Below are 144,179 nucleotides of genomic sequence, written 5' to 3' on the forward strand. Positions count from 1 at the left end.
GAACAGCATGGGGAAAAACACCCCCATGATCCAATCACCTCCTACCTGGTCCCTCCCTTGACATGTGGGCATTATGGGGATTACAATTCCAGATGAGATTTGGGTGGGGACACAGAGCCAAACCATATTGATAATTATAGGTGGACTTGTGGCCTATCTTCCCCAGTAGGACGTAAATGTCTGTAACAAAGCCAGGAACGCCACGTTACTCATTGTTCCAGAAGAATGTGAACAGGTGAACTGAGTTACCTAGTAGTCAAAGCACAAAGAGAAAAGGTCAGCTACGGGATTTGTAGCGTCCGTTCAAACCAAATCTTTAGGAAAAGCACGGACTTTTCTGGACCTTTCTCCACCAAGCCCTCTCGTCCCAGTTTACTGTGTCAGACTAACCAGGAGATGCCCCCACCCCCTGCCACACTGCCCTGCACGAGGGACCGCCACACACCAACATTCAGAAGGGCCCCAGATCCCACGCCCCTTGCTGCAAACATTATTAAAAGAAACCAAAAAACAAAAAACAGAAAATGTCCCCATCCTCTCTACTCCCCTGGTTGCCCCCTGCCCTCCACCACGTCAGCGCATGATAACGCACAAGCCAGCGCTCTGAGATCCACACTGACTGAGGTTCTTCTGCAGTGGAGCAGCGTCTGGGTGCAGTGGTGACTGGCACGACCCTTGTATTCCAGTGGCTCCCAGACATGTGAAGAGATGGTGTCAACAGGGCGAGATGTGTTGTGAGAAGGGCCAGGGACTGTAGCAGGGACCAGAGGACAGGCTCAGGCTGAGGGTGAGGCAGGGTGTGGGAGGATGGGCAGGACTGGGCAGGACTGGATAAGGAAAGGTGGTGGGAGGGGGAGGGAAGGGAGTGTCTCAGGCGGAGTCCACAGCACATAGAGAGGTGCAGATGTGGGGTCATTAGGGAGACAATGCCCATTGCCCTGAGAGGGTGGGGTGCAACTCCTCTGGGGAGAAGAACTTCGTGAATTACATTCTCTGCAACTGTCAGGGGTTGACACCTGGACACACAAAACTAGTACAGAACTTGAAGCCTCGGCATCACTTACTGAGTGGAAGAGACCACTAGCTTCCTAAAGTCACTTTGTCTCCTGGCAGCACGACTGGATAAACCTCCCCCTTTTTTCCATCCTGCTACCGTGATGCTCTACGGCATAACGGGAGTGGTTTTACTGAGGTAAAGGAGCGCTTCTTTTTCTTCAAAAAAAGGGACTGCAAAAACAGGACGGAAAAAAGCAAAGAGGTTAAAGCCAACACTTGCTTTGGCAAGTGGGGTTTGGCAGAGCATTATTTAAAGTGACATGCCCATGGTTTATCTTACCAGGACTGGTGCACACAGCCTTGAAATGACCATTGGGTGAGTCACTAACAGTTCAGGCTAAGGGGACATAGGGAACAGAGTAAGCGTAGGTCCCACCTTCAGTTCTCCTCCAGTGAGGAAGAGTGTGATGAGTCTTTTCCTCCTTTGAAAAACAGAAATGATACTAGGGTCACATACAAAACAAAGAAGGCCTGCAACTGGTGCCTATGTTGGCTAGAGAAGTCACCATCTGGTTTTCTTCTTAACATGAAAGATCTACGTGCAGACATATTTTAATTCCACCACCTTTCTTTCAAAAGACCCACATAAACCGGGAAATTCTTGGATGATGGTTCAAATGCTTCTGTTTTGGGTGGACATGGGTTCAAGGCACAGCCCTCTTACTGGGATCTCAGGCAAACTACTTCACTTTTCCATACCTCATTTTGCCCATCTCTAAAGTGAGGACTGTAGTGACCACTAGCGCTTGTCATGGACAACTGTCAGGACACTGCGCCCAGTGTTTTACATGAACTCTCACTTAATCCAAATGACTCTTGGCTCCTCATAGCAAAGGCAAGGTTATGAGACTAAAGTAGGTTAAGTAACTTGCCCAAATCCCACAGTGCTGGAAACCAGGTGACCCGACTCTAGTACTCAATCAGAATCTCTACGAGCCACATTCCTCCAAAAATAACCATTTTCATAATTGCTTTGAGGAGTAAATGGCATAAAACTGATAAAACATTGAGCACAGACATGGCACTTATTACGTGTTTGACAGATCTTAGGTGGGCTGCAAGTCCCTATATGAAATCCTTGCCTCGAGACCAATGTGTTTGGCAATTCAGAATTTTCTGAATTTTAGAAAAGTAATTCAGTGTGTCAGCTCTCTATTATGTGACAGCCCCAGCAGCGTCTGCAGCAGGACCAGTAAGGAGACATGCTAATATTGCTGTTGCCAAACCTACGATTAGCCACGCTAAATGGGATAGAGACTATACATAGGCTCAACTCAGTCTAAGTCAGGTGTCGCTGCCAAGTAAGCTCTGGAAACTTGATTTTCAGTGTGTTTTGGACTTCAGGATTAGGAACCTGAATTAGTGCCCAAGATACATGGTGTTCCTCCATATGCACAAGGAAGTATGTGTGAGGGTACTAGCTACACCTTTGCTCCTAACAAATTACTGTGAGAACATTACAAATACCTAGCAGAGAATAAGCTAAACCAATGAGGGAACCTCCATACAACAAAATAGTATGTGAATGTTACAAAGAAACAGTTGGCTTTACAAGTGTGTGTCCACAGATACATATACACACGTAAAAAGTCACTGAGCTACATGTATTAAGATTAGTGCACTTTATGCATATTACTATATGTTTTAGCCTCAATTATAAAGAAAAAAATCCTAGACAGATTTGATATGGAATATTCTCAAATATGTTAGCTAAAAAAGCAATAGAAGCGTACTGAGTGTGCTACCATGTAAATGCAGTAGGGACATAGCCAGTCACTTATTTGTGTAAAATGTCTGAAAAAAATACTCAAAGAAACTAAGTAATGTTGGTTGCCTTTGGGGAAAAGTACTACATAAAGAGAAATACTTTCATGGTAGAGCTTTTTGTACATTTTTAGGTGTTTTTATTTTAACCCCGTGGTTGTAGTTCCTATAGGGAAAATATTCTTTAAAAAAAAGCTTACTCCTGTAATCCCAGCACTTTGGGAGGCCAAGGTGGGCAGATGGCTTGACTCCAGGAGTTCGAGACCAGCCTGGACGACTTAGTAAAACCCTGTCTCTACAAATACTACAAAAATTAGCTGTGTGTCGTGGTGCACACCTGTAGTCCCAGCTACTTGGAGGGCTGAGGTAGTTCACTTGAGCCAGGACGTTCAGGTTGCAGTGAGCCGTGTTCGCGCCACTGCACTCCAGTCTGGGTGACAAAGTGAGACCCTGCCTCAAAAAAAATTAAATTAAAAAAAAATTAAAAGCTTACTACCTATACTATTGAGATTGAACTATAAAGTTCTCCAGACCCTCTCTCCCTGATCCAGGGAAGGGCGAGGTGACTGACTACAGTGGCACTAGGTTGTGATCAATTTCCAAAGTTGGGGAGAACGTGCAGATAAACTGGAGCTTTGAGAGCTCAGGCCCAAAGGTCGGGATGAGTAAGTGTGAACGCCTAATCCAAACTGTGGGGGCCTACAAGCAAGGTCAGGGAGGTATGAATCAGGCAGGGGAACGGAGCTCAGCATAGGTTTTGAGTAAATGTGTAAAGGGATAATGTCCACACACGTGTCTATGTTGCTCCTGGCTCCTCTCCACCCAGCACCCTGAAGGTGATTGCAGACCTCCAAAGCTAACTTCTGAAAATGGTTGGCTTTAGGGTGAGAGACGCAAAATAAAAAATCATTTTTGGTCCTGTGGTGATACAATGTTCTTTAAGTTTGGTTCAGCCACGGGTTAGAGAACTGACCATATATTCATTTTGTCAAATTTGGGCTGTGTGCTCAGTACTACCTATGGCAGGAAGCAGGACGAGGTCCTACCCTCATGGAGCATCCTTGCTAGTATCGTGTGGGGGATAGCTAGAGACAAAGTGATAGAGTGCAATGTTAAATCCATGATAGTTATGGGGGGCTACCTTATGTTAATAAGGGCTGTCCTCTGAGCCGTAGTTGAATGGGACCCTGAATGATAGGAGCCAACCATGCTAACACATTTGAATTAAAGATGCATGTTGGCCGGGCGCGGTGGCTCAAGCCTGTAATCCCAGCACTTTGGGAGGCCGAGACGGGCGGATCACGAGGTCAGGAGATCAAGACCATCCTGGCTAACATAGTGAAACCCCGTCTCTACTAAAAGAAAAAATACAAAAAAACTAGCCAGGCGAGGTGGCGGGCGCCTGTAGTCCCAGCTACTCGGGAGGCTGAGGCAGGAGAATGGCATAAACCCGGGAGGCAGAGCTTGCAGTGAGCCGAGATCCGGCCACTGCACTCCAGCCTGGGCGACAGAGAGAGACTCCGTCTCAAAAAAAAAAAAAAAAAAAAAAAAGATGCGTGTTTTCTGGATGCCAGCTCTACACCAAACGCCTTCCCTCTATCCTTTCACTGAATCCTCATGACCACCCTCTGGGTTCCAGTTATTACTATCATCACTATTGTAGAGGAGTGCACAGAGACAAAGCGTTTTGTCCAAGGTCACACAGTCAAGTGACAGAGAAGGCTTCACACACAGAAAGTCTGACCCCAGAGCCTCCCATGAACTCTGTACTAGGATGGGCTTAGTGCTCAGTGAAACCAGCAAGACACTCATGACTAAAGCACACTGAGAGGACTCAGTCATGGAGGGGCCAGATCACATAGGCTTTGTAGGCCATGGGAGGAGTTTAGATCTATTTTGATTTCTATTTTAACTAGATTATTCTGGCTACAATGTGGAAAATAGATCAGAGGGGAAAAGGGTGGAAGCAGGAAGACCCGTTAGGAGACTGTGACATAGTCCAGGTAAAAGCAATGGTTGTTCGATCAGGGTGCTGGCAGTGGAAAGGGGGTTATGCTTTATCTAGGAGGCCAAATCAGCAGAATTTGCTGACAGACGACTGATAGGATGCAAGACACGAGGGAAGGACAGGAACCAAGGATGACCCTTGGTAAGCTTTTCATTTGGGCAGCTGAGATGGGTGGAGGGACTGTTTGCAGAGCACCATTTCAATAGGAGAGCACTAGAGAAGTGTGAGCGTTCAACAAATGGTGCTGGAGAAACTGGACATTCACATGCAAAAGAATGAGGCTGGACCATTACCTTATACCACAGAGAGTGAGTCCCCGATGCACAATGGTTCAGCTTAATGACTTGACTTTCTGATGGTGCAGAAGTGATATGCATCCAGCAGAAACCACACTTTGAGGACCCGGCCGGTCCCCCCACCACCACCCGCGGTGGCTCACACCTGTAATCCCAGCACTTTGGGAGGCTGAGGCAGGCGGATCTTGAGGTCAAGAGATCAAGGCCCATCCTGGCCAACATAGTAAACCCCGTCTCTACCAATAATACAAAAAATAGCCGGGCGTGGTGGCAGGCGCCTGTAGTCCCAGCTACTCGGGAGGCTGAGGCAGGAGTATCGCTTGAACCCAGGAGGTGGAGGTTGCAGTGAGCCAAGATCGCACCACTGCACTCCAGCCTGATGACAGAGCAAGACTCCATCTCAAAAAAATAAAAATAAAACAGGCTTTGTGTTTGCCCAGGTGTAGGCTAATGTGTGTTCTGAGCATATTTACATAGGCTAGGCAAAACTATGATGTTCAGTAGGTCGGGTGGATTGAATAACTTTGTGTGTGTGTTTTTTTTTTAATACTTTAAGTTCTAGGGTACATGTGCACAACGTGAAGGTTTGTTACAACTTTTTTTGAAACAGGGTCTCACTCTGTTGCCCAGGTTAGAGTACAGTAGCATGATCATGGCTCACCCCAGCCTTGACCTCCCCAGGCTCAGGTGATCTCCCACCTCAGCCTCCTGATTAGCTGGGACTAAAGGCGTATGCCACCACACCCAGCTAATTGTATTTTTAGTAGAGATGAGCTTTTGCCATGCTGCCCAGGTTGGTCCAAACTCCTGAGCTCAAGCAATCCACCCACCTTGGCCTCCAAAGTGCTGAGATTATAGGTGTGAGCCACTGCGCCCGGCCAAATCCATTTTTCACTTAAGATATTTTCAATTTACGATAGGTTTACTGGGACATAACTCCATCATGAATAGAGAAGCATCTGTACGAAAAGCTAACTCAAAATGGATCAAAGACCCAATGTAAGAGCTACAACTATAAAACTCTTATCCAGAATATATACAGAACTTCTAAAACTCAACAACAAAAAAACCCAATTCAAGAATGGGTAAAAAGGACTTGAATAGGTAATTTTCCAAAGAGACAAATGGCCAATAAGCCATTAAAAGATGCTCAACATCCCTAATCATTAGGGAAATGTAAATCAAAACCACAATAAGATACCACTTTACATCCATTAGGATGGCTCTTATCAAAAACACATAAAACAAGTATTGGTGAGGATGTGAAGAAACTGAAACTTGGTGCACTACTGGTGGGGAAGTAAAATAGTGCAGTCACTATAGAAAACAGTATGTTAAAAATTAAGCAGAATTACCATATGATCCAGCAATTCTACTTCTGGGGTATATACTCTAAAGAACTGAAAGCAGTGACCCAAACAGCTATGTCTACACTAATGTTTACAGCAGCACTGTTCACAACAGCCGAAAGGTAGAAGCAACCCCAAATGTCCACTGGCAGACGAATCAACAAAATGTGGTCTATGCAAATAATGGGATATTATTCACCTTAAAAAGCAAATTCTGACACGTGCCATGGTATGGCTGAACCATGAAGACCTTATGCTAAGTGAAGTCAGACACAAAAGGGCAAACATTGCCAGATTCCACTTACATGAGCTACTTAGAAAAATTAAATTCAGAGAGAGTAGAATGAGGTTGCCAGGGATTTGGAGGGAAAGGGGTATTAGTGTTTAATGGGTAGAGTTTTAATTTGGGATAAAGAAAATGTTCTGGAGGTAGGCCAGGTGCGGTGGCTCACACCTATAATCCCAGCACTTTGGGAGGCTGAGGCAGGCAGATCACGAGGTCAGGAGATCAAGACTATACTGGCTAACATGGTGAAACCCCTTCTCTAATAAAAATACAAAAAATGAGCCGGGCGTGGTGGCGGGCGCCTGTAGTTCCAGCTACTCGGGAGGCTGAGGCAGGTGAATCCCTTGAACCCGGGAGGCGGAGCTTGCAGTGAGCTGAGACTGTGCCACTGCACTCCAGCCTGGGTGACAGAGCGAGACTCCGTCTCAAAAAAAAAAAAAAAAAAGAAAATGTTCTAGAGATGAAGGGTGGTGAGGACTGCAAAACACCGTGAATGTACTTTATGCCATTAAACTGTACACTTAAAAATGGTTAAGATGGTAAACTTTATGTGTATTTTACCACATACACACCAAAAAACCCTCTAAGGGTTGTTCATAAACTGCCTTGCAGACCGGTTAGAAAGCACTCTCTCCCGACCTGCACATCTCTCTGCTCCTTGCATCTTTGCAAGGGGCACAGACGTGAGCTGGCTGGGACCCAGCATTTACCATTCCATCTAAAACATACATGTGCTCACGGATCTGCACACACACAAAAATTCAATCCCATCTGGATTCTTTTCACCCACATCGCAATCTGCAAAATGATACATTCAGCCTGGCTGTGTTCTTTCTTGCTAGCCATGACAGCTGCAGACATGAGCAGTTGCTTGTCTTGGAGGGTAGGGTCAATGGTGGCAGGAAGGACCTGTGGCCCTGAGGCTTGGCCTGAACTCTCTAGAGAATTCAGGGCAGTAACACCAACACACACAAGCATGTAGCACTTACCCAAATTCCTCAGGATTAAAATACAGATACTTTTTCCTCCTCTAGTTTAGGGCAGTCAGAGAGAGAGGAAAGGAAGGGACTAATTCAAACTTACAAAGGTTTTCTCATTCTAAAAAACTTCTTACCATCTTGTTCCTACAACCACATGATTAGTATTAGTGCTTGGTTTACTGAGTTACAAAAAAAAATTGGGTCAAAAGGCTAAAATTATTTCTTAACAATATTGGAAATGTGTCCTAAAAATCTGGAAGCTGAACATTCTGTCCACCTGATTTTAGAAAAGCCAAGTTCACCTAAAGAATGTGTCAAACATATCATCTAAATAATCCAAGACCTAGAATGCATCAATCAATGTGACAGAATTTCCAAAAAGCAGATTGGAATTAAGTCTTCAAAAAAGACAGTTGTTACTATATAATTCTATTACTATATAATTCTGCAGGGGGACATGCAGCAGAACTTGGTAAACAAAATTTTATATTAAATATGCATTTTCATATGATTCACCATGGAATGAAAACATTATAAAGATCGTTTCGGCTCCCACTATTTAAATGTCATTACCCACTTGAATTGAAAAAAGATGCAAGGACACAAAGTGAACAGACGATAACTTTATTGGAGATTTACTCGGCTACAATTATTACAAAAAAAAAACAACTCAAGGTAATTGTGATCCATAAGGTGCAGACTGCACATTTCTGCAGCATGATTACTGTATGAATGAATGACATCATGTTCCTTAAAAACAGCTGCAGCATGTGATGGTAAATATTTTATTGTCAATCAAATTATATGCATTAGTTTTACTTGAATTTAGTAATTTTCCTTCACTATTTACAGCAGAAAAGCCAGAAATTTACTTCCTGTTCACTTTTGCATTTTTGCTATGTAACCTGCTGCTGCAGTGAATTCTTAGTGCATCTATAAAATTTAAATTGTCTGTGGTTGATGTCCAAATAAAAATGGACTAGAAAAAAAAAAACAAGTAATGATTAAAATATATTTACAAGTTAGTTGTGAAAAATCATTTTCACTGCTAGTGGAAAATACAATGGTCTCAATGCAAATTTCCTAGATATTGCTATTGGCGTCTCCAACAACTTTAAAAATCATTTTAATAGTCTTGGTCTTAAACATATCTTTAAAACTTTCCATGTACAATATAAAATAAAGAAATTCATCTGGAAATAATTAAATTCCTGAAAAGTAATCAGTGGTTGGAAAAATATAATTATTCAAATGTAATTAAAACAACCATATAGGTAAGTATTATACATGACAGGAGTTTCTCTTCCGCAGATAATGCAAATGGGTTAAGGACTCTTAACAGAATTTCAGATGCAGTTAAAAAACGGTATCAAGGTCTCAGTTTGGTGGCTTAAATCTTGTGTAAAGGGATTAGACACCCTAACAGAACAAGATCCAATACTTTAAAAATCAACAGGGCCTTGTGCATCAACTGCGCTCAGTCTGGATTCCAGTGACCCTCTGCAGTCCCCACCTGCCTCCAGGGAGCGACTGAAGGCACCGACTGCCAGGGGAACACCTGGACTCATGAACCAAAGAGCCTCAAGTCTCGTGTTGTCAGGGCAGGGTATTAGAATCTTTCTGAGGGCAAAGTATTATTAACAAATAAAAATATCAGTATTTTAAAAGACAATTACAGGAGTGTTAGAGGTCATTCTACATTTCATCACCTCACATAATATAAAAGAAAAAAGAAAACAAATATAACAAACATTTTAAAAACATAAGAGTTCAGTTAACAAATCTTTTTCATACTTTGACAAACAGTAAAAATGCCACAGACAAAAATGACCTATTTAAGTTGTGCGAGTATATGACACATTGCAGGCATTATAATTATCATTTTCAAATTCCATAAATCAAAACAGCAGCAAGGCCAAACCACATTTTTTTCCTCTCTGTTAAGCATATTTTCTTGAAATGAGGTAAAGCATGGTACCAAGTGCAATGCTTATCTGTGCTACATGAACAGAACAGAAGGGAAAAAGCTATTATAAAACGCAGCATAGTTAGGACTGCGGAAAGTATATTATAAAAGAAATTTTTAAAAATTTACAAATGAAGGTTCATGTCAACTAACTTGCACACAATCATCATACGGAATTTCTGCAGTTGCTTTTTCAAGATACGCCTCCCCAGTCCTTTACACATGTGCTCAGAGCACAACCACACCCCACTGGTAGGTTTTCCATATTACATTCGGTCTCACATTGCAATCACGGGAACAGAAGGGTGGCACATAGGGTTCTAAAGTGGGGCAACATAGAGTGATTTTTTTTTTCTTAATTGACAGATGCAAAACATTTCAACAAGCTAAACAGAGGAAAACTTTACAGCATTAAAAATCAGCAGCACAAAAGCGTTCATAACCATTTCATATGTCTAACTCGTACTTTTTTATTTTTTAACTTAGTAACCAGGGGATCATAGAATGCTTCAAACTGTGAGTCAAATTAAAATCCACTATTTTTCTCCAACAAAAAGTGAAATAGCTGAAGTTTGCTGTTGATAAAACATTTTGAATGGTAGAAGGAAATTTCAACCCCTGAGAATGTATGACCTAATCATGTCTAAGTCTGAACATCTTAGTATTAACAAAAAAATACTCTTCTTAAGGTTACAAATATATTGAGGCATTTTTCTCCCACTGGGAATCGTAGCTGTGAAAACAATCTGATTTTGGTGCCAGGAATCAAGAGAATCCCGTAACATTGGAATCAATGTATTAGACACAATGCAAAGCCCTAAGCTCCTGGCATCAGGTAGTTTATAAATATTAAGAGATTTGTGATTAAACTTGATCACAAATCACCCTCACAATAAAATTCACATCCAGCCTTACTTGTTAACTGCACTTTTACAGTTATATAATTCAAGAATTGCTTTGTTTTAACTGGCCATATCTTACATTAAGGTTTTTATAAAAATCAAATAGACATCTTAAGGTTCCAAATCAGAATGAAATAGTTTTAAAACAAGTCACCTAAACTAATTTGCTCAAAAACTCATTTAATAATTTAGATCTCAATTTAAGTTTAAGATTGGAGATAACAAAAAACACCGGAGAAGCTTAACATCCCCCTCACTCAGGGTTCCTTAGAAAGCAGAGCTGACAGTTTTCTGTGGGTGCACTCGCACAGAGGCATTTCTCTGTGGGTGGATGATGCAGATAAAGCAGGAAGGACAGTATTCAAATGTCACTTACACATAAATGCAGCATTCCATGAAGCATCAACTTCAGAATCATGTGCTGGGAAATACGAGACACCTCTGCTCAGCTTTCTTAAACTTCAAGCATAATTAACAGGGCAAATTGCAGCAAACCTCTACTGGTATGTTGATGGGAGTGCAAGACTGACCCACAGCTTTTAAAAAGGTAAATTAAGAGGTATTATAGTTACAGTGCAAAAAAAAAAAAAAAATTAAAATTTCAAGCATAATACATAAACATAGCACCAAACAGGGGAAAAATGCATGCAAAAGAAAAGAAGAACTGAGGTATTTAAGTGAAGAGTGCCTACAAGTCTAATTAAAGAAACTTAGGCAAATGCCTAAAAGTTTTTTTTTCGTTTTCCAAAGATGGAAATAATGAGCTAGTTTATCTAAATTAATGACCTAAATCACAGATGTATCAAAATTACGGCAGTTTATCGCAAACGTTAAACTTTCATGGCATTAACAGCACAGCTTTGGTAGGTGAAATATGCATGCAACATTATGAAAAGTACAGTAAGAAATTTATGTGAGGAGACTAAGGGTAAAGGTGCTCTGTGTTTTGCTTCTTTAAATAAGTAACCAATCAATTATAAAATCTGCAGCATATTTTAGGTGTGATATGTCTAAGGTTTATTTTGTTAGAGCAATAGCCTAGAAGGCAAAATTATTTGCCATAAACATTTCCATCAGTGGAACTACCTAGCAGGAGGTCTTTAGTAAAATGGGGTGTTTAGCCAAAGATCATTTTTATGATAAAAAATATCCGTAGACTACATATTCTGGTTTTTAAAATGTCTTCAGTATACGTATGACAGAAATTTTAGGATGATCCTATAATAAGTTACAACTATACTAGTGAGTTGTAAGTATCACGCTGTCTCAACGTCTAATGCACAATAAAATGAAGGGAATGTAAAACAGTTTGTTCCAAAAAGATCAGAGATTAAAGAATATCCATGAAGGTTTTACTTTTAAGGCAAGAACCTTTTTTATCCAAGACTATGTGGCATTGGAAAACTAAAATGTGATTCACCAACATGCCAGCCAATGTTCATTAAAAATCTGTCCCTTACTATCAGGTGCAATGACCAGGAACAGGCAGCGACCAGGAACATCACCTTATACAGTATAACATGGAAAGAAAAGACAACACTGGTGCACTTCTCCTCTCGAAAACCTTATCATTCTATTCAGCTTATCAACTACTGCAGGACTGGCACCACTGCACACACGGAGAGATGGAGAAGAATCTACATCATCCTAGGACTGCTGGAGTTCAGTTGAAGCTCCATGGCCTTCTAACACTAAGCAAAGCTGACATAAATAAAACTCAAAAAAAAAAAAACAAAAAAAAACAAACCTGTCCATTATTTTGAACACTTGCTAAAAGTCATCATTAAAGCACTCTTGTGATTTAAACAAAGCAGAAGTGAGGAAAGAAGACAAGATTGTGTTTGCGCAAAAAACTAAAACTACAATTAGTTCCAAAATTTTATACATATGTTAAATGTTTTATTCTGTTATCTATCTTGTTACCAAACAAACTTTAAATTCTGCCTTCAATTCATTCCACTCAATATCAACTTTAAGTCATCCTTTCCGATTTAAATAATTTTCCCCTTAATTTTTTTGTTTTTTGTTTTGAATTTTAAAAAGGGGTTTCAGCTATTGGGAACCTGAGGTTGATTAGCTTTGAGGCTTCGGAGGGCTCTTCTTGCTGCTGCAGATTTGGCAATCCTGTAACTTCGACCAACACCTTTAAATTTCCCCTTTCCTACTACTTCCACGGTGACTCTGACCTTCCCGTCATAAGTTCTCTCAGCCGGGCTGTAAAAAATCCAAACAGCTTGAATTAGAAGTCAGAGTATTTATTATCACTGTCAATCAGCATTTAGTGTGCACTCTCAGGCCAGGAGTCCCATGTAGAAGCTGACACCACACAAAGGAAACACGCGTTACGACTTACTGCAATTGCATACCCCCGACAGACAGGGCTGCCATCTAGTCTTTATTACAGCATTATTTCAGAAAAACAGAAAGAAAAAAGAGAAGTCAATCAGATTACAAATAGAAATCTGACAACAGCATGCCGCAGTGTAAATATTTTTCAGAATCATTAGTTTACAATATCTTTGTGAACTTTTCCCCTTGATGTTTTAATTTTTTTCCATGTACATTTTTTGCTTACCTAAATTTGGCAGTTTCTGGTTCCATTTCAAGCAATTCTCGCACAGGGGAACGGGGTACATTTGCAGAAAACTTTTCTGCAATCAAAATGAAAGAATAATATGAATAATATCTTTGAAGTTGTTTTTAATGTTGTGGGTTTTTTTCTTTCTAAAGGGAGCCAACAATACCTATGAGTGGCCGCATCATGGGGTAGTACACCTGCCAGACCGTCTCCAGCGACATCCCACTATCCATGTAAATGGCACCAGCAAGCGACTCAAAAATATCCCCCATGGCCTTTGGAACTTCAATATCCTCTTCTTTCTCTTCATCCTCCTCGGATCTCCTAAGCTATTACAGAGAGAAAAGTGACTTATAAGCAAAAAGGCCATTTTACAGGCAGTCCACAGATGTAGTTTCTTTTCTTGGATATATGACTTTTGTGACTTTAATAAGGGGGGAAATACCACTTATGGTATGCCTACTATATTGTAATAGTAAAACAAATGTTATCTTTTAAAAAAAATTTTCAAACTTCTCAAGAAAAAAAGAAAAAAATCCCCAACCCATTTCTTATTCTATACCCAGCAAAGAAAAAAGATTACTTCTAAATTTGAACAACTTTAACAGAGAATTAGAAATAGTCAATAAAAGTATGAAAAAAATTCAAATTCACTCATAATCAAAGAATTGTACTTTAAAACAGTTCTACCCCCTAGCTGCTTGGCAAGCATTCAGTAGTACTAATTGGTCTGGTGCTGGCACAGGGTGTATGCTGCTTTGGGGAGCAGAAATCGCTATTGTAGGGAAACAGGGAAATTCTACTTGAAAGATTTTTTTCCTCCAAGTTCCCTCTTCATTAAGCCACTAGATATGTGTTCACTATAACGGAGTATCTGACATAGCAGGTATGCAAATTAATAAAATAAAATCATACGTCTATATCAAAAGCCTTTGAAAAGTTCACAATTCTTTGATGCGGCAATTGTATCTCTAAGAACTTATTTTAAGGAGGTAACTAAGTACATAAGCGTACTTATCACATCCACGGTTATTAAACATCCTAACCAAAAACTACTTAACTACTCAGCCATAAAGAACCATTTAAATAAATCAGCCACGTGTTGACTAGCATGTGGCTCCTGAGCATCATGATACCAATCAATACAGGGAAAGTCAGCCACAACATATTATACGTGAAAAGAACAGGTTACAGTATCCTATAGATAACAGAACTCCATTTTCCATTTTAGATATGTTTTTATCTATATACATCTACAATTCATCCCAAAATGTTAATACTGGTTATTTCTGAGGTAGCATAATCAGGCAAATTTAACTAATTTTCTTTTTATTTACTTGTACTAACTTTTCTAAAATCAACACAAATCATTTGTGAAAGAAATAAAGAAAAAGTGGGAAAATACTAATTTCTAATAGGTTGTTTAGCCATACAAAGTTCTATATAATACATTTATACTGCTGATTACTTAAAAAGCAGACTTATTGTTCACATATTATGGTTTTGATAGAAAGGAATTTTAAAACTTACCAAGTTTAATTCTCTCTTTTTACAGCTGAGGAAACGGAGGCCCAGAGAGGTAAAGAGACTTTCTTAAGATCAAATAGTAAGTTAGAAATGCCAGACCATGACATTTCCAATCAGTTCATGTAACTTCTATACATATGTTTATATAAACAAAGGGAAGGAAAAGAATGAACAAAAACTAACAAAACCAATATGCCCCACTGGCATCCAAAGACAGCTTACATCTAATTTTAGCTAATTCCTCAAATTTCAAGCTTAGCTATTTCTAAAGAATGAGACTAGGTAACACTTAGAAGTCTACGAGCTAGTCCCACCTTCTCGCCTCACGGCCTGCCGCGCTCCAGCTCAGACTATTCATCTTGGACAAGAGCACAGAGGCGCGGTGAAGTAAGAGCAGGGCCTTCTGACTCCTCTGGTGCACATCTGGGCAGCTGGCAGGACATGAACTTGGCTCTGTGGCTAGACTTCAAACCTACTCTTAATTTTTCTCATAGAAAGAGAAATTCACTACTCCCCAACAAAGGCTTGGTGCAATTAAAAAGGGGAAGGTACAAATTAAAGCAAGGACAACTAAAACAGCTACTAGTGTAAGGCTGTGTTTCTTGACTCCTTATAGGAAAATCTACAAAAATAAGAAAATCAAAGGAAATGAAATTGGAAGAAGAGGAAATGAGAGTCTCTCTGGGGGATACAGGTATGCAGATGAATGTAAGAGACTGGAAAGATCTAAGCAATATCCTTTCCTACAAAAATTCAAAATAGCTCACACACACATTAGAATTAGCTCCGTCACCAGAGAGCCTTTGGCTGAACTTACAACAGAAGCCTCCCAAATTCCAATGGTCAAAAATTTAGAAGTTTGTTTTTTAAACTAGATTTTCCCACTTCAAGTAGAAGCAGAATGTATATTTACGATGCTTCCCTGAGATATCAGCAAATATTTCTGATCCATTTTAAAAAGGAAGAATCAACTACACTGGGCTTTTACTAAAGCTAAACCTGCCCTGGGGTCCGGCAGTGGTGGCCACTTCTTCGTCATGCCTCAATGCTGGAAGCCTTCATGAAGGTGTGGGAAGGGCACATAACTGAAAGGCCTGGCTCCTTCTCTTCACATGAATGACCACACAGTCCACAGTGGGGGCAGACAAGTTTAAGAGGCCTACCTGCAAACTGCAGTTCACTCAGTGCTCCCAGACAACACAGCACACTGGGTCCCACACCCCTGACCTCTCGCTGTCCCTTTTGACCACTATGCAGTCAGAACTCTGAAATTACTGAGTGAGACCCCTAGTCAGATCGCTTTTTTCAACATCGTTTTGAACAGCACTAACCTCAGAATCCATTCCTTGCATTTCATTCTTCTCAAGCTGAAACTGCACAAAGTCATCGATGACGTGGAAGAGCTCAGGAGAGACAGCTTTGAAGTATTTGTGGTAGTCGTACTTTACAGCCAGCGATGCAAAGATGGTGTTGTTGACCAGGGCAGACCGCAGGTCCGTCAGGACCCCCGGGGAGTGCTGCCGCGGGTCTTCATAAAGGTGCTTGGTTATGAGGTAGTCCAAAATCGCATCTCCTAGGAATTCTAAGCGCTGGTAACAATCTGAGGGGATCCAAAGTGGAACCGTAAGCTTGTGCAGAAGCATTTACACTATCCCCACATAGGCAACTGATCCCCAAATCCCAAGAAGATTTGTATTTAAATCATTTTCACACATATATTCTTCAATAAGGAAATTTGACATATCATACTAAAAGGCCTCTGGAAACTAAATTTTAATGGCAAATTAAGTACATTTCTTATATAAATTGGGGTCATAAAATCTTCAAGTGGGTCAAAAGACTAAATGCTTGTTAAGAAGGAAAAACCAAAACCTCACAGGCGCTATCGTGATCACTGAATGCTTTTCTCTGGCACTGTGCTGTCTGGGCAGGTAGGTGCTGGGGCCTTCCTCTCGAGTCTCCCTCACACATCGTCACTTAAGTGAAACCAGGGCTGCACACACCTCTCCATGTGGCTACACTGCACTGCCATCGCTAAAGTCTCATTCACACTCTGGAATGTGTGCATAAGTGACACCATTCCTCGCTATTCCTGCATTATTTTTGTTACACAGGATGACAGGAAAAGAAGACTCTCTTCTTAACGTGAGCTATTATAGAAATGAATTTACCACAAACCAAGAGATTGAGAAAGAAGAGCTGTGAAAGGAAGCAAAGGCAGGTAAACTGGTTGTCATTTTGTGAAACTGATTCATGTTAAATCAACATCTCTATTTTCTCACAGTGATTAAAATAATACATCCACCTGAGGAAACTGAGGCAGGGACCGATGGTGACTTGTCCCAGAATAAGCAAGAAGTTAAGAAGCAGGGACTGTGCTAGGAGAGAACCCAGGTCTCGGAACTTCCAGCAGAATGTAGTTGAAAGCCATGTATCATTTTTCCTCCATAATGAAAATTAGGCTTTAGTTTCATCAGTCTTTCTAGTCCAGAGTCAGGTAGTTTTTCACTTTTTGGTTTTTACATTTTGCTGATCACCTTAACCTACACTGTTTTTATTATACAAACTACAAATTTTATATTTTGCTTTGGTATTCTGAATTCAGGCACTTATACCTCCAATACAGAAATCGAAATGTAAACTTCAGCTGTGTTTCACAACCTGAAGCTGATTTGGGTGTGAGGGGCTTGTTCTCCCTTCTAATCTAATGGGTTGACAGCCTATTAAAGGGGAGGGAAATACAGAGCACAGTGAGAAGTAGAAGATGACAGCAGAGTCACAGCAAGGGCCACGCAACCTTCTTGTGAAATCATTGCTGTTAATCTTTTATTCTATCCATCTTTAAAAAGACCCTAAAGGAGGACTTTTTTTGTCCAAGAAGAACAATAAAAGGCTGTGGAAATACATCCAGAATATACAACTAAATCAAAAACCAAAAGCAGCACTGAATGGGCAAGAGAAAGATACCTGGGGAGGATAAAATGGGGAAACCACATCAAAATACTAAGGTTCAAATTTCTCTAATTAGGCAGCATATAAAATGACACTGATGAGGGTATAATATGATAGCCATACTCCCAACAAACCAAAGTTATAAAGCAATACGTGCTCCCTAAATAATAAAGAAAAGAACTCTTTCTTTTCCTTTTGTTCCCCGCCCCATCCCTTGAATATTAAGCACAAACACTGTACATGCATAGATCACCTTTTACAAGGCCAACACAATGTGATAAACACAAAGTCTCATTTTCCCAGAAATGCAGTTTGGTTGTGGGCTCCTTACCAGTGATAGTATTGTAGTGGTAGGAGGCATGTGTAAAAGCCTGGAGAAGGTAAGCCTTATTCTTGAATCTGTAGTTGATTTTCTTTTCAAAATTTTCAAACCCCGATATAAGGTGATTCAGTGTTTTATCTGCATCTGGATGATCAAACATACATCTTGGTGGAATCTTCAAACAACCATATTCCAAGTCTTTCAATACAGAAGAGCGTGAACTGGCCATAGAAGCAGCAGCACAGCTCACTGAAAGGTTCTTTTGTTGGCTGTTGAAATTCTCCCGAGTAGGGCACAGGGCCTTTTCCCGATCAGTCCTTTTAATTACCGGGAGCACCTTCAGCCCCAGTGAACAGAGGAAAAGCTGAGCAGCCCTCTCCCCACAGCTGGTTAAATAGCAGCCCAGCAGGGCTTCCACACAGTCCGCTATGCTTTTGTCAGCAATACACTGCTCAGTGTGCAAGTCGTAAGAAATGGACTGCTTTCCCGTGTCAACACCACAGTTTTCTTCTGATGGATTCCAGAACCCCACCACAAAGTCATCTTCTTCAACAGCTTTGCTAGGATCCAGATAGCACATTGCATCCCAAGAGCTGTAGTCAAAATCCTCAAAATCTGATGAAAATGGCATACTACCTAAGGAGGATTTTTTGGGCATTTTCCATTCATATGCAGAATCAGTGGTTGAAAAAGGAGAAAGAGAGATTTTCTTTACAAAAGCTCCTGACCCCATTAACATATTATCTATAAATCTGATATGTTCCTGATCATACTCCAGGAAATCATCTTCATAGTCAGCCTCTTCCTTCGGAGCCCTCCACATCAGGCTCTCTTCCTCCTCATCCTCCTCCTCGTAGTCCTCATCCAGTTTACCATTCGCCAGCATGCAGTCTTTTGTCTGAAACGAGGGGGAATGGTGAAGGAGGGGAGACATAGCTGCTGTTTTTAAAAGGGTTTGAAACTCAATAAAAGCAAGGGTTATGGATAATTTCAAATGACAACCACAAATACTAAAAGGCAACTTTAAAATCATGGCCATTTGTTTTCAATTAACATAAAATAAGTTATTTAATCATATAAACAAAGTAAAACATGTTCTTTGAATGTTCGTTTTCTAAGTTATAAAATGACCTTTAATCCAGTATGAAGCTTTAAGTTAAGGATTTTGAACATGGATATTAAGTTAAAATTAATGTCCACAATGCAAAACTTCAACTAAGAAGTCTAACTCCGGTAGGACACACAATGAAAGCACTCATATGCTGATCACACAGATCTTCAATTTTGCTGACAAAATTTGAAAATGTGGTAATTTGATTTTCAAATTAATAAAATGAAATTCCAGATGTAGAAAAGCATTACCTTTGCAATTAAGCATATAATATAAAAACAGATAAAATCAATTTTTAAAATGTACAATAGGATTTTATAATAAAGTTTTTGTCCCTATTTCCACTTCGAAGTATACTTGCCACAAAAAACTACACAGCTTTGCTTAAAAAATAAAAGTGATCACTGCACTAAGCTATGAATTTGAGAAATTATGCTTTTCCCCTCCACTCTGAGCTACAGTAATCAGGGGAACAGATTATAGCATAACTGACAAAAATGGAAGAAAATTTAGACTAACATGAAACACAACAATCCAATTTCTGTCAAAAGATCTTTGCTAATTCCAATTTCTTTGGCAAAAGCTTATTTGTGAGTGACAACCTTAATAATGGGCTAGATTTCAGTAATGATGTAACTTTTTTGCAATCCTAGAAAGATGCCAAATTTCTGTTATGCAAGTTTTTAAAGAACCAAAAAACTTTACTTGTGAGGAGGGAAGGCGAAGAGTGTGCATCAATGTTGACTGTAACAACTTTCCAGAGTGTTCTGACCAAAAAATGTTGTAACCTTCAGGCATTTTTTAAAATACTACAAATATTTCATTTTAAACTAGACTCAAGATATAAACACTATATTTGTCTGAAAATAAATAGCAGTAAGCCGGGCTTTATCTATAACTATCTTTTCACTGTTTTCATTAAGAAAAAAACATCTTTTCAAGAATAAGGAAGAACACCAAAAGCAACTATAGTGGCAGACCTCAAGGAACATTTCCTGCTAAAAACCTTATACTTTCCAAGGCATTATGAAGATGTTTTAGATTACTGTTTGGTCCTTAAGAAAAAAAGGGCCAAACTGCAATTTTTAAAAAATCATACATTTTTTTTTAATTGAAAAAAACTTTCTGTATCTTTAGAAAGGTGCTACCATAAGCCAAAAGTGGCAGAGCACAAAAATCACAAAGGGCTGACTTTTATCACAAACTGTGTGATCCTGGGCAAAGCCTTTTAGTGCCTCTGGGTTTCAGATTCTTCATCTACAAAAGAGTGGGGTTCTACCTCATAAAATGTTTTTCAAGAGCACTTCAAGCCTTTTAAGAAAAAACAGCCACATGAAATCCTTTCCTGTATCATTCAAGTCAACTTTGACACTTTCTTCTATCAAGAGGCGTTTTAGCATGCAAAGGTTTTCACTTAAGCCCATTTGCTGAAGGGCCAGAGCAAGGTAGGGAGAACGGCAATGCAACCAGCCAAAACCACAGAGTATCTTTTCAACATAATGCAAGGGCCTATATTTCAATAAAAATAAGTTACTAAATAAAAATCTGAACAGTATTTCTAATGAATTCCAATAACCAAAGTGTCATCATAAACATTAAGAAAAATAAATTGAACTTTGTGTTGTATCTTAAAAAAAAAAATCAGTATGACATGGCAATGTCACCTTTATGCTACAAGTTTTTAAAAAGAGCCAAATACATTATGAAACGGTATTAATAAAAGAAGATGACTGTTATTGGAATGTTATTCGTAGAAATACAATGCCATTTCTAAAGTTCAAAATCTATGTATTTTCCTCTAAGGTTCTACATATTTCTAAATTAGTAACAAATAATTGTTTGGACCTAACTTGCATTAAAATATTCCCTTAACGCTTTCCAAATAAGTTCTAATTCTGTAATAAGACAAATACTACATGAGTTAAAAACATCCTCAATAAATAGATAAAAAATCTGAATAGTGTCACAGAACATGCTACCTGGAAATACTTAAAGGCAGATATATAAGATACACGTATCAGAAAGAAGACATGAAGAAAATGTATATTTAAAAATATAACCTGTGAAAGAAAAAAATGGCATTATCATTGTTGGCCTGAAGTAAAAATGAAGTAACAATGAGCCAATTTATCTTTAATGCAAAGTAAATCTCCAGGAAATGAAACTGTCTGAAGCATTGCCTTTCACTTTGGAAGAGGCACTAGAACTCCCCCAGTCAACCACCACCGCACTGATTCCTGCAGCTCGGAGGCCCTCCCAAGTGCCCTCTGGTGGCCTTCAAGACAAGACAAAATGAAGTAGCTGTTGCTGATATGTGGAGTCTTCTTAAGTCACTGGCAAGATTTAAATTATTTCCAGAAAATAACAATCTTTATGGATGATATATTTTTTTTTTAAGTTCACAGGAGTCCTGACTGAGAAAACCCTGAGCTACAAAAGCAAGATTTTATTGAAATTAATTATTTCACAGACAGACTGGAGATCACAGGTCACTGAAAAGTCATATCACTGAACAGAGCTAAGGATCTAGGATAAATTGTAATAACAGCAAAGTGAAATTTTTTTTTTTAAAGAGCAAAACTCAAAGTCAAAACATCACATACTCTATGCCTTTGGAAAAGAAGTAATAAAAATAGAAATTTGCCTCCATCAAAATTATAACACTATTTCTGAATTCAGTGAAAAGACAGTGTATTTAAAGGAATTAAATATATCAAACATCTACTCTATTATAAACACACCAAGAAAATGAAACAAAAAATTAATAAAACAAAATTCTTTGGCTCACCAAAAAGTAAATCCCTCCAGTTACACACACACACACACACACACACAAACTTACCATTTCATCTTTTTCCCATTTATCTGTGTTGCTTTTGTCTTGATTTACTACATAACCAGGAGGAAGCCAGTTTACAGGGGGATCAAATATTGACACCACCATGCGGCTGGGCAGTCCCTTCTTTTTTCCAAGGCGATACAGATTACAGTTGCTGACCTTTAGCAGAAAATATTAGGATACTTATCCATAAATGACCACTGCTGGAATTCATTCAAGGCATATTAACATATCCTCAGTTAAATATTCCTCAAATTAATAAATTAATTATATGGTCATCAATTAAGTATAAGGGCTCTACAGTTTTTCTACCCATTCATGTTATAAAAAGAATATTAAATTCCCACATATTCTATACTTTTTTGGTGCAAATATTTCTGAATATAAGATGCAGAGCAGAAAAAATAATGTATACAGCTATGCAAATTCTTTATGAATGACTGAGAAGAAACAATTCAGACAACATCAAAGCCTTGAAAATACAACCTGATGATATAAAATGCAAACTGCTAACTGGAATTACCAAAGTAGAAAAGAACCCATATAAAAAGTCAAGATGTCACAATATTTTCAATGAAATGGGGGGAGGATGCCATCAGCTCTAGTTGCAAAGTGAAAACTGGCACCAAACAAAACTGAAACTATGTTACATTCCTAGAATGGAAGCCACAAATGGGATTTCAACTGTAATGCTCTCTCAAATATTATTCCTTTGTTTTACAGGCATTTCAAGACACTTGTATTCAGCTTTTAAAAAAATGAACCAAAAGGTTTCTGTTTATTTATATTAATGGAACAGCTTTACTGTCTATCCTCTACTCTGGTCTGTTTTTCCTAATGCCTCTATCTCCTTCCTAATTTGCTCACATTATTGCATTTCTGTCAAGTTATTACTTGGAAACTAGGGTCTAGAATTGTCAATCCCATTTTCATTTTCATAAAGCTGGGTTCATTAAGTACTTCATTAGCCCTCTTCCCATGTAACTCAACTACTGTTTAATAGACACCCCCCAAGTGAGAGGCCCTCGACTGGGCAACCCTGAGGGAATCACGGCAGCAGGACAGAGGGGCAGTCCTCGTGACACACAGGCTGGCAGGGAAAAGGAGTGCACGTGTGACCACTATGGCCAAAAGTACTCTCCCTCTCTGCCTGAAACGTAGCAGGCTGAAGTAACTGCCAGCTTCCCTTTCCAAGCTAAGAGAACAAAGCATCACAAGTGCCAAGAAGAGGATAAAGTGCAACGTGGACCCACGGGAGGGAAATCACATTCCAAGTTGACAGAAACGGTGGGCGGGATGAAGAAGAAAGAGTTACGTAAGGTCTCAGATATGGGGCAAAATTCTGGACACATAGAGACAGGGGCGAGCACTCTGCAGAAGGAAGGACAGAGCAAGGGCCCCAAGGCTGGGGGTCTGAGCATGGAGTCTGTCCAATGAGCTGCAAGGGGCTTCCACCTGCTTAGGATCCAAAACGCATCAGGGCTGAAAGGGCCTGAACAGCAGGCTGAGGGAGTGATCATTCTTTCTGCAGAAATAAGTTGAAGGTTTCTGAGCAGACAAATGGACAAGTTTTGTAATAGAAAGCCACCTCTGTCTTATCTTAGCTAACAGAGTATCCTATCCTACTGCCTATGCCACACCTGTCGAAGCCTCTGATACTTTCTTCCTGCAACCACCTCTTGACCTCTTGGAAATCTCATCCGTTCTCAGAGCTTCCATATGGCGACTACTCTATAAAACCATATCTGAATCCTACAGCCTCAATTATCTGAACATTTCCACTTCATATTCCATGAGGTCTAAAACCTCAACTCTAACCTTGACTTCCCACATTTCTCCCTACCTCCCTGCTACTGCCACTGCCCCTGCCCCCAAGTTGCCAGTTTACATGGTTGTTACGACTGTGCCTCCAGTCCACCTCAAGATCATCCTGGGAGACCTCGGACACACTCCCGACTCTCTTGGATGAACAGTTAGGTGACCTGACAGAAGCCCATTCGACTAAGTGTGAGTCCCCTCATCTGCAAAACAGGGATGTGTCGGCTCTTTCCCAGAGGCTTAGAGAAGAGTAAACGAGTGAACACCGGGGAAATGCTTGGTGTGCTGCCTGTTGTGATAGTTCTATCCCAAGCGGCTAGTGTGATGGGGAAGAGCAAGGTCTCCAAAGCCAGGCTGTCTGGATTCAACCCAAGCTCTGCCACTTGCTTGCCAAGTGACCTTGGGCAAGCTAACTTCTCTAGCCTATCTTCACCTATAAAATGGGGAAAATTAAAGTTTCCACCTCTCAGAATTGTAAAAATTAAATTAGGCTTATATATATGTATATATGTGTGTGTGTGTACATGTGTGTGTACGTGTGTGTGTATACGATTACCTTTTAGAGTAGTGCAGAGTAAGCACTTTTAAACTGTTAGCTAAAATTATTTCTTCTCACTCACCTCAGCCCCTTCCTCTCTACCAGAACTCTAGTTCTATGACATTTTCTGCTTCTGCTGTTGGTTTGGATTTGCTTTTCAACTCACACTACATTCTGCTACCAGATTAATCATTTTAAACTACCACTTTATTAATAGTTCCTTGCTCCAAATTCCTTCAACAGTGCCTACAACACTCAAAACACGTGCAAACTCCTCAGCCCAGCATTCAAGGCCTTCCACGACACAGCTTCACCATACCTGCCTTTTCAAGCCTTTTCTCAGGTATTTCCACACTTCCGACTGCTGCCACGGCTGCTTCCCTGACACTGACATGCTCTGCCATCTGTTCACTTTGCTTATGCACTGTCAACTTGCCTCCTCCATTGATGCCATCCTTGATTCCACAGTGATGCTCCTTCCTTCCTTCTAAGTGCTGCACGTGATCGGCAGCTCTCTAAGGTATTTGTCCAGGAGGCTCATGTTGCCTGGTGACACTTCTTTTTCCATTTTTTCCCACCATAACTTGACTATCTTACCTTCATTCCTTTTCTTAAGTCTCAGTCCATGCTGAGCTTAAGAGCCCGCTCTTCCTCGGAGCTATGGAGCGTTTATTACTCACAACTCCGGTGTCACCCTCTTCACACTGAACGGCAGTCAAGCTCTGTGAAGCCTGTTGCTACTCTCTCCCCTCCACTCTCCAAAACTTTGGAGATGAGCCCCTCCACAAGACTTGCGTCTTACTCCTGTCTATACGCCTTGTAAGCCAAGATGTACCCTCTCAAATAAACGTTTAATTCAACAAAGCAGAAGCTCCTTGACTGACTACAATGCACATTTCTTCAAATCAGGATCAAGAGGTGTACACTCCTGCATAGTTTCCTTTGAACTGAATTTCAATAAAAAAGTAAGACGCATGGAGATCAGCCAAGCCCCAAAACTTGAGTGTGGGGTCGATGTAAAGCAATAGTCATCTACTGCCAGGTAGTTCTGCCACAGGCTTTCGCTGGCCCTGCTAGAACAAGGGAGCAGCTGTGCTCAGCCAGTGCAGCAATTTCTGAGCATGATACGTTCTCATCCTCTGAGATTATCCAATGCTGCAAACCACTTTCAGGCACACTGAATAATTAACTGCTCAAAATAAAAAAATCATCTCTTACCTTTTTGCTTCTCATATATGAAAGGCGGCCCTCATGAGCATCAGGGTAAGTGCAAAACAGATACGTGGTGATGGCATGCTTTAAAAAGGAGTCGCCAAGCATTTCAAGCCGCTCCAGGTTAAATCCATCACTAGCGTTTGACAGAGTCAAAGCCTGAAGAATAAGTCCAGGATTGGGGCCAAGAGTCTTTGAGGAGTACCCAATAGAAGGGCTCTGCTCAGAATCCATCCTGCCCTTGAGCACTTGAATAGCGTCTGTCGTACCAGGCATTACGGCCATCATGGGACTTCCATCTGAGGTAGATTTGTTAGCATTTCCATCAAGGTATTTATTACTCAGGAGAGTACATTCATCGCTGGGCTGGTTCTCATAATTGTATAAATTCTGAATGGAATATGAGGTAGTTGGTTGCACGGGTATTTCCTGCTTATAGTAATTCAGCTGATTTCCTTGGCAAAAGTCTCTGTTAGCTAAGTCATAACTGCCATTGGCGAGATTTTGATTGTAAGAAAGACCATTAATTGCTGTAAGATCTGCTGAAACTTCAACATGGAGCTTACCAGGGGACTCGCTGAGCAACGTTCTGCAGTTCACAGACATTTGGTCATGATTTTCTAGAGAGGAGGTTCTATTAGCACCTTGATGTGCAGCATTTTCAGGGACAATTGTGCTGTGCTTACAGTAATTATCATTTTCCGCTGAAGAGGAGTTAGAAATTGAGATGAAAGATTTGCTGTCGATAGATTTTTTCCACCCGAAGTCTAAGTTAGGGTATCTGCAAAGACATTTTTATAACTTTATATCAGATTCTTCGAGACAGCTAGGCTGAGAGCAACAGCAATTTGAATTTAAAAACAAAAACAAAGATCCCAAAAATGTACTCCTAAACTTTAGAAGAGAAGTAAGTTTCCAAGCCAGAATTTAACATTATTTGGAATTCTGCACAATGTAAATTATAAAGTGGGACATGGTTTTCTCTACTGCTAATCCCCGGCCCTAGACTCTAGGTGTGGTAGTTAAGAATGTCATGAAGCTTGCAGGCATCCTGCAGGACCTGGGGCCTAGCTTCATGGGTTGGAATCCCAGGCACTCTGGTTAACCCACTGAGTAACTTTGGGCAACTTACATAAACTCTCTGTGCCTCAGCTTCTGCACCTGAGTAAAGGGCTAACAATTCCTATCTCACAGCACTGTCTTAATGATTAAATGAGCTAATTGACACAGGGTACAGCATTTAAGCTAGTGTTTGGCCCTGTAGTAACTACTCAATAAATACTGTGGTTATTCCTATTACATTTTAAAATTCCTTCAGTCCCTAGAACAGTCGTGATATTGCCAATTGGATAACCAAAATTAATGTGAGTGCTTAAGCCAATAGTTTTTTTAGAATGCAGAGATTTTACCAATGGGAAGAAAATAATGAAGACAAAGAACATTCTAAGGTTATTGTTTTTAACATATGTTTGGATTTTTAAAACAAAAACAGATTGAAAATGCTGATGCAGTAACAAAAAACAAATTCATTCTCACTCCAACTGTTACGGCTTAAATAGTAATGGTTATTTCTGACCTCAGATTCTCATCTCCCTCTGAGACTTGACAAGAACAAACGATATCTATATTTTCTTTCTACTAAGAATTATGTTATATACAATTTTAACTGAATTCTGTTCTTCTGCAACCAGGATCTCATGATCTGTGTTCTTTCTGGCCGACTGCACAGGCATACCTAAAATCCGCAGGAAGTGATCTGACTCCCACGCCAGCATCGCTGGCAGTCTGGGCTCTCAGCTCCTCTGCAGTCAAAAGGCAGTGAAGGCGATAAAGGATGCTGGGGAGACAAACTGCTTTTCTCCACAGTGATGCTGGAATCGGATGTATAGCACAGAGTTCTGGAACCAGTATCTTCAAGTAAGGGGAAAAACGGACAGATAAATACAAAGCGCACACACAAAAGAATTTAAAAAAAAAGACCAATTTCACTAATGGATAAAGAAAATCATAAATGCTAGTAAAACTTAAATTTTAAAAAATATTTGTAAAAATAATCCCTAAGCCCAACCGGGATTTATCACAGGATTTATGAGAATGATTTTGTGATATATTAATGGGCTAAGTATAAAAACAAAACTCTCAATACTTACCAAAAAGAACATTCAAATAACATTCAACAATAATACTGATTAAAACAAAACAAAATCTGAGGATTAGGTAACTTCTAAAAAAATCAACGAATCATGCATTAAACTTGATAAGATAAAATTCAAACTTATCTTTAATAATCTTTAATACCCAAACAAATACTAAGTTATGCTAGTACAATGAACTATCATTACCTGTTTATTCTGCAGACTTTCCCATTTGGCTTTCCTCTTCTCAGCACTGCTTAAAGGAAGAGCTTTCCCCTTCTGATTCAAATGTCGAGGTGTCAAAAGATTAAGTCTGTAAGAATTCCAAAACAATTTTATCAAACACACAAAAATGCATACATATTCATAGTGGTTCTCCAACTTCACTGTGCTCGAAAATCATCTGAAGAGCTCATTTAAATTGCAGCCTCCTGGGCTACCCCTTAGGCAAGTTTGTGTGCAAAGCATCTCCTGATTTCAGAGAGTCCACGAGTGGGCAGGCAGACAGTGAACCTCCGCGTGTCTAGTGATGTCTGGTAAGAATGCCTCAAGTGCAATTCCAACTGTCATCTCTGAAGCTTCTTACCTTGAAGATGTATGGTCCACATCCAGCAGTGGCTGGTTGAGATTGGTTAGGTCAAGGTTATACTTTGTTTTATAATATTCTGCAAAAGTTTCATACTCAGGGGAAGGAAATTTACTGAGTGGGGTAAGATCAGTGTACACATCAGCTACATAAAATCGATGAGGCTGATCAAAATTGCGATATCTAAAAAAGAAAAACAAAAAATAATCAGTTGCTTTTTGGTTTAAATCAACTGTTCTCAAAACACAACTGTTTTTAGTATGGAAATTATGATTAAGAATTCAAAAGATTAAAAATAAGTAAAAATTTTTATTCCAAATATATTTCAAGTATATAACAACAGTATTTTTATTAAGTAAAAACAGACACATTATTGTCCCACTTTATTATTATTCTTGTTCTAAATATCTACATTTTGATAACACATGAAGCTAAATGGCACCTTTACATATCTATTTTATCAATATAAACAGTGTAAAAAATGTACACTATGCAAATAAATACTTTGCATATTACTAATGCTAAACATTAAAGATACTTGTCATATAAAACGTATTACTGCATCATCTATGACTACGATAGTCCTGATAACTAAAATATGGTTTTGAGGTGCAAAAAGGAAAAAAAAAATCAAAGATGAATTATAACTAGTACTATAATTATTTGAAAACTGTCTGTATTTTATTGCCCCAAAACTCCATCCCCTAAACTTTTATAGAAAAGAAAATCATTCTGGATTTACTATTTTCATAGAGCTTAATATTCCTTATAAAAATTTTAAGAAATGAAATCATTATAATCAAATTCTATAAGACTTTGGAGACTAAAAGGATGGAGATTTTAAGAAGAAAGCCTACCAACATTAAATTATCTGACCCTTTACAAAGGAAAATTCCTTATCTATAATGTTTTAGGTTTTATTTTGTAAGCAAGTAAACCGGAGAGAACAGGTCAACCTTAAGAAATTACCTATATTTTCTTTTCTTTCTTTTTCTTCCCCCGATCTGTTGACCAGGCCGGAGTGCAGTGGTGTGATCACAGCTTACTGCACAGCCTACAAATCCTGGACTGAAGCAATCCTCCCACCTCAGCCCCGAGTAGCTATGATTACAGCATGCATCACCATGCCTGACGAACTAATATATTTCCTATTAGTAATTACAATGCTAAAGTCACAGCCCACTTATATTCCCACGTGAATAAGTGTTTTTTCTTTGAGAGAGAGTCTTGCTGTGTCTTGGAGTGCAGTGGCACGATCTCCCCTTGCTGCAATCTCCACCTCCCAGCTTGAAGTGATTGCCCTGCCTCAAGCCTCCCGAGTAACTGGGACTACAGGCGTGCACCGCCACGTCTGGCTAATTTTTTGTATTTTTAGTTGAGGCTTCACCATGCTGGCCAGGATGGTCTCGATCTCCTGACCTCATAATCCACCCACCCTGGCCTCCCAAAGTGCTGTGATTGCAGGCATGAGCCACTGAGCCCGACCTAGTGCATCTTTTAAAACAAAGTATCACCATCATTTTTCTTTCCATTTAAATACCTACCTTGGAATGATAACTGCATCTTGGTAATCTTCTAATTTAAAAACAAAGGGTGTTTCTTTTGTATATTTTGTACTGGGAATGCCTATGCGAGCTTCAGACTTCTCAATATCTTCCATGAATTTAAAGTCAATATCCAAAGTGCTGGAGTCATTAACTTAGAAGAGAAAAACGATTCTTTAGCTTGTTAAAACAAGATACAGATAAGTTTCATACCTAAGCTGTATATCTGTATATGTATCTAATTTAGAGTCATCAAAGTAAGAGATTTTTTTCTTACCAACATTAAGAGGTAGAACACAGTATGCTGAATCAGCGTCTGTAGGTTTAAATTCTAGTGCAGGTTTTTCAAGCCGAAGAATATGTGAGAATATATACTGGTGAAGTCTTGTAATCAACTCAAGCATTTGTAGAGACAACATGAAACCAGACTTCTTCAACTCAATGGATATGGTAACCTCTCCAGAGCGTGTGTACACAGGAAAATGTGGAATCTTAGCAAAAGGAAACATAAAGCACCCCTCAAAATTAACAGGTATTTTATTCCATTACAGTTAACTTCAGAAGAGAAATGATGCTTTCCAGTGCAGAAATAGAAGAGGCACCTTCATCTTTAAATATTAAACATACTGAGGTAAAAAAAGGTACTTTCTACTAGTTTTTTCTTTTTTCTTTTCCTAAGCAAGATGTTTTTGACATAAGTAGTCATTATGAAATATCTACCTGAGGTATGGGTTTGGCTGTCAGTATTCCAAAGCATCTTGTGGTATCTTCAGGAGGGTAGAGCTTCCGCCTTCTAAAGTTGAGTTCATCAGGTAAAGGTGTAGTTAAAACCATTCCTATCACATACAGGTAACAGGGCTGATCAGGTTTGGGATAACTATCCCTCAAACACTCTGGAATCTAGAGGTGGAAAGGAAAATTAAGTGTCATGCTCAAGTATATTAGCCTCTTTTCCAGATGTCAGCAAGAAAACTAATTTTGGCTTTACTAAAAGCTGGTGAGAAAAAGCTAAGAAAATACCCAAGGCATGACACCTCTTAATTACTTAACCCTGCGGGGTAAGTCAGTGGATCTCAGGCCAGGGCTGCTGATAGTGGCCCAAGTTCACATACACTATAATGTACTGTTGACTATATACCTAATACCAAAATTATATATAAAACAATTCAACACTGCAGGGCCTTTTTAAAAATACTATTCATTTGATCTATTTCTTTTGACAAGAAAACTCATCTCTTCCTTGGGCTTTTTAAGTACTAACTGTAGAGTATCAGAAAATAAAGTTAGGCAAATTTTTAAAAAATTACATATAATCCTATCACTCAAAGACAGCCTTTATTAACATTTTGATATACTGTATAATTTCCTAGACTCTTTTTAATGTATAAATGTAAAAAAACATATATACATTTATATTTTTCAATACAAATAAAATCACACAACACTAGTATATATTAGGGCATGTGTGTGTCTGTGAGATAGCCTGATTTTTATCCCATTACTATAAAGAGAATATCTGTCAGAGTCAATATGAACCAATATCATCATTTGCAATGGCTACCTCATTATGTGAGTGAACCATAATTAAATGGAGATTGCTGCTAGGCTTTCAATATTAACACAATCCTTCAGATTATGGTCTTGCAGTTCCTGAGGTTCAATGAAAAAGAACTGCATCTGTAGTTAAAAGGTACAAAAATGCTGGTAAAAGAGACCGTTATATTTAACAGAGAATCAGAAAATAAAGAATGTATCTATTACTTAAACAGGATGCCAAGCAGTGCTATGCTTTTCTTTTTTTGTAGAGACAAGGTCTCACCATGTTGACCAGGCTGGTCTCGGATTCCTGACCTCAAGTGATCCTCCTGCCTCAGACTCCCAAAATGCTGGGATCACAAGTGTGAGCCACCACACACCCAGCCAATACTATGCTTTTCGAAACACTTATCATTAACGACTTTATCACATGAAACTAGTCTCATGTGAAAATTTGGTATGAGGGAAACATGCATTTTGGGAAGATGGGTAATATTCATGATTTTTTAAAAACTAACATGATTCTGAATCCTGAAAATGCTAAGCTGGATGCAAAATTGTATAAAGTAAAAACTCGGTAAAACTACATAAGTAAAACCAAAGAACCACATATTTAAGCTGAGATACAAGCACAGCAGTCCCTGCTTATCTGCAGCCCCCATGGCTTCAGAACCTGAGGTCAGTCACGGTCCAGTAATAGGTGTGTACAGTACAGTATTTTGAGAGAGACCACATTCACGTAACTTTTATTATAGTATATGGTTACAATTGTTCTATTTTGTTATTACTGTGCCTAATTTATATCTTAAACTATCATAAATATGTATAAACATATTTTTAAAAGCATAATATATGCTATAAGTCCTCGCTTAATGTCTGTGGCAGGTTCTTAGAAACTGGCTAAGGGAAACAACCAATTGGTAGAAAGAAACCAATTTTCCCACAGGCTAATTGACATAAACCAGTTAAATTCTTCCAGCATATTTCTGATCACAGAAACATCACCAAATTTCTAAATTAAAAAAACACTTTTAATGTTAAGCATTAAAAGAAATGTGAGCTATAGATACAATTAAGAAAGATGAATAAAAACAAGGAAGATGATTATTCACCCACTTATTCCAGTTCAGGGCCAAGGGTTCCAGAGTCTATCCTGGCAGCTCAGGGCCCCCTGCGGGAACAAATCCCAGAGAGGACACCACTCTGTGGCAGGGCACATGCACACGCATCCCCATGCTCACTCACAGTGGGGCAGCGCAGACATGTCAGTTCACCTGATGTGCACAGCTTTGGGATGTAGCAGGAAACCGGAGTAAGCAGACACGAGGAGAATGTGCCAACTCCACACAGAGACAGTGGCCCTGGCTGGGAATGAATTTTTTTTCCTCGTCGACGTTCTAATGAAACAACGTTGAGCTGTTGGAGGATCGGTACTATCTGCAGTTTCCACTGCATTTAGTAGTGCGGGTCTTGGAACATACCCTCCAAGGGTAAGCGGGACTACTACACATAGCAAAATTCTGCTTTTGCTTGGGGTTCTTATGAGGTAAAAATATTAACAAATATTTTTAAAATAAATACTTCAGCCAAGTATGTCTATTACTAGAAGTCAGATTTAGAGATGCTTTCATGGGTGAGCTCTCTAGGATGCCCACAGATTGAGCTGGAAACAGCCCATGGAAATAACTTATTTTGATTCCCAATGGCCCACATCCTAACTCTTGACAGATATTTGTGCTTCTACCTTCCAGTGTACCTGTCATCTTGAGAGGGCATCTTTTCACTTGCTTATTTTATCATACAAATCCTCTTCTGTCTTAGCCCCAAATCATAAGTAAAACAAGAATCACACCACTAAAATGAATGAAACAAAGAATGTCTATTTAAATCAAATAACCTCATTCTGGATAGAATATGAGAGATGGGTCCAAGAATCCTTTTGAGAAGAAAAATAAAAGCAACCTCTGAAGTGGAAGAGCACACAGTCTACATAAGGAAGGAAAGACGCTGATCTGAGAGAAGCTGTGAATTGGAGAAAGGAGCTGAGATCCAGAGTGGGCCAAACTGCAAGGGTGTGGGAAGTCAGCCAAGCAGAGGAGCTGAGATGTGATGTAGCAGAAAACAAAGTCAGAAATGCTAGATTTTTACTCTGTTCTAACCAATACTAACTGCTTTTGGGTAGCACTGCCTTCGTTTCGTGGAACCTGGCCTTCCTGGAACACTGGTCTCTTCTTCATCATGCAAATCAAGCTCTTCTTCATATTTAACAGTCTCTTTCCCAACTGGCATCAAATGGTCATCCAGTTCCCCTAAGAAATTTAAAGAGAGAATTAACACAATCCAGATTTTAACTATTTAATCAGTAAAGAATCTAGAATAGAACTATGTTAGAAGGACCTGGAAAAGTCATGGAAACTAAAGCACCTTTGCCTTTCACAATGTAAATGTAATCAGATTCACACTTCAGGCAAAGTCTATTTTGGCATCCATATGTACCAATATGAGCAGGACTGCAAATTCTGTTCTAAGGCTCAGAAACAAAAACATCTAAACATGACATCAGCACATATCAATGCTAAATAAAATGGCCATGGAAAATGGGTTCACTTACACAGAAGGAGCAGGATTGAGGGAAAAAAAAAAAGAAACTGAGTCCATTTTTAAAAAAGGATTGATTTCTGTACTAGTATAGACTAACTTGAGAGACTCATATATTAAAACACAAGTGTTCATGGTGCATGATTCAACAATTACAAAAATACCTTTATGTATTTAAAAGGAGTCATTAAAGAGAGCAAATAAATGACAGTTGTTTACAGTTAAGCTATGGAAAATAAAGAGCTCCCACAACACTGTAGGATCTTCAAGTTACTAACACTTATATTTATATTCACCAAAGCACACTAAGAGCAGCAAGTGAATAGCTCTACAAAATCCTTAGAGATCTATAAAGTCCTCTATATGCTTTTTTTTTTTTACAATAGTTGCAATTTATTTTTATTTGTATATGCTTTTCAAACATCCTTACCAATTTTGTGCAGTTTCTCACAGCAAATGAGAGCTACAACTCTTTCAGCCAATCGTACACAGCTCATTGGTGGACCCTGAAAATAACAAAAACCTTTCCATTGTATATGCACATTGCTATGTTACCTCTAGCACATGAAACACCTATGAAACCACTGCCCCAACATCTTTAAAGTTCAATTTGCCAAAACAAAATTCTTTATTTTTAAAAATTCCAGCAAGTTTTTAAAAATTCTAATCTCCATATTTGAAATGTTCATCTTTAGAAGTCCTGCCCAGTAAAAACTAAGTCATAATTAAGATTTTACAATTTTGATGAATTTAAATTTCAGTAAGATTTTAAAGTATCTTATTTTTACTAATCAATAAATATGTAACAAAAAGATTTATCAAAACACAGCTGTAACATTAATAGTACTGAGCAGCTTTTTATGTGCAATAGAAATTAGTCATCTTGGAATATTTGGAAATCAGTACTGGGACCAAGAACAGTATTACAAAAAGCAGATTTTTGAGTCACCAACAAAATAACTAGGACAACGCATAATACATTTTATATCACTCTAAGTGTCTAAGCCACAGTTGAATGACTGTCATAAATGTGCATGTTAGTAACACCTTAGAAGAAACTTCAGAGATCACCTAGTCCGGTTCTAAGTATCTGTAAATTAGACAGTCTATTACAAATATGAACATGTAGATGACTACAAAAGTGATCTATAAATCTACTTTTGAAGTAAATTTGTTTTTATTTTTATTTTTGGTCTGTCAACACAAGGCTCCTGCTCATGAAAGCAGATTTTAAAATCAAATTTCCCTATAAATTGCAAGTCTTAGAAAAGCTGAAAAAAAATCCACTAATGACATATTTTAAAATATAACAATCATTTCTTTTTCTAAACTTACAACAATGGAGGCTCGAAGAGGTGAGTTAATTGGCAGGTAAAGAGTTGAATAAAATGTACCATCAGGCAACTCTCGGGTTCTGCATTTAGGAGCTAGATGAGTAAACGGATCACTTGGTAATCTAGCACAGTATCTGTGAAGAAAAAGAAAGTCTGAGGCTGAATATACAACTGAGAAAATATTGATATTTACAACCTCAAGTTTGATTTGTCATGTGCCTCTTCCACTCTACTGATTTTGTATTTATATGTGGCATTTAAACTTTACTGCTTCAAACTTTGAACAAGACAGAACAGTGTTGTCTAACAGAACTCTGCAAACATGTTCCATATCTTCGATGCCCAGCAGGGCAGTGGCTGGTGAGCACTTGAAATGTGACAAGTACAACTATGAAACTCCATTTTTTATTTTATTTTAAATTGAATTTTGATAGCCACATGTGTTGAGTGTTACCATAATAGAGCACAAAGTATTGTTCAGAATCCAGTAAGAAAACACACTGCCAACGTTTTCTCCTTAATCATCTTATATCTGCCACCAACTACCAGCACACGTGCAAGGAAGGCATCAGAAGAGGGCGGGACAGCCCAGTGCTGACACAAAAAGGACAGCAGAACTAGCAGCTCACTGAGCAAGAGCACTAGGGAAGGTTGGAGCAGGGCAGAAAGCTAGCCCAGAAAGGGATGCTGGGACAGGACTCACATCAGGAGGGTGCTGGAATGGGCAGCAGCCCTGTGAGGTTGTGACCTGTGCAGCAAGGGCACCTGACCACAGGGGCAGTCCTACAGAGCAGGAAGACTAGCTACATACAGGAAGACTGAACACTAATTATTTTGAGGACAATGGGAGCCAAACTTCTGACTATCAGAGAAAGGAGGTACAAAGACAGAAAAGAGGAAATCTAGAATGAAACCTCTAGCGTCACACTGAAAATGCAGGTATCAACAGACAGACACTGAAACAAATACAGATGTAAACATGAACAAACAAACATTCTAGCTCTGTCCACTCAAAAGCCTGGCAGCAGCAACACCTCGGTAGCAATGAATAAATTTAGTATCCAGTTCTTGGTTTCTAACCACAACTCATTCTCCACTAAATTTAAGGAAATTGCCAACGTCAAGGCTAGGGCAGTCTAGAATGTCTTGTGCCATAAAACAAGGAAGTGTTCAACGAATAATAGTGAGATGTTAAAAAGACACAGAAACTAGCTTTAAGGGGTTCCCACTGGCCAAATATGAAACAATTTTAACATCAAAACAAACAGTAAATGATAATGACAGATTATAACCCATTAAATAAAACAGGAGTCCATAAGTTCACGTTGACATTAAAAAATGATAATATAAGAATGAATAAATGGAGAGAAGAAATGGATGGTAGAATGCCAACTAATAAATACAGAAATAATGGAGTTAGTAGCCATCATAGTAATAATCAATTTGGGCCAGAAATATCAAAGAATGCTTACACTAATGAATCAAACTTGGAAGAGGAATACATTTTTATACAACGTATCTCCCCATGAAATATTTACTAATAATAAAAGAGGTGAAAGGGAACTTTACAGTAGAGAAAACTGGCAGACGTCACTCAAGTGATCTAAGTTACCACCGGAAAGGACACAAATCAACATGGTGTGCAACTTGGTAAGCTGGGATGAGGAGAAGACACCATCATTTCAGTGACGTGCTGCCCAAAAACGTGTAACCTGGGTCTCATCATGAGAAAATATCAGACAAACCCAGACTGAGAGTCAGACTACAAAATGACGGCCTATCATCTTCCAAAGTTTCAAGGTCATTAAAGTCAAGGAGAAACTAAAGAACGGTTCCAGATTGAAGGAGATTTAGGAAGATGTGACAACAGGGCATGAGGACAACTCCTGACACTAAGGTGGATTCTTTGGCTACAAAGAACATTCTCATGAAACTGAATGAGTCTCTCTTGGTGTCTAGGTGAAGGGCATATGCGAATTCTAGTATTCTTGCACACTTTAAAGTTTGAAATTGTTTCAAAATAAAAGGTTACAAAGAAAATCTTATACTTGCTCTTTTATTTCGTCTCTGAATAGAAATTATCCTGATATATAATCCAGCAAAGAATCTGCTCTTCTTGGCTCCTAGAAATTTTATCAGTTCTGGACAAAGTAAATTACAATGTACCCAAAAATACAATGTTACTTTATTGCTAGGGGAAAATTCAACATTACCCAATGGTTATGGCACAAAACAAAAAATTTCAGGATTTAGAAAAAAATTGGTGAGAATTATAAAATTAAATTAAACCTAATTTAAAATGCCTTCATCATGTTAGCCTTGCCAAGGAATACTGAACTTTTATTGCTGCACAATACTGTTTTTGCCTTTTGATAAAAAAAATGAAAAAAGTAACTTTTCTTTATCGAAAATATGGCCCGTCTAAGAGAAGACTGGTAACCGCAAAATGTAAACAATACAAAATGTACAGGTTTAGACTTAAACTGTGCAATATGCCCAGGTTTTCCACACAAATGATATGATGCCATACCTATTGATGTGTCCAATGGCCGTGTTGATTGTGACTCGTGGACCACCATCGTCAGGCCTCAACACATATGGTGGGAAAACGTCATCATCATCCACGACAGGATCAATGTCAGTCTCACCAGTATCAACCGACTTGGAACACTTGTTTCTCAAGATCTGAACATTTGAAAAACAGAACTTATGATGAAAACACATCTTCTTTGCCGCATGCTGTCTGCCTCTGTACCTACAGAAAAAACTCTCTTGAAAATCTCTCTCTCTCCTAAACATACTTCAATACTCCAAAGTCACCTGCTGCAGACACCTTCTTCCAATAAATGCCTCCCAGTTCCAATAATATGGAGACCCTCCCCATATGGTACAAAGTCTATACTGTACCGTGCCTACATACACACACACACACACACACACACACGTACACATGACTGTCAGTCTTTCTGAATGTAACTACCATGTCATCATTTTCCAATCACTCAATAACGTAAGCAGTCAACAGTTACTGTCCATATTTACAATGCAATTTCCCAGACATTCATCCCCAATAACGTATGTGATGACCATTTTCACTGTTGTCTTATTGTGCCCTTTCAAACACTTTGTATAACACTGCTGGGTCTTTGTAATCTTTCTCAACTTCCTTACAATGTACACAGGGTACATCTCTCTTGAGATTATTGCCTGTAGATAAAACTCATTATCTGTTTCTATGGATACAAAGAATAACAAATAAACCATATTAATTTTTTTTCCCAATCTGCCAGCATATATTAATCTGTTGATCTTACCTTTTCAATAGCTTTGTAGGTTTTAAGGTCTTCTTCAAAACTTTTCATTTTGTCTGTATCTGCTAACATTATATAATTAGAGATGGGTGCCCTTGCTCTTCCTTTAGATTGAACATAGGATCGATATTCTGTGGGCAAATCAAAACGAACCACCAAGTTGCATTTTGGTATATCAACACCCTCTTCTACAATACTTGTTGCAATAAGCAGGTTGGTCTCATGTGCTCGAAATTTCCTAAGTACCTGAAAAAAAAAATCCACCAAGAAAAGCACTTCTAAGAAAATTTCCAAAACAAAAAAAAAAACATACTAAAAGTAAATGACAACTGTTATTTCTGACACACATGCTCTTGGGCCTTCTAAATCCTTAAGGCCAGGCTAAAGAAGATGACAGTATCACTGAAAACTCAGGATGCATGGAAACCTGGACAAAGAAGCTGATTTAACGAATTCAGGATAAATTAAATGGTAATATAAGCTAGTTTTCAGACAGTTAGATCTATTAGACTGGCTCCTGGACTCTCCAAACTTGGAGATTATCAAACAGCTACAATGTAGAAAAGGCCTTCAACAGGAATTATTCTGCTAATTTTAAGTTAAATAATAAACTTTAAATAGGTTTTTGTGTACAAGCCAGAACATGGTATTAGGTTTTAGCATCTTTACAATGCTGTTTCCTGTATTAAGACCTTAAAAAGCACAACAACATTTAAGCTAAAATCTACAAAATATAGTGCTTTTTTTTTTAAGAATTCAAACAAAATAGGCCTTTAAATGAAAAAAAGAAAACACTTTCTAGGAAAAGATTTCAGTTTGTTAATTCATAGTCATATGGAATGTACAAGAGTTAAAGTCATACATGCTTTGTCTTTCCATGAAATGCAGTTGTGTGACATCAATCCAATCACAGAAAATAAGTTGGGTGATGGCAATTAAGACACAAATTTGGTTTGCCAGATAGCTATTCTAATTCTGAGCACATAAATCACTATACAGCTACCTCATGTGGACAGCTGCTCTAATATATGAAGAAGTATTCCCTAATACAAAAAATAATAATAATTCTGGGGAACTCTGAAAAAAGGGAGACCCTATGGGCACTGTGTCTGTATATGTCCTGAAAACTGTTATTGTACACTTATTTTAAGTTACCTCTTCCTGTTTTCTGAATTCTGCTTCCATCTGCTTGTTGCGAGGCTGATTCTTCCCAATGCCATGTCCAGTTATAAAATTGCTACTGATATAAGCCAGCTCAGGATCTTGTTTGCCAGCTTCCTTTATCAATCTAAAAAAAGTACACACATTTGGAAGTTAAACGTTGCTGAGAGAAAATAAACTTTTGTTTTTAAAGTCTCCTTTAAAATGGAAGTACATGTATTTTTTGTCAACATACCTAACAAAACGGTCTTGGTCCTTTTTTCCCCAACTTGCTTAAACAGAAATCACTGTCACTCTTCACCACATAGATCTGTTGACCAAGTACTTATAATGCCAAATACAAGATTGGTTTGTACTGACAAATGAAATGGTCACATTACCTCCAACAGCTGATTTGGCAATGGTGACTTAATAGAAATGTGGCCCAGGATGAGACTGAGCTAGTCAGAGAGAAACATGCATCCTCATAGATCTTGGCCTCGGAACAGGACGTCCAATGAAAAAAGCTCGACTCATCCCTCTACCAGTTCCACTCGCTCCTCTCCCAACTCAACACCCTTCTCTAGACCATGCACAGCTTCAGCAACAGGCCCTGCTGTGCTTATACAGAAAGGACCAGTGAGCCCAACACCAAAGGAAACCTTCACCCCCCACAAATGTAACAAAAGAGTTCCAGCTGCAATTTCTTTTCCTCTTATCCTACCACCTGATATCATTAGAAGAGCCCATGGGAAAGAAATGTTGTATCCTCTCAATTCCTGATGCTTTGTGGTCCCCAGGCCACTGAGCAAAATTCTGCACAGCACAGGATGGGGCACAGAAATGGCAAGGCATCCCCCACCCTTCCCTGTCATGAAAGAGGAGATTCCTGAGCTCTCTCTTCCTGCCTGCTCCTCTGTATTAACCCAGAGTGCCTGTGACTGAAAGCTGGCCTTCTAGCTAAGACATGGCAAAGAGCTACAGGACGGGATCACATTACACGGGTGCAGAAGGTTAACAGTTAGTGCTGCCATTACAGCTATTTTGGAAATATCCACATTCAAAAACTCAGCACACGGGATAAATGGTTCCACACCTGATATAAGCGATTCCACATGGTTTCTCTGAAGTCATACTACATAGTATAAATTCCAAATAGAAAATTGCATTTTTAAGTTGAATCATTCTTTAAAAAAAATACATGAAACAGACTAATATTAAAGAGCTGGAAGTGGCCATCCAGAATCTCTCTTGATCCCAATCAGCACAACACTTGCGTGTCTAGGTTAGTTTGGGAGTCTACAAACTACAGCTTGTAGTTCAAGTTCTACAGTTCAAGTACTTAAATACTCAGAATCAGAGGCTCCCTTATTATGTTCCAAGGTGTGTTCAATTATTTTAATAAACTTAAGATGTAACAGAAAGCAGTGTTACATGCAAACAAATAGCATGCCCAAAAGTCTACAATACAAAATAAATCACCTTAGAAATAATACATACTTTCAAGTTTTATATAAATAAGCATCAATTTGAATATAATGGAGATTTAGAATGTATTTTAAGTTACTGTTAATTAGGCAAAGAATGTATTTTACTTTGCCAAAATTATAAATTATCCATTTGGCAGACTTCAATTAGCTAAGAAATAGAGGCAACAACAGTCAATTCATTTTTCCTTAATGAAACCCACATCAAAACCACAGAGAACAGAAGAGACAACAAGCACAGTAAATAAAATCTCTTGTAAGCAATAATTACATGGGATATACCTATGCTAATAATGCTTAGAGAGAAAAATATATTTCTCTACTTGGTGAATCTCAGCCATGCGTAACCAGTACCCATGACAAAGTTACAGGCTTCAGGGAAAACAAAGCCAGGCAGTCACATGTGAACTCCCAGAGGACAGTGGACACTGCAAACTGCTTAAAGAGCTCGCAACACCACAGAAAACATAAGACAAAGTATTATTTGTTTCTTTTGGTTTTTACACTGAGTTTATACAAGCTGTTCACCAGCAAGCTGTTTGATCAAGTATACTCTTCCCTAATGCACAGTGTTTCTGAAACGATCTGCAGCAGAGAACCAGGTTGTCTTCTTAAATTTCCAATCCATCAGAAACAAACAGTTTTGTAGAATTTCATAAAAGTGAACGACTAAGAAAATGAAACTTAAAAAGCATTAAAACTCAAGCATCAATTTTATTGTATTCAGCAGGTATAAAATTACTGTCAAACTGCTCTAAGAGTTTATAAATGCTTCTTCTCAATCTGTACTTAACTCATGACAGAGGTAAAGTCTGGCACCAGTCCATAGCCTACACTTTGTGTGTATATGTACATTGCCTCCCCAATTAGACTGAAAATAACATAACCAAAAATAGGAAATATGTATGGTAGTTTCAGAAAACTAGCAGATGTATTACAGAAAATTGTGATCTGAATAAACATGCTAACTAATGCTGACAACCATAGGAGGAAAAGAAATTCAAAGATATAAACCCATCATTTGAAATTTCTGCCAGGTTCTTGAAACACATTATCAACAATTCCTTTAACAGTGTCCCTTACACCTTATACTTTCTTGTCAATGTGAGAAAACCAAATATAATTCCTCTATGATCTCACTAAAAAAAGATCACTGACAGTTACATAATAGCATACTGATACTGCACCCCCTATATGCATGCATAAGCAGCTGAAGAATTAGCACCTACTGTGTGCCAGGTGATAAAACTGCCATTTTTAATACAAAGTCTCTTACAAACAAGCCAGTAAAAGAGGGAGGTATTATTTCCATTTTACGAATGAACATACTGAGACTTAAAAGTTAAATAACTTTCACAAAATATACATCCAAAAAGTGGGTAGAAAAGAAACCGAGTCTCCTTGGCAAAATGGCTGATTCTAGGGCCAGGCAGGGAGAAATACAAGAGCCCAGAGCACCCCGTGGTATCACAAAGAAAGTGCTCAAAAACCAAAGGATGAAGGTATGTCAAAGGAACATGGGAGCTATCCTCAAAGAGCTCCCAGTGGCCACCGTTGGAACAATTTGAGTAACAAATAAATAACATAGTATTGGATTATGGCCCAAATTATAAAATAAACATGAAACCACCAATTGAAATATATGATTCAATTAATAAGTAGACAGTTACATAAATAGGATAAACTAGACAAGTTTTCCTTACAGAAGAATTCCATTAAATACATATAGATACACCCCTCTCCAGCAAGTGGAGATTAATCCCTCCATATCAGGATGGGCTAGACTTGGAGACTTCCTTCCAAATAGAGTAAGAAAAGGGAAAAAGTGTAACTTTACAGTAGAGAAAGCAGACAAACACTGTCACAATCCATTGATGAGTGATGTTTCATGGTTGATACCATGACAGCCCCTGATATAAAGTGACTAGAAGGGCAGGTCACCTCCATGGTATTCTTCCATATCCGATCACCCCAGTCCAACTTCAAGAACATAAGAAAAACCCAAATGGAGGGGCATTCACCGAACACCTGACCAGTACTCCTGAAGACTGTCGAGGTCATCAAAAACAAGACAGAAACTGTGAAAACTGTGACAGACCAGAGGAAACTGGGCAGATACTGACAACTAAATATGATATGACACCTTGGATTAAAGAAGACATTATTCCATACTGTCTAGTGGTTAGAAAAAAATAAAAATAATTTTTTTAAAAAAGAGGACATTAGTAGAAAAACTGTCAAAATCCAAATAAAGTCTGGAGTTAATAGTAATGGGTCAACGTTAAGTTTTCTTAGTTGTGACAGTGACAGGAGATAACATCAATGGGGGAAACTAAGTGAGGGGCATATGAGAACTCTCTGTATCATTTTCCCAACTTTTCTGTAAATCTAAAATTCTTCCAAAATAAAGTTATTAGGAAAAAAGGGGGGGGGGTAGAGACAGGATGTGAACCCACGTTTGTCCAATGCCAATATCACACAATACTAGTATATTCCACAGTGAAAAGAATACTAGACTTGAGACTGGAAGCCATTTTCTGCCACTTGATATGTGTGTAATTTGGGGAAGGTCACACACTGATGCTTGTTTTCTTCATCTGTAATATGGAAAGAACATCTACTTTCCTCCCCCATGGAGTGTTGTGAATACGTCTTAAATATATATAAAAGTAACTTACAAACCCCTATATAAATATAAGGTACAAAGAAACCCATAAACATAAGACTGTGCACATACCTACACTACACATAGAAGTGGCTGTGATTTATTTTTTTAATTAGGAGAGCAGAAAACTGCATGTACATTATAATAGCTTATATGCCCATGAAACTATTCACTAAAGAAGGGTTTTTCCTCCCATTAAACTGATGGAAGGAAAGAATCTGGATTTCAGGAAGTTTTTCTAAGCTTATTAAAAAGCTTACTGGAACAAGACGTCTATTGTATATTTAATTAGCTGCTCATAAAGTCAACCCTCAGACCACTCTTGATTCATCATACAGCACTAAATTCCAGTCACATTTTATGAAAGTTGATCACAATTAATCTGATCCTTAAAGTCAATAGGAAGTAACTTGACTGATTCTGGATAAACCTTTTCAGGCTAATATTCCTGCAATAAAAACTGGCACATCTTTACATAAAAATACATGTAGAAAACAGGGGGAAGGTGGAAAATACACCCCCATTTCTTCTCTCCAAGCCCCAGAAAATTTATTTAATCCTTATACAATCCTAAATGGAGACGGGGAGTATGTCCATAACTAGGCTTAGAACTGCGCCAGCATTAAACTTTTTTGACTCCCAAAATGCTTTACCCTGCTCTAAGAAATAATCCCTCCTTAGTCACGCTCTCCCAGGTCCGTCTCCTGGCAATCTTCCTGTTGTAAAGCACCGGTTTCTAGTGTTCTGTGACGCCCGGGGCATTACTATGATAGAAAGAACTGGACACTAGGAGTCAGGATATTAGGATTCTAGAATTGTCTCTGCCATTGACTAGCAATTTAACTTATAGCAAATCTCTCTCTCTCTCCTGAGGCTCTTTCTCATTTTTACAAAAATAAGTGGGTTGGATTATATAGTCAGCGAGGTCCCCTTCCAACTACAACTTCTGATTTAAATGTAATTTGGTCCCTAAAGTTATTTTCCTTTGTATTCATCAGAAGGATCAGGCTCAATGACTATGAAAATTACCAGACTAAAAACTGCCAGATGACTACCCTTGAGTCCAATTTCTCGTTATTCAAAAAAGTTTTTAAAACCCCTAAACATTCAGAAGCAGTTAAGCGCAAGCACAAGCGCGTGCGCGCGCACATACACACACACACACACACACACACCACACACACGCGAAGAAAAAGAAAAAGAAAAAAAATCCCAAATTACTTTAGGAAACAAAGCTTAGTTTTTCCTACGAGATCACTACTTGCAGAAAAGTTAGGGATCAACTGTGGCCAATTAATGGACCTCATAGAAAAGTAAATTGATTTAAGTACAAAATAAGGACGTTTTTTGGCGGGAAAAAAAAAAAGAGTATCCACAAACCAAAAGGACCATACATTTAGTGACCATCTGACAGAAATCTGAAGTACAGCTCCCTGGCTGGTTCCAAATTAGAAAAAAATCTTTCATTGAAGAAGGGAGAAAGAGCAGGAATCCACAGCCTAAAATTTGGATTCATTATCACCTTTGCTAATAATCTTAGAACTTTCCCTAACATTCTTATTCTCTTTTGATTCACAAAATTTTAATATGCAGTCTATGAACCAACCCAAAATAAATTCAATTGTTCTAAACTTTCTTCACTGTGGCCTTGAAAACTTTATTTTTTGAGACAAGGTCTGGCTCTGTTGCCCAGGCTGGAGTGCTGTGGTGCCATCTCAGCTCACTGCAACCTCTGCTTCCCAGACTCAACCCATCCTCCCACCACAGCCTCCCGAGTAGCTGGGACTACAGGCATACACCACCACCGGCTAATTTTTGTAATTTTTCTAGAGACAGGGTTTCGCCGTGTTGCCCCTTGTGAACTCAAACAATCTACCTGCCTCAGGCTCACAAAGTGCTGGAATTACAGGCACAACCCATCATGCCCAACCTGGCCTTGAAAAGTTGAATCAATATTTTTAAGAGAAAAAAAATCAACATTAAAAAATTAGTCACAATACCCAGATAAAATTTATCCTAAGACTACCTGAGGGGAACACTTGGTGTGAAATGCTTAACACAATGTCTAACACACAGTTAAGGATTAATAAATACCTAAATTGAATCTAAAACTGAATATAAAACAATGCTTTACTTAAATGCACACTGATTTTTTTAAAGACCATAATTGTCCTCTATTTTAGGTAGATTAGAATGGATTAGCATCCTTTAAGAAAAAAAAGTATCAGCCATGTGAAAAGCAGCCTTCTGGGAAAACATCCTCTCCGTCAATCCCAGCATGACATATCAGCAATGATGGCGCCAAGTCAAGGACACTTACATAACCCTCATGCTAGCTCTCACAGCTGCTGCAGCGCATCACATCACAACACAGGACGCCTCCCTGTTCTCATGTGAAAGGAGTCAACTTAGAGATTTACCTGTTTAAGACAACTGCTGTGTATCTTCTTTCCACAAAAATAATTCCACATAAAATGTTGGTAAAAGGAGAAGGAAAATTTGTCTCTGGCTTCTCTTTTTCTTCAATTTCTTCATCCTCATCATCATCCTCAGAATCACTCCATGACACATAATTATCCTGATTCCTATTATTATACCACTCAACACTTTCAAACTGCTGTCGCTCATATGGTTTATATTTGCGTAAGATTTCGAGCAGTTTGATTACTTTAGGAGTTACAAATTTCAGGTCAAGTGAGGCAGGTGAGAAGTGCTCTTCACATAGTGCATGTATTTTCCTTAGGAAAGTGTCTGTAAACAATAAAAATTTCCTGTGCAGCTCCTCTTGCTCATGTTTGATGTATTTCTGTAGTTCTCTTACCATCATTCCAGCCACTTTATCTGCACACCAGGGTCCCAGAACTACCAATACGGCACGACAGTCTGATAGTATCTACAAAAAAAAAGAAAAGAAAAAACCTAATGCCAAACAATAATAATGTAGCATTTTCATATGGGGTTTAACTGGGATTTCAGTTGTTCTCAAATGACTCCTTAAATGTAACTCAGCCTTAGCTTAAGTCCTTGAAGGTGGGGGGAGAGGCCAATAGTCTTTTTGAGCTCATTTCATATGTATATGCCTAGAACCATCTCCTTTTTTCAATAAAATAACCAAACACAAATTAAAAGATGCAATTGTATGAGGTTAATGAAGCCTATTTTTAGATCTGTAATTAGTTAGAACTATACCTGAGTCATTTACTTCCTGCCAAATTGCATATAGGTAGCACAGTAATTTAACTTTAGGCATCAAGGAAGAGCAATACAGTTTTCCTTGAACTTTATCTATGTACAATATCCCCCAGTATTATATGTTTTTCACTATACTACCTAGAAACTGCGGATGAATTTTGGTCGATCTACAGTCAGCACCTCTGGATGCCACGGTGAAATTGTAAAAACACTGCACAGCTGTCTCTATTATAATTTCTTTCTTTCTCTCTCTCTTTCTTTCTTAACAGTAGTAAAGGCCTTTATTAGTTGGAAGTGGAGGAGGAGATAGGACAGCTGCACTGGGGCGGCCTCCACACACTCTGTCACAGTTCTCCAAAAGCCCCTGTTACCCAATTTCAATGAAAATACCATCACAAGGTCAGGGCTCCTCAACGTTAACATCTCAGCTAAATTCAGACTCTGATCCTGGACCCTCCCAGAGTGCTGTGTCTTACAACTCTAACTGAGAGCTGAAAGTTAATCCACGGCCAGGGTGTAACTGAGGAATCGAGGGAGAGGGAGAGGGAGAGGGAGAGAGAGAGAGGGAGAGAGGGAGAGGGACAGCAGGGAGGGAGAAGTGGAAGGGGGAGGAGGAGGGGAGAGGAAGAGGAGGGAGGAGGAGGAAGAGGAGGGAGAAGGGGGAGGAGGAGGGAGGAGAAGGGCAAGGGAGAGTAGGGGGATGGAGAGTAGGGGGAGGGAGAGTACAGGGAGTGGGGGGACAGGGAGGGGAGGGGGGACAGGGAGGGGAGGGCGGGGAGGAGGGGAAGGAGTGGGGGAGGAGGGGAAGGAGTGGGGGAGGAGGGGGAGGGATGGGAGGTACAGAAAGAAGAGAGGAGAGGAGAGGAAGAGAGCGAGAGGAAAAAAAGACAGGAAAGGAAGAAAGAAAAGAGGAAAGAAAAGGGAAGGGAAAAGGAAAGGAAGAGAGAATTCAAAGGTTGAGAAAAATGTGGGCACTGCTGCTCCAGAAAAAAAAATCATTAGGAGAGAAACTAAGACCCATATTTAATACAGTGTTAACATTCACAAATGGTTGCAAAGTTCTAGGGCAGTGGTTCTCAAGCTTTAACGAATCAGATTACTGCAGGGCTTGTCGAAATTCCAAACTGAAGACTCTGCAAACCGTAAAATTCAGTCCTGAGGACCCCACCCAGATGCTGCTGATGAGGATGTGGGGCCCACAATGGAAGGATCACTGTCCTAAGGGATCTCTTTTCAAAGCATTACCACTCAGAGACAATAGGCTCATATCCAGTTACACACACTAGGAAACTGTGGAAGAATTTGTTTAGTTCAAGGGTTTGAGCAGGAACTAACTCATCTGACCAAAAAGAAACAAAAATTGGACTTACTCCTTATACTTAAATAACCATGACATGAATGCTAGTTCAGATAGGGGAAGTCTACACTTAATACAAATGTGCATTGGGTAACAATGAACTCAACCTAATATGGTATGTTCAATGAAAAATGTCTAAGGAGATAAAAAGATTAAGACCTTAAACTAAAATGTAAAAAAAGAGCCTCATTAGAGGCATATTTTCATTTCAATATTAAAAATAAAGCTTTCAAAATACAATCACTATACCTACTTAGTATATGCTTACCTGTTTTGAAATTAAAGTAGAATCTCTTTCTTTTGAATGTACAGATATATTACAATCATTGATAAAATTAAGTGCTTCTTCTAATTCCATCAGCAGTCTTTCATAAAGCCCACTTCTGTCAGTAAATGGTCCACAATCCACCACAATCTCACATGGCTGAGAAGTATACCTTTAACGTAAGAAACAAAAGGTATCAATACTGCAGTAGTGAGAATGCAACTTAAATTTTTCAAAAAGCAAAGAAAAGGGGAATAGATACAAAAAAAAAAAAAAAAAGCCAGAATGTTGGCACTGGGGTGAGATTTTAGGTGTGTTTAATTATTATTTTTCTATATTACTGTATTTCTCAACAGTAAATAATATATTTTATAAACCAGTCAAGTATTGTTTAAAAGATGTTTTCAAAGGCAAGGGGAGAAGAGGGGAAAGAAAATAATACAAATGAGCATCCACTGCATTCCAAAGCATTATGCTGGGAATTTACATACCTTCTGACTTAATCCACACACAGTGAGGATGATGAAGGAAATGAAGGTTCAAAGACATTACATGATTCTGTCTAAACAAAACTCAGGACTGCCTTCCTCTGAGGGCCCTTTCAGCCAAACGCTACTGCCTCCCTGAACACCTTCTGTTTCATTTCTAAAAAACTCGCTACAGCATTATGCTCCATTTACATGCCTAACTCCAAAAAGAAGCTTCCTAGTTTCAGTCTGTATATCTAATCAATATAAAAGGCAGCCTCACAACACGCCTTCCTAAAGTGGTACTCACATTTATCTGCACAGGTTGAGTGCCCTTATCTGAAAGGCTTGGGACCTGAACTGTTTTGGATTTCCAATATTTTTCAGATTTTGGAATATCTGCATATAAATAATGAAGTATCTTGAGGATGGGACCCAAGTCTAAACACGAAATTCATTTATGTTTCATATACACCTTATAGCTTCAAGGTAATTTTATACCTTATTTTAAAATAATATTGTGAATGAAACAGGTTTTGGCCGCATTTTGGCTTCAATTCATCACAAGGTCAGATATGAAATGTTCCACTTGTGGCATCACGCCAGCGCTCAAAAGGTTTCAGATTTTGGAGCATTCTGAATTTCACGTTTTCAGATTAGGGATGCTCAATCTGTACTATGTTTGCCTGTTAGGTCTCAAGGAATGACTACATGGGGCTGATATTCAAATAAATTTGCCAACAGATTTCATTATTATTACAGTTTGCTTTCTTTTGTTTTTTAGGTTTAAACTTCCATCTTTTGCCCCCTTAGGCATCTGCCAGAATGAGGAACACAGGTGTTCAAAATACTCATGAAACTCAATCACTTCTCAGAGGCGGAAAGAAGAATGACAAGACAGATCACGGGGAGTTTTATCATTCAATTTATCCATTTCCATATCTGTGTGAAATTTTTAGTATTTGCAAATATCGCTTTTAACGTATTTTTAAATCCTCATAAGGAAAACTCCCCCAACTTTCATTCATTTCTAATATCATTCCTTGGGTCTTTCATAAAAAATGACAACCAGATTGGCACATAATGCCCTAAAAGCACGTATGATAACTGTAATAAGAAAAATAAATCTAGCACAGACATGTATACTATAGTTCTTATTTACCCAAAACAGAATTTATACTCAACCAAAGAGTCATTATTTGGAGAATTAGGTAATGCTTATCAATAGATTGCTTATCAGTCTTACTTAAATGCTCTACTACTTCTACTTCTCAGAAAACCTTTAGGCAATACAAGTGAAGCACTCTAACTCAGGCAGACAAAAGCACAAGCACAGCCTTCTACTTCTCCATCAGTGTTGGCTCAAGGAAGTCAGACACAGCCCGTTCTAGAGGTCACAAGATTTGCATTTCATATGGCATTTGGATACCTAAGTTTGATGGGATTCCAAATGTTACTTTTCCTTCTCACTCTCCAAAGAAAACTTTCCTTAAATACTTACTAAATGCCAGGCACACTGCAAGATTTTTCTATGTGTTAATGGAATCGATCATCAAAGAATCCCATGAAACCACTGTCAATGCCATTTTACAAGTTCAAGGAAATAAGTGACTCACTCAAGGTCACACAGCTTACAGTTAGCGGAGTTAGTATTCAAACCCACGTCTGACTCAACTCCACAACTTGAGAAATCAGTCTTCTCTATTTATTGTAACTGTCCTGAGAACTACCACTAGGTAATCTTTAGCCTTATTTAAGACTACATCTAGTAAGAACGGAAGGCCATTTTGACATACATCAAATTCGTTACATTTGAAAAGCCATTTTCCTAATTTGTAAAGGCTCCGTTCCACCAACTTCAGTTATGAAGGTTGTGTGTGTGTGTGTGTGTGTGTGTGTGTGTGTGTGCGCGCGCGCGCGCTTTTCAATGAAACTCAAAATAGTAAAACACCCTCAAAAAGAGTCAAACCTAGAAAAACAAACAGCAACTTTCTCTGTAATCCACAACCCATTTTGAAAACAATGGGGTATTTCCAAATGTTTTAAAGTATACTGCTGAATTATCTAAATAAATTAATGTTCTTTGAAAGCATCATGTAAGACATTTAGGACAGAACAACAAAGCACACATATTGACAGAAAAAAATATAAATTTACTGTCGAAGTTCCCAGTCCTTGGCAACATCATCAAATAAGAAGAGCTGACGCATAATCTCTTAAGGCAGAAATGCCTGTCTGCTACTCTGTGGAAACAAGGTTAGATTCTTGAACTCACAGGTAACAATACTTATAGAGAATTCTTACTCTTGCCCATTCCTTTTTACTGCCATTTGTTCACTTAAATAGGTACTATCTGCAAGGTACTACAAAAAACACCAAAGACTTAATATTTTTTCAACTAATCTCATTAAAGCCGTGTCAATTGGAAGTGCATACCTGTCTAAGACCACCAGGTCCGTTGCAGTTTCAGCATTACTCTTAAGAATTTTCTCTAGTTTCTGAATCTTTTCTTCCAATTCCTCTGGATCACATTTCCCATTTAAAATGGAAGCAGTTAGTCCCAATATGCGAGGACATGCTGGACAATTTTCACAGAGCTAATGTAATGAAAGATACTGACAGTAAAGACTTCATTTTGCAAGGCCACAACAAGAGAGACATCACATATTAAAACATATCAAAATCACTCACAAATACTAAAAAAGAATTTGTTTGGTGGAAATGCCACTATACCAAGAACAACATAAAATTACTCATAGTATTACTGTAGTTTGTTTAAAAGATCTGTTTTTCAAAAAGGCTCAATTAGATACACTATGAAAATCATATAGAATTTACTATTATGATGTTAAAGTTTATTTTAGATTTAAATGAACATTAATTTAATATTCATTCATTCATACGCTGGAGCCAAACTCCCAATATTGATAATATTATTGCTTTTCAAATCTAAAAAGAAAAAAAATCTGCCTATACTAAATAGTTTAAAAAGAATTACTAAGACTTAGGTCTAAAACTTACCTTCATAATTTCTCGATAGGGGTGGTCTAGGATTGCAAGATGACACTCATCAAACACCAAAAGGTTAATGTCTGACAGTGATAAGTAACCATTTTTCAAAACATTCAAGGCGACATAGCAAGTCATAATAAGAACCTAAAATAAAATCAACATCAATAAACAAACATGGCATTCACTGCCTGGATATACTTACATAAAATCAGATCATAGAGCCATTGTATCATAGGTGAGAATTAAGGAATTCATTAGTCAAAATTAAAACTAATATACTAAATATATATAATTGTTTATATCAGTACTAAGAAGGAAATCAGGAAAACATGGGAAAAGAGTAGAGAAAAAATATCTTGATAATGGAAAGTATGTCTTGATGACAAATCCAAATTTACTTCAGGTTCTTAGATCCCCAGAGCCATATTATGACTGATGAGATATGTCAATTTAGGCAAATCACAAAACAATTCACACTTTTTATTTTTTTTTCTGCTGAACTGACTTGGTTTTCTGAAAGAAAACCCAGACTAAATGTTATTTTTGTAGCCTATCATTATGTGGATATTTAAGTGCTTTATTAATGAGGACTTATCCCAATATGTGAAGCACACTAGTAGGCTGGGCTGTTTCAGTTCAGTGAGGAAGTGCCTCTTAACCACTGTGTATCCCCCAGTGACTAATACACCAAAAGCCCCAGTACATGCTGGCTACATGGAAACATGTAAGTTAGAGGAGTCTCCAGCACACACTGGCCACACGCAAACATTCAGTTAGAGGGAGTTTCTGTCAAAGCCCTAAACACCTCAAGCAACAAACTTCTCCAGTTTCAAGACATTTAACTCAAGAGTAAATTTTTTGAAAGCGCATTATCAGCAAGTTGGAAATAGGTCATAGGAATTTGTGTTTTTCAAGCAAGCAGATCATACTGAAAGCTATTTCTTTTCTACAAAGTTAAGAGCAATAAAAATTAGTAATTTATTAGTTTTGTTTGTTTGTTTGTTTGTTTTGAGACAGAGTCTCGCTGTCACCTGGGCTGGAGTGCATGGCGTGATCTCAGCTCACTGCAAACTCCACCTTCCAGGTTCAAGCAATTCTCCTGTCTCAGCCTCCTGAGTAGCTGGGACTACAGGTGCACACCACCACGCCCAGCTAATTTTTGTATTTTTAGTAGAGACGGGGTTTCACCATATTGCTTAGGCTCGTCTTGAACTCCTCATCTCTGGTGATCCGCCCACCTCAGCCTCCCAAAGTACTGGGATTACAGGTGGCAGCCACCGTGCCCAGCCTTTATTCGGTTTTAAGGTAAGACTTAAAGTAAGATAGAGTACATCAGGACTAGTTTCTAGGTTGATTAAGTACAGGAAATTAGTTTTCAAATCTAAATTAGACAACCAAGGCTACAGATAATCTTACAAACCAAGTCAAGAACTTGTAGGGATTTATAAAGTGAAATTTCTCTACAAGTCTTACCTGGTGCTTAGTAAACTCTTGGTTCCATCTCTCTTTTGTCCAAGATGCATTTACTTCTAGGTTTGAGTATTCCCCAACCTTGAGATCTGAATGAGTTCTGACAGCTGACACTTGTTGAGCAACCTGGTTTGCTAATTACAAATATAACACTCCATGTAAATACGAGAAATCTTGTCTACTTGGCTCTCTGGACTACTAATGATTAACAGTCTACAGAAATCCTTATTATTATATTAGACCCAACCAACAATGTTTTTAATAGCCTCTTTAAAACCACAGTTCCAAGGTTATCCTCCAAAAAAATGGCACCTACTAGACTTGCCACCTCACTTTTTGTCACTTGCTTCAGAGAACCCTATACCACCTTTCTTCTTCACAGTTGATTTCCTCTAAGCCACCCTCCTGTTTTCTTCAATAAAACCAGATGGAAACAAGACAGTCTAACATGTATTTAAAGCACATCGTTATACTGAGACAATCTAAAAAAAAGAGCAGTCACATGAATATATTAGGACCCTACCAGCTTAGGTTCACATTTTATATTTTTTATTTTTATATATAATCCAAGCATATAAAAATTAGTATTTTAAACTCTTAACTGAATATCTAATTTCTAAGCAGCATGTAACTTTCTTTCTATTAATACAACTGACATAGCAAAATCGTAAGTACAAAAGTTAACTATCCATAATTAAGCACCTTTTGACATACTTGGTGAAGCTAAAACATCAAGAGCAAAAATAAATGTAACAACTTAGATTATGTTCTAATGTACCTATGTTCCAACGTTTATGTTCCAAAAGCAATCCATTCAAACGAAATACAGAACCAGAACATTTAAGAGAAACACCAAAAAGACATAGGACAAAACAATTTCTGCCAGAAGAGATTAAATGAGTACATTATCTGTCAAACTTTCTTCAATAATTTAACTTAAGAAACACAAAGAAAATCTGTTTAAACATAAAATCCCATCCAATTTCCCCTGCACAACTTGATGAAATAATTTTTTATTACCAGAGTTGACCAAGAACACCGTCCTTTTTCCATTTCTGTTGAAGTCTCCCCTGATCTGATAGGACAGCTCTTTAGTGAGTAGTACTGCAATAAATGTCTTCCCTGAGCCAGTGTTTAAACAGACGATGGTATTATGATCCAGAGCTGCTTCGAGCAGTTCAACCTAGAAACATGGTGAAAAAAAAGTTATGCACTTCTTACCTAAGTACAAAATTTATAAAATTGGATTTTATTTTAAATCAGGAAATTTCACTATTCTCTAAAATCTTCCTCCAATAAATTTACGAAAAAAACCCCACAGTCTACGTCTTTATACAAGAATAACTCAAGAGGAATAAAATGCCTGCTGCTATATATGCTGTATTGTGTAAATATGTGTTGAAATGGCATTTACCCTTTCTTTAAGCATTATTTTTGTATACACAGAATAATTCTCTAGAATAACATGAATAACTAAACTTAGAGTAATCGTGGTTCTGCCAGTTCATGGCTGGACATTTGCAAACTAATCTAGGTTTCTACCCAGCTCACTAGGACAGACACATCCAAGTGAATATTAAAGAACAGTGAGGTTTTCAGAGGGGGGAAAAAGAAACTTCACAAATACAACTATCAAATCCAATTACCCAGCAGATGTTAGAAAAGAAAAGGACTATTAAGAATAAAAGTATTTTGAATGAGAAAATTAATCAGAAGTGGGAGGCTTGAAAGGGTAAATGAGTTTTATATAAGTTGTGTCAACTATATGCTAATTTATTCCATTTTAGTGAAGAATGCTCCAGTATTAGTGTTCGCATTAGTACCTGATATTTTCTTGGCGTATAAATGTTATCATGAATTGCTTCTTGTTGCCATGGCAGTCCAAAGAAAGGACCCATTGGTGAGGAAGCAGGGGTCATGAGCTGCAGGCCTGCCATGCTGAGGGGTTGCAAAGCAGGGCTTTTCATTCATCCAGTGTTTCTTTCATTGCATTTTTGTTCTAGCACAGCTTACTACAAAAGGGAAAAAGAATACCATTACACAACCATGCAGGGTTAAAAACAAAAGAAAGCACAGAAACAAGGGAAACATCAGAATATCATTCCTACGAGTCATTCAAATTCTTCCTATAATTGTTTTAACTTTTTCTTGATCTAAGAGGATCATTTTAGGAGTCAAGCATTCTGTACCTTACCCAGTGATTCTACATCTAGAAACTTGTCTTAAAGAATGAATCAGGCAACTGCACAAAGAGATGGACATGAATATTTGTTGTTGCATTATTACTTAAAAATAAGAAATAACTTTAAAATCTACTAGTAAAAAATAAGCTACATAAATTATGGTATGACTCTATAATTGAATACTTTGAATCCATTAAAATTATAACACATATCTATATTTCCTGACATAGAACAATGTCCATTATAAACCTTTAAAATATGTAAAGTATGATGCCTTGTTAAATACATGTACATATATAAAATATGTAAATATATGAATATATTTTGAACATTTTTGTATATTCTATGACGTTATTGATAAAATGATAATGTATGGAAGGCACTTAGCACGTGCCTGCACGAGGAAAGATTTAGACACCTGCTAAATTGTCACTTTATCAATAGCCCATGAACACAGAAGGCCTTTTTCTCAATTGACAACCTATTATAAATGAACAACTGACCAACTATTTAAATATATATCTTTAAAATTATACATATCCTAGATAAATTAAAACAAATGACACCACTCTGTGAAATAAAAATTTTTTCATGGTATCTAAGCATTTTCTACATTTCATATAGTTTTTCCCACAGATAAATTTGACTATGTAAAATGATAAAAACTGAATCTTTAAAATTCCTAACCTTCAAACAGAGGGTCAGGGATTCAAATATCTGTGTGAAAGCCTACCACTGGCTTTACTGTCAGCAGGACTTCCTCGCCCCACAGAAGGAAATTTCCTCTCTTGCACTGCTTTGGAGTGTTCATTGCTATTACTCTATGAAACTGGAAGAGAGAATTCAGTTCTTTGTTACTTAACAACCAAAACTTTTGAATCTCCGGACGTGTTAAGTAGAACACACAACTTAAGTTGTTGCAACTATTTCAACAAGAAGTCTCAAGTGTGGGGTCTCTTATACAGAAGCACAATACTGAATTCTAATTTGAGAAATTAGTTCTGTTGACAAGAATTCAACATTCAGCGACCATAAAGTATTATCTCAAGTAAGCAGTGCAGGGGCACCCCACTGCAGGAGCTGAGAGCCCAGTAAGACAGCACATCTGTGGGCCTAACAGCACAATCATGCTCATCATCTTTCCAGAAGGGAACAAGCAAAGCACCACAGAGTACTTTATGAGATAATATTAACCCATAATTTCCCTGGATCAAAGAGAACTATGTTCTTCATGAAAAATAATCTGCTAAATCTCTGCTGAATCAAAGCCCCAAGAGCCATTTCTTTCACCCTAGTACCCAAGCCTAGTACCCACTTTCCCAAATTCAGCAAGAACTCAGGACTTGCAGGCTCATCAGTTAAACTTTTTTCTTAATACAACTGCCAAGAACCCTATATGGAAGTCTATTTTACAAAAATGTCTGAGATCAAGAGGCCACTCTGAAGGCCCAAGGCTAAGACCTGCGGGTCCCATCACTGACCTTCCCACCTGGAATCCACTCTCGTGATACCTCTACAATTCTCCTTCATGACTACAGACTGCATACTGTCTAGGACTTTAAACCTGACCCTTCACTTTCACCCAACCCAAATGCTAATCCTAGACTTATTAAAGACACAGTAAAAGGTACCAAGAAACAAGTCTAAGTCCTGATGGTGGATGAAAATATAAAACAAAGGAGAAAAGAGGGCCGTGATGTAAATACCCAACACATCTTCTCCTACTTCCACAAACCAAGTATGTCCAGGAACCGGCAGCACTCCCTCCTCCCTACAACTGTCACCATTTCTTCTCATATAGATAACATTAGTAATAACAATAAATAACTGTAGAAAAATAGTCTAAAAATAAATTAGGAATGTTTTATGTTTTAAAGCTGGGGAGGGTATTCTTCAAAAACATCAATGCCATAAAATACAAAGAAAAACTACGAAAATGTTCCAGATTAACAAGACTATATGGATACACATGGACATAAAGATGGAAATAACAGACAGCGGGAACTCCAAAGGGAGGAAGGTGATAAAGGGGCACACGGCTGAAAAACTATCCATTGGGTACAATGTTCACTATTTGGGTAACGTGTACACTAGAAGTCCAATTCCTACCAGTATGCAATATACCCGTGTAATAAAAAAACACACACATACCCTCTGAATCTAAAAGACAGAGAGACTATAAAGAAACATGACAACTACATGTAATACCTGAACTTAGACTGGATCCTATCTGAAGGAGAAAAACGCCAGAAATGGAAAACGGAAAATATTGGAGGTATACTGTTGTGATGTTTTGACACACATATATGCAGTAAACTATAGTCAAGCTAACTAACATATCCATCTCTTCACATAGCTACAATTTTTTGGTGTAGTGAGAATTATTCAGATCTATTCTCTCAGCAAATTCAAGTATTCCATACACTGTTATCCACTATGGATCCCATGCTGTATGCTGGATCTCTAGAACTTACTCATTCCATGTAACTGAAACTCTGTACCCTTTCACCAACATCTACCCATTTTCCCCATATTCTACCTCTTCTCTTTTACTCTGTTTGTAAGAATTCTACTTTTGTCAATTCCCATGTGACATCATGCAGTATCTGGTTTTCTGTGCCTGGCTTATTATCCTTAGTATTATGTCCTCCAGGTTCATCTGCATTATTGCAGATGGCAGGATTTCCTTCTTTTTAGCGCTGAATAATATTCCTCCATGTGTGTTTGTATATTCCAATTTCTTTACCCATTCATCTGTGGATGGACACTTATATTGTTTCAATATTTTGGCTATTATGAATAATGTTGCAAAGAACATAAATAGTGATCTCATTCATAAAGGACATTATTGAATCCATTTTTAAAATGAGGTAACAGCAATGTTAAAATTCCCTGAAGTTGATATAACTCACTGTGGCTATGTAAGACAATACCCTTATTGTTAGGAAACATACACTGAAGTACTTAGGGGTAAAGACCTATGATACATGTAACTTATTCTCAAATGGTACAGAAAAGAATCTACATGTAGATACACACACACGTGCGCACACACACACACAGAGCTGATAAAGCAAGGGGGTAAAATCGGTACAGTACATATTTTTGTCCTATTCTTCCAATATAAATCTTTTTCATTTTCTGCTCAAATATAAATAAATACTTCATTCCTTTATGTATTCAAAAGCACAAGGACAGGTGATTAGAGGAAATACTCCATTTCCTCTACAGGTAATAGCCATGCTCAACTCTGCTTGGTCTCAATCAAACAGTGGCTCACTGAAGTCTTCAAGGATCCAGTTTCTTTTTTTCTTTTTTTTTTTTCACCAAGACTGAGACTCACTCATCACTCAGGCTGAGTACAGAGGTGCAACGATGGTTCACTGCAGCTTCAACCTCACAAGTAGCGGGGACCACAGGTGTGCATCACCACAACTGGCTAATTTTTTAATTTTTTGTAGAGACAGGGTCTCGCTATGCTGCCTAGTCTCTAGTTTCTTATTTTCTGCCATCTGCCAGTCACCCAAACCTAAGCTGATGGGCACACAACTTACTCTTGGCCAGAGGAATTGGTTCATGCTCATCCAACAGCAAAAAATTTAGAACTTTCATTTGATAGTTGAAGAGAAGCAGTTGTCTTTCTTTCCCTCTAAAGATGACTCATGAAATTATTAGCCCCATTTGCTGCTGCAATTACACTACGCAGACCCATGAAAACACCCAGCCTTAGGATGAAACCAGTACTGCAGACGGCAAAAATAAAGAACCTGGGTCACTGATGACATCAATAAACTGCTGGATCAACCAATCTCAAAGCCCAGCCTAACAAGGGACTTTCCAATTAACTGAGCCAACAAATTCCTTAACTGTCCAAGCTAGCTTGAGTTGAATATTCTGGGATAAAAGCAAACCAAATGACACTCTCTAAATCACTATTATCACTTCCTATAAAAGGTATAGGTAGAAAAGAGAAGAGGAAAGCAAAGAACAGATATGAACAGAAAGAAAAAAAGGAAAGAAGGGAAAGAAGAAGGAAGGAAGGAAAAAGGGAAAGGAAGGGAAAGGAGAAAAGGAAAGAAAAGGGAAAGAGGAAGGGGAAGGGGAAAGGAAAGTGGAAGAAGGTGAAGGGAAAGGGGAAAGAAAAAGGAAAATGGGAAGGGGAAGGGAAAGGGAAAAGAAAAAGAAAAAGGGGAAGGAAATGGGGAAGGGGAAGGAAAAAGCGGAAGCAGAAAGGTAAAGAAAAAGGGGAAGAGAATGGGGATGGGGAAGGAAAGGGGGAAGGAAAGGGGAAAGGGAAAGAAGAAGCAGAAGGGAATGTGGATGGGGAAGGAAAAGGGGAAGGAAAGGGGAAAGGGAAAGAAAAAGGGGAAGGGAATGGAGAAGGGGAAGGAAAAGGGGAAAGGAAAGGGAAGGAAAAGGGAAAGGGAAAAAGTCAGGGACCAAAGCAGAAAGCCATCAGGCCACAAATATTGAGATAATGAACAAGTACTGCAGCCAGATCCCAAGCAAGGTCAAAAGCTTTGTTTGTAAGGTAAAAGTCAAGGGTCTTTAGACACCAAGAAACCAGGGATGAGCTCTACCAAAAAGCTTCTAAGACTTTGAAAATTTTCACCTTACTTGTCCTTAGGAGTATTTTTTTCACTTTCTGCTATCAGTAAATTATTTTTGAAACTGCAAAGCTGCTTGTTTCAGAAACAAATTGAGGAAAAATCTGAACAGTTCTCCCTCTGCACAAGACAGCGAGGGAGGTAGAGAGCGCTTCCCTGGCCTGCCTGTTTCCTCCTTCGCTTTCATAAAACCACAAAGGAGAAAACAGGCAGGGCAGGGAAGCTGGCCCAAGACCAACAAATTCTATCTGGAAAATAAGCCCTGGACCTCCAAGGTTCCTCATGCCTGGTTTCACCTCAAGACACCAACTTCACTCAAGTATGTCAATCCTATTTCTACAAACCAGCAGGTAAACAGCTTGGCAAAGGAGAAGCTGCAAATTCACTCAGTGTCCAGGCTCTGTTCCTGGCATTTCAAAAGACAGAGATTTTTTTTTTTCTTAGCAAACACAACATTTCTCATAAATGCCCCACCCCACCCCACAACTTTCACAGGGTTTAGAAAAAATGATAGGTAGCTGGTTTCTAAGAATCAATCTGAGAATAAAAGTGAAAAAAAATCAGAGAAATGAAAGGTATACATTTATCATTATTTAGACTCTAAGTAAAGAGAAAATAGATACCTTACATGGTAAAAATAAATATCAAACAATAAAGAAATACAGAAATAACATCTGCAACCAAAAATATCTGAAAAGAGTAAGGTTTCTATCAGTTTTCACAAAAAACCATGTGTAAGAAAATAATACAAACTATTGGAAGGGAATTCATTAAAAAGTTGATATTTAAAAACGAAATTAAGCAAAGCACTACTCTCTGTGATATCTAGTCTCAAATGCACTCTGAAAAGTGCCGTCCCCTACTCATGACTGCCTGACCTCTGCCACCTGTAACCTTACGTTCAGATTGTTGACCGGGCTTAGAATGCTATCCTACTGCTGCCTCACCACCATTCACCAGCAACTTCCACAACAGAAGAGTAATCCCTGTTGGCTGAAAGCCTACAGCATATTATGCATCCTCCCTGACTGACCAACTGTAAGTGTTTAATCCTGTATTTCAATCCTATGTGCTCAATCCAAGTGATCCTAGCAGTTATATTACAGAGGCTTGGGGTATAGTCTTAATCCATAAAATGTACTTCTGTAATTTTATATGAATTCTTATTTAGATAATTTCTCTTAACTCTTTTCTCACTAAAATATAACCAATTAGACTAGAATTTCCTTGGATACAGGAGTTGCATATCTTACCCTTACCTGTATTACCCACTGTACAGAACCACATCCAGGACATGGTAAACAAAACTGCAGGTTGTTAGAATGAAAACAATGTCCACCTGAGTGACACTAAAACCTCAAACAGCTTCTATTTGCCTTTCATAATTTCTATCACAGATTTTTACATCTATTCACAGACACACATACACAACATACACATTATTCTTTTACTGGAGCACAGCTCCATAAGAACAAGACGTGAGTCTTATTCTTTGCACCTCTTAAATTTCCTGCTACAATATTTTGTATATACATTTAAGTAAATATTTGACAAACTGAATTAGAGACTCATGAATGTCCACAAAACAATATACAGAACAGAATCAAGATATATTTCTATTCGGTTTGGAAACACGCATCTATCCCACTCCGACCAGCCCTGAGAGATGAGTGCAGGAGAGAGGATGTACAAGGACATAAAGAACAACAATTTAACCCTTCCAATTACATTTTCCATAAGGTTACAATGTTTAAATTAATTTTCATTCATTTAGTGGACAATAACTGGCCCCAGTAACGCCCTTTCTATTTAGGGAAAACAAATCCAAGACTAAAAAATCCAATAGGTAATCTGTAATATAAAAACAGGAAAACCTATCATGTTGCCAATTTTTACTTTCTTGGCAAGTTTAAACAGATTTTTTAAACTTGGCCTTAATGAAAAGATCTGAATCCCTGCTGGCAGGTAAAGGTTCTAGTTTCACAGATAAACTGGCTACCATTAACTGCTTTCGCAGAGCCAAAATAACTCCACATGACTGTTTTTCAACTACAAATTTTAAATTTCTGGTCAAATAACTTACCCTCATGAAACTAATGAGGTTGTTTCACAGTTTCCACATATTATGCACTTAGAAATACAGTCATGCACCCAATAACAATGTTTTAGAGACTGACCCCGTATAAGACTGTGGTCCCACAAGATTATGATACTGTATTTTTACTGTACCTTTTCTATGCTTAGGTATGTTTAGATATACAAATACCACTGTGTTACAAGTGCCTACAGTACTCAATATAGTAACACGTTGTATAGGTTAGCAGCCTAGGAAAAACAGGTCATACCATATAGCCTAGGTGTATAATGGCTATACTGTAGGTTTATGTTAATTAAGTACACTCTATGATGTTCACACAATGACAAAATCACCTAACAATGCATTTCTCAGAAGATATCCAGTCATTAAGCAATACATGACTGTAACTTAGCAAAAGACAAGAAAGACAAGAATAAACTCTCTCCCTCTTTCCACATGATGAATCACAGATTTACCGTTTTAATGTTTGAGATCTCTGTGTTGCTGTTGTCTGAACTGCATTTTGACATTGTGATAGCAGTTTATTGGAAAATCACAGCATGCCCAAGCTTCTGCTCTAAAAATAAATGCAAAAATAGCCAAGTTTAAGATTTCTGTAAACTGAACAGAAACACATCTACAAGATAGCCCTATTGATATGAAGAGTTGAATAAAAGGCCATTATTTTGAATTAAATTTTAAACAAAAGGCATTTAGATTATTTTAGGATACCAAGGCTTACCCTAAAACAAAGAACAAGAGAATAAGCTACAATAGCATGCCTAATTCCCAGAGATCTGGGAGAAATACAAAGCTAGAGCAAAGTTCAAAAAAAAGATTTCATAAATAAAGTCTAAAGATAGTACTTTATAGAAAAATGAAAAAAACTAGCTGCTATTTCCTAAATTCACATATACAAAAGAAATAAAGAAGGTCACCAGAAGAGGACTTGGCTGAGAAATTCAAATAACCCAGTAGTAACTCTTTAACACAGGTATGAAATTCATCAGCAATTCCAATTTCCCAAAACAAGATTAAAAATATAAACTCGAAGAGCAGTTACATCTACACTATACATTTTTACAGAATTCATTTATGAATGAAAAAATTCAAGAACACTGTTAAGAATGCTAATGTTGGGGAGAAATTTAAATTTGGGGTGGCTCTCTAAAAGACATAAATCGAAAACTAGAAAGCATAAAATGTAGATATAAAAAGTTTAATTTGATCAACAAATACTGATTTTGTTAGATTTGACACCAGACTTGGTTTGCTCTCAGGTCTGAGCCTTCTGCAATGCCTCCACTACCATAAGCTCAGGAAAAACAAATCGGCAGTGGCCTCTTTTTACTACTTCCAGTCCTCTAAAAGACATTCTCATGGAGGTTAAATTTCTCATTTCATACACAAATTTGTTTTGCTAAGAAGTCAACAAAGCCCACTGGGGCAACCTTATCACTACTTTAGCATATACATATTTACCTCAAAATGCTGATTCTAAGTTCTTTCAGAGTTTCCAAGTCTGTATTAATTCATACCCTAGGTAACCTAAAAACAATCAGAGAGAAATTTTAGAAGAGACAACTCATTTTTTAAAACCAACTTTAAGAAATGTTCTACTTTTTAAGATCCCTCATAAAATTCTTTATCTATTGGGCAATAAGACAATGCATGTCTAAAAGAACTGCCCTTTAAAATTGGGATATTATGTTCTAATACAGACAGGAAAAAAAACTTGTTAGTACAATTCAATTAGACAGAAGAGAGAACTCTTGGCATTAAATTACCTTTTCCCTCAGTAATACTTGGCTTTAAAAATACTTAAACACTATGATAAATCAGTATCATGCTGTATATGAGTGTATCTTCCTACCTCCCAATATGTCAGTGCTTGTGTTTTCATTTTTCTTCTTCTATTTTGTAGAGCTAGGTATCCCATGTTTCCCAGGTTGGTCTCAAACTCCTGGGCTCAAGTGATCCTCCCACCTCGGCCTCCCAAAGTGCTGTAGTACCGTAAGATTACCCAAATACCACTGTGTTACAACTGCCTACAGTACTCAATACAGTAACATGCTGTACTGAACACTGCAGATTACAGGTGTGAGCCACTGCAACCAGCCAAGGTTCTATTTTCTAAGGCTACCTCAGACTTCATTTAATTTTTAATTTCATTCTATACCGCCACCTAGCAGGATGCAAACACCATGCACACCAACATGTCCTCCTGTGTCACCCTCTGGAGATGATTTCCAATTCAGACTCACCTCATTCCTAGAAATGCCATAATCAAATTACTAAGTTGATAATCCTTTAAAATTCAATGTAACTCAACTATTACAAAATTATTGCTAAGTTATTCAAGTTATTTCCATTGACAATTCCATACATACATTAGAAAGGTAGAATGTCAAGTACAATAACAACTTATTTTATACTGCTAATTCAAAGGAAAGGGAGGAGGTCCCTTTCCCCTTTTCTCTTCCAGAATTTATTTCTCCCTCCCTTTCAATGTATATACATTTAAGTCTCCAGTCTTTTAACTTGGCTGTTTCCTAAGGACCTGAAAGCCATCTCTGAAATGTAATCACCAAGGGAAATAACACTCAATCTCCTGGTTTCCTAGGAGGAGATGGGCCTAATTTGTCACCTGACTCCAAAGTGTAAAACCTACCTCTAGTCATAAAAATGTGAAAAAAATTAGCAATTTTATCTTGAAAATATGGATGTAATGGATTGCAACCATTTAGTTATATAAAACAGCAAGATTTCTTTCTGTCTTTGCCATCCCTTTAGTGACTGCCTGTGATGTGCACAGTAGTCTGATTTAATGTTCATTCGATAATAACATTATTTTCTTTCTTTTCTACCTTTGTGGAGCAATTTTCTGGGTTGGGAGATTTCGGTTTTAATTGTATTTCCCTAACATTAGCATTTTAATTTTTTTATTTTTTATTTTATTTTTATTTATTTATTTACTCATTTTTTTTGAGATAGAGTCTCACTCTGTCGCCCAGGCTGGAGTGCAGTGGTGCAATCTCTGCTCACTGCAAGCTCCACCTCCCGGGTTCACACCATTCTCCTGCCTCAGCCTCGCAAGTAGCTGGGACTTAAGAGGCGCCCGCCACCTCACCCAGCTAATTTTTTGTATTTTTAGTAGAGACGGGGTTTCACCATGTTAGCCAGGATGGTCTCGATCTCCTGACCTCGCGATCTGCATGCCTCGGCCTCACAAAGTGCTGGGATTACAGGCGTCAGTCACCATGCCTGGCCAGCTTTTTTATTTTTTAAATATAGCCTAGTTCTCAAATAGTATTCATACCAAATAATAAAATTCCCTTTCTTAGAACTTAAATACTGGAGAAGCCCTAAAATATGTTGCCCAACTACCTGGAGGAGTTTTTAAAAATGAAAATGAAAGTGGGCAAACAGCCACACTGAAAATGAATTCACACATAGAATCCAAGTTGTCTGAAAACTCCTACCTGCTTCCCTTTTCTAAGTTGCAGAAGAGAAAAAGTCTCAGATGTTTTTAGCTAACTTAATGAGCAAATTGATGCTCTTGCCTCTTAATACTAATATACACATTTATATTTGTATATATACTTACGTATACATATAAACATGTATTCAATGTACATATTTGTCGCAAAACACTGATTCTGAGTTTTCAGTGACATCTATACACTATCACTCCGTTCTCATGTATACCCACCTATGCAGGAGGCACTGAGTAAGGCAACTGGGGATACAGGAAGCAGCCTCTTTTTTTTTTTCCTTTGTACGTATCTTTCTTTTAAAAATTATCTTAATGCCAGCAAGCAGTTCAGTGTCAGAATACCAAGGTTTAAATCCAGACTCCACTACCTTGCTAACATTGTTTCCTTGCCTGTAAAACAGAAACACCTGACTATTACGAGGATTACACAATATCTTAAACTAGGTAGAGAGAAAATAAAATGCTTGGAACATACAAAATCCATAGTACCTCTACCTAGAATCCATTTTTTAAAGCATAATTATTAAACTCTCAAAATTTTATGAAACTCTTAAAAGAAAACCTAAAGTGTTTCATTAACCCTAAGATTTGGCATAGAAAATGCATTCTCATATAATGCATAGAAGATTTTATACAGAATTTATAGCCAGATTAACCTGAAAAACCACAAACTCCTGAATAGGGGGGATCAGGAGATGCTACCCCCAACTATGCCACTTTGGTATATTGATTATTTTGAGCTGAAGGCAATTAAGAACCAACAGATTCAGGAAAAGTTCTACACCTTCCCTCTTTCTACTTAAAAGTAAGGCATAAACTCCCCCTTCTTCTACACCAGGAAGAAAACAAGAACAATCCTCACCACAGCACAGAGAGATGGCACCAAGATGAATGTGCATAAACAAACCTTAATAAATAACCCTTTTCGACCACTGGTTTCCTCTGTACACCGTCTAATCACCTTCCCACAGTTTACCAACCCTAGAAATCTAAACTTCCCCTCCTTTGTCCTTTCACCATTTATCACTCTTTGTTAAGACGGTACATGAGCCTCTAAATCTAAGTGTTTCTTTGGGATTTTACTTCTTTTCTTTGAGCCCCTGTGCACACAAAAATCTTAACATCAATACAAGCTATAGACCTCTTCTCCTGTTAATGTCTTTTGTTAGTTTAATTCACAGATCCCAGCAATAGAGCCTAAGTGGGTGGAGGAAAAGTTTTCCTCCCCTACATTCCAAACAAGCTAGCCATTATGAATTTATATTAAGATGAAAATCAACACAATTAAATCACAAAATATGGTATATAACGTAAAGTAAATTTAAACATTTTGTATTCACTAGTTCTCTTGAAAAACAAAAAAGATACTGTGTGCTATTTACTGGGCGGACAGACATCACTGAAAACATTATTTCACTGAATTGTTTCTCCGGCAATAAAATGTTCCACAGAGAAACAAGAAATAGTAACAATCATGGATGTTTTGAAAATATAAAAAAGAAATCAAAAGAAAATATCCAACATATCCGCAGTATATAAAACAAGTATTTCACGGCTTTATCAACTACTATTTAGTGAATATAGACTATGAAAAGATTAAGGTCAAACCAAGGATTAAGAGAATAAAGAGAAAAAAATGAATAATAATTTCAAGAATTTAAACACTGGTATCTTTACATATTTAAATACAAAACACAGAGAATTATTTATATTTTTACTTTTAATTATCATTTGTCTTTTTAAAAAGTAATTTTTTAGTTTACCCTAACACTATGAGTATGAACTTTACATTTGTCATTCTTAAAATTCGCTGCACATTAACCTAGTCATTACCACATACAAAAAAAAACTTCATATAGAAATGCTCCCTTCATCATTACCATTTATAAGAGCTAAGAAACACTCCCCACCACCAATCTATGTATCTAACAATGAATGAGGGAATGGTGTGGTAAACCCTGGTTCATCTGACATGGTGAAATTCAATTCAGCCATTTAAAATGGTACGTTTATAATGAACAAAAATGCTTACGGTGAGAGCAGCAGCAGGCAGACAAATGCCTAGGCAGACAGCGGTGGGTCCCCGGTGAACTCCCACCTTCAAATCAAAGACAGTTTAAAGCCTGAAGGTCAAGACACACAATATTTTTTGTTTGTTTTTCAAGAGAACTACAAGTCTCAGATAAATCCAGAGACCGGATTGAGAACCTGTCTTCCCATTTGGCACACTTTCCTCTGACTGATCCTCACCCTTCACCTATCTTACATAGACCTACATTTCCCTAATTGGTTTTTTTACACTGTCATGCCCACCTTCAAGTGGTGCATTTAACTTTTTTTTGCATACTCACAAACCAATCAGCACGCACTCCCCTATTCTGAGACTGTAAAAGCCCAGGACCCAGCCACACTGGGGGAGAAACTACACAACTTCGGGTGGAGAACAACCCCCACATCCCCTTTCTGCTGAGAACTGTTTCATTGCTCAATAAAATTTATGTCTGCCTTCTTCACCCTTCAGTTGTCAGCATATCCTCATTCTTCCTGGATGCAGGACAAGAACTCAGGAACCGCCGAACGTGGGTATGAGCTGTAATACAGGTAGGCTGGGGCATGACTGGCCTAGCCACTAGCTGAGCCAGGGCGCAAGCCAGGTGTGGCCCAGGCAGGCCAAGTGGGAGGGTAGTGTGGCCAAGCAAGGCCTGGACGGGGGTGTCACCAGCCAAAGGTCTCCGGCTGGTAAAGTGACTGAGAAAAATCCTGTGTCAATGGCTTTAAATGAAAAAGCAGAACATTTTTATTTACAGTAAGACTATGATTATGTCTTAGTTAAAAACTGAAGGAAAGGAAAAAGGGAGGGAGTGAGGGAGGATAAGAAAGAAAAGGAAGACAGGAAGGAGAGGCGAGAGAAAGTTAGTTTACCCAAAAATTAATGATGAATTACTTGGATGAGTAATTTATTTTTTCCTTTAAACTTTTCAGCATTTTAAATTTCCTACAATTTGAACATGCAGAATTGGGAATTGGAAAACAAACTTTCAAACTGTGGATGACTTGTGTGATGATAAGCTAGAGATATACAATTCTGTTTTAGGTAATGAAAACATCCTCCCAGCCGTGTGCAGTGGTTCACACCCAGAAACCCAGCACTTTGGGAGGCCAAGGTGGGCAAATAACTTGAGCCCAGGAATTCTGAGACCAGCCTGGGAAACATAGCAAAACCCCATCTCTACTAAAAATATAAAAATTAGCCAGGTGTGGTGGTGTCTGCCTGTAGTCTCAACTACTCAGGAGGCTGAGGTAGGGGAATCGCCTGAGCCGGGGAGGCTGCAGTGAGCCATGATCACACCACTGCACTCCACAGTAAGACCCTGTCTCAAGAATGAATGAATGAATGAATGAATGAATGGATGAAGTAAAAACCTCCCCCGTTAAGGCACAAAATGTGGTAACATTTACCTGTGTATCTCAGTGGGAAAAAACACACACCAACTGTTTTTCCTCTGTTCTCACACAACACATAAAATTTCTGTGACCATATGTGTGGGGTTTCTCCCCAACAACAAGCAAGCAATCAATTCTGCAGCAGACACCAGCTGGGTGTCTTCTACTGATAATTGAATTCCAACATTATCTACCTGGAGATAGCATCAGATCCCACAGGTTGAGGGCTCCAGTCCTCAAGACTTCCCCCACCATTCCATGTCAATTGCAAATCTCAGATTATTTTTTGCCAGTGCTCCCGACCAATCAATTAACTGGGGTTCCCACAATGCCCTCCTAGGATTTAACTTGCTAGACCAGCTCACAGTCCTAGGGGAAAATCTTACTTATGTTTACCAGTTTATTATAAAGGCTATTACAGGCTGGGTGCAGTGGCACACGCTTGTAATCCCAGCACTTTAGAAGCCTAAGATGGGAGAATCGCTTGAGGCCAAGAGTTCGAGACCAGCCTGGTCAACACAGCGAGACTCCATCTCAATAAAAATAAATTAATTAATTAGGTAAAGGATATTACAAAGATCCAGATGAAGACATGCACAGGGTGAGGTATGGGGAAGGGGTATAGAGCTTCCAAGCCCTCCCAGAACAAACTGCCCACCAGGAACCTCCATGTGTTCAACTCTCCAGAAGCTCTCCAAACTCTGTCCTTTAGGGTTTTTATGGAGACTCATTACCTGAGCATGATTAACCTTCAACCCCTCTTCTCCACCAGAAGTTGGAGGGTGGGTCTGAGTCCAAACCTCTAATCATGCCTCAGTCTTTCCAGTAACCAGCCCCTGGGATTTTGAAGCTACCAGGAGCTCCCAGCCACAGGTCAAACATTAGCACACAAAAAGACATCACTTTGGAGATTCTGAAGATTTCAGGCCTTGTATGCCTAAGAACAGGGTAGAGGACAGACGAAATACATATTTTACAGTATCGTAGTATCTATAATTTAAACCACAAATTCATTAGCCTTCTTTTCATGCATTACTCTATCTGAACCAAATAAACTTCTGGGTTTCTCTAAATCTGTAACATAAATATATTATGTTTAAATTTCAACATAATCATGCCTAAAATTAGATTTGTCCAAAATTGAAGCTGAACACAGGTCAAATACCATCTTAACAAATTCCACCCATCAAAGAACTCCATATAAGAAGCGTCTCTAGGCTGTAAACCAAAGGTCCGCTTGCTGCTAGGAGTACTTCTCAGAAAGATGACATTTCAACACATCAAAACAGCAGATACACACCCCTCCCCTCCAGTTACCTATAATGACATTTGCCCAACAGTTTTGTTTCAAGAGACATAAATACTTAACATATCAGTAGTTTTCAAGGTGAGTTTTAAGACTGATATTTGATTCCAAGTTTCTGTACTTCACTTTTTTTTTTTTTTTAGAGACAGGGTCTCACTGTGTTGCCCAGGCTGGAGTGCCGTGGCTGTTCACAGGCACCATCATAGCACATTACAGCCTCGAACTCCTGGGCTCAAGTGATCCTGCCATCTCAGCTTCCTGAGTAGCTGGGACTACAGGCACATACTTTACTCTTAAAGCTGTGCAACGAGTGCTAGAATTTTATTCAATTCATGACTATCCTCTGCCTTTACACCAAGAAAGAGCATCCATTGGGAAAAAGGAGCCACAATTTTCTCTATGTCAAGCTGTTTTAAGATACGTAACGTGAATACTTAAATACTAAAGGGAGGTCAATCTAGAGACAAAATGAACATAAGAGTTAAGATGGATGTTTATTGAGACAGGAAAGCAAATATATTAAAAGGTCTAGGCAAGAGTGTGACGCAGTCCATCATCATAGCTTCTGTGCAACATTTCATGTTATCTGCCTTTCCTGTAACACCAAAACAAGTGTGTACCAACAGAGTTCGCCACCTCTCACAAACGCCATCCCTCAACTTTCCCTAAAAACCTCTATCACTTTAGTTTCCTCCCCTCTCATTTAGCACACGTGGGCTATCTATACCACCCAAATCATCATGGGCTTAATTATATTACTGCCCCATGTATCAGCTGTTATTGCCATTTCCCTCAAGAGTATTAAGATCTTTGAAAGATAATCTCATACTATACTTACATTCCTATTACACAGTTTATGATTTGTTTGATTTTCATCTTATTATAAATTTGTAATGACTAGATAGTTTGGAATGTAAGAAAGTATCCATGAATAATTTTTTATTAATTAATTCAAAGTTGAGAATAAGCTTTATTGATCTAACCTTAACAACTATTGAATTAAAGCAGCTTTTTATAAGTCAAATACAACACTCAAATTAGATACTTTCTATAGTTAAAAGACTTTAAACAACCCAAATTATTTTAACAAGCTTAATATCCTCGACCTTGGCACCCAAGCCCAAACGAGTAATTTAAGGCTAACCAGAAACTGTCAAATCTAGAGAGGCACCAGTTAGTACAATGATAATTTCGATATTATCTGACTATACCCATCCTAGTTTTCTTAGGTCACTTCCAACCACTATAAAATTCTCTTCCATATTAATGCACACTAATCTGACTCTAACCTTGAAGATGTTTCAGAAACAATTTTAAAGTTTTTAAAGTTACAGGTGTTAACTGGGAAAACCCAAAAACTCAAGATATTATTTCTCAACTTTAGTTTCTCATTTTAGAAACTGTATTTTGTAGGCTGGGCACAATGGCTCATGCCTGTAATCCCGGCACTTTGGGAGGCCGAGACAGCTGAATCACTTGAGGTCAGGAGTTCGAGATCAGCCTAGCCAACATGATGAAACCCTGTCTCTACTAAAAAACATACAAAAATTAGCCGGTGTAGTGGCTTGCACCTGTAGTCCCAGCTACTCAGGAGGCTGATGCAGGAGAATCGCTCGAACCCAGGAGCCAGAGGTTGCAGTAAGGTGCAATCACGCCACTGCCCTCCAGCCTGAGAGACAGAGCAAGACTCAGCCTCAACAACAACACAAAAAGAAATTGTATTTTGTTAGGTTTAAAATTCAGGTGAAACTCTATTGAATGTCAACTAATAAATGTAGAAGGAATGACAGAAAAGTCCATTTTTAACCATCGCATTAGTAACTGAAGCAATAATCATTAATGGATGCTAAAACCACTGGGTGAAAGTTGCTAAAGAATATTTACATAGTCTGAAAGCTTTTCTGCAGATTACCTACTAATTACAAATGAAAACTGGTATTTTTATCAGTGGAAAAACCTGATAGATACCCCTTTAATCCAAGTGACAAAGCTAAGATCACCAATATTGGGACAAACTGACAACACCTACCTCATGTAGTTTTCCTACTAAAAGTACAAAACTTGAATCTATTTTTGCTGAGGGAAAGAGGGGAACAGAGTCTCACTCTGTTGCCCAGACTGGAGTGCAGTGGCACGATCATAGCTCACTGCTACCTCAAACTCCTAGGTTCTAGAGATCCTCCTGCCTTGGCCTCCCAAAGAGCTGAGATTACAGGAGTGAGTCACTATGCCCAGTGCCAAAACCTGAATCTAATCATAAGGAAACATAAAACCTAACCTGAGGTTTCTTTTACAAAACACTTGGCTTTATATGCTGAATTGAAGTATGGTTTCAAAGATGATGTGCTAATTCATGCATAGCAGACGAAGAATGTGTTATTTATGGAAAGTTAGAGACATTTAAGGCACTATTACATTTGGTATCACTACTACAGAGACCAACTAAGATAGCTGAACCAGTATAGATAATCCTCCCTGAAAACTTGTCTGTAAAATATTGTTCTCAAGCCCTCTTTTCCTTCATCCTCCATTGTATTACTAGACCACACATTTCAATATTAATAATTTGGGGGCTCACAATATAATCTAATCACATTAAGACTATTGCATGTTAAAATTTTTTCTAATACACACACTTAAAAGAAAAATATCACCTAAATTTTATCAAATGCCAGTCGTGTATCATAAGAGTTTAAGAAACTCCTTTTTTTTCCTCAAAACCTCAAGAGGCAAACACTGCCGGGCGTGGTGGCTCAAGCCTGTAATCCCAGCACTTCGGGAGGCCGAGACGGGCGGATCACGAGGTCAGGAGATCAAGACCATCCTGGCTAACACAGTGAAACCCCGTCTCTACTAAAAAAATACAACAAAAACTAGCCGGGCGAGGTGGCCGGCGCCTGTAGTCCCAGCTACTCGGGAGGCTGAGGCAAGAGAATGGCGCAAACCCGGGAGGCGGAGCTTGCAGTGAGCTGAGATCCGGCCACTGCATTCCAGCCTGGGCGACAGCGCGAGACTCCTTCTCAAAAAAAAAAAAAATAAATAAAATAAAAAAGAGGCAAACACTACTATGACAGTTTATAGACAAGGAAGCTGAGACTCAGAGACGTGCCATATGCCCAGTGCTCCTTGGTTATAAAGTTGAAGAATCAGGATTTGAACCCTGGTCTCTCTGACACCAAACACTTGCTCTTAAGTATCCCTACAAAGTTATGATAAAACACTAATATTCAACTTTGCAAAGTGGAAAGAGCTTAAAATATCATGAATCAGAGCAACTGACAGCGATGGCTGGGCAGCAGGATGCGTAAGAGGAGGACAGGCTGTGCGTTCATCATGTTAATCTCACCTCCCAGGATGTTACCAAAAGAGGAAAGACAGAAATCCTGCAATCTCGAAATATCTCAGAGGACTAAATACGACTACTACCTCTCTTTTTCCCTTCAAACGGGGTCATTTATCTAACTTCTTAATCAAAGAACCTTCCTACATCATGTCATAGATCAGTTTTTAAACTAAAAGTCTTCTCTCATTATTCAAGTTCTCTAAGTACGGTTTGTTTTTTTTTTAAATTCTGAACTGGTTAACTGACCTCATTTTCTAATCCTCAAGAATTGTTCAAATGTGTTGTTAAAATCTCTGCTTTATTGCATACATTGAGCTGTCAAAGAAAGAACAAGCACAACAGAGGTAGTCTGCGCCAACAAGGAGAAAGTCTGCAATACAGTAAAACTCCCAATTTTGACAGCTATTTTCTCCTATGATTCTTAACACTTCCCTCAGTCTGCAACGTTTCTGTGCACACAATCATACGTACCTCACAAAGCAAAAAGGACCAAGCAGCAAGATTTGTCCAAAAACATAACAGTAATAATCTTTTTAAAAGCCTTAATATGCAAGCAATATTCTCCACAAAACTGTGTTAGCTTCTAAATATTTCAAAAAGTATTATAAATTAACTTATTCACTTAACAAATCTGAGTGTCTCCTATATGCCAAGCACCATGTCTGGTAATGAATATGCATGAAGAATATAATCCTTACTATTCTATAAACCTTAACACAGTCAAGAACATGTAATGCTATTATAAGCCTCAAAAAAAAAAAAAAAAAAAAAACTCTAAGGCCAAACTTAAGCCTGTCACATCTTACTTCTAGTAACAGTCTTGCTGACATCCTCAGACAATGTTTTGTGGCATCTTCTCAGTCACTTATTTAAAGTGTATATTGCGGTCACTGCGTGTTAAAGGAGTACCAACAATTCACTGACAATTTTACATGAGAAAGCCATTTTGTACTCAGAATTATTTTAACAAAGGCTTTATTACGTAACTGAAAATGTCAATTTCACCAGCTACATCTCAAAAATAATGTTTTTCTTTCTGTATGAGTTCATCAAGTATACACCATGATACAAGCAGTCTTACTTTTTAGATCAACACATGTTCCTAAAAACTGGGTGAAAGGGCCAGGTGCGGTGGCTCACGCCTGTAATCCCAGCACTTTGGGGGACCAAGACCGGCAGATCACGAGGTCAGGAGATCAAGACCACCCTGGCTAAACACGGTGAAACCCCATCTCTACCAAAAACACAAAAAATTAGCCAGGCATGGTGGTGGGCGCCTGTAGTCCCAGCTACTCCGGAGGCTGAGGCAGGAGAATGGCAAGAACCCAGAAGGCGGAGCTTGCAGTGAGCTGAGATCACACCACTGCACTCCAGCCTAGGCAATGCAGCGAGACCCCGTCTCAAAAAAAAAAAAAAAAAAAAGACTGGGTGAGAATTCCTACTTGGAAAACCCTCACTGCCCATGTTGTCCAGAGAGCTTATTCCTGAATGGATTGTTATTCAGCATCTGTCAACAGCCTGAATGAGACAACTGATATTCGAGGGACACCACCTGAAAGAAATTAATGAATCAAACCACTGGAACAGTGAACACCTGTATTATTAAAGCTTTTCTATTATGCCTGAGGCTTTTATCCAGTTTCTCTAAAATGGCATGTGAAAAAATGTTTCTCTATCATTTGTAAAATGTAAAACATTTTCTCCATATATTGCTAATGCTATTTAATGTAATAATTTAAAAGACTGATTACTCTTCATACAAGAGAAAAATCTGCTTCTCCTAATTGGTATGCTTCCTTTTATTAATCAACGTGAGTTACATGCAGGCACTCACCTTTCCTTGCCCCAATCATTCATCTGATTCTCTGCTCTACATACTATACTACCAACCTTTACCATTTTCATAGTACTCTAATACTTTCCTAATATAAGACCATTTCAAATCCTTTCTCAAAATAGACATCATAAACTATTAAATAAATGTACTAATACTAGAGTCTTAGCAGAAATTTGGAAGAACTGAAAACTAGCCATCAAAAAATCAAAAGGCCCAATCCCCACAGGCTAAGGAGGTGGAATACCAAGAAAATAATGCTGCCTCAGAAGACTACAGTCATTTGGCAAGTGGTAAATTGCAAAGAAACCTGTGAATAAGAGCTAGTATAATACATACATTGGGCTTTTGGGATGAACTAAGCTCTTGAATGTCCAAAAAGCACAGCAGAAGGTAAACAAAACAAGTCACTTGGCTCCAACTTTCTCTTTATACAAATTAAACAAAGATCTCACCAATATCTTCCTCTGGCATTCAATAAAGCACATCATTCCACGTTTGATCAGTTTTTTGAATACCCACTTGCCAGACACTATGATAGGAACTAAGATCATAAAAAGGAGTAAATCCTGGGCTTCAGAGAGATTAGATTTTACTGACAGAGAGATGTTTTTTGTAGGAAATTATCAGTTTGAAGGAACCCTGAGAAAACTAATACTGCAATAAATTCTGAGTCTAGTCTAGTGTTTTGATGATCAAGAAACAATGTGACCACTTTGAGGTTATGTCTAAAAGAAGAGAAAGCATGGACCCCAATGAATTATTTGTATACCTATGTTCACAGCACCATTACTCACAGTAGCCAAAAGATGGAAGCCACCCAGGTGGCCAAGGACAGATGAATGGATAAACAAGATGCAGTATATTCATAAAATGAAATACCATTCAGCTTTTCCAAGGAAGGGAATTCTGACATCTAAATCATCACAGATGAGCTGTGGAGACACTATGCTGGGTGAAAAAAGCCAGACACAAAAGAACAAATACTGTATGATTCCACTTATTTGAGGTTTCTCGAGTAGTCAGAGACAGGACATAGAATGGTAGTTCCCTGGCATTGAAGGTAGGATGGAAAAAGGAGTTAGTGCTAATGAGAACAGTTTGAGTTGGGAAAGATGAAAAAGTATGGAGATGGATGCTGGTAATGACTAAAAACAATGTGAATGTACTGTATGCCAGCTAGCTGTACACTTAAAATGGTTCAACGTTATGTATATTTTACCATGCCAAATAAAAAAAAGAACAACTATCTGAAATATTCAAATAACCATTCATTCACCTGAACATTTAAGGCTAGACACAGCTTCATTCATTCTGCAAGTCTTAACTGAGGAGTCACTACACGCGATGCAGCCCTGAAATCCACTCGGAACAGTAATGCAATACAAAGAGCGTGCCTGCAAAGATTCTGAAACCAAACCAGGATTCGATCTCGGCTCTGCCACTTCGAAATTCCTAACGTGGAGTAATAATCAGGGACTTTTAGTTTCCTCGCCTGTAAAACAAGGGCAATATTGAGTTGATCGCAGGGTCACAGTAAGGATTAGAAGAGAATGTATGTAGAACCTGAAACATCTTGGCACATAACAAGGAAGCACTCAATAACATGTTTCCCTTATCTCCTTTGCCATGAGCAAGTGGAAATGTGACCACGACAAGGTAGGGTCGCAAGTGAAAGAATGTCTACGAAATACCTACCTTCTCAAATGAAACAAGCTCCTCACATGTCAGATAGTGGTAGAGAATAAAACATCGCAACGCCACAAGTCACCCTCTATAGAAGGTAGCACTACAAGTACTGTACAACCCACTATGTGACACCACAAAATCACCGTCAAATAAGAATCATGAGCCACATCAAAAGAAAATGTCTTCTAAAACCAAGACAATAAAGCTCAATAATAGCAAAACCACCCTGTTACCCAACTCACACACTGAGCCAGCAGCAAAATACAGCAGTCAGGGCTCACCCTTCAAACATGAGATGGAAGCACAAAAAGTAAAGCAGGCCCTCACTAAAAAGGATTGTAGGAAAATGTCTTTTCTCCCCACATAAAAATGGACTAACTGTTCTTTTCTTAAAACAGCATTTTGGTGCCATGAGTAAATCTATAAACATATGTTACCATGATCAATGTTTACAGTGACCATGTTAAAAGCAATCTTTAGTTTTTTGTTTTTTTAATCTATTGAGTTTTATGGAATATGCCCTAAAATGAAGTTTTGAATGTATATAGCACATATTACATATAATACACACGTGCCACAGGTAGCCTTAAAGTAGACTTTGCAAAATAAACCGGCTATTCCGGAACCTAATTCCCAAAGATATCAATAATATCGAAAATTACTATTCTTTAGGACCTGGCTTATCCCGAACCCATCTTTTAGTAAACTGAGTTTTTTGGTAAGGATGTATATTTTTATTTAGAAAACTTAACGCTTACACCAATACATTTTCAATATAGCTAACCTGTTTTAAAAGCACATTTTTAACAATATTTTCCGAGTTACTTAACTCCTAACCTGAGTCCTTTTCCACTGACTCAAGACAAGCACCACGAAGACACCTGACAATCAGGATTGTAAAGATTCAGAATATTCGAAGACAGAAGCATAGACGTCCAAGTGATCCTCGTTCATCAGATGAATGTTTTTAAAATCTGAAAGTCCTAAGAACACTTACTTATCGTGTAGACCAGTAACGTGTCCCTTTAACCACAACTCTCTCCACAAAAGCACTGAGTGAACACTACACACCAAGGACCCTCCACTCATCTCCACGTTTCCGCAGATCTTCAGGATTCTAAGGACACACTCAGTGGTTTGCTAGCTCTGACCTCCAGGCAGAGCCATCAGGGCGACTCAGCTTTTCTGGACAATCTACATAAATCTGATGTGCTAACTTAAAACATACTCTGATTTCCCCAAAATCAAAAACCCTGAAGAAAGGCTCCTCCGCAGGGTCTGGGCATGTTGGCACAAAAACATCTGAGGGGAGAGGAAAAAGAATGGCCTCGGCCCCGCCCGCCCCCCCCGGGCTCCGATCTGGTCCCCTGACAGTAATCACACAGGACCCTCCCGGGAGGGACCTAGAGCCCGACTTCGTCCCCTCCGAGCGCGGCGCAGCGGCCCCATCACAGGAGGGCCCCAGGGTGCTCCGGCTGGCAGGGCGCGTGTCTCCACCTCCGCTGTTCCTGCGCCACTTTCGCGCGCGTGACGGGACCTGTCAAGAACCCCCTGGCCTCGCCAGGCCGGGGAGTGGGCAGGCGCCGGCGTCCCCCACCACGCCACGGAGGTCCGGAGAGTCTCCCAGGGCTGCCTCGCGCTGAGGCGCCGGGGTTGGCAGACACCGGGTCCACAGGCCGCGCTGCGCGGGACGACGAGGCAAGCGAGGCCGCGCCCTCCACCAGCACCCGCCAGGCCCGGACGCGCGGCCCGGGCCCATGGCCGGCACGCGGGCCTCAGCGCGGAGGCGGGAGCGCGGCTGGGCTTGCCGCTCCCGGCCCCGGACACAAAGCTGCTCCGCGGGAGCCCGCCTCACCTGCAGCACGGGGCGCCGCGGGCCTTCGAGAACCATCGGACCCCGCTCCGGCGCGCGCGTCACAGCCCAGGCCTCCCGGAGCCGCCCGGCGCCGCCGCCCCCGCCGCCATTTCCTCGCGCTAGCCGTTGCCTCGTCCCCGCTGTCAGGTTACTCCATTCACCTGGGCCTGCAGCAGCCTGCGCCGCGCCTCCGCCTCGACCCCTCCCGCCGGCCCCTGCGGAGACTGCGCAGCGCCCGGCTGGCCCGCAGCCTGCGCACGGCCCGCGGCAACGGCGCACAGCCGCTTGGAGAATCCCACTGGCGCCCGCGCCGCCCCTCCGCGCCCCCACGCTCCGCTCGCCCCGTGGCGGCATGAGAGCGAGCCTGTGATTGGACAGGGCCCAGCGGTGAAAGGTTAATCCCGGCCCCCCAGCCATTCAGGAGCAGGGAGACAGCGGGTGTGCGCGCCGAGGCCGAGGCGGTGTTTGCGGCCCAGTGCCGAGACTGGACCCTAGTGGCGTGGAGTCTTTGGGGCCCTCGGGAACCCGCGGGCCGAGGCCGGCTAAGTTTGGCTGACTATCTCAGCTCTCGGAATTCGACTGCCTCCATTGTTGCCCCTTCTGGCACCCACAGACCGTAACGTGGCCGTAATTGTTCCCCAGAGAGCCTAGCTTCTCTCTGAGCACCTCCCTCCCCTTTTTAAAGTACCTTCCCACTCGCCTGCGTTTCCCCGCGTTAGTGGTGCAGGGGCCTTCGCATTTGGGGAAATAACAAACACCCACTTCCGCCCCCCCACCCCAACTGGGATCCCCAGATAATGAGAAATAGACGGTGGCCCTCTGTATGTACACTGATCATTTGCATAGGTCGGAACCACCCACCACATCTCGTAGCTAGGAGTTAAAATATCGGTGGGAGTTACATAAGTGACTGGCTTAAAGAACATTGTCTTAATTTATCCCCCAAATGTAGACATCTGTTCGGTGGACTCCCTGATAGGCCGGTTTGCTCCAGGTGAGGTGTGCTCACAGCAACTGCAACCGTGTTGCTTTCAGCCCATGGGCGTGAGCAGAACCTACTCTGCGCCGGTGCTGCCTGGGCTGTGCTGTTCAGTTTGGGGCCACCAGCCCCGCATGGCTCCTGAGCACTTAAAGTATGGCTAGTCCGAATCGAGGTGTATGCGTTCTTTACCAAATAATGTTCAAAAAATTGTTACATGTTGAAGTGATAAACGTTTTTTGATATATTGAGATCAATATATCAAAATATATAAAAATATCAGTTTTATTTATTTTTTAGTGTGGGTCCTACAGAATTTTAAATGTCATCTGTGGCCTGCATTATATTGCCATTGGACAGGCTGATATAGGGCTTGCATGCCTGTGATCCTCACGTGCACTCTGTAAGGTAGGTGCTTTAACTGTGTGCACATTGTGAGACAGGTGCTGAAACTGCTTCCTTTTTTTTTTTTTTTTTCTTTTGAGACAGAGTCTCGCTCTGTCGCCAGGCTGGAGTGCAGTGGCAGGACCTGGGCTCACTGCAATGGGCTCACTGCAATCTCCGCCTCCCAGATTCAAGTGATTCTCCTGCGTAAGGCTCCTGAGTAGCTAGTATTACAGGGGCCTGTCACCACACCCAGCTAATTTTTGTTATTTTTAGTAGAGACGGGGTTTCATCATGTTGGCCAGGATGGTCTGGATCTCTTGACCTCGTGATCGGTCTGCCTTGGCCTCCCGAAGTACTGGGATTAGGGGCGTGAGCCACCGTACCCGGCCTGCTTCCTATTTTAACAGATGAAGTAGTGGAATGACTTCCAGCAAGTAAGTAGCCAGTAAGTGAACAACTGAGATTTGAACCCAGGTAGTCTGGCTTTGAGGCTGGTGTGCTCAATCATTACTGTGCTAAAATTTTGATAATATATTTACTATGAATTGGCTTAAAGTTTCACTTGAAGATAGCATATTCATGGGCAAAATTAGGAAGTAGGATGCTCCTGGCAGACCTATGTATTAAAAAAATAGTTTCTTAAATGTCAAGCACTGTGAGCATGTCATACCTTTAAGTCCCCAGTCATACATATAAGGCTTTCTGGAGATAATTCTTTATGAGAAGGACAGCATCTCAGTGTGGGGGTAGGCACTGGCCTCTACTGGCAGTGGAAATTTGTGGGCTGGTACAACTTCAGCCCCTCTGGTTGTCCTCTTGCAATCTGTCAAGACTAGCCAGGCTGCTTGCTGCATCAGCAGGTTTACCTGACTTTTGACTTTTTATTTTTATTTTTTTTTTGAAGCAGAGTTTCGCTCTTGTCGCCCAGGCTGGAGGGCAATGGCGCAATCTCGGCTCACTGCCACCTCTGCCTCCTGGGTTTAAGCGATTCTTCTGCCTCCGCCTCCCGAGTAGCTGGGTTACAGGCGTATGCCCCCACACCCAGATAATTTTTGTATTTTCAGTAGAGATGGGGTTTCACCATGTTGGCTAGGCTGGTCCCAAACTCCGGACCTGCCTCGGCCTCCCAGAGTGCTGGGATTACAGGCATGAGCCACCGTGCCCGGCCGGTTTATCTGATTTTTATCAATTTCAGTTTGTATTTTTAAAATAAGTAGTACATCCATATTGTTCATTTATCAGAAAGCCTATAAAAGATACACAGTGGAAAAAGACCTCCCTCACACCTGTCCTAGTGTCACAAATAGGTGACCACTGTTTCCTTCTCATTCTTCAAAATGTTTATGTGTATACAAGCCAAGAGATACTCTCTGTGTTCCTTGTTTAGAAAAATGCCAGCATGCCGTACATATTTACTCCACCTTGTGTTTTTCACTTAATGTATCCAGAGGACATGTTTATAGTGATACATACAGAGCTCCTTGCTGTTTTTTTTCAACCTCCTTAATATATTATTGCAGGTATATCCATACCATAATTTAGCAATTCTCTGTTGATGGACATTTAGACTTTAAGTCTTTTGGAATTAAATGTTGATCCATTTGGAATCGATTTAATATATAGGGTGAGGTATGGATCCAAATTAATTTTTTTGTCCACGTGGCTACACAGTCATTTATTGAGCAGTTCACTTCTGGACTCTGTGTCCGTTCTAATGGTCTATTCATGCTTCACTTGCTGGTTTGTTTTAAATCCAGAGACATAAAATCTTGTAAGGGATATTGTTTCACACTTTGTTTGGATCACTAGAAATCTTAGAGCCAATATTTCAGCCCATGTTAAGCAACAGTATAGTACCATGTGGTATGCATTTTCTATGGGCTAATTTTTATTTTCCCTTAGCCCTGATTATTTCCACAATTTGGTTTATTTTTTGTAGAACAAGCCAGGATTTAAATATACCTTTAAGACTCTCTGTTTGCAAGTAACAGAAACCAACCTGAACTAGTGCAACCAAAAAGAGAGAATTTATCGTAATGATGTAGGTGCTTCCCACAAAAGCCAAGAATAGGAATACAGCCACATCTTAGCAAAAACTAGAACCAGTCATTGGAAAGCTTCCAGGAACCCAAAAGGTGCCCTCCTCTGTGCCCCTCCTCTGTGATTGTTTTCTATGTATCTCTACTAACTTGTTCTGTCTGCTTTTCCATCTACATGGGAGAATATAGCCACTCCCATATTGGACTGGGCTGTCAGCTCAGTGGGGAGTCCAAGCCCAAACAAGGAAGGTGGGGCAGCAACCCTGCAAGGCCAGACAGCTGATTACATACAGGAGAACTACACAAAGAAAAACTATATTGAGGGTAATGGGAGCCAGATTTCTCCCTGTTGGAGAAGGGAGTTACAAGTACAGAGATAAGAAAAGCAAGAAGTTTGTGTGATTGGATTGGAATTGGAGATATTCGTGTAAAATCATGGTTCTTAATACATGTAGATATAAAAATAAATATAAATGTAAAAGTGTGTATGTATATATTTTGTGTGTATGAGATTTTGAAATATATATTTGGTCTTTGACCTCATTTTCTGGTGTACAACTCCTAAATTCCTTACAAACACCAAAGTGATGTCTTTTGTATGCTGGTGAGTTGGCTGGTGGCTGGGAGCCCCTAGGTAGTTTTAGGATGGGGTTGGTCATCAGAAAGACCAAGGCAGGCTCAGAGGGTTGGACCTTCAGCCTCTCCCCAACTTCTTGGAGAGGAGAAGGGTTGAAGGTCAAGTTACCACCAGTGGCCAACAGTTTAATCAGTCATGCCTTATCTAATGAAGCCTGTATAAAAACCCATAAAGACAGGGTTGGAGAGCTTCTAGATAGCTGAACACCAGGAGGTTCCTGGGAGGGTGGTGCACCCAGGGAAGGCATGAAAGGTTTGAGCCCCTTCTCCCATACCTCATCCTATTTATCTTTTCTTCTATATTGTTTGTAATATCCTTTGTAAACATAAGTGTCTCGCTGAGTTCAGTGAGCTGCTCTAGCAAATTAATCTAACCTAAGAGGGGGTCATGGGAACAACAACTTGAAGCCTGTCAGAAGTTCTGGAGGCCCAGACTTGGGACTGGTCAGTGGCCAGAGACAGAGTGGGGCAGTTGTTGGGGGTGTCTTGGGGAGTGAGCCTCAACCTGTAGGATCTGATGCTATCTCCAGGTTAGAAGGGAATTGGAGGACACCCAGTTGGTGTCTGCTACAGAATCGATTGCTTGCTTGGTGTGTGGGGAAACACCCCCCGACATTTGGTCACTGAAGTCTTCTTTGTTAATTGTTGAGAGTGAGGGAATAGGGTGTGTAATTTTTCCACAGTCAGATATATACACACACACACATACACACACACACGTCTATCAATGTATGTACATATATTTCCTAGGCCTAACCAGTGGGAAGGCCTTGGTGCAGCAACACCACATTAGCCAAAAGAACACCTAACACCTAGCTCTAAACACCATTCTCCATGAAAAGGAAACAGGGCTCTTTAGAGAAATGACTGATTTTAGGATTGGGCCAGACAAAGTACAGTATGAGACTGGAACATCTTGTGCTAGAAAGTGTGGAAATGCTCAAGAAATGGTGGAGACAGTTCAAAAGGACAAAGCAATCAGCTTGAAGAGGCTCCTGTTGGCCAAATCTAGGACAATTTGAACATCAAAATCATAATAGCAGGAGATTATATCCCATGGGTTCAAATGGAATCCATGAGTCCACACTTCTTTAAAAAATAAATGGCAATAAAGAGCTCCTCTTTAGAATATAATTCAATAATACATTTTGAAAAAAGAATGGAATTGTAACCCAGTCAGGTTCAGTAGCCCACTGCTTGCAGAGCGCCATTAACAAGAGTAAGGTCTGCTATAAAGAAAGTGACTTTTTATTCCAAAGCTTAACATAGGGGGAAACATGCAGGTTCCTGCCTTGAGGGTACTGATTTGCTTTTGGGGCAGAAAGCAGGGGCTTTTAAGATGGGACTTGGCATGAATGGCATGCAGGGGAGGGGGCAAGCAGGTGAGGGTCTATATGACTCTCGCTGGAGCTTTATCTACTGGGTGTTTGAGCTGGCACCATGGCAGGCAGAACTAGACTGTAAAGTGGCCATTGTCTAAGATGCTCTCCAAGTGGGACAGAGTTTCCTAGCGGGCATACTTTAGGTTGTAAATTGACTGTTGTCTCTCTAGGCAGTGTCCTGGTGGGAGAGATTTCTGGCTCAGAAGCTTCTGAGTAAGCACATGGTTAGATAAGCTTGCCCTGTAGGGAGTGTCTGGTGAAGGGAAGGTAAAGATTATAATTGCATTTCTAAGGAACTAAGTAGAAAGTAGAGAAAAGGGGAAAAAGAGACAAGAAAAAAAATTTTTTTAAACACAATTATCTTTCTCTTAGAAAAATGGGGGTACTTAGTTACAGAATTGGAAAATCACCATTTGGCAATCATCAGACAAGAAATATCAATGTTTGCTAAATCTAGTGGGGAATAATTGAATGAGGAATGAGATACTTACATAGGTTCAAAGCATCTCCCCATGAAATTCTTATTTAAAAAACAAGAACTTTACAAAAAAGGAATCTAGTAGATATCATCTTATTCATATGACCAAAAAAAAAAAAAATTAGCATTAATCAGGCTGCCCTTTGATTTATCAGTTGCTGAAAGCCACACAGCACTCTAGTTACTGACCAGTTGCCTCCCCAGTTGTTCCTACCGATAGGATTTTCAACTTTAGGATCATGACTATTTAACAGTTGATTTTCATCCCGATTGTTCCTAAAGACAGAATCTCTGACATTAAAATCATAAGGTGTTTGTTTAAGGATCAGTTAAGATGTTTTTCAGACCTTGAATTCCACAAGCAGTTTGAAGTGCAGGATCAGCATGAGAAGACAGCTTCCTCATCTCCTGCCCTATGACTTCAACCTGTACTGTTCAACCAGGGAATGATCTCTGCCCTGCGGCCCACTCCAAAACCCTAAAAAACCCTACCCCAAGCTCCTTAGGGAGATGGATTTGAGGTTCCCTCCTGTCTCCTTGTTCTGTGACCCAATGATTAAACCTCTCTGCTGCAGCCTGGTGTCTCCACATGTTGACTTGCCGAATGCACTGGGCACTGGACCAATTATGGTTACAACCTTATCAAGTGCTGACAAGGGTATAGTACAGCTGGAACTCACATACGTTGCTGATGGGAATGCAGATGCTATAACCACTGTGGAAAACAGTTTGGCGGTTTCTTATCAAGTTAAGATATACTTTCCATATAACCTAGTATATTGTCTCTCTGGAGAACCCTGATACTCATATATATATACACATATACATAGATCTACATCTATGTATATACATATATGTATACACATGCATGTAGATGTAGATCTACATGTATACGTGTATACGTAGATGTAGAGCTACATGTATATACATATATGTAGATGTACATGTATATATGTAGATATACATATATACATGTGTGCGTGGATGTACACAGACACTTGTGTGGATATACACATACACGTGTATGTGTGGATATACACATGAACGTGTGTGGATATACATATATACATGTCTACATAGATATACAATATTTGTGTATATACATATACATATGTGTATATAGATATATGAGTGTGTTTGTATGTGTATGAAAGTGAATTTATTAGGGAGAATTGGTTCCATGTTCACAAAGATGAAGTCCCACAGGCAAGCTGGAAAATGAGAGAAGCCCTCAATAGTGTAACTCAGTCCAAGTGTGAAAGCCTCAGAACCAGGGAAGCCAACACTTACAGCCCCCATTCTGAGGCTGAAGGTCCGAGAGTCTCTGGGAGGCTGCTAGTGTAAGTCCCAGAGCCCAAAGGTGGAAGAACCTGGAGTCTGATGTCCAAGGACGAGAAGAAGAAAAGTCTTCTTGCTCCAGAAGCGTGAGAGAGCACAAAAGGAAAGCCAAGCAAGCTGAATGTCCCTTTTCTCCCACCTGCTTTATTCTAGGCACATCCTAATGTGATTGGATGGTGCCCACCCACATTGAGGGCTGGTCTTTCTCTTTCAGTCCACTGACTGACATGCCAGTCTCCTCTGGAAACAACTCATGGACACACCATGAGTTGTGGACACACCCAGAAACAGTGTGTCACCAGTCACCTAGGCATTCCCAATCCAGTCAAGTTGATGACTAATATTAACCATCACACCTAGCATTCCTCCTCCTAGACATTTACCTAAAAGAAATGAAGCCAAAAACTGGAAACAACCCCAGTATCTATCAGTTGGCAAATGGAAAACAACTTGTGGTGCATCCATGTAATGGGACACTATGCAGCAGCTTTAATTAGAAAGACTGTATGATACAGTTTGGATGTTTGTCCCCTCCCAATCTCATGTTGAAATGTGATTCCCAGTGTTGGAGGTGGGGCTTGGTGGGAGGTGATTGGATCATGGGGGTGGGTTCCTCATGAATGGTTTACCCATTCCCTGGGTGATGAGTGAGTTCTCAGTTGGTTCATGTGAAATCTGGTTGTTTAAAAGAGTTTGGGACCTCCCCCTTCTCCCTCTCTTGTTCCCACTCTCACCATGTGATACACTGGCTTCCCTTCACCTTCTGCACTGATCGAAAGCTCTCTGAGGCCTCACCAGAAGCCCACTAGATGCTGGCATCATGCTTGTACACCCTGCAGAACTGTGATCCAGTTAAACCTTTTTCTTTTTTTTTTTTTTCTTTTTTATTATACTTTAAGTTCTGGGGTACATGTGCACAACGTGCAGGTTTGTTACATATGTATACTTGTGCCATGTTGGTGTGCTGCACCCATCAACTCGTCAGCACCCATCAGCTCATCATTTACATCAGGTATAACTCCCAATGCCATCCCTCCCCACTCCCAACCTTTTTCTTTATAAATTACCCAGCCTCAAGTATTTCTTTTTAGCAAGGCAAAAATGGACTAATACAAAAGATCAGTACTAAGGAGTGGGCATTACTATAAAGACAGTTGAAATTGTAGAAGTACCTTTGGAGCTGGGTAACAGGCAGAGGTTGGAAGAGTTTGGAAGGCTCAGAAGAAGACAGAAAGATGAGGGAAAGTTTGGAACTTCGTAGAGACTGGTAAAGTGGTTATGACCAAAATGCTGATAGAGATACGGACAGTGAAGGCCAGGCTGAGGAGGTCTCAGATGGAAATGAGGAAGTTATTGGGAATTGGAGTGAAGATGTTCTATGTTACATCCTAGCAAAGAGCTTGGTTGCATTGTGTCCACATCCTAGGAATCTGTGGAAGGTGGAAATTAAGAGTGGTGACTTAGGTTATTTGGCAGAAGAAATTTCTAAGCAGCAAAGCATCCAAGAAGTGGTGTGACTGCTTCTGACAACCTACTATCAGATATGGGAGCAAAGAAATGACTTAAGTTGGAACTTAGATTTAAAAGGAAACCAGAGTGTAAAAATTTGGAAAATGTGCAACCTGGTCATGTGGTAAAGAAGGGAAAAGTGTTTTTAGCAGATGAATCTAACCACTTGCTAGAGAGATTTGCATGAATAAAAGGGAGCCAAGTGCTAATATCCAAGACAATGGGGAAAAGGCCTCGGCAGCCTTCCAAAAATCTTCGAGGCAGCCCTTTCAAATGCCCAGAGACCTAGGAGGAAGGAATGGTTTCAGGGGCCAGGCCCAAGACACTTCTGCCCAGCACAGCCTCAGGACGCTACTCCTGGTATCCTGGCCACTCCAGCTACAGCTGTAGCTCGAGGGGCTCCAGGTATAGCTTGGGTTATTGCTTTGGAGAGCAGAAGCCACCATAAGCCTTGATGGCTTCCACGTGGTGTTAAGCCAGCAGGTGGACAGAATGCAGGAGTGAAGGAGGCTTGGCAACTTCCACCTAGATGCCAGAAGATGTATGAGAAAGCCTGGGTGTGCCCAGGCAAAAGCCTGCTGCAGGGCCAGAGCCCTCATGGAAAGCCTCTAATAAGGAAGCACCAAAGGGAAATGTGGGGTTGGAGCCTGAACATGGAGTCCCCCCCAGGGAACTGCCTAGTGGAACTGTGGGAAGTAGGCTGTTGCCCTCCAGACCCCAGAGTGGTAGAGGCACCAGCAGCTTGCAAACTCAGTGTGGAAAAGCTGCAGGCACTCAACTCCAATCCATGAGAGCAGCCATGGGGGCTGCACCCTGCAAAGCCACAGGGTAGAACTGCCCAAAGCCTTGGGAGCTCACTCCTTGTGCCCGTGTGCCCTGAATGTGGGACACAGAGTCAAAGGAGATTATTTTGAAGCTTTAAGATTTAATGACTTCCCTGCTGGGTTTTAGACTTGGATGGGGCCTGTAGCCCCTTTCTTTTAGCGGAGTTCTCTTTTCTGGAATGGGAGTATTTACCCAGCATCTGGGTACCACCATTGTATCTTGGAAGTAAATAACTTGGTTTTTATTTCACAGACTCATAGGTGAAAGAATGGCTCTCCAGATGAGACTTGGGTCTAGGGACTTTTGAGTTAATGCTGGAACAAGTAAGACTTTGGGGAGCTATTGCAAAGGCATGATTGTATTTTTAAATGTAAGAAGGACATGAGACTATGGGGTTCAGGGGTGGAATGATATAGTTTGGATGTATGTCCTCTCCAAATCTCATGCTGAAATGTAATCTGCATGTTGGAGGTGGGGCCTGGTAGGAGGTGATTGGATCATGGAGGTGGATCCTTCACAAACGGTTTAGCACCATCCCTTTGGTGATGACTGAGTTCTTAGTTCACATGAGATCTGGTTGTGTAAAAGAGTTGAAGACATCCCTCTTCTCCCTCTCTTTATTCTGCTGTCACTGTGTGATACACTGGCTCCCTCGTCATCTCCCACCATGGCTGAAAGCTCCCTGAGGCCTCACCAGAGCCAAGCAGATGCTGATGCCATGTTTGTACAGCCTGCAGATCTGTGAGCCAGTTAAACCTCTTTCCTTTATGTATTGCCCAGCTTCGGGTATTTCTTTATAACGATGCAAAATGGACTAACATACTGTGCCTTGTAAGTACAGATCTTCTTAAGCAAACAATAAATTCAGCCTTTTCATTCAAATACTAAGGGGTGCCCTCTTCCTTGGACAGTTGTCAGTGCCTGCTAACATCCCAAACTAGCAAGGCCTCACCCACCCTGATCAGCTTTAAGGGAATACTTCCCCCAAGAGAGTTCCTTTCCTGGGGGAATTCTGAGGGTCACCTGTTAAAATATTTTTTCTGATTTGTTCAATATATATTCATTGAGCACTTCCTTTGTGTGAGAAATTATTTTAGGGGCTAGAGCTACAAAGTTGAAAAAATAAGATGTGGTCCGTATGCTCATAGAATTCACAGTACAGCAGGAGCAAAATGACAGTATCAATAAAGTTTGATGATTGCTATGATAGCAAATGCACATGGATGGATATGGGGCCACATAATTAGGGGACTCTAACGTAGTCCATAGGGTCAAGGAAGGTCTTCCTAAGTAAAGAATCTACCTGTAGCACTGAGACCTACAGTACTAGTAGCCAGGTAAAGGGCACAGAGTGTTCCGGGTAGAAGGAACAGCATGCCCAAAGTCCAAAAGCAAGGAAGTCTGACTTATTCAAAGAACTGAAAAAGAAGTCCAGTATTTACCCAACACAGCGCAAGAGATAAGAGAGAGAAAGGAAAACGTCACCAAAACACAAAGGAACTCGTATCATGTTAAGGATTTGCTGTTTCATCTGAAAAGCCATTGAAAGGTGTTCAAGCAAAAGGTAGAATGATCAGATTTACATTTTTGCAAGTTAATTCCAGCCACTGTAGAAAATAGAGGAGAACAAAATTGAGGTATGTGTTTGCAATAGTGTAAAACAGCGATCCCCAAACTTTTTGGTACCGGGGACCACTTTGTGGAAGACAGTTTTTTCACAGGGGAGGGGAGTGTGGTTTCCAGATGAAACTGTTCCACCTCAGATCATGAAGTATTACTCATAAGGGGCGTGCAACCTCGATCTGTCACGTGTGCAGTTCACCATAGGGTTCACGCTCCTATGAGAACTAATGCCGCTGCTGATCTGACAGGAAGTGGAGCTCAGGTAGAGTGATGTTATTGATACTGAATGTCAACTTGATTGGATTGAAGGAGGCAAAGTATTGATCCTGGTTGTGTCTGTGAGGGTGTTGCCAAATGAGATTAACATTTGAGTCAGTGGGCTGGGAAAGGCAGACCCACCCTTAATCTGGGTGGGCACCATCTAATCAGCTGCCAGCATGGCCAGAATATAAAAGCAGGCAGAAAAACGTGAGAAGGCTAGACTGGCTTTGCCTCCCCGCTTATATCTTTCTCCCATGATGGATGCTTCCTGCCCTCAAACATCAGACTCCAAGTTCTTGAGCTTTGGGACTCAGACTGGCTTCCTTGCTCCTCAGCTTGCAGATAGCCTATTGTGGGACCTTCTAACCATGTGTTAATACTAGTGTATATGTATATATATATGTATATATATATATATATATATATATATATATATATCCTATTAGTTCTGTCCCTCTAAAGAACCTTGACTAATACAGGTATTAATGTTTGCTCATTTGCCACTCAGCTCCTGCTGTACTCAGTTTTGAACGGACCATGGACTGGTACAGTCAATGACCTAGAAGTGGGGGACTCCTGGTGCAAAAGATGTAGTAGCAGCTTTGAGGACAGTCTTAATGGGAGAGAGAAATATCTGAATCAGAGACATTTGGGCAGTAAAAGTGTGAATGGTTTACTCTCTTTTGTTTTTCTGAGATGGAGTCTCACTCTGTCGCCCAGGCTGGAGTGCAGTGGTGCGATCTCGGCTCACTGCAAGCTCCGCCTCCCGAGTTCAAGTGATTCTCCTGCCTCAGCCTCCCAAGTAGCTGGGACTACAGGTGCCCGCCACCACGCCCGGCTAATTTTTTGTATTTTTAGTAGAGATGGGGTTTCACCGTGTTAGCCAGGATGGTCTCAATCTCCTGACCTCGTGATCCACCTGCCTCAGCCTCCCAAAGTGCTGGGATTATAGGCATGAGCCAGGGCACCTGACCTACTCTCCTTTTTTACAGTTGTGGTTGCAAGGCCCCAAAGACTTTATCTTCTAGAAAGTAGAAGATGCAACTAGGGTACAACATTAGAGCTTGGAAATCTGACCAAGGGCCTTCTTCATCATAATTAAGATTAACAGTCTTGCCCAGGCACTGTGGCTCATGCCTGCAATCCCAGTACTTTGGGAGGCCGAAGTGGGCAGATCACTTGAGGTCAGGAGTTCGAGACCAGCCTGGCCAACATGGTGATACCCTGAATCTACTAAAAATGCTTGTTTTTTGTGCTACCTTACCTGCAACTTAACCTTCCTGTGCATCTCTGCCTTACACATCTTTTACTAGAGGGTTGTTCACAAAAGTTTGAAACTTGTGTGTATGCAGTAAAGGACACATTTTATCATCAGTTTGGTTGCTCTTTGATTATCTGCAGGTACAAAATGATCCGAAACATTAGGAGATACCCTGTTATTTCTATTAACCATAAGGAAAAAGAGTTCATTATAAGATATATTTTATCTTTGTAAATTATCATTAATCTTTCAAGATTGGCCAAGGCAAGCAGGTAATTACCAAGCTTCCACCTTACCTGGTCACTGGCTAACCTGGACTTTGCATTGTCTCATACCCTTTCTGAAAGGCTGCCTGCCTTCCTCGTTTGCAAAATATGAAACTCAACCCACAGTCCCTATATAACCTTTTCACGCTCACCTTTCAGAATGAACATTTGAACCTATGTTTACCATTTTAAGGTTAACTTCAATTTTGACACTTCCTATAGCATCTACTCAGCCAAACTGTCCTTCAACCAAAATCTCTTTGATGAGTCTACAGTTGAGAAAACTACTCAGGAGAGGGAGAGTGCGGTGGCTTCACTTCAGCTGCCTCTAGGTAGGATACTGACTCACCCTTGTTCATTGTAGATTCTAGTATCTAAGTGTCTGTCAGGGTCATTCTGCTCATCCCATGGCTGGATCATTTGGCCACTTTCTGAGTCACATTAAACTCATTATGTTTAATTCAAAAGAAAGATTCTTTTTGAATATTTATTTATTTATTTATTTTTTTTTTATTTTTATTTTTTTTTTTTTTTTTGAGACGGAGTCTTGCTCTGTCACCCAGGCTGGAGTGCAGTGGCCGGATCTCAGCTCACTGCAAGCTCCGCCTCCCGGGTTTACGCCATTCTCCTGCCTCAGCCTCCCGAGTAGCTGGGACTACAGGCGCCCGCCACCTTGCCCGGCTGGTTTTTTGTATTTTTTAGTACAGACGGGGTTTCACCAGGTTAGCCAGGATGGTCTCGATCTCCTGACCTCGTGATCCACCCGTCTCGGCCTCCCAAAGTGCTGGGATTACAGGCTTGAGCCACCGCACCCGGCCTCTTTTTGAATATTTAATTATTCTTGTTCCAGTAATTCATTCCTTCATTCTTCAACAAACATCTTTGGAGCACTGGTCATGCTCTAAGACTGCCCAGGAGACTGGGAACATACTGGAGCATAAGCCCTAGTGTGTCCAGTGGGAGGGTAGGATGTTATGACCCCTAGTTTACCTCTGTCCCCTGCCCTCCCACTGGACTGTGAGCTTCCCAGGGTCACACATTTGGACTTATTCTCCATTGTGACTCCAGTCTCTCAGAGAATCTTAGGCACAAGTTACAAAGGCTTTTTTCTAAGGGTTAATGATCTTAAAATCAGTAAACCAGTTTTTTTTAGTGATCTCTGGTAGTTTGCTTAATATAAAGAAATCTAATTATATAACTTTCCTAAACGTTATCTATTTTAAAAAAATTAGCAAAAGATGACTTAGTTTTTGAGATAAATAATAATAGTAGTGATGCAGTAATGATAAATAACATGGAGAGAGCATTTTTTTCCCTTTAGAGATGGGGTCTCACTGTGTGGCCCGGGCTGGAGTGCAGTGCTTATTCACAGGCACGATAATCGTGTACTACAGCCTCGAACTCCTGGACTCAAGCAATCCTCCTGCTTCAGCCTCCTGAGTAGCTGGGACTATAGGTGTATGCCACCACACCTAGCAGATAGGGCACTTTTTATGTGCCATATATTGTATCAACAGATGGATCGTAATCACTTGATCATTTCTTCTCCTGAATCTCATATCTTGGTTAAAAGTGCTGCCCAAGTCCAGTTCGTGGCTCAGTATGGTGCATCCCACGGGTGAATTTGAACTCTCTCTTGTGATTCTGTTTCCTCCTCTTTGTATTGTTATTGCCTGGTTCTGGTCCTCTATTTCTCCATTTTCCGTCTCTCTAACCTGCAGTCCTAACCTGCTACCATCCACCCTCTCCTTTGTTGCAAGCAAAGGCTATTGCCCCAGGTGACTGCTCTCCTGTCCCTGCCCTGTATCAAACCTCTCAATGGCTCCCCAGTGTCTGCAGACTTTTTACTCTCGAGTTCAAAGTTTTCAGATGCTGGTTCCTGCTTATGTAACTTCTTGCATTGCTAAGAAGTTAGCCTTCTAACACCTTACTAAGATTTAGCCGCATCGGGCTGCACTGTTTCCTACACATGACGAAATTTTGCACCTCCATGCAGTTGTTCATGCTTTCCCCCTTGCCCACAATGCCCTTCCTCTTTCTGTGCCCTAGAAATCCTGCCGTTCTTCAGTGTTTATCTCAACTGGTCTCCTCCTTTGGCAGGTTGCCCCTTTCTGTGACCTGATACCGTACTTGCTCCAGACCCCACTCCCTGCAGCAGAAAGAATTTCTTCCTTCTCTCTGCTTCCAAGGCACACTACATATACTTTTATTCTAACACTTATCACAGGGTATAGTTTTTCTTGAGTATCCATTTCATCTACCAGACAAAAGTTCCTTGAAAGTTCTCTTAGTTCAGAAAATGAAATCTGGCCTGTGCTAGGCACAACTGCTGTAAACAAATGACCTGGTCCTTCAAGGAAACGGAAGGCCCTTTCCTTGCCTTCCAATGGTGGTCAGCCTGGGATAAATGGGAGCACCACTGGCCTCTCCTTGCCCTTTCCCCTGCGTTTCCATTTTCCTGCCCATCTCTCTAACACTTTCCAAACGTCCTTCCCCCACTCATCGCTTAATTGTATCCCACTCCAATGATTATGGTTTTAGGTAAAGCAGAGTAACTCTTTTACACTCTAAAACCTTGGCTTTTCTGAGTCAGCATAAAGTCAGCAGATCACCAAACGTCAGCCTGGACTAGGGGCTGCCCTCAGACTGCTCACCTAGGAGCTCCTTGAGGGCAGCATCCTCATGTTAATTATATGTATATCCCTCAGAGTCTAGCAAAAGGCTCTGAGCATGACATCACTTACAAAACTTCTGAATTCATTATGAAAGTCCGTAAAGACAAAAGCTGGAGCTATCCAATTCAAAGTATTTACAGTAGATGGAGCTATCTATTTCACTGTGGTCCACTCTTGTATTTCATGTATCATGCAAAATTATTAACATTCTGGCAATTAATCAGGTCATGCTTTTTGAAGAAGCATATTAAAAACTATGAGACTTGCCCTGTTTTTTCCTGTAAGCTATAAGTTGCTAGAAAATGTTATTAAAGTGTTTCCCTAAATATTGTATTGTTATTAAAAGCAATTGATATAAGTAATTGAAGACATTGGAAGCCAGAGATACAATGAAATCTTCAAGACCTCAATAGATGAACCGTGCAAAGGACATTTATATTTCCTGTAAGGGCAGCCAACTTATAAATAGAGAGGTCAACCCTCCCACTTGTCATCTTTAAAAAGGCAAAAAAAAAAAAAAAAAAAAAAAAAAAAGGTTATTATTTTGCAAATGTATTTCTAAAATATATTTTCTAAATTAACCAAAAATGTAAGTGCCCAAATCTGATAAAGTTCTGTTGAAACTTTTAACATTCATAGTAATGATAATTGCTAGTCTTTTGGAAATCAACTTGGTAGGAAAAATAAAGATAATCCTTCTTTTGAACTGCTCTGTTTTTGTTAAGAAATAATGTAAAAGGAAAAAGTCAAATTCATGAGGTCATTTGTTACAGCCTTTTTTATTGTAAAATATTCAAACAACTTAAATAATAAATATTAAGTGACTAAGTAAAATATAATATTAGAATCATTTGACATCCTGTAGCCATTAGAATATGTATGCAATCTATTTAGAGATATGGAAAAATGCTTATGACTGAGCTCCCTCAGTCGGACCCCTCAGTGGACTCCCTCAGTTCAGTTGGACCGAACTCAGAATATAATCTTGTATCTATTCTCTGTTAGACTTTCTAAAAATTATACATAGATAAAACAAGGATTGAATTAAATGGAAAAATTAAAATTGTGTGTGTGTATATATATATATATATATATATATATATATGTTAAGTGATTACTAGTGAATTTTTTTTCTTTAAAATATTTTTGTTGTTATAATGTTTTGGCAGTTAAAAAATTTAGAATATTTACTTCATCCTTTTCAGTTTCCTTGCTAGATGGAAGCAGGTAAAAATTTGTTGGGATTCAGAATTTTGCATCTAATCAGAAATAATAGAATTGTCATTGGTTTTGTATTGCTCTGCTATTTTTCCATCAGTAATACATATATTTCTGTCCTCAATTTGGTATAAATTAAACACCAGACTACAAGATCTTTAAAAAGAGGGAAACAATATCTTATTCATATGTTTCCCCCAGATCCAGCACAGTGCTTGGCACATAGTAGACACTGAATACCACTTCTCCATAATCTATATTAAGTGACCAAGTGGCTAAATAAATTCCTAAAGAAGCTCTCACCTTGTGGCTGTGAAGTTCATGGATTTCATCCTGATTTACCAGACATAAAATAAGCTATTGACAGTCTCCATGTGCATGGGGCATTCAGTGAGTGTCTTTTGAATGAATGACCACTTGATGTAGTCATAGAAATTGGTTCTAATGTAGGACAGGAGAGATGAAATATCTCTCAGTCTAATTTATATGTAGTAAAGAATAAGTTTCTGAGATTACGGGGCAACAAAAAGGTCAGGGTTCGATAGTTCCTTTCCCAGTATTTCTGACCTTGGGAGATTAGATGTGGGAAAATGGCAAAGACCAAAGGAATATGTGTACAGTCATTTCAACAGCAAGATTCATGAGTAGGACACATCATTTTCACTCAACATCTTATTGGTCAGAACCTAGTCACATGGCCACACTGAGCTGCAAGAAACACTGGGAAATAGTCTTTGCAGGAGACTAGGGCTGAGCTAAATATCTAGCATAGTTCACAAGATACAACTAGTAATCTGCCATCACAGGATATTTTTAAACTTTTTATTATGGAAAATTTCAAGTATACAAAAAAAAGGTATAATGAACTTTAGTTTATCCATCACAAGTCTTCAACCATTACCAACATTTGCCAATCCTGTTTCCTCTCTCCCCCATCTTCACTTTCCCACCCACTATATTTTTTTCCTGGGTTTCTTTAGTTGTTGTGAAATATACATAACATAAAATTTGGATTATTTTTAGCATGCCAGCTTACCCATGAATACATCAAAATGCATCTCTGATAATCCCTTTTTTGCTTTATCATCTGCCATTTTCACACATAAAGTTAATAATTCATTAATATCATCTAATTTCTAGTTTATATTAAAATTTATCCATATGTCTAAATAAATGTCTTTTTATAGTTATTCAAATCAGGGGCCAAAGTCCATAAATTACATTTGGTTCTGTCTTTTAAAGTTGTTTGTTTTTTATTTTTTAGAAATGGGGTCTTCACTATTTTGCCCAGGCTGGTCTCAAACTTTCCATCTCAATCTCCTGAGTAGCTGGGATCACAAGTGCCTGCCACCACACTTGGCTGGTTATGATGTCTTAGAAGTCTCTTTTGCTTTGTAACATCTCCTCCCATCCACTTTAAAGAATATTATCAATGTATTAGAGACAGCAGACCGTATTTTGGAAACAATGTTCCACAGTAAATTTTAAACTTTGATTGAATTAGGTCTTCAGGAAACATCTTTAGATTTCTAGAATGATCTGGTCAAAAGGCATCAACACCTCCATGGCGCCCGCTCACCGCACTGACAAGTGGACAAGTTTATCAAGTAGAATGCCACCAGTTGGTATTTTCATATTGCGTCCTTCACAGCTTGGTGAACACCAGGTGGCTGGTGTCTGAAATTGTATGCTAATTTTGCATGTGTAAGTTGTACCTCACTTTATAATTTGTCAATTAAAAAATGTGTAAAGTAACTTACATTTCTTTAGTTGCCATTGTAGCCCTTGTATTTATTTATGATTTATACTTTCTCTTAGGTGACTTGACTGTTCATATCCTCGCACTAGGCAAAGCTGGACCCCTCTAACCCTTTAGATAACTCTGTAGTAACTTCCTATTATAGTCATGACTCTCTCTCTCTCTTTTGAAATTAAACTTAGAAAAAAAAATAGACTTTTTTTTTTTTTGAGATGAGGTCTCGCTCTGTAGCCCAGGCTGGAGTGCAGTGGTGCAATCTCGGCTCACTGCAACCTTCCGCCTCCCAGGTTCAAGCGATTCTCCTACCTCAGCCTCCCAAGTAGCTGGGATTACAGGTGCCTGCCACCTTGCCTGGCTAAGTTTTGTAGTTTTAGTAGAGATGGGGGTTTCACCATGTTGGCCAGGCTGGTCTCGAACTCCTGACCTCAGGTGATCTGCCCACCTTGGCCTCCCAAAGTGCTGGGATTATAGGCATGAGCCACCGCAGCCGGCCTGACTTCATTTTTTAGAACAGTTTCAGTTTACAAAAAATTGAGCACCAAAGTACAGAGAGTTCCAATATGCTCCGCGACCCCACTCACAGTTCGCCTGTTACTAACATCTAGCATTAGTGTGGAACATTTGTTACAATTGATGAATCAGTATTGATATGTTATTAACTGAAGTCCATAGATATTATTAACTAAAGTCCATAATTTTTATTAGGATTCAATCTTGGTGTTGCATGGTTCTAGGGGTTGTGACAATGCATAATGACGTATCTGCCATGACAGTTTCATACAGAATAGTTTTTACTGCCCTAAACATTCTCTACGCTCCGCCTATTCATTCTTCCCTGGTGAACCTTGGCAACCACTGATTTTTTTAGTCTTGCCTTTTTTTGTCTTGCCTTTTTTTTAGTATTGCCTTTTCCTTTTTTAAAAACAATTTTTTTAAGAGATAGGGTGTCGCTCTGTTACCCAGGCTAGAGTGCAGTGGCAGTATCACAGTTCCCTGCAGCCTCAAAACTCCTGGGCTCAAATGATCCTCCCACCTTGGCCTCCCAAAGCACTGGGATTATAGGTGACAGCCACTGCGCCTGGCCATGGTTTTGCCTTTTCCAGAATATCATATAGTTGGAATGAGACAATATGTAGCCTTTTCAGACTGGCTTTTTACATTTAGCAGTATGCATTTAAGGTTCCTTCCTGTATTTTCATGGCCTGATAGTTCATTTATTTCTATTGCTGATAATATTTATTGCATGAGTGTACCATAGTTTGCTTATCTATTCAACTATCAAAGGACATCTTGGTTGCTTTCAAATTTGGCAATTAAATAAAGCTGCTAAAAGCATTCAAGTACACATTTTTGTGTGGACATCAGTTTTCAATTCATTTGGGAAAATGCCAGGAGCATGATTGTGAGATCATATGGTGAGTATGTTTAGTTTTGTAAGAAATTACCAAACTGGTTTCCAAGTGGTTGTACTATTTTGCATTCCTACCAGCAATAAATCAGAGTTTCTGTTGCTCCACATCCCCAACAAGATTTGGTGATGTCAGCGTTTTGGATTTTAGCCATTCCACTAGGTGCATAGTGGTATCTCATTGTTGTTTTGAATTGACAAGTCACTGTGGATATATAATGTTGGGCATCTTTTCATGTCTTTATTGTTCATTTGCAGATCTTTGTTAGTGTCTCTTCAGATCTTTTTCCTGCTTTTTATTGGGTTGTTGTTTTCCTACTGAGTTTGAGAGCTCTTTGTATATTTTGGATATAAGTCCTTTATCCGGTTTTTCTCAAATACCTTCTCCTAGTCTGTGGCCTGTCTTTTCATCGATCTCTTAACAGTGTCTTTCACAGTTAAACTTTTTATTTTGAGACAATTGTAAATTTACATGTAGTTGTAAGTAATAATACAGAGACACTCTGTGTACCCTTTACTCACTTTTCCCCAAAGGTAACATTTTATAAAACTATCATGCAGTATCGCAATGCAGTATCACAATTGACATTGATGCAATAAAAATGGAGAACATTTCCATCATCACAATGCCAGGGGTTGGTTTGTTTATTCCATTTATATAATTAAATGCTATAAATTCCCCCTCCCCCAAAATTAAATAAATGAAAGGATATGGGGCTGCTTGTAAAATGGCAGGAAGAGGTGGAGGACCAGATTTGAGATTCTAACGCTTCAAGAACAATACCCAAATCTGATGAGAAAATGCCTGCAGCGTTCAGCCCTGCCAAGCCCTCTGGACCCCGAGAAAGACAGAAAGGTGAGCTTTCCAGCACTTGTGTTTGTAGAACTTTTGCTACAAAACTGCAGAATCCAAAATAAAGCAGACAGCCATCTGAGTGTGAATACCAGATGGTTTATATCCATGAGTTCACCCGCGAGACAAAGCAGAGGAACACAATCCGATTACAAAGGATGCTGGATTTGGAAGAAGATTTTTCAGCATGAAAACCTCTCAGCATCAGCCCTTTGTAAACCAAAAATATTTTTGGTTTACACAAATTCTTTAGGAATTAGAAAGTCTGGTAGACTTTCATGTAAGCCCTGTTGGTTAATGCCAGAGAACAGGGCCACCCTGGGGCTGCAAGGCAGGTGGGGAAACACAGTTCTGTAGTTCTGCCCTCTGAATGGACTTCCTCCTAGGCCAGGGCACTCTTAACATTTTACCCGAAATACTGGTTCATGAGGGGAAGTTGGGGTCCGACATGCCTCATTATACTTCTCCAGCATCAACATCAACACAGACCTTAAATCTGATTGGAAACATGTTCAATCTATTCTCCAACAAACATTTACAACCATTCTCCAGGAAGCCTGCTAACGTGAAGGCTTCATCTCCATGATAAAACTTTGGTCTCTATTGATAACTCTTTCAACCAATTCCCGATTAGGAAAACTTTAAATTTACCTATAACCTGGAAGCCCCTCATCTTCAAGTTGTCCCACCTTTCTTGATCAAACTAAAGTGTTTCTTAAATATATTTATTTTATTTTAGTTTAATTTTTTATTTTTCGAGATGGAGTATTGCTCTATTGCCTGGGCAGGAGTACAGTGGCACCATCTCAGCTCACTGCAACCTCTGCCTCCTGGGTTCAAGCAATTCTCCTGCCTCAGCCTCCCAAGTAGCTGGGATTACAGGCGCCCGCCACCATGCCCAGCTAACTTAAATGTATTTGATTGAAGTCTCATGTCTCCCTAAAGTCTATAAAACCAAGCTGCACCCTGACCGCCTTGGGCACATGTTCTCAGGATCTCCTAAGTGCTGTGTCATGGGCCAAGGTCATTTCTATTTGGCTCAGAATAAATCTCTTTAAATATTTTACAAAGTTTGACTGTTTTTGTTGATACCTTCCTCTGAGGTGATAATCAAGATGTCTGTTGAGTTATAGTGGAAAGTTAGATTTTTAGGGACAGAGAGATCAGGGTTAAAATTTAGACCTTGTAACCTATTGCCTACGGGTAGCCTTGGACAAGACGTTCATCAGCCTCCATTTCTTCATCTGTAAAATTGGGGTGGTAATCTGTCTTCAGGGTTATCGCAAAGATTGAAGAATAAAATGAACATCACAGATCTGATGAATGTTCTGGTTTCTAACACTTAATAAATGGTCATTCTATCAGGAAAATAATGAGGTAATTCCATTTCCCAAGATGAATGAGAGACTGGAGCTACTATCTGCTTCTCCACTATTCATTCTCTCCTTCCGTTTTATTAACAGAGAGCCTTTTTGTTTCTTAGTGGGAGAACTTAAAGAACTGCATTTCCCTACATCCCTCACGGCCCAAGGGGTGACCCTGTTCTCTAGCGCTGGCCAATGGGACTCATATGAAGATCTACCAACTTTCTATTTTATATTCTTCTTGTAGCTTCCCTGCCACAGGAATGTGGGGCTGGGGTGCAGAAGCTGTCTTTGGATCAGAAGAGAACGTGAGGAGGAAAGCAGAAGACGGAAGTCAGAAGAACTTGAGACACTGGTGACACGAGTCCCCAGGACCTTCAATCACCTGTTGGAGGAAATGAAAGTTGGCAGGGGCCCACATTCCCCTGATCCTACCTCCTTGGCCTCCTAAACTGATGGGATTATAGGTGTGAGCCACAGTGCCCAGCCAGGAGGAGGTTTTCATTACTTTGGGAGGCCATGGCGGGAGGATTGCTTGAGCCCAGAAGTTCGACACCAGCCTGGGCAACATAGTGAGACCCTGCCTCTACAAATTATAAAGAAAAAAATTAGCTGGGTGTGGTGGTCCAAGCCTGTGGTCCCAGCTACTTATGAGGCTGAGGTGGGAAGATCACTTAAGCCTGGGAGCTTGAGGCTGCAGTGAGCCATGATCATGCAATTTCACTCCAGCCTTGGCAACAGAGACCTTGTCTCCAAATAAATAAATAAGAAAATTAAGCCCTATGTGGAGAAGCCAGTGTAGTCAGGTTTCTGTAACTTGCAGTTGAATGTCACCCCTGACTGAGGTAGAGACTATGTCTCCCAGGCCCACAGATCCAGGGATGACCTGGCTGTTAATAATAACTTTAAAATACAAATAATATAATGTGCAGGAGTGGGAGGGCAGCCTGGACTTTTATCCCATGTACCACACAGACAGCAAAAGTGAGCATTTATTTCTTGATGGATTTAGAAAAACCAACTATTTTCCCATAACATCTGTGTGATGGGGTGTCCATCCCTGGTGTGAGGTACAAAGCACCTGTCTCATTGGTCCTTGGAGTGCAGTGCCGGTTCTCATTCCACATGCTGCACACAGGAGGACGTTTAGGGATTCCCTCCCTCACCAATTTGTGTCCAGGGCTCCCAAGTGTTTGAAATGTGGGGAGAAGCCTAATTTGGTTCAGTACTGTCTGGTGCCTTGATGATGCTGGAAGATGCCAGCTGACTGAAGCCAGGCATTCGCCTGCATCCACTGTGGCATTGGGAAGAATATCCTGTATTCCAAGAAGCCACAGACCCTAGGCAGTGTCTTTGCCTAGCAGGAGTAATTTCTCTAGTGGTAGACTGGCCTGCTTGCCAGAGCTGTGGTCAGTGAAGGAGGCTCACAGCTGAACTGGTTAAGGCTATTTGGGATAAAGTTCCTGTGAATCATTAGCCACTTTCAAGGGCATTTGGTAAGTCAAATGAGGTGGGAAGGGGCCTGTTGCTAGCCAACTCAAGAGTGGCTGTAGTGAGAATGCCTCTTCCTTTGCATCCTCCTCCCCATATTCAATACCACCATCATCACCATCACCATCATCATCACTATCATCATCACCACCATCACAATTATTACAATCATCATCACTATCACTATCACCATCATCATCGCTATCATCATCACCACCACCATCACAATGATCACAATCATCACTATCACTATCATCACCATCACCAACATCATCACCATCATTACCATATCACTATCACCATCATCATCATCATCACTATAATCACCATCACCTCCACCATCATCACAATTATTATCACCATCATCACCATCATCATCACTATCATCACCACCATCATCACCATCACTATCATCACTATCACCACCACCATCACAATGATCACAATCATCACTATCACTGTCATCACCATCACCAACATCATCACCATCATTACCATATCACTATCACCATCATCATCATCATCACTATAATCACCATCACCTCCACCATCATCACAATTATTATCACCATCATCACCATCATCATCACTATCATCACCACCATCATCACCATCACTATCATCACTATCACCACCACCATCACAATGATCACAATCATCACTATCACTGTCATCACCATCACCAACATCATCACCATCATTACCATATTACTATCATCACCATCATCATCATCACTATAATCACCATCACCTCCACCATCATCATGATTATCATCACCATCATGATCATCATCATCACTATCATCACCATCATTATCACCATCATCACTATCATCACCATCATCATCACTATCACCACCATCATTCCTATCATCACCATTACCACCATTACCATCCTCATCACTATCATCACCATCATCACTATCATCATCCCCATCATTATCATCATATCATCACTGCCATCATTCCATCATTACCATCTTCATCACTATCATTGCCATCATCCCTATCATCATCACTATCATCACCATCGTCATCACTGTCATTACCATCATCATTGTCAAATGACCTTTCTTGGTCCAGTTGTACCATCAGTAAAATCAGGAATATCACATGCCTCTATAACCTTAAAGGGATATTATCAAAACAAAATTAGACCACATATTTGCAAGTGTCTCATATCCTTTGATAGAAAACTGGGAATTATCAGAAAATAGACCAATAAGCTGAGATAGAAGTTTAGATAAGTAGTGACTTGTCCATAATACATAATTAACAATTATTCTGATTGTCTTAAAACAAAAAACAAAGATTAGTCTTTCCCTTTAGAAGGAAGAAAGTACAGGTGGTTCAAGGCAATGCCACTTAAAATGTGATCTCTGGGCTGCTGTGGGTCCTTGGGCTTCTACAAGATAAGTTCAAAAATTGAGATTGGTGCAGTGGCACTGAGCCAGGCATGGTGGCTCACTCCTGTAATCCCAGCACTTTGGGAGGCTGAGGTAGGAGGATTGCTTGAGTCCACAAGATCAAGACCAAACATAGTGAGACCCTGTCTCTACAAAAAAAAATTTAAAAATAGCCAGGCGTGGCTGGGCGCAGTGGCTCACGCCTGTAATCCCAGCACTTTGGGAAGCTGAGGCGGGCAGATCACTAGGGCAGGAGATTGAGACCATCCTGGCTAACACGGTGAAACCCTGTCTCTACTAAAAATACAAAAAACTAGCCAGGCGTGGTGGCGAGCACCTGTAGTCCCAGTTACTCGGGAGGCTGAGGCAGGAGAATGGCGTGAACCCAGGAGGTGGAGCTTGCAGTGAGCCCAGATTGTGCCACTGCACTCCAGCCTGGGGGACAGAGCGAGACTCCGTCTCAAAAAAAAGAAAAAAAAAAAAAAAAAGGAGCCAGGCGTGCCTGTAGTCTCAGCTACTCTGGAGGCTGAGGTGGGAGAATCACTTGAGCCCAGGAGGTCAAGCCTGCAGTGAGCCGTAATTGCACCATTGCAATCCAGCCTGGGCAACAGAGCGAGACTGTCACAAAAAAGAAAAAAAAAAATGGAAAGGAAAGGAAACCAAGCATTTAGACCCTTTTGGGGGACGTTAAGGGTATCATTTCATGTACACTGAACCTAAAAATAAAGATTTGGGACTCATATTTTTATGTCATTTTTTAATTTCAAAATTTTCAGGTAAATTTTGTTGTATTTTACAAAGTGTTGGTCTGACAGATTGGAAACACTTTTTTTTTTTTTTTAAGCCCTTCATTGCATAGTTTAGGGAGTCCTGTTTTAGAGTTTCTCCTTGTGGGCTTTGAATTTTCTAGACAAACAGTACCATGTCTAGCTTTTCTAGACAGACAGTGAATGCCTGGCTTCAGTGAGCTGGCATCATCCAGCATTGGCAAGGCGCTAGACAGGACTGAACCAAATCAGACTTTTCCCCATTCTATCTAACTATACTTTCGTACCCATTAACCATCCTCACTTCCTCCCCTCCTCCATTCATCTCCCCAACCTCTAGTAACCATCATTCTACTCTCTATCTCCGTTAAGTTCAATTGTTTTTAATTTTAAGAAACTCTGTCCCCAGATGGTCATGGTTCCAATAGAGTCCTAGCCAAGTTCTGTCTTCGGATGGAGAGTCCTTTGCAAGCATCACCTGGGATCCTCCCAGAGTCTCCAAGGACTGAGCTAATACTTTTTAGCAAAGAATTCCACACAAAATGGCACCAAAGTGATTTGAAAGCCAACCTTCCCCATCCCATACTCCCACCCCAAAATATACAACTTACCTATAAGGATTGGGCAAACAACTATACTCAGCCTCTAGTTTTTTCTGTGGTCACCACAAATGGGCCAATCTTTAGCCCAGGCAGGATAGATGACTTCACATAAGGTTCTTACTCTGTGGGTGCAGGCAGCCCCCATGCATGCATTGCACCAAGGCTTCATGTCCCATTACGGCAGTTGGGCCAGGGAGGATTGCACTGTGGATACATGTTGTCTGTCTGGAAAATTCAAGGCTACATAGGCGTTTCCAGGGTTATGGCCCTGGCACCAAAAAAGTCTGCAAATGATGAAAATTGGATTGGGGAGGGGATGGAATTCTAAGAAAAGGTAATTGGAACTTTAGGACTTAAGAGGGAATGAAAGGATGATGCTGTTCTAATTCCATGAACATTAGTGCTTACGCTATGTATTGGGTATTTTTATAGACAGTAGCTCGTTTCAGTCCTCGCAGGGGGACTATTTCTTTTAAGCTTTAATCTCTAGATGTTTGGTTACTTAAAATTTTTAAATGTGTATGGGTACTAGTCAGTGTATATATTTATGGGGTACATGAGATATTTTGACACAGGCATATAATGTATAATAATCACCTCAGGGTAAATGGGGTATCCATCCCCTCACGCATTTTTTTTAATATTATGAACCTTCCAATTATACTCTTTCAGTTTTTTTTAAATATACAATAAATTATTGTAGTCATCCTGTTGTGCTATCAAATACTAGATCTTATTCATTCTATCTAACTATATATTTGTACCCATTAACCATCCCCAAGCCCTCCACTATTACCCTTCCCAGCCTCTGGTAGCCATCTTTCTGGTCTTTATCTCCATAAGTTCAATTGTTTTGATTTTTAGCCGCCACAAATAAGTGAGAACATGAGAAGTTTGTCTTTCTATGCCTGGATTATTTCACATAATGTCCTCCAATTCCATCCATGTTGTTGCAAATGATAGGATCTCATTCTTTTTTTATGGGGGAATAGTTTTACATTGTGCATATGTACCACATTTCCTTTCTCCATTCATCTGTTGATGGACACTTAGGTTGCCTCCAAATCTTGGCTGTTGTGAACAGTGCTGTAATAAACACGGGAGTGCAGAGATCTCTTCAGTATATTGATTTATATTCTTTTAGGTATACACTTGGGAGTGGGATTGCTGGATCATATGGTAGCTCTATTGTTAGGTTTATTTTTTATTTTTTAAATTTTTTTTGAGACAGTCTCACTCTGTTGCCTAGGCTGGAGTGCAATGGCGCAATCTTGGCTCACTGTAACCTCCGCCTCCCAGGTTCAAGTGATTCTCCTACCTTAGCCTCCTGAGTGGCTGGGATTACAGGTGTGTGCCACCACACTTGGCTAACTTTTGTATTTTTAGTAGAGACAGGTTTTCATTGTCTGTCTTCGTTGGCCAGGCTGGATCAAGTGATCCACCCGCCTCGGCCTCTCAAAGTGCTGGGATTACAGGCGTGAGCCACCATGCCCGGTCCTATTGTTAGTTTTTTGAGGAACCTCCAAACCATTCTCCATAGTTGTACTAATTTACATTCTCACCAACAGCATACAAGGGTTCCCTCTTCTCTGCATCCTCACCCATGTTCCTTATTGCCTGTCTTTTGGATTAAAGCCATTTTAACTGGGGTGAGATGTTATCTCATTGTAGTTTTCATTTGCATTTTTCTGATGATCACTGACATTGAGGACTTTTCATATGCCTGTTTGCCATTTTTTTTTTTTCCAGAAATGTCTATGGAGTTCTTTTGCCTAGGGGGACTGTTATGATTTGTATTCAGTGTTGAGGGAACTGAGGGCTGGGAATGTTGAGACTTTTCAGAGGTCCTAAAACAATGAACCCCTGAGTCAGGGTGGCAAAGGAAGCTCCCCTGTCCAGCTTTCTTCCACATGGCAGGACACAGGCCTCAGACTGGAACCCTGGCAGTCATTTTTGCCCTGTGGGTCTCTCTGAGCGCTGCCCACCAGAAGCAGCTGCAGATCCCATGGCCCAGGTCACATTCTCTTGGGGGCCACTTCTGGGGACACAGAAGGAAGAATGGTGTGCCAGAAAGATTCCAGTGGCCCCAAGTTCCTATTCCAACTCTGTCTGCACTGTCTTCATTCATTCCTTCCTTCCAGTCTCAATCTTCTCATGGATAGGATGCAACCACCCACCACAAAACTCACTGTGGGAGTCTTGTGATAGTGTAGTATGTTCATAGCCTAGCGCCTGGGAGAGTGCTCAGGAATGGGTAGCTGTGAGCCTGGCAGGTAGTGCACACCTGTAGCCCCAGCTACTCAGGAGGCTGAGGCAGGAGGTTCCCTTGAGCTAAGGAGTTGAAGGCTGCAATGAGCTATGATCATGCCATTACACTCCAGCCTGAGCAACAGGGTGAGGCATTGTCTCAAAAAAAAAAAAAAAAAAAGAAGAAGAAAAAAGAAAAAGAAATGGTAGTTGCTCAGGGTGAACTCCCTCAGAGGATGGATTTGATCTCATTCCCATTTCTAAGCCCCAGACCCCCTGCAGGCCTTCCATACAGGTATGTATAAGGAACAAGCTGCCCACATCTGGCCCAACCCCTGACAACCAGGACTTAGGCAAATGTCACCAAGGCTGCTGGATGCCTGCTCCCAACCAACAGCCCTTCTCACTTGTAATTCATTTAGCAGAGGTTGGAGCTGAAGGAGTGCCCAGGCTGGGAACGGAGGAAGGACGTGCTCGGGAGAAGGTGAAGATGGGAGAGAAGCAAGATCTATGTGTTTGGACCAAGGACACATTTCCTTACTCCATAGCAACTGTGGTCAGTGGCTTAGCTCGGACAAGGAAATGAGAGCCCATGTGTTGTGAGGGTTCTTCTGGGAACTCTGAGAAGGCAGGGGCCGCCCACTGCTGCCTCTCTTCCATTCTGCAGCAGGGAATATGGATGTGTGGTCTGGATGTACAGACACCATTTTGGGCCATAAAGACAAGGACAATTGTCTAAGGATGGCACAGCCAGAGCACTGGGAGTGGCGAGAAGGACAGGGGAGCTGCTGTGCCAAGCAGGACTGTCTATCTCTTAAGATAAAAATAAAATTTATTGGTATTTAAACCATTGCTTTTTTGGGCTGTCACATGTCACTGAAATTAATCTGAAACGTGGAAGCAATTAGTGGAAACAAAATAGCACCCCATCTTCACACTTTGAGCTTTTTATGGCATAACCACTCCCTCCAAAGTAATATACCACCAAGTTGAAATATGATTATGCTCAGCTGTTTACAGGCTTTGGCAATTTCAGTACAGGATTTATCTTCCTGTCATGCAGCCTGCCATTCCCTTTTTAATGTGGCCAGATCGTCTGATGTATTTTCTCCCCGTATTTTCTCTTTTTCTCCATTCAAGCAGGGTGAAGGCTCTGTACATCCAGGAAGATTTGTGAAGGGCCTCCTGGTATCTGTATCCAAAAGATTTAAAATGCAAATACGGCAGGGAGAATGGTCGGGAGACCCACTTCGGGGTGGCATGTCAGAGTGGGACTGGTCGGGGAGAGATAAGTCTGGGGGCTCCACAGATGCCATGGGAATGGCCTCATGGTACACTGGACCTGAGATTCCAAAACCGGTCAGAGATGCCCAAGCCCAGGCAATCATGGCACAGCAGCAGAGCAGCTAAGGGGCCATGGGGGCTGGGCCCTACCAGTGAGGACAAAGGCACAGTCACCTCAGGGCACTTCAATGCCACAGCCCGAGTACCCTTGGACAGGGAGAAGGAAAGGAGATGAGGAACGGGCAACTCAAACTTAACATGCTCAGATTCAGGAATTCCGGGTCTTCCCCACAATCTGCTTCTCCCCATTTCCCCATCAGCCTATGGCATCTTTATTCTCCCAGATGCTCAGGCCAAAACCTTGGAGCATTTCTCAGTCCTTTTTCTCTTACACTCTATAGCCAATCCATTTGCAAATCCAGAGGGTCCACTTTCAAAATACATCCAGAATGCAATCACTGTGCCCCACTTCCGCTGCACCCACCTGTGCCATTGTCATCTCTCCTGGACTGTTGAAATGGACTTCCGGCTGGCCTCTGTGTTCCGCCCTTGTTCCCTGGAGTTTATTCTCATTATGGCAGCCGGTGTTAGCCTGCTCAAGTGTAAGCTGACACGTGCTCAAAACTCTCCAGTAGATCCCAGCTCACTCCTGGTAAAGGCCAAAGTCCTTACCACATCCTACAAGGCCCTACCTGGCCTCTCTCCTCTCACTGTGCATTCACCAAACCAGGCTCTTTGCTGTCCCTTAAAAACTCCAGCCATGATCCTGCCTCAGTGCCTTTGCACTGGCTGCTCCCTTTGCTTAGAAAACTCTTTCCCCAGGCATTCGAAGGATCTGTCCCTGAGGCTCTTTTAGGTCTTTAGTCAAATGTCTGTTGCTCAAAGAGGTCTTTCCTGGCTGCTGTATGAGCCTGGCAGCACCTCACTGTCCATCCCCAATCTACCTTCCCTCCCTGCTTTTTCTTATAGCACGGACGACATACTATGCATCTTACCATTTTGCTTCTGTCTGCCTTTTCTCACTAGACGGTCAGCTCGGGGGGGATAAGAACCTTGTTTTGGTTTCCTATTACATTTGCAGCAACCAGAACAGTGCTGATGCCAAGTAAGTGTGTCATAAATATTTGTTGCACCACCTTTTATTTGCTCTCCCTCTGTCCTCATCTCACTCCTGCTGCCCTTGGTTGCATCCCCTCTGTCCTCAAATGACGCAATCATCGTATCAGCTTTGGCTCAGGCTCTGTCTTCTGAGGACCCCTGGCTACTATGGTAACTTCCTAGAGGTCCCAGAACTAGTAAAAGACAGATCTAGGATTCAGATCGAGGCAGTCCCACTCCAGAGCTGCAGAGCAACTACTACTACTATTACTACTACTTCTCGGAGCATTACAAAGGCTCAAGGCAATTAATGCAGTTTAAAAAGGGCACCTTCTCTACAATCTCTACCACTCTAAAGCCAACTGGCTTCGTTTCAGCCCTGGCAAAAGTGTTATTTGTTGCGACTATTTGTTGAAAAAAATAGTGTAATTTCTGGTTGTCAAAAGCACAAACACACACGGAATTAAGTATTATCAATGAAATGGTCAGTTCAAGAAATTATATTCAAAAATTTTCTTAAGAATACATATAATTTTACAAGATCATTCATCATAGCACCAAGCCTAATATTCCTTAATAGAAAACAGTCAAAAAACAAATACTCCAGTTAATTTCCCACAGGTATAAATTATGCAAATAGCCATTTGTATCTTAATTTACAGTAATCAATAAATAAGACGGCACATTAATATATTTTTTCAAAGATTTTTTTTTACAAAGCTACAGCTATGTATATACTAAATAGACAAAAATAATCCTTTTACTACAAAATAACATTTCATTTTCCTCAATAGTTTTCTTAGAACTCTCAGTAAAAGCTTTCAGACATAGTCAATTAAGCCCTGCCATGACAATACAGAAACATTAAATCTGCTCAGTAGACCAGACTCCCCCAAAATGAAACACCGATCACCAACCAGTACAATATGGTCTCAACAATCTCCTGTCTCCAAGTTTAGTAGTTTGTCCTGAGGATGTACAGCAGGGAGCGACCATTTTTCCGTGTTCACAATTTGTCTTTGGCGGGTAGTATCAGCACCGCTGTGAGTGACACAGGCAGCATCTTACGGTGCAATTTCAAGGGCAGAGGGCAGGTGTCCCCTGCACCACATTCCCTCCCCCCAGCTACCGCCCCTACCCCAGGGACATTCTACACAAACACGCCAGCCTTTGGCTTAAGGGATCCTTGTTGGAATGCGAACGGCTCCGATTCTGAGTAGAATTTCGGGAGCCTTTCTGAGTCGTTACTCGGGGAAGGGGAAAAGATGAGAGATGGGAAGATCTAGTCCTGTACAGCTGTCTATTCCTGCAGCTGAACTTTTGAATTGAAAAGAAATCCCCTTAGGAAACTGCCTCAGATGCTGACGTAATTTAAGGAGACCAATGTAGTTCTAACAGCCCTAGGAAGCAGATTTCCCAGATTCTACTTCAAACATTCATCCCAAACCTTTAAGATTCAGACTACTTTCTGTTTGACCAAACTCTTCCCAAAGGCACCTTTCTCAGATACTAAAGCCAAGAAGCACTGCCCTAAGCTTTGGGGTTATATACAGAGGTACACTTGCTTTAAGCAAATAGGCCACTTATTGAGACAAATAAAAACTACCTTGGTAACCTTTGGATTTTGAAACCTAGAAAGGACTTTTAAAAGAAGTCTTCCCACTTGCAACCCAGAGAGGTAAATTCAAGGCATCTGCAGGTGAGCCAGAGCTGGGACGTGGGTTCTCCATACCCACACCAGTGTTGGCCTGCTTTGGACAATGTCAACTCTCCAGACAACAGGCACTCCCAGAGTTTCCTTTTAAAAAGTGTCTAAATCCTTGCATGACATTTAGCGATACTGGCATTCTGGGACTGTTCTTTCTCACAGCATGGACTTGTAGAGAATACGCACCTATTGATTTTTGTTGGGGCTAAAGGAAGTGGTAGCTGTTGCAAACAGAATACAAGTATCAAATGATATTTTGCTATTTTGGTTTTTGTAACAATGCAAAAATCACTACTTTTAAGCTTAAAATACAATAATAATCCCTGCCTCAGAGACCAATCAGTTATGAATTCATCCAAGCAATTCGTGGTGTCTACCTCTCCATTTTAATTACACTGTCCTCAGGCCTTCTCTACTTTTCTTTTTGAAGGAGAAAGCCCAATTTCCTACTCTGAGAAGTACCTGTTAGAGGTGCAGAGATGAGCAGCTGGGGGCAGGATGTACAGTTAATTGAAAACCCTGAAGAACTGTCTTTGATGTTGGACACTGAGATTTTATTGCAAAAGACCCTTTCCAGGCAGCCATTTTGGTTGCGAATTTGCAACTGCAGTGAATTTTAGAGTGCAAACCAATGTTTGAAAATAAGAGTCCTATGCTCTCGGTTCTGCTACTTACTAGTTCGCACTATGACCTTGTTATTTTTCTGTCCTGTGCTTTAGCTTTCTTTCTGAAATAAACACCTCCCACAATTGTTCTAAGGGTCAAGTGAGTTAATGAGTAAACAATGGCTTAAACTTCCTCTTGCAAAAAGGCCTGAGTTAGATTTGAGACAGGGTAGGTCAGAAAAAGGTAATGGATTAGAGAGAGGTTGGAAGAAGCTATGGTAAACTGAGGGTTAGGGAAAGAGGTATAGTCAATGCTTGCTTCGAGAGGAAGGAAATAGAGAAAAGGGGGCTGCTGGGCGTTGTACAACTTCATAAACTTTCAAGAAAAGTATTTTTGATTCAACAAATATATGCTGAATGCCTATAATGCACAGAAGCTCAGAATTTAGTTCGCCAAGATCACCCAGAGATCTGGTGACAGCTGGGACTCCAATCTAAATCTGTCTGACTCCCAAACCTGACTTCTTTCTCCAGCCCACAATACCTCCCAGAGAAGAAGGCAGTGATTAAAATGAAAACAAAAAAAAAAACAGGGTTCCTTTAAAGAGAACGCTGCTAGATGAAGCTAGTCTTGACATCTGAGTGTCAGGGATTTAAACAAATTAGCAGTGCGATTGAGGCCAGGGATTGTTGAGGCATGTGTATATTTAAAAACATCTTGGTCAAACAGCACAAAATACTGGTTGTCTTTTTCCCATAGACAAGAATGTTTTTTGGCATGTTGTTCCAGCCCTGGCTGGGAGGAACTGCTTGCTTGATGTGTTCTCATCAAGGTTCTCAGAATAAGTTCTAAACACAAAGAAGCCAGTATTCCCAGCATTGTGGGGGCTGGCAACTGCAGACACTCAGCTCAGAAACTCTGATAACTTTTGGGGCTCTCGGGAAACCAGCAGCTCTGGGTCTCCAGGCTGTTGACCCACACCTGACCAAGCTCACTCCACGCCCCGTCTCACACACAATGGTAGAGAAATGACAAGATCTGAAGGTGACTGTAGGGCTCTTAAAAAAATCAGCGTGAAGGCCAGGCACAGTGGCTCATGCCTATAATCTCAGCATTTTCGGAGGCCAAGGCAGGAGGATCGCTTGAGGCCAGGAGTTTGAGACCAGCCTGCGCAACAGAGACTTGTATCTATAAAAGATAAAAAATTAGGTGGGCGTGGTGGCATGCACCTGTAGTACCAGCTACTTGGGAGGCTGAGGCAGAAGGATTGCCTGAGCCCAGGAGTTTCAGGCTGCAGTGAGCTGTGATCACACCACTGCACTCCAGCCTCAGTGACAGAGTAAGATGCCGTCTCTTAAAAAAAAATCAGAGTGAAGAGGGCAGATGCTCACGTGGAGCCCAAAGATACAGGTGTCTGCACATGATGGAAATGGAACCTGTGCAGAGTCCATGCAAAGTCTGTGCACCGGGCTCACTTTCATGAGCTGCTGACTGCTATTCTCCAAGGAAATGCCTGATGAGAGCAAGGCACAAGATCTGTGAAGCTCAAGGGGATGCTTGTATCTCATGTTTGGCTCTCCCACACTGGCTGTTAGGGGAAAAGAGCCATAGCAATTTTCAGCGAAGAAGAACGATAACGCCCACGCCAGCTCCCAGCCTTCCACCACTGAACCCAGATCCTGGACCTTGTCATTAGGGTGGCCCCCTCACCAGTTGGATGGGACAGAACAACCTACTATTTGGGGACAGTTCCAGATGGCAATTGCTGGCCCAAGATGTTAAATCTTCCCCAAATGCTGTGTCAGCAGTGATTATGCAATGTCAGGGAAAGAGAAATAACACACCTGGGCCTCGCAGAGTTTTGTGCAGTCTCATTTCCCGGTTGAGAAGGTCCCGAGATACCAGGCTGACTGGAAGCTCCCACGCAGCCCATTTCTGGGACCTGAGGGTACAAGGCTCCACAGAGGAATACAGGCGGGGAATGCAGTGGAGATCCCCCAGGAAGGTGTCTCCAAGCAGAAGGGAGAGAGAGGCCATGTCTCAAAACTCTAGAGGCTTCTGAAGTTCTTTTGGAGAGTTAAGAAAATTGGAGCTCATGTGAAAGCATTCTTGTCATACAACTGCCTTCCAATGGCATGACCACGGAAGAACAGCTCCTCGCCAAAGCAGCCATGATGGATTCTGACATTGTCGTAAGACACATCTGTACTTGCTAATTCTGACTTTTGTTGGAGAGCCTCCATGGTGTTCTGAGTCCCTAGCGATGGGGGTTGGGGAGGTTAGCTGCAGCAGCTGAGGCTGCAGTTTTGTAGTAAACTTAACTGGGAATGAAGATGGCTATCTGGAGGTCATCAACTAGCAGGGCGACCAGTCGTTTCCTCTTTCTAATCTTCAGTTTTTCATCTCTTAAATGAGGCACTGAACGCTTACATAATTCCTGAGGTTTCTGAACAGCCTATGACTTACAGAGATCAACTACACAGGCTGCCCCCAGTGCCTCTGCCTTCCCTCTGTTCCATCCTGACAAAGAGCAGGCATGCACTGCATGGGAAGAGGGTGGGGGGTACTATGCTGAACCACAGAAACGGAGAAGCCCATGTTCTGGGTGGCTGCCCAAGGGGCAGCAAGAGTGTCCTGCTTCCCAGCCTTGGTGGGAGAACATCTCCCCACAAAGGTCAGGTCTGACCAGGAAGCCCCGAGAGCCCAATCATCAATTATGGCAAGATACAAACTTTGACGAGGAAATGTTGGCCACGCTCAACAGAGAATCCACGCTATTTGTTTGCTGGCAAACACCTGTGTGGACTACTTATTTCTTTATTTTTGAGATAGGGTCTTGCTGTGTCACTCAGGCTGGAGTGAAATAGCAGGATCATAGCTCACAGTAACCTCAAAGTCCTGGGCTCGAACAATTCTCCTGCCTCATCCTCCTGAGCAGCTGGGACTACAAGTGTATGCCACCACACCCCGCTAATTTAAATTTAACTTTTTGTAGAGATGGAGTCTTGCTATGTTGTGCAGGCTCGTCTTGAATTCCTGGCCTCAAGCGATCCTCCTGCCTTGGCCTCCCAAAGTGCTGGGATTATAGGTGTGAGCCACTACTGTGCCTAGCTAGTTTTCTGTTTCTTAAATGAAGCAAGATAAAGAGGACCACATAGACTGTATCTTTGGGGAGGCAGGAGATCTAAGATCATTTACTGAAAATAGGCAGCAAAACCAGGGGGAACGAAGGAAGGTAGTAACTAATCATGGCATTCCAGCAGAGCTTACCCACGCTATTTAACCCTCTCCCGCACTTGGCACAGCATTACACAAAATCACTTAGCAGGCCACAGCTCAACAGGATGGATGTTGCTATAGTCCCAGCTGGACTCAGGGCACGTTCACAGACCAGTCAGAGCAGCAAGCTCCCCAAGCAACCAGTGAGAAAACTCAAATGGGGTTTATGGATCAAGGTGGTACACTGAATGCATGAGCCCGCTTCTTCCCTCATGAAACCCCATGAAAACAGGAGCAAAGGAATTAAAGTTATATTAATACAACCATGAACACAGAGGGATACCGAAAAGAACAGTAAGCAAGAGCTAGCAACCTATCGATGCAAGAATGGAACTGATGGAGAAGTGAGCAGGGCGGGGGATCCTAAAACCACATGCCTGCAGAGGGGAGGCCACAGAGTGGTCAGCAGAGATGCCCTGTGGCTTCCAGGAGAGGCTTGGGGATTGGAATGGGAGGGATGGGGTGAGACATGGGGCTGAAGACCAGGGCATTTGTTGGCTCAGAGGTCCCCTGTCCTTCCCATGCAGCCAGATGACCACTGTGCTCCTACTCTATGGAGAAATCAGAGCAGCTCCAACTCAGGGACACCAGACACAGCAAAGGTGGAAGCAACTCAATGAAAGTCTAAATATTCACGGGTAATGAGGCTGCCTGCTCAGTAGTCAGAACTCGGGCACACTGAGTATAGACCAGGGTCTCTGGATATGGTCCTACAGTTTGTGCATTGCACAGAGGCAGCTGGCTAAAGGGGGCAATCAAGAGTTAAAAATCTAGCCTTTTCATTGTTCTTCAAGCATTGTCCAAGCTCAGGGCTGGGTAGGTCTGGAGGAAGGGGCAAAAGGTGTCTTCTGCCAGTCAAGCCAAGTGCTCATGGGGGCTTCTGCCCAGATGGGACACTGTTTTTGAAACAACATGAGGGTTCAGCATAGGCTAAAAGCAGCCCTGTGTATGGCCCTGTTTCCCAGAGAGTAGTGGGAACATCTCTAAAGAAACAGAATGAGCCCCAGAGAAAACACGTGCAAATATTGACATGCAGCGTTCTCCAATGATGAGTCCAGGTGCCCACCTGGTGACCCTAGTGGAAAAGCTCACCAGTTGTCACACACAGCTTCCAATCAGCTTTTGGATGCCCCTCACTACTTTTTTTTTTTTTTTTTTTTGAGACGGAGTCTCACTCAGTCGCCCAGGCTATAGTGCAATGGCGCCATCTTGGCTCACTGCAAGCTCTGCCTCCCGGCTTCATCCCATTCTCCTGCCTCAGTCTCCTGAGTAGCTGGGACTATAGGCGCCCACCACCATGCCCGGCTAATTTTTTGGTATTTTTAATAGAGACAGGGTTTCACCGTATTAGCCAGGAAGGTCTCAATCTCCTGACCTCATGATCTGCCCATCTTGGCTTCCCAAAGTGCTGGGATTACAGGCGTGAGCCACCGCGCCCAGCCAGGATGCCTCACTCTTAAACATGAACAGATCCACAGGATCACCAGATATTTGAGAAAAATTTACAACGTGAAAGACAGAGACTGAGATCAACCAAAATAAAGGGAATTCAGAGGAAATGAGGGCAACACAGGAGCAGAAAAAGAACTTCCCCTCAAAACACAATCATTAACATCCACAGAAAGACAAAATCTGCATTCATACATCAAGAAAGGGACACTAGAAAACAATGACCAAAGGTTTTGTTAATTTGGAAAATAAAACTTCAATACAACCTTCAGATTGGGAAGATAAAAATGAATAATTCTTCCTGAAAGCAGATCGGAAACAGATGAAAAACAGAAAAGATAAAACTTACAGCATCAGCCTGGGGGTAGGGGAGGGTCCAACATTGAAATAATAGGTGGTCCAGAAAGAAAAAAATGTAAGTAATCACAATAAACTTTAAGAAATTTCCCATGAAGCCCCAGCACAAGGTTTAACACCCAGGATATGACACCATCATGACAGTTCAGAACACCAAGAATAAAGAGATCTTAAATGTTTCCAGGGAGGGTGGATAAAAAACCTAAGTCACATGTAAAGGTATGGGACTCAGAATGGTATCAGAAATCTCAACACCAGCACGCTTGGGAGGCGTTAGGAGAGAGTATTATTTTCCACCTGTCATTCTATGCTCAGCCACATTTCTGTTAAGGGCAGAATACAGACATTTTAAGTCATGCAAAAATCTCAAAATATTTACAACCATATTTACTTCCCATGTTCTCTTCCTCAGGAAGTTATTAATGTGCCACACCAAAAAAAAAAAAAAAAAAAAAAAAAGGAAAAGAAAAGAAAAGTAAAGAGAGAGAATAACAAATTAAGGGGGACATTTGGAGGAGAAAGGAGGACATGTAACCATAACACACTGCTGGGCTTGGGAGTCAACAATCCTTAAGTGCTCCAGGTAATGTCAACACCTAATAGAAATGTACGAAATGATGTGATCTAGCTATACTGGAAAACCAAAATACGGTATGGTAAGAGTGAAATCCTCATCTACTGTGATAGCAAGCCAGTAGCTGTTTCTAAATTAATTAAAACATAGGCGTAAGCACGTTATGTAGAAATGCAAACATAAGAGAGGTGAAAGTGGTTACTTCTAAGCAGCGAGACTTAGGGGACTGCTAGTTCTTGTTAAAAGCCTTATTGCGTTTCTTTTAAATTAAAAAAAAAATTACAAGCAATGGGGTGGTTTGTCCTGCAGACTTCCACATCCATTTTCTATATCCACCTTCATCCATAGAAGCCCATACTCAAATGAGATTTCTTTTTCCTTTTCAAAAAATCAGTTGACTGCCAACCTGAACCAAACGACTTTTAGGCATCTTGCCAGTGGATGTTTTAAACAATATTACAAGTTGTAATAGGTGAGAAAAGAATCCTGCAGAGGTTTTTCTGAACAAGGTCTAGACCCATAAAATGAAATGATTCACATTTTGGTCGGCTCTTCCCGGGCTCTTTGAGCATCTAATTTAGGCGAGGACTGCATGGTGCCCAGGGTTATAAACTATCACACACATAATCTTTATTATCTGTACCTTTGTGCTTTCATTGATGCCAGGGAGCTCATTAATTAGCTCATTTTCCACAGGGCTCTTGGCCTTCCAGATGGAATCGCTCCAAGCTCCCAACAGCCTTCTGCTTGGAAGGCTGAAGTTCTTTCAGGAGGGGAGACAGACTATAATCAGACTGGTTTAGAGGCCAGATTTGGGCTGTCATCGACTCAGATGTGCTATGTAAATTCTTCTGGCCATGCTGGAATTCTGTGAACTTGAAACCCACTGCTTGAAATGAGCAAGTCCTTGGCTAGCAAAGAAAGAAACGTGATTCCTGGAGTAAGAACGACGCTGGTATGTCAAATGACAAGCTGTTGCAGCCGTCAAGGGTATTTCAGAAGGAATCGGGGATGAGCTTGAAGGTGAATAAGACTTCCTCATGGGAAAAATACAAGAACAAAACAAACGCCGACAGTTGGTCTAAAATTTTTGGTTTTGTTTGAATGTGGACATTTTAATCTAGTCATTTTATCTTTTTCTCAGGACACGGGGGTGCCCGGTGGAAGTTTCCTACAAGGGGACATCAGGTGCCCGTGTGCTCACCGCAAGTCTGCCCCCGGTTGGCTGCATGATCTTGGTCACGCTGCTCTGTCTCCCTGGGTTCAGCTAGACAAGATGCTCTCTGAGTCCCCTCCTGACTCGTTCGTGATTTTATAAGGGTTGCCTGGTACGTGCTTTCTGAACGCGAGAGCAAGAGGAGGAGGAACTGATGCAGAGATTCGCCACAGACCAGAGTCTTGGCAGGAAGGAGAGAGTGGAGAGAGCCCGGGGCTGAAGAAGACGGGGGGCAGGGGTGCTAGAGATGCCTACCTTCTTTCACAAACCTCCTGTGCTGGCCTGCTCCCAGAGTACTGTCCAGAAAGCCTCTTCAAGAAACCCATTACAAGTGACCACAAAGGATGCCCGTGCCAAGACGTGCATTCTGAGGGAGGTGTGCACCAAAGCTTTGGTGGGTAGGAAGTTGCCGCACCACCCAGCTCCAGCACCGGTGGGAGCTGATTCCAGCCCAGCCACTCCTCATGGCTTTTACAGGGCCCCGCTGGGCCTTGAGGATCTGGTTTGAAAATCATGGCTCTATCTCAATCCAATCAATGGAAAACTGAATTTCAAATGCATCTCCCCTCAAACAAACAAAACAGCAACAACAACAACAACAACAAAAAACCAGGGTGAAAAAGAGCACACGGTGGCTCTCAACACAGCTTTCACCTTGCTCCCTGGATTCTGCCATTCCCAGATGTGCTTGTACAGAGCCGGTTGCTCAGATTTCCCCCAGTGAATGCAACCAGTTACTGGACTGCAACAGGGGCATGGACCCCAGTACCTTCTCTCAAACATCCATGCTTGGAGGAAAATGTGGCAGCTTTCTTCCCAGCTGGGGCTCTGCCTGGGCGCCCACCCTCTTTCTCATCAAGCAGCCCTTCATCTGAATCCTAGTTCATCTAGGATGTGAACCTGCATGTGGGGTGCGCTAAGATCCAGGCAGGCTAATGATCACTAATGATGCTTCCTATCCGACCCAGCAAGGCACCCAAGGACAAAACCCCACCTACGGATCCAGCTGCATGCCTGAGTTTTGAGTACACAGCCAAAGAAAAAAGCATGCTCACGTCGTCCAGAAAAAAAAGGAAACCTGGGAAAAAAAAAAAAAAAAACACAAAAACGACAATAGTGAGAAAGGGCGTCTAAGTTTCCTCGGAGGTCCTCAACTGTCTGTAGAAGTACCCCACCCAGAACCCAAAATAAAATGAAGTACCCCGCCCCGGTCAGGGTCCTGTCTTTTTTATTATCCAGACACACGTATCAGAGTCTGTTAACATCCAGTTGTGGGAACAGCAGCAAGCAGTACACCAGGAGCCACAGGAAGAGAATAAAATACATCATATCCGGCTGCTGGACAAGCTGTGTCAGAGAGTCGCTCTGCGGGCTGTGGCTCCCCAGTGACATGGCTTCTCCTGAGCTGTTGGCCTTCCTACAGAAGGAACACAGAGGAAAGGCAGTTACCAAGCAAGTTCCCAGGAAGGTGGACCCCACCCAGTCTCTCCCCGGCCCCCACTCCCTGCCTGACGACCTGAAGGCTCCCCAGCACCAGGTCCAGGTAGGCCCCACCTGTGTGTGCTGACCCAAGCCAGTGGGTTGGGCCAACAAGGAAGCCCCTCAAGCTTTTGCACACACTCTGTTCATCTCCATAACATCAGGTGGGAGGAGCTAGCAGCGCCATTCTGCAGATGGACACACTGAGGCTTTTGGGTGGAGTGACTTGCCCAAGGCCACGGGATTACTTGGCGACAGAGCTGGCACCTAGGCCAGGTCTCCTGGGACACCTTTCTTGATGCCACAGTGCTCTCAGAGAGTGGCATGGAGTTAGATACTGATGGTTCGCCGCTGTTTGTTAGTAACAGAGGGAACCCCATGGGTCCTCTAAGGGATGAAGCATCCCTGATAGCAGATCATTTTAAATCATCTATCAGAAAGAAAGAAACAAAGACCTCTCCCATTCCCCACAGTTTTGTTTTGGCTTTGGAATATTACCTTTAAAATAATTACTAGGGGCCGGGTGCGGTGGCTCATGCCTGTAACCCCAGCACTTTGGGAGGCTGAGGTTGGGGATCACCTGAGGTCGGGAGTTCAAGACCAGCCTGACCAACATGGAGAAACCCCGTCTCTACTAAAAAAAAAAACAAAACAAAATTAGCCAGGCATGGTGGTGCATGCCTGTAATCCCAACTACTCGGGAGGCTGGGGCAGGAAAATCGCTTGAACCCGGGAGGCGGAGGTTGCAGTGAGCTGAGATTGTGCCATTGCACTCCAGCCTGGGCAAAAAGAGCAAAACTCCGTCTCAAATAAAATAAAATAAAATAAAATAATTACTAGATTTGATTTCAGTCAGATTTACCTTCCTGCTTTTATTTTATAGGCGGTAGTGTTAAAATGCCATTTTGGTTTTGCCTGGTGGACAACAGGGAAGCCCAGAAGGTTTTGCCTGGCGGATAATAATGAAGCACAGAAGATGGCGGAAACCAACCCCAGACCTGAGTTTCCAGAGGAAAGGGTGAGGTAGGGACCATGAGCTGGGGCTGGGGCCTCTGCTTGGAGCTGCATGTAGAGAAGCCTGCAGTGTAAGCTTCTTAGGGGGTTTCGTGCCATGTAATGGAGATTATGAGAGGCTAAAACCACTTGTCCCAGTACTATCCCCTGATAGCAGGAGTGAGGGGCAGAGTGGGATTAAACATCTGCCGCCATCTACATACTGAATGATAAATACCCACATGATGGTATTTTTTAAAAAGCTGTCCACAGAAACAATTTAAACTACATACTTTTTATAGAGACAGGGTTTCTCTGTGTTGCCCAGACTGGTCTCAAACTCCTGGCCTCAAGCAGTCCTCCCTCCTTGCCTCCAAAGTGCTGGGATTACAGGCATGAGCCACCACATGCAGCCTAAACCATATTTTTTATTGTAAAGGTAAGAAATGCTCAATGTAGAAAACTGAAAACATGCCTGCATTTCTCAACTCTATAGGTTCTATTTTCAACATCTCTATCTCATAAGAGCAAAAAGGATTATTTTCCTATGAGCACGTCCAGCCTAGTTGAAAACTTGAATTAGTATTTCCATTTCATGGCAGGGGAAAGGAGCTGTCTTGCTTCTTTTTTAGCAGCCAGAGGGATGGGGTTCTAAGGACCACACTCTTGGGTGTTGGGTAATATTCAGACAGAGGCTTCCGATTCCAGTAATCTAAATCCTTCCAAGCCAATTCAAATCTGTGGTGAGTAAATAAAACTTTTTAAAAATAGAAACATAAAGCAATTCTATGACTTCAACAGGAATGGGGATGTCTCAGAATTGTAAGAGTTTGAGAAGTTTTTCTGGTTCCCTATGTTTTAAATGGGCAGGTTTCCAGCAATTCAGCAACATTAGGCTAGGCCAGCAGTTCTCCGACAGCAAGAAATACTTTCATAGACTTCCTGGCATGTTTGCTTTCCCTCTTCATGTCTGCTCTGATGCCATAAAACTGTAAAATCAGCTCAGTGAGCTTCTGAGTATTGTACCTGCAGTGGCGACAGTGAACAGACAGGCGTCAGGGACTATAGCATTGCGGGGGAGGGGACATAGCCTCACAAGACCACCACCTCTTCTCCCGCCTGGCCCTCCCTTTGCTAACTACCTTATACCACTAAACCACCCCATACCGTACACCACTCATGTAAACAAAGCAGCAGGCTCAGAACCCAGACCCGTCTTTAAACTGACTCATTTTCAGAACCGGGCCCTGCCCATCAGTGTTAATTAATATCTACTTTTCCTTTCTACTCCTATTCAATTTACATCATTTTCTCTGGAATAGTTATTTCCTTGCATTATCCCAAATTATTAATACTGTTATCAACAAAGCAGTGGGAGAAGAACCACCCCTGTAAGGCAGGCTGCAGAATGGAGAAACATTTTATTACAACCCCCACAAAACCTGAAGTAAAGCCACCAACCTGGTTAACATTCGGTTTCTTCTGTCATCCAGATCTGCTGCGTTCCTCAACTGAACATAGCTAAAATGATCCTACAGTGAAATTTATAAACAAAACCCCCGCAACCCAATTAGTAAAGATGAAATCTCTGAAACAGAAAATAAAACGATTTTAAACACACAAAGCCGAGCATGCCGTGCATTTCTCAATACTGTCAGCATCTAGATCCAAAATCAAAGCACTACACAATATACATTCCTCTACTTCCTCCCCCAAGCCCCTCCCTTGTGAGCAAGAGAATCCCCACCACCCGGAACCCGAATTGGGGTGTGCTGCTCCGGGTTCTAACACATCTGGTACTAAGCACATGAGAGTGTCCATCGGACCTCCACTCATGTTGCACCTCTGTCTTTGAATGTGATCTTTCTGGGTGTGTGTGCAGGGGGTGCGGGGGGGTCCAGGCAGGGCGTTTTGGATACGTTTTTGTAACAAAGAGGCCTTTGGGCTTTAAAATCATCACTTTATTTACATCCCTTATTGCCCAAACCGGACATCCGATTGGACTGTGCTTAATGACAAGGTTTCAATTTGCTTGTCTTCTATCCAAAAGTATAGCTGTTGCACGTCAGTAATTTCAAAGCTCTGGGCTGGGGAGGAGGAAGGATGGAAAGGAATTGATTAGCAGGGGCCGTGCGGAAAAAGAAGAAATTCACATACTAACCGATTCCGAAGACCTATTAGTATGTCGTCGAATGTAAATGCTGGAGTCACTGTGACTAGTCCTGAAAAACAAACACACGTTTTCAATTGGTACCACCTGGAGCTCTTCATGGCTCAGTTGTACGGTCACCCCCATCCTGGGGCTTCCACATATGGATTTGGGCAAGAGCGACGACTTCACACCCAGGGACAGAAATGAGAGATTTTATCTAATACCCCTACTTGGGTTGGAGAGTGCTTACGAATAGGATGGATATTAGTGACACACACATTGGGCCCTCATCTACAAGAAAACATGAAGTCAGGATTTTAAATAGAAAGCAAGCCACATAGTCTTAAAAATCATAGCATTTGGATCAGTAAGTAACCCAAGCATCCCGATGTGTTGGGACTCACCAGAGGTTCTCTATAATTAGTCAGACCTGGGCCTAGACCAGGCTGCCCCGACTCTCCCTACCTGCCTCTGAGGTCCAGAATGTGCAAGTGGGAATGCTTGCCTTGCACTTTTCATGTTCCACCCAGTCCTAGCAGAATGGAGGGTGACGTCATATTTCCTTGAAGGATGGAGCCCTGCCTTCAACCCCTGTGGCTGACCTCTTTCTCCCTCTCCTGAAGTCCCCAGGCCTAGCAGACTCCATTGCATAGTGGCTGCTCAAGGATTCTTTGAGAACTAACCTGTTTAGGGAGAAGCTGAGCAGTTGGGCAGATCCCCTGGGCTGTTTGTCCAAAGCGTTCACCAGCACTGACAGCAGAGCCCAGCGACACGTGAAGATCATAGATGACTGCTAGACAGTCACACCCAGGGGCAGGGACAGGCACGCTGGGAGTCAAAGGCCAAATGGGCAGCAGCCTTCTGTTGTGCCTTGGCCCTCCTTCCCCTGCCTCTGTTTCCCCAAGGTCCAGGCACAGAAGCAAGGCAGAGGGAGGTGGAAAGCCAGGCACCTGCCAGCAACTCCTCTGGCTCTGTCTGTATGGGCTTCTCCCTGCCCCTCCCCAAATGCATATCTCAATAATGTTCTGCTGCAGCTTGCATTACTCACATCATCACAGGCAACAAGAGGGCACAAAAAGAATGTGTACTGCGGAGTGGGACACATCTGAGTCCAAGACTCCCTAGCTCTGCCATCTCCTAAGCTGGGAAAGTTAGCTGGCCCCAGACCTTCTTTGTCTGCCATATGAGGCACAGTCCCACCAATGTGTCTATAGGTGACATGAGAATGAATGAGAAAATGAGTGTGAAGTGCCTGGACACAGTAAGGGCTTGATAAACACTGGCTGACTATTGTGATGATGAGAGAGGGGAGAGACCAGGGTCTTCTGATTTTCAGCAGTTACACATTTTCCCAGGGACGAATCTGGCTCATCTGGTGGCCTTGGAGTGACAGAGCAGAGGCGTGCTATGAGATTCCTGTAGATCAGTTAAATCTCATTATCCTCCCTGCTCCCTACTTCTCCCAAGCTAGATCAAGCATCCCCACTTCCTTGGAACGGGAATTGTGGAAGAAGCCATAAGGTTAATAGGATGTCCAGCTTCCACGTGCCAGACGACACAGATCTCCTTTGTGGAAAGGTGGATACGCTTGAAGTCACTCAGATGCTTATAAAGTGAAGTTTGCTCAACTGCAGTTGTCTGGGGGCCAGAGGCAGCCAACAGAGGCTCCAAGTCTACCGCGTTCACCCCAGCGCCTACCTATGGTTCAGCCATCCACTGCTCACTGCCAGCTTCCACTCAAAGGTTTGAAGAGTGAGGAGAGAAGGCAAGCTTCCCATCCTTCCCATTTTGCTCCTCATGAGGTCTGGTAATGGTGAGGGTGGGTGGGGGAACCCAGGTGTAGAGAATGAGGACTGTACATGAAGCTGTGTTTCCCTTGCTGTCCAATCCCATGCCTGCACCTCCCACCCCATCAAATCTGAAACTGCAAATGACTCTGTAACTCTCCAGCTCCACCTTAAGCGTGAAAAGAGATGAATAAAATACCTGGAAGGAATGCAGTGGTCGCTAGTGTCTTCTTCTAGGTCATCTGAGGATTGAATACTTCCAGGTGCTACAAATAGTGAACTTTCTACGTGGTCCACATGTTTCCTTTTTTCCTTTTTTTTACTACTGATTGATTCTTTTGTTACATTTCCTTCTAGGGGGTTTGCTATGTTTTCCGGGTTTGGGGATTCCTGGGACTGAAAGAACAACCAAATCCAAGTCAGTATGTCATAGTGCAGTGTAAAGTAGGTGACACCACCCAGCAGTGCTCTGCTCAGGCCCAGCCAGGGAGTCCCTTCCAATTCTGCCTGTTCCCTGATCCTCCTCATGAATCCCCTGCAGCACAGCCTGCATGAGAGACAAGTCCACCCCAACTCCCACCCCGGTACAGAATTCAAATTCTACAAATTGATGGAGTTAAAACAATACAGGTTCTAGAGTCAGCAAGATCTGATTTCAAATCCTGGCTGAGTCAGCTCTGCGACCCTGAGTGACTGATGTTATCTTTTTGAGCCTCAGTTTATTTGTTGGTGAAATGGGTACGATAATTATTAACCACGTCCCACTATTCCACAGGATTTCCTATAAATCATGTCTCTAATTAGTTGTGTGTGGTGGTGCCTGTGGTCCCAACTACTTGGGAGGCTGAGGTGGGAGGACTGCTTGGGCCTGGGAGGCAGAGGTTGCAGTGAGCTGAGATCATGCCACTGCACTCCAACATGGGTGACAGAGTGAGACCCTGTGAAGAAGAAGGAAGAAGAAAAGAAGAAGGAGGAGGATGAAGAAGAAGAAGGAAGAAGGAGGAGGAAGAAGAAAGAAAGGAGAAGAAAAAGAAAGAAGAAAAATAAAGAAGGATAGAAAAAAGGAGAGAAGAGAGAGAGGAAAAAAAAGAAAGAAAGGAAAGAAAGAGAAAGAAAGAAAGAAAGAAAGAAAGAAAGAAAGAAAGAAAGAAAGAAAGAAAGAAAGAAAGAAAGAAAGAAAGAGAAAGAAAGAAGGAAGGAAGAGAGAGGAAGAGAAGGGCTCTTACAGTGAGCAGTGGCTGAATCCTTCACAATCATTATCCATTTAAACAAAGGAATAAATCCCGGAAGCTAGGTGGGCCAAAGGGTGCAAAGGTGGCCTATAGGTTTGGAAAGGCACACAGGCAGGTGTAGTGTTTTCAGGATGCCATCTTCACTGTGCCTTTGGCCAAAGGTGGATGGTAGTGCAACATGTCTAGCATGTATCTGGTAATGAAGATTCTTTGACCTCTGTATGCACCAGGCACTCTGAAACCTGTCAGCAAGGCTCCCGAGTGAAATGCAGGAGCATGGTCATTGTTGGAGCCACCTCTCAAGAATTCTTTCAGGGGCTGGAAGAACCTGTTCAACAGGTATCAGAATAAGAGCATTAGAGTGGCCAGGCCATTGTGCCCCAGGAGAACAAAGCTCCATGCAGGAATGAAAAGCTGCGCTTAGCAATCTGAAATGATAGTCTCACAGGCTGCCCTCATCAATGGTCAAATGCCACCATTTCTGAAAGGTGAAACAAGCAGAGGGCTTATGTATTTTTTCAAGACCAGAAGAAAAAATTGCCATTTTCTAGTCCCTTTGGCTAAGAAAATATCTTTTTTTTTTTTTTGAGATGGAGTCTTGCTCTTGTCTCCTAGGCTGGAGTGCAGTGGTGTGATCTCGGCTCACTGCAACCTCTGCCTCCCGGGTTTAAGTGATTTTTCTGCCTCAGTCTTTCAAGTAACTGGGATTACAGGCACCTGCCACCATGCCTGGCTAATTTTTGTATTTTTACTAGAGACAGGGTTTCTCCATGTTGGCCAGGCTGGTCTCGAACTCTTGACCTCAGGTGATCCACCCACTTTGGCCTCCCAAAGTACAGGGATTACAGGAGTGAGCCACTGCTCCCAGCCTCTTTTTTTTTTTTTTTTTTTTTTTTTTAAAGGAAGGCGAGGTATCAGAGAAATGCTCCATCCCATCTCCTCTCTGCCAGGAGGCAAGACTCCCAGACCTCACCTTGGGCTCTCCTCATCAAATGGGCTGTACCCTCTCCCTACGCTCACCCACACGGATTGAGGCAAGGGCTCCACTTGGGAGCAAATTGCAAGGTGGGCTTGGGATCAGTGGGCAGTGCTTGCTGGGGAGGGGAGGCAGCAGACTGCAGCCACGTGAGGCAGACGGTGTTGATTTCATTCCCACATAGTACCCAAGAGAGCTCATCTGCCCACGCTCTCACCAAGAGTGAGATCCATGTAAGATGGAGATCAAATCTAGATCTCCTGATTCTACCATTGCAACCCAGGGCTCTTTCAATCACAAGTGCTGGACACGTGCACCCTCTGCTTTTGGCAATTGCTGGAAGGAAAGCATTCGAGAAAAAACGCCATATTTGTATTTTCACAGGCCACATCCAATAGGCCAGGAGGGAGGATGCAACCCGCTAATTAATCATTTTAGTTTATTATTATTATTTTTTTGAGACAGAGTCTCGCTCTGTCACCCAGGCTGGAGTGCAATGGTGCAGTCTTGGCTCACAGCAACCTTCGCCTCCTGGGTTCAAGTGATTCTCCTGCCTCAACCTCCGGAGCAGCTGGGACTACAGGCACGTGCCACCACACTCGGCTAATTTTTTGTATTTTTAGTAGAGACGGGGTTTCACTGTGTTAGCCTGGATGGTCTCTATCTTCTGACCTTGTGATCCGCCCGCCCTGGCCTCCCAAAGTGCTGGGATTACAGGCGTGAGCCACTGCGCCCAGCATTTTAAACAGAGGGGCTGAGATGCAACTCAGGCTCTCCCCACCACCCACTCAGTCCTCTTTCTTTTGTCCTGCAAGAGCTTTCTGGCCATAACAGATTGTGGCCTCAGCTGTGTTGCCCCTCAATCTGCGGACAACAAGGCCAGATCTCACTGGAGGATATTTCTAACCCTGCTGGATTTTCATGGCCTCCTGCAGGAAGCACCTGCATGGCGGCGGGGCTGACTTCAGAGAAGTCAGCACACAGGAGGCCGTGGGAGCGAGTGGGGGACTGGGTTCCTCTCCCTGGGGGAAGAAGGAGAAGATGGCAGGCGTGGTCCCTGGCACCTGCAGAGCCATCCAGTCCTCTTCCCGTCCATTCCATGGTTGGCAAACACAGAGTGCGCAGCCCTGCCCATGTGCCCCTTGGCCTGAGGATGCTGCTTCTCCTAGGGCTTAGGCAGCCACTCCTCATTGCTCAGATTTGGCAAACTGAATAAAACCAGCCCCTGACTTCTGGCCTAGCTAAAATCCTAAGTGTCTTTTAGGACGAACCTGATCCCTTAGACTAATTTCCCTTACTCTCTTTATTGGCTCAACGAATCTTCTAGGTCTTCTACCCCACTCATTCACCCCAACTACTCAACTATCAATAAACTTTTAAATTTTAAAAAGGCTACCTGAACCCAACTTTTTTCTGTAGCTCCTGCAGGATGCAAGGCTCTCTTAATCCTTCAAGCAGCCCCAGTCCTTTGGGCCCCTCACTGGGCTCTGACGAGCCAGAGCTTTGTCATGTGTCTCAGTATTTCATTTACCTTCCAATTGCTGTAAGCCCCCGAAACCATCGTGTAATAAACCTTTGTCCCCTCCATTGGCAGGCCCTGTCAGGCACTGTGCTGGTCTCCAGCATCCAAAGATCAATATACAAATGTCCACTCTCTCACGGGAGAGAAAAATAAAGCCCACGGAAATCAGGTAAGCACTCAAGGAGAGACGGTCGAAAATGTGACCAGCTATAGGGAGGGAGCAATGGCCCTGCCTGGGGAGGAGGTGGGAGCGCTTCTGGGAGGAGGTGCCATTTGCATTGGCTTTGAAGGGTGAATAACTGCTTGCCCAGATGGTGGGACCAGCCCAATGACACCTGGAGGCAGAGGAGAGCCTGGATGTCTGGGGGTCTGGGAGGATGCTGGCTTGGCTGGAGGGGAGGGAGACAAAGAGGGGTGGGTGGCCAGGTTAGAGCGGGAAGAGTCTTGGAGTTCATGCTAAGAACTTTAGAATTGCTTCTGGAGCAGGAGTCAGGAAGTGATAAGATGGGACCTGTGTTTTAGGGTCATCCCTTTGCAAGCTGAGCTGGGGAGGAGGGACAGTGAGAGACTGGGGAAGGGTCTCAGATAGAGGTAGAGCCAATGCAATCTGAAATAGCTGGTCACTTTCCCACCTGGCTTCTGTACTTAGGGGACTTCTACCCTTAGTCCCTCCACCCAGAACTCCCTCCCCAGTTCTAGGGTCCCCAAAACCCCCATGCAGCCTTTCAAGATCTGGGTGGCAGCCTTTCTGTTGAACCCCTGAATCCCTTTGCTGGGCCCATCTCTCATGGCTGAGGCCACATTCTCTCATAGTACAGTTACAGGGGACTCTGTCTCCCATATCAGACACGGAAGGCAGGATTTTCCTTCTTTCTTTTATCTTCCCGGCAGTGCCAGATGCGTCACTTTCCATGGGGTTGGATGAGTAAGCAGGTGAGCTCATGGAGGGGCTGGAGAGGCTGAGCCCAGGCCCTTCTCCTCCCTGACTGTCTTGCCCTGGATGCCCTGTGTGTATCGTATCCAGCAGGGCATGGCCAATGCGGTTTCGGACTCACCTCCTGGATCCCCGAGTGCTGCAGCAGGGAGAAGTACTTACTAACGTGGCATCTACAGGAGGAGCCTCCCCATCAGGCCAGGCCCAGGCACCCCCCTTCACTGATCACTCCAGTGGCCCTTCGTGAGCTGCTGGGCCAGATGAAGTGGGCACACAAGTGGCAGATAAGAATGTGACCAGCTGCTCAAGCTCAGAAGAGTGCATGTCCCCTTATCCTATTTACATACCCATTTCAAACCACAGAAACCAAAGATTAGTGCCCATGAGGCAAAGTCCTTTAAAAAATCAAAACTGGAGTCAAACATGAGGGCTTCTTCTGTTTCTCCTAAGTTACTGCAGAAGAACAGGTTAGTGTTCACTAAGTGCATGCTAGATGTTAGCTACGATGACTTTTTTTTTTTAAAACTTTCTAATGCCTATGTTAGTGGTAAGTTATGAGAGAACATCACACACAGGGGACTGTGGGGGTGGAGGGCTAGGGGAGGGATAGCATTAGAAGAAATACCTAATGTAGATGATGGGTTGATAGGTGCAGCAAACCACCATGGCGCACATATACCTATGTAACAAACCTGCATGTTCTGCACATGTATCCCAGAACTTAAAGTATAATAAAAAATTATATATATATATATATGTATTTGTTTTTCAATTGTTATTTTAGATTTGGGGGATACATGTGCCAGTTTGTTACGTAGGTACATTGCATGATGCTGAAGCTTGGGGTAATTATCTTCCAACCCCCCAAGCAGCCGTGTCAACTTGGAGACCCTTGGGAGTCACAGTGAAGAAGGCCTGGATATCAAGCCCTCTCCACCCCTCTCAAAGGCTTCCATCATTCCCCACAACACAACCTCTTCTATTTCCCGCACTATGAGGTTCCCTTGGTTGCAGTACCCGACTGTGAGTACACTATTCTCAGTACCTGGGCAATGGGGTCATGAAGGCTGACTCCAGCCTTGAGTTTTAAAGGACTTTTTGTTAGTTTGTTTCTTCCTTTATTGGCTTTTTTTCCTTTTTGTTATTTTTTAATTTTACTTTAAGTTCTGGGATACATGTGCAGAGTGTGCAGGTTTGTTACACAGACATACATGTGTCATGGTGGTTTGCTGCACCCATCAACCCGTCATCTAGGTTTTAAGGCCCACATGCATTAGGTATTTGTCCTAATGCTCTCCCTCCCCTAGCCTCCCACCCCCCGACATTGTATGTTGTTCCCCTCCCTGTGTCCATGTGTTCTCATTGTCCAGTTCCCACGTATGAGTGAGAACATGCAGTGTTTGATTTTCTGTTCCTGTGTTAGTTTGCTGAAAATGATGCCTTCCAGCTTCATCCATGTCCCTGCAAAGGGCATGAACTCATTCTTTTTTATGGCTGCATAGTATTCCATGGTGTATATATATATATATATATATATATATATATATATCACATTTTCTTTCTCCAGTCTATCATTGATGGGCATTTGGGTTGGTTCCATGTCTTTGCTATTGTAAATAGTGCTGCAACAAACATATGTGTGCATATATGTCTTTAGAGCAGAATGATTGATATTCCTTTGGGCATATACCTCGTAATGGGATTGCTGGGTCAAATGGTATTTCTGGTTCTGAAATCACATTGAGGAATCACCACACTGTCTTCCACAATGGCTGAACTAATTTACAATCCCACCAATGGTATAAAAGCATTCCTATTTCTCCACAGCCTCACCAGCACCTATTGTTTCCTGACATCATCGCCATTCTTACTGGTGTCAGATGGAATCTCATTGTGGTTTTGATTTGCATTTCTCTAATGATCAGTGGTGGTGAGCTTTCTTGATTTTTAAAGGACTTTTGCCTGTTGGGCACTAATCTTTGGTTTCTGTGTTAGAAATGGGTGTGTAAACAGGATAAGGGAGATGCACTCTTCTGATCCCACCGCCCAGGTACTGAGAATAGTACACAACGGTTACTTTTCCAACCCTTGCCCTGCAACAACGACTGCTTTTGAAATCATTTCTGCTCCTCCTCTGCTGGACCCTCAGAGGTGACCTCACTTGATCCTCAGAGCATCCCTGTGCGTAGGGCCAGGACTGGGGGAAAGCCATTGAGGTGCCCATATGCAGGATTTCAGGAGGTGCCCACTCTCGGGTGCCAACCCTGCATTTGTCTGAGCCTCACAGTGGGTGTCTCTTTGAATTTTGCACCATCGGAGTCCCGAGGTGAAGCCCCCTCATCGCTATTTTATGGAGCAAGAAGCTGAGCTTCAGACCAAGAACTGTCAAGTTTCCCAGGCAGTACCCAGGGTTCCCAAATCCCACGGTTGAGTACCTGATGGCTGTCCATGGGGTCATTCTCTTTGGTCTCCCTCTGCTGGTGTTCCTCATGGGGGGCCGGAGGAGTGGGTTCCGAGGCTGGTGTGGTACCCGCACCACCCCTGCTGAGACACAGCACCTGGTCACTGGCACTGGGGAGGCTCTCGCCTGGCACCGAGGAACTGGAGCTGCTCTGAGAGCCACCGGCCTCCTCCTCCCTGGGGTCCAGGTCTGGCATACAGCCCTCCGGCTCTTCGAGATCCATTTCTTCGTTTTTTAGATCCTCCGGGTCTTCTGCATAAGCCTCCAAAACTGCAGCCAGGGGAACCTCATAGTGTGGAAAATAGAAGAGGTCGTGGGGAATGACGGAAACCTTTGAGAGGGGTGGGGAGGGCTTGAAATCCAGGCCTTCTTCGCTGTGACTCCCAAGGGTCTCCAAGCTGACACGGCTGCTTGGGGGGCTGGAAGATAATTCCTCGCCCACACCCTGGAGGTCATCGTCTTCTCCCTCTTCCTCATCATGAGGACGGGTGGACTTTCTCTTGGCCTTTTCATGCACCTCTGGCTTTTTATCCGCCGGCGTCTCTTCTGGGGCTGAAGGACAGCCTTCAGCTTCTTCTCCGGAGTCCTGGTGAGGTTCATGTTTGTCCGTCTTACCTTGAGGCTCTGGAGAATCTTTCTTTTTGTGAGCAGATTTAGTACTCCTTTTACCTCGTTTTTCAGCATGATTCTCAAAAGCCTCAGCATCCTCGTCAGGTTTTGTCTCATGAGGTGAAGGAACTTCGTTGAAAGCCTGGCTGGTAGAAGCAAAATCTACTAGGTCGCTGTTAAATTTCGAGGCTTTTAATGGGATGGCTTCAAAATAGTCTCCCTCCTCTAAAGCTTCTACGGTCATCAGGTTAACCTTGATCTCGAAGGAATCGGCCATCACAGTATCTTCTCCTGGGGGTGAAAGAGAGTGACTTTCTTCATCGTGGCGGGCTGTACTCTCTAAAGCACCATTATAGGAGGAAGACTGAGAATTATTGATCGTGCCCTCTGCCAAAAAAAGGTCACCAGGGACCTTGTCAGAGGAGGATTCTGGAATCTTCAAGGACTCCTGTTTCTGTTCCTTCTCCGCAGCAACCTCAACTGCCAAGACATGTCCATCCTGCCTCAATGATTCCTTTGCCGCTCTCGGGCTCCCTTCAAAGCAGAGGGACAGGTTCTTACTGCAGGAAGGATCCCTGTAGGTGTCAGTCTCAAAGTGAACTGTCTTCTTGATTGGCAAAGAGTTGGACCTCCCGCTCTCCTTCCTGGATGATAAAATGGAGGATTCTGGAGATGGCTCACTGATGTCGCTGGTCTTGCCTGGGCCCCCTTGCAGAACCTGGTCAATGATCTGGTGCATGAACTCGGTGGAGCTGTCTGACAGTGCACGGCTGGAAACACCATCCAGGCGGAATTCCTTCATGCTCTCGGGCTTGTCACAGACAAAGACTTTGGAGGGTGGTGGGTGGCTGCTTTCGTGGTTAACAGTGTAGGTACGCTCCCCATTTTCAGTCAGAACGAAGACTTTGCTCTCCTGTTCAGAAGGAGTTTCTTTGATGCGAACAAAAGTGGATTCAATAGGAACTTCTTTATCTGAATCGAAAACATCTTCCTGCCAAAAAAAAAGAATAACAACAACAAAAAAACACAGAGCAACATGAATAAGAAGAGGGTTTAAGTACAACCCACATCCACCTTTCCCAAAACACAAACAGAAATGGAAAAAGCCACTTCAAACCAATGCAAAGTGTTCTAAGAGGTAATGGTTGTTCCTGCTGAAATATGAAAACATCAGATAAACAAAAAATATAAAACACCATGTTTTTAAAAAAGCTATGGATGTAAGGAATCTCAATAAACCAAGCTCTAAAGAAGGACAATCCCTTCTAAAGTGAGCAGAGATTGTCAGCCACTTCACGCTTGAGGACCATGTTGCCTAGTCTGGGTATGGCTTTGGAGAAGAGCTAATCCACCGGAGATAAGGAAAGGTCAGCCAAATCTTTATTGATTGTGTGGACTGGTATGAGAGAGTGAATGTGGAAGGACTCCAAACACACAAGCAATTCTCTTCATCCACACAGGGAATTGTGCTGTGTAAGAGCCAGCTGGGGGCAGGGCTGAAAAGCAGAAAATGACGTTGTGGTACAGAAGCACTTGACTCCCAATGCACTGATAGAGTGAACTGACTTCAGTCTCAAATCATTTAAAACCAGAGAGAAGAAATTAAATAAAACTGCAACACAGCTCCTATTGACTGATATGATCAAAACAACAGCTCCTCATCTTATGCACTTGCTTGGGAAAGCGCTATATTTCCTGAGGGAAAAAAAATGACGTCTACTTCAACCTCTATCATTCTTTTATATACCAAGTTGGACATAAAATAATTACAAGACATGAAGAGGCAGGAAAACGAAATCCACAATCAAGAGAAGAAATAATCACTAGATATAGACCCATATATGACCCAGAGTTGGAATTCGCAAGCAAAGACTCTAGAATAACTAATCTATGCTACAAGCAATACCAAAAAGAAAATAGTTATTCAGGCTCAAAGAACACAATCTCAGATATAAAGCCTAAAGGAGGGAATGAACAGTACTGGAAACGGTAAATACATGGTCAATATAAAAGACTACTTCAAAGTTTTCTTAAAAAGCCTACTAGCTATTTAAAGCAAAAATAGCAAAGTATTGAGGATTAAAACGTGTAGAAGTAAATGACAATATAGTAGCAAAAATAATGGAGATGAAGTGAGTAAAATTATATATGTGATATATATAAAATATATAAAAATATGTAAAATATGCATTGTACTAGAAGTAGTATATTAATTTAAGGTAAGCCGATGTATGTTAAAGATGAGTATTATAATCACTAGAACAGCTACTAAAAAGATAAAACAAGGTGATGTGGTTACAAAACCAATAAAGGGGATAACTGTATACAAAAGAAATTCTTGAATAATCCCCAAAAAGTTAAGAAGGAAAAACAATAGAGTATAGAACATATCAGACCAATGGAAAACAATAACCAAGATGCTAGATTAAATCCACATAAATGTATGAAAAACATACTGGTTAAGTATAAATACAAGACCCAACTGTATACTGTTCATAAGAGACATACTTTAAATATAAGTATACATACACTGAAAGGAAAAAAATGGAAAAAGTATCACACAAGCACTAATCGTAAGAAAGCTGCTACGGCTATATTCATATCAGACAAAGCACACTTCGAGACAGTGGGAAATTTTATAAAAATAAAGCAATCAAGTCATCAGGAAGATATAATAAATTGTGTCTATGCACTTAACAGCATAGCATCAACATATATAAAACAAAAACTGGCAGAACCAAGAGGAGAAATACATTCACAATCATAGTTGGAGATTTTTTTTTAACATTTCTCTCCTACATTAATTGATTAGGAAAGCAGGAAAAATCAGTATAAATATAGAATATTAGAACAGCATATTAACATATTAACAGCATATTAAAGAATACGAGTATTCTTTAACTGCATAAGACACATTTTTTTCAAATGCATATGGCACATTTACCAAAAGAAACCATTTGCTGGGCCAGAAAGCTAGCAACAATGTGTGGTACGTGGTCAGGGCCCAACAAATGTTTACTGAAATGAACTAACTCAGCAGAATTGTTAAGTTCACTGTGTGCCTGGATAAGCTGTGAATTCTCATGTGTATTCCCCCGTAGATGTAAACAGACTGTTCTGCAATGATGCACCATGTTCTAGGAACCAGGATGACTTTCTCCAGATATTATTTCTGGCTCAATCTTTTCCCATCTGCAGTTTCTGACCTCAGCATTGGGGAGATCTGTGTCAGATTTGCTCAATTTTAGCTGTGGCTTTGACTCAGTCAAATACCGTGTGTTTTAGTTGATTTCTAACTCTGACTACAGATTAAGAGCTCAGGGCGAATGAAAGCCCCAATGCCTAGTATTTCAAAATACAGTGACAGGCCAGGAAAATTGAATTGCAAAATAATAATCACTTTTTTTTTTTTTTTTTTGCTTAAAACAACAAAAATGTGTTATGTTACGGTTCTGGACATCAGAAATCCAAAACAGGCCTCAATGGACTAAAATCAAGGTATTGGCAGGGCCAGATCCCTTTCTTTTGATTTTGTTTAAATTTTTAATTGACAAATAATCATTATATATATTTATGGAGTATAATGTGATATTTTAAAACATGTATACGTTGTAAAATGATCAAATCTGAGAACTCAATACATTCGTCTCCTCAAATATTTATCATTTCTTCGTAACGAAACCAGTTAAAATCTTCTCTTTTAGACATTTTGAAATACACAGTATATTATTCTTTCTTTCTTTTTTGTAGAGATGGGGTCTCGCTTTGTTGCCCAGGCTGGTCTTTAACTCCTGGGCTCAAGCAATCCTCCCGCTTCAGCCTCCCAAAATGTTGGGATTATAGATGTGAGTCACTGGTTACATTATGATTAACTATAGTCATCTAGCTGTGCAATAGAAACACCAGAACTGATTCCTCCTATGTAACCGTAACTTTATACCCATTGATCAAGTCACCATTATTTGCTAAACATCCACCATTGTTCCAGGCACAGTACTAGGTACTTCACATAACTGTTTATTCTTCACATAACCCCGAAATGTGGGTCATAGTTCCATTTTACAGATGACACACATTCAATAGATACACATTCGATACAGATGTGTATCAGAGAGGTCAAGTCGCCAGCCTGAGGTCACACAGCTCCAAGTGGAGAACTGGCAGTCCAGCCCAGGAATTCCTACTTCCAAAGCACCCTGTAAGGCGTCCATATGTGGTGCAGGGACAGGCAGGAAACACACACACAGGTGGGGGCCAGGATGAAAGCCCCGGCATGGAGGATCCTGGGAAGCTCTTCTGTACAAAACGGAGCCCCAGTTTCAGCTGCATGTTGTAAGGGAACCAAGAGCCTGAACTTTGGAAACACAGAGGGGCCAAACCCCAGCTCTGTGCGTGGTAGCTGAGTGACTATGGAGAGGTCTTTAAGCCTCTTTGAGATGCTTATTTTCGTTTATAAAAGAGGATTATGATACTGAGCCATGCTGGATTGCAGGAATGGCAGGCAGCCCAGAGACACAGGGGCAAGGCAGCCAGCTAGAAAAGCAGCTCCCCTCTCCTGCAAGCATCCTTTAACCCTTTATGCTTTCTTTTTTTCTGTCTGGTACTCATAACTACCCGAAGTTATGTTTTTGCTGACTTATAACTGTTTCCTTTACTAGAACAAACCTCCACAAGGCCAGGGACCTCAGCCATCTAGTTTATTTCTGAGTCCCCTAAGCCAGGGGCAAGGGTTCAGTCAATTACTAAAGGATTCAAGAAAAGGCTGTCATTGCTGTCATTATCAGCTCGCGGTTGTGCATGGGCTGGGTGGGAGTTCAACAGGGCCAGGACAATTTCTAAAAGGTCTGATTCTGTGCCCAAAAAAACTCTGTCACCAAGTATAATCTGGAATTCTGAAAATAAAAAGTCAGGCTTTTCTTTTCTTTTGAGACAGAGTCTCGCTCTGTTGCCCAGGTTGGAGTGCAGTGGCGTGATCTCGGCTCACTGCAAGCTCTGCCTCTCCATTTCACGCCATTCTCCTGCCTCAGCCTCCCGAGTAGCTGGGATTACAGGCGCCTGCCACCACAGGCTAATTTTTTATATTTTCCGTAGAGACGGGGTTTCACCGTGTTAGCCAGGATGGTCTCAATCTCCTGACCTCATGATCCGCCCGCCTTGGCCTCCCAAAGTAAGGCAGGCTTTTCAATGATCATTGTCTTTTATGATTTTTAACACTGATAAAAATCTGGTAGATGCTAACATGTTCCATCTGACATCTAAAAAAATCAAGAAGCAGATCCATTTTATAAGTAAGCATCTTTTATAATCTTAATAAAGTTCGTCATGGGAAGAGGTTTGTGAGAGGCATTACTTTCCATCCTGCTTTGAAACTTAACGCATGTTACATATAAATAGTTCCACCCTTATTTGAGGTTTTGCTTTCCGAGGTTTCAGTCACCCATGGTCAACTGTGGTCTGAAAATCTTAAATGGAAAATTCCAGAAATAAACAATTCCTAAGTTTCAAATGGCGTGCTGTTCTGAGTAGTGGGATGAAATCTCTCACCATCCTTCTCTGTCCTGCCTGGGACTTGACTCGTTCCTTTGTCTAGCGTATCTACGCCATCTATGCCACCCGTCCATCACTCACTCAGTAGCTGTCTGGATGATCAGAGATCAGCCGTCATGATATCAAAGGGCTTGTGTTCACATAACCCTTATTTTACTTAATAATGGCCCCAAACTGCAAAAGTAATGATGTTGGCCCATGGTTATAATTGTTCTATGTAACTATTAGTTGTTGTTAATCTCTTTCTGTGCCTAAGTTATTAAACTTTATCGTAGGTACGTATGTATAGGAAAAAAATGAAAAAATGGTATATATAGGGTTCAGTACTATCCAAGGTTTCAAGCATTGACTGGGGGTCTTGAACTGTATCCCCTGCATATGAGGGGGGACTGCTATCATTCTGAAATTAAAATGTGGTAAGGCCGTGCTCAAGGGACTTGGGAGCAACTGGCGATTTTGACTGCTACTTATACAGAGCAACGCTGCCCACGTCCCTGCTTTGTCTGATGGCCAGCAGATGGAAATGTATGGTGTCTGAATTAAAGGTAAGAAAAGCAAACATACGGCTTCCAACTCTGGAAAACGTTCTAGAAACTGTGCCACGTAAGTCACGATAGACTGCTCATCCGGTGTGTCAACCATGATGTCTGTCGAGAGAGACACAGGAATTAGCAGGAGATACAAACACACACGCTTTCAATAGTATTCCCGGATGCCTGATGGGGAAGAATCCCAAAGATCATTGAGGGTTTTTTCTCTTTATTTGCCACTTGAGGAACTTTAGGCTCAAAGAGGGTGAATCACTTGACTGAAATCTCACAGCTGGCTGAAGAACAGAGAAGCAAGGATATAGAATCTAGGGCTTCTTATTCCCCAAATTCTGTCCCTTCTTCCTTGCTGTTTTAGTCCCTTCCACAGCAAGCAGCCAGCTCACTGCTGGTTCCATGGGCAAGGATGGTGAACCAGGCAGCCTACATATGGTACAGGGAGTCCTACGTTAGCCTAACCCACGTGGAAGGCAACTTCACAGAGACAGCCAAACCATTTAAACAGGCATGAACTCTTCTCCCGTGTCATTCTGCTAATGAAACCTGGTCCTTAAGGAAATAATCTGGGATGCACATCGAGCTTTATTTAGTAAGATGTTCACTGTGGTGTTGTTACATATAAAAGGAAATATTTCAGAAACAACCTAAATGTCTACCAGTAGTGAAAGAGCTAAGTACATTTTTTTTTTTTTTTGGAGACAGTCTGGCTCTGTCACCCAGGCCAGAGTACAGTGGCACGATCTCGGCTCACTGCAACCTCCGCCTCCTGGGCTCAAGCGATTCTCCTGCCTCAGCCTCCTGAGTAGCTGGGATTACAGACTGTGCTACCACGCCCAGCTCATTTTTGTATTATTAGTAGAGATGGGGTTTCACTATGTTGGCCAGGCTGGTCTCGAACTCCTGACCTCAGGTGATCCACCCGCCTCGGCCTCCCAAAGTGCTGGGATTACATGCGTGAGCCACACCTGGCCACTAAGTACATTTGACTATGCCCAGTAGATGAACTATTATGCAGCCAATAAAAATATATAAAAATATATTGTAGCAGTATGTAAAATACTTATGACATAATGTTAAATAAAAAAGCACAAAATTATACATACAGTAAATGATACCAATTATGTAAAAATACAATTAGAGGCATATAAAATATTGGAAAAATATCCATATGATCTGAGTGGTAGAAATACAGGAGACAAAATCTTCATTAGATTTTTCTGTATTTTTCAGATTTTCTACATGGGACGGCAAGTGGTACATTTGTAAAAAAAAAAATTATTAGAAAGAAAGAGAGAACCACTGCTACCTTCTGGCTCCAGGAGCCTGGGGATGTGCAGGGCATCCTGTGCGATGCTGAAGGCCTTCTCCAGATTTTCTCGTGTGGAATTTTCCAGGGCCTGTTTCATGTCCACTAGGCTGGGGTCAATGGCCTTAATCACGGCCAGGAAAGCCAGCCCACTCCTCCAGCTGCCCGCAAAGTCCTGCACCGCCACGCCATACCTGAAAGACACACAGCAGCGGCAGCCGGGTTGCTGGTTAGGAAACAGACTCAAAGGAACAAGGTCAGCACGCAGCAGCCACGTGGGTTTCTGAGTGGGGCAGAGCCGCCGACCTCGCCAGGTGAAGATGCCTTGGTCCCTGAGCATGGGAGAGCTGCCCTGAACCACTCACATTTCCATTTCCAGCCAAATGGAGTAGGACGGTATACATCGAACAAAGAGGCAAAACAGGACCCTGGATTCCCCAATTCCCAGACACATAAAGGACCAACTGTATAGACCATTCCTTGTATCGGTGACATTGAAAACATAACAAGGACGTGCTGGGCCATAAAAATGGAACCGGAAAGACACAAGTTTGTGCCTCAGCTGTCCACTGTGCTTCTAGTGCCATGGCCTTGGGCAAGTCAATGAGCTCTCTGAGCCTCAAACTCCACACAGTGAACTTGCTGGGGCTTCTGTGGGGAAAGTCAAGCCTGGCCCCAGAAGAATGGCCATGTCATAGGGTCAACCTAATATGCAACGTTGGGAGACCAAGAAAGCCACTCACTAAATGACAGCTACTATTATCAGTAACAGAAATAAAAGCATCATTGTAAAAGTGGGGGCAGAGAGCTTTCATTCTATTTTGTAAAATGGAGGCTGCCTCAATTTTTAAAAGTACAAGTGAAGGACAAAAGAGGAGAGAATCCTGCCAGGCACTAATTTCCTTTAGAATCCATCCTGTGACTCCACCAATCCCTCAACCGTGGTCAATGAACTCTCTTAAAACAACAACAACAACAACAACAACAAAAACCCAAGCACCTTTTTATTTAGAAATTATTTAAGACCTAAAAGAAATTGCAAACACAGTACAGAGAGTCCCTGTTCTTTCCCTAGCTTCCTCCAGTGACAGCATCTTATGCTACCAGGGTATGTTATCCAAACCAGAACACCAACATTGGTCCAAGATAATTAAGCTATAGACTGCATCTGAATTTCACATTTTCACAGGTGTTAATTTTCATGGGGGTGGTGTACAGATTAATGTAACCACCACAACAGAGAAACAGAACTGTCCCATCACCCCAAGACACTTCCTCTCCCTTACAGTCACATCCTCCTTCTACCCTAACCCCTGACAATGAACCCTTTTTTGGTTGGTTTGTATGTAAACAACATTTAATGGTGGTTCACATTTGTCAGTTTCAATCTACCCCGTGTGATCTCTCCATCAAAACTCTAAAGGTCCAGCCTCTCTTCCCTCTTTTATTTCCACACACAGGGGAGAAAGGAATCAATATTAGTGACGCGCTTAATATGGGCTGGCACCGTGCAAGGTGCTCTTTCATGGATTTCATGGATTTTGCCTAATTGTCCTGGAAGGCAGTGAGTGATAGGATACCATTTGCAGTTGGGGCTTGGAAAAGTAAATGATTTATCAGATCTCAACCAGTCTGCATGTTGAGGAGCTGGGGCAGCCCCAAGCTGGTTAGGTTCCCACCACACTGGTCTGGCATGTGTGCCCATGGCCCGGGGGCTGTGGGCCTGCTACTGGTAAAAAGGCCTGATACGAAACTGCTCAAATCACTCTGCCGCTGGCGTGGGGTGACTCAGGGCCGGAACTTGGCTCCAGTTCCCGTCTCGATTTTGGAAGATCCGACCTAACTTTGAGTATGTTACAGCCTTTATTATTACTATCTTTAAAGTAGGTACAGACTCTGGAAGACACCCTGAAGCTTAAATGCATACAAGTCATTAGAATCCAAGAGACATGCCTGTTTTGGGAGACAACATGATGAAAGTCCCTCTGATCTGTATTCAAATCTTCTCATCAGCTTTATGCAAACCAAACATTCTGCCAACTGCATTTTGTGTGTACTGCAAAACCCCAAAAATGCAGTGCTTCCTGTTCTGATATTTATTTATTTATTTATTTTTGAGATGCAGTCTCGCTCTGTCACCCAGGCTGGAGTGCAGTGGCGCAATCTCAGCTCACCGCAAGCTCTGCCTCCCGGGTTCACGCCATTCTCCTGCCTCAGCCTCCGGAGTAGCTAGGACTACAGGTGCCCGTCACCACGCCCGGCTAATTTTTTGTATTTTTAGTAGAGACAGGGTTTCACCGTGTTAGCCAGCATGGTCTTGATCTCCTGACCTGGTGATACACTTGCCTCAGCCTCCCAAAGTGCTAGGATTACAGGTGTGAGCCACCGCGACTGTCCCCCTTGTTCTGATATTCTATATGAAGCAATGGGCACATACATAACTGGCACCTTAATACATACTAGTTCTCCTTTCTTCTGCCTGAAAGCAGCTAGTTAAATGAAGTGGCGTGGGGAGAGGGGCTGCAGCTTACTTTCTCGTTTTCCTCTGCACCCACGCCAACAGGGCTTTGATGGCCTTCCTCTGGTCTTTCACGGATATTGCCACGCTCCTCTCTGCAGTGGGTGTGGGTGGGAAGGATGAGTCTGAGTCTGTGCCCCCTGAGCCAGGGGACAAGCTGGAAGATGGAGAGTTTCTGCTGAGGTTGCCTGTGAGCTCCTTAATCTGGAAGGAAAATGACATTTCAGACCCCAGCAACAGACCCACCCTCTCAGCAACAGACCCACCTTGTCTGGCGGGTGGCCACATGAACCGTGGCTGGAGGGAACAGCTCATGCAGAATTGGTTCTCTGA

General features: G+C 41.3%; 2 protein-coding genes and 1 non-coding gene across 10 annotated transcripts in view; all 3 read right to left on the reverse strand.

The window, feature by feature from the left end:
* Positions 1–8,347: 8,347 nt before the first annotated feature.
* DICER1 (dicer 1, ribonuclease III) lies at positions 8,348–79,737 on the reverse strand. Of its 6 annotated transcripts, none has more exons than XM_077937949.1 (30): positions 79,438–79,618; positions 63,953–64,018; positions 62,947–63,047; positions 56,474–56,615; positions 55,427–55,615; positions 54,624–54,786; positions 53,607–53,737; positions 52,143–52,277; positions 51,558–51,718; positions 48,658–48,826; positions 46,261–46,733; positions 39,704–39,836; positions 38,552–38,794; positions 37,768–37,922; positions 35,239–35,371; positions 34,334–34,409; positions 33,475–33,614; positions 30,490–30,669; positions 30,047–30,260; positions 29,770–29,923; positions 28,226–28,408; positions 27,847–27,952; positions 27,240–27,415; positions 25,511–26,285; positions 21,940–22,095; positions 17,996–18,884; positions 16,044–16,312; positions 13,352–13,514; positions 13,183–13,258; positions 8,348–12,821 (listed from the first exon to the last, which is right to left on the reverse strand). In XM_077937949.1, the coding sequence occupies exons 5-30, from the start codon at positions 55,568–55,570 to the stop codon at positions 12,656–12,658; spliced, it is 5,763 nt and encodes a 1,920-aa protein (XP_077794075.1). In that variant the 5' UTR covers positions 55,571–55,615; positions 56,474–56,615; positions 62,947–63,047; positions 63,953–64,018; positions 79,438–79,618; the 3' UTR covers positions 8,348–12,655.
* On the reverse strand, positions 60,530–60,641 carry MIR3173 (microRNA mir-3173). Its single transcript, NR_128296.1, is given in 1 exon segment — positions 60,530–60,641. It is a non-coding gene; the product is annotated as a microRNA mir-3173 (primary transcript).
* A 41,256-nt stretch (positions 79,738–120,993) lies between the features above and the next one.
* Positions 120,994–144,179, reverse strand: part of CLMN (calmin) — a 133,347-nt gene continuing 110,161 nt past the window's right edge. Inside the window, exons 6-13 of one of the 3 annotated variants that reach the window (XR_001446430.3) lie at positions 143,860–144,050; positions 141,329–141,522; positions 140,039–140,121; positions 133,293–134,918; positions 126,393–126,589; positions 124,416–124,476; positions 123,716–123,842; positions 120,994–121,199 (exon numbers count right to left, since the gene is read on the reverse strand). Coding sequence is in view for 2 of the 3 variants with exons in the window: in XM_015144444.3 (XP_014999930.2) it covers positions 121,031–121,199; positions 123,716–123,786; positions 124,416–124,476; positions 126,393–126,589; positions 133,293–134,918; positions 140,039–140,121; positions 141,329–141,522; positions 143,860–144,050 (2,592 nt within the window). In the remaining variant the exon portion in view is untranslated. Of the gene's footprint in view, positions 121,200–123,028; positions 123,281–123,715; positions 123,843–124,415; positions 124,477–126,392; positions 126,590–133,292; positions 134,919–140,038; positions 140,122–141,328; positions 141,523–143,859; positions 144,051–144,179 lie in introns of those variants that run through there. The other 2 variants (XM_015144444.3, XM_015144443.3) reach the window with 2 other exon arrangements.

This window comes from Macaca mulatta, chromosome 7 (genome assembly GCF_049350105.2).
Source record: "Macaca mulatta isolate MMU2019108-1 chromosome 7, T2T-MMU8v2.0, whole genome shotgun sequence".
Taxonomy (NCBI): Eukaryota; Metazoa; Chordata; class Mammalia; order Primates; family Cercopithecidae; genus Macaca; species Macaca mulatta.

Bases quoted from the DNA above. Each gene is read 5' to 3' on its own strand.
- DICER1 (XM_077937950.1), bottom strand. From the start codon at position 55,570: ATGAAAAGCCCTGCTTTGCAACCCCTCAGCATGGCAGGCCTGCAGCTC. The intron at 22,096-25,510 runs GTAAGAGATGAT...TTTCTGCTAAAG, and splicing joins CATATATGAGAAGCAAAAAG to GTCAGCAACTGTAATCTGTA. The intron at 13,259-13,351 runs GTATTGTTGGCT...TTTTGATTGCAG, and splicing joins CATGATGCGGCCACTCATAG to AAAAGTTTTCTGCAAATGTA.